The sequence below is a fragment of the Panthera tigris genome, chromosome D2, assembly GCF_018350195.1.
Source record: "Panthera tigris isolate Pti1 chromosome D2, P.tigris_Pti1_mat1.1, whole genome shotgun sequence".
In the NCBI taxonomy this organism is placed as follows: domain Eukaryota; kingdom Metazoa; phylum Chordata; class Mammalia; order Carnivora; family Felidae; genus Panthera; species Panthera tigris.
In genome coordinates, this window is record NC_056670.1 from 58549034 (window position 1) to 58690785 (window position 141752).

Genomic DNA, 141752 nt, shown 5'->3' on the forward strand with positions numbered 1-141752 from the left:
TAGGCCCCAGCCCTGGCACTGTCCCAACCCTGGGCCCTGTGTTCAGGTAACTGTGACGAGCTGGCTCCAGAGCAGGCAGGGACACCGATCCAAGTGTGTGTTCTCCCCAGTTCAAAACACCTGGTTCCCCAGTGGGTGCCTCCCTGCTATGTGTGTATCTAGAACGCTGGGCTCTGTAGTCCTGTCTCTGATAATGCAGAAGCAAGAGAAACAAATGTGTGTGTGGTCGCGCCTACATTTTATAAATCACTTCCACCCAAGTTATCTCTTGAGAGCCCTGGGAGAAGTGCAAGGGTTATTAGCACTGTTTTAAAGAGGCAACAAAGGCACAAAGAACTATGCAGGGAAGGTGTGACTCAGCCGGCCGTGGCCCTTGTGTATGACTGGGTGCGGCTCTGAGTAGGTGACTGGGTAAGAGGCTGTGTGTGTGACTATCTCATGTGTGTGTAAAAGAGTGACCACATGAGTGTGATTTGTGTATGTGTGACACTAGGGTTTCATTTATGCATATTGCTCTCCCATCCTTGCTCTTGGTAATGTTCTGTGTATAACAACAAAAACAAAAAGCAAAACAAAAAAAAAAGTGGGTTTTTTTGCATCCAGTTTTTGTGCTCTCAGCTAATCACTGTTTTAATCTTTTAAAAAGAAGACAGAGAAGACACACCGGCAAAGTCTGATGTTTAAAATCACAAACGCTGGCCAGGATAATTTGGCCATGACTTTCCTAACAAGGGTAGACATTCTTGTTCCTGTAGGAAGATTTTTAAAAGTGGAGGAGCCATGATACAGGTTTGCCTCTGCCCCACCCCCCAGCTTCCTGTCCCTGGTTGCACAATCTGTCTGGAGAAACTTTTGTTGAAGTGGAAGGGACTCGCAGAGAAGAATTCCAGTTCCTAACCTAAGCGGGCTAGTGGGCCCTATGGACCTGAGCCCTGCCCTTTGCCTTGGTGCCCTGCTGCCCCGGGGCCTGGAGGTGTGTGTACAGGAGATGAGGCCAGCTGGAGACCCCTGCCTGCACACAGGGGCTTACCCAGCACTTTCCCTGTCAGCCTCTCGGCGTTACTCAGCACATAGGAGCAAGGCTGAGTGAGAGTGGGAGGCCCAAGGTGGGCAAGTTTCTGGGCACATAAAACAGGGTAAATAAGAAAGGGGTACATGGGGGTAGAAAGAGGAACAGACTGCTTGAGAGGTGTGCAATCGTGTAAGAAGTATAAGAGAGTGCATATGTGAAAAGTGGTGGAGGAGGGGTCTGAATGAGACTTTGACAAGGTGTGAGGTGTAACCTCCAGATGTGGGAGGGTATGATGTGGACAAAGCTAAAGCGAGCCTTTGATCATGGCTGAAAGCATGGGTGCTTAGAGATGGTGTCAACCTGAGGGTCCAAGAGACTTGGGGTAAGAGGACCAGAATATTTTGGAATGGTGTGGCTCAAGTCGGTGGCTATTTGAGTGTGGCAGGAGCTTGGGAGGGCTCTGGTCATTCTCCCTTCCTCCCTTTCCTGAGACCCTGATCACCTCCTTAAGGGCACGGAAGCCAAGACGTTTTACTTTTATTCTAAGTTAAAGGAAGGAGGAGGAGGAGGAAGAAGGGGAAAAGAGGAAGGAAGAGGAGGGGGAGGAGAGGGAAGAAGAGGAGGAGGGGGGAGGAAGGGAAAGGGATGGAGAGAGAGAGGAAGGGGAGGACTAAGAGGAGGAGAGGGAAGAAGAGGAGAACTAGGAGGAGGAAGAAGAGGAGGAAGAGGAGGGGGAGGAAAAGGACAAGGAGGAGGAGGAGGAGGGGGATTAGGAGGAGGAGGAAAATGAAGAGGAAGAGGAAGGAGGAGGAGGAGGAGGAGGAGGAGGAGGAGGAGGAGGAGGAGGAACAGGAGAGCTTGTGAGGAATTTAGTGAGCAGTTCCATAATATACGGATGACAGGGACCTTCAGGGAGCAACTATGTGTTCCGACAAAGTTGGGATGCCTTCGTAGGGATCTTGGAAACCGAGGCTGAGACAGGGGTTGGGGGTGGGCGGCAGGCTGTGGAGCCCAGTGGTCGGGGAAGCAGGATGGGGCGAGGCTGAGAGTTGAGGGGAGGGAGCCGCACGAAGTTGGGGAGTGCACGAGTGAGGACGCCCCCGCGTGCGAGGCCGCGCGGCTGCCGGGGAGAGTGTGACAGTGAAGAAGAGGGGGTGGGGTGAGAGGGTGTGCCGGCGGCTAGGCTGGTGGGGATTCGGTCTCCGGGCGCCCGCGGCGGCGCGGGCGGCGGCTTGCGGACGGCTGGCTCCGGGCCTGGGCGCGTGTGCGCGCGTGTGCGCGGGGCGGAGAGCCGGGGGCTCCTCCGCGCGGGGCTGTGCCTCGGCGCGGCCGGCTGTGTGAACGCGGGCGCCGGCGGACTCACCGCCCAGGCGGCGGGCAGCCTGGGTTATCTGAGCCGCTCGGTCTTGGGTGGCTGCGCCCAGATCTCGGGGAGGCGGCGGCACGGGCGAGACGCGCTGTCGGGGCCGCGGCGCCGCGGAGGAGCGAGACCCGGGCCCGGACGGCAGCGGCGGCGCGCAGAGCATGGACCAGCGCACGGGCCGGGCAGGTAAGAGCGAGGAGGAGCGGCCCGTCTGCGCCACAGGCGAGGGGCGGGGGTGGGGGCGGCGGCGTGAGAAAGATGGGGCGGCCCAGCCCAGCCGAGGACGAACCCCACTCTTATTTTCTGTGCTTGAGGGCGGGGGGAGGGGGGCACCGTAATCGCTGGGGACTGGGGCTCTGCGGCCTCTTCCCACCCGTGGGACCTCCTGGGTACCTCCCTCCGGGTGTCCTCTAAATCTGCTAAAAACTTTCCATCCAGAAAACGTGAGTTTTACAACTTCTCTTGGTCTCTTTACAGAACCGGGCTTTTCCATTCTGTTGTGCCCTTATGACTTTATCTTTCCACTTTCCAGTGTATAAATATTTTGCATAACTTCCTCCAAGTTGGGTGCACAAGGAAGGTCTTAGTTTCTAGTGGGAATGGAGCCTGGGTGTGCGTACATATGTGTTAGTGGATGGGGACATGCTGTGTGCACATGTCTCTGTGCACGTGTGTGAGGGTCCTGTGTAAACCAAAGTGTAAGCTCTGGTGTAGACGTGCCTAACATTTGGAAAGAAGACTCTGCACCCCCCCCCCAAATAAACAACTCAAGGGAGGCCTGGGGCAAGGGGAGGAATGGCAGCCCCCCCCCACACACACACAGGTGGGGATTAAAATCTGACCCAAAGGCCTAAGGGAGTGGAGAGCTGTTCCTTTTTTTTTTTTTTTTCCTTCACCACCCCCCCCCCCAGGTCTGCCAGCTCAGTTCTGTCTGCCCACCAGGGGCCCTAGAATAGTGTGGGTGTGGAAGCCAGGGACCCAGATTTAGTCTTGGATTGGTGGGGAGGGAGAAGGTTGGATTAGTTTCCAAGAGTTTTCCAAATAATTCCACAGAGGTCAAGGACCAACCAACTCCAGCCCCTCTTCCCTCCCCTCACTCCTTAACTTTCCCAAATCTCTCCCCCTTGAACCAGCCCCCACCAGCTCAGGTTCTAGCTTTTTCAGCTGATAATCCAGTTTCCTCCCTCAGCACTGGTCCTCATCTAAGCTTCTTGGCCCAGTCCCTGGACTGCCTCCATTCCCCCTTAGGAGCCTGGTACCCACTGGGGGACCTGGGCCCCCAGGAGGGTCAACTGTGGTCTCCTGGGCTTTGAGGGCCCTGGGCCACCCCTCCGCACCAGAGGTTTAAGTAGGGAGATCAATAGCAAACAGTTGTAATGATCTAATTAATTATGGCAAAATTAAAAGCGAGTACAAAATCAATCTCTGATGGTGTTGAAGATGGAATTCAATTGAGAGCCCATCTGTGCACCCCCTCGACCGTATAAATATGCAGCCCAAGGACAGACCTAATGGCTGGGCCTTCCTGGAAACCTCTCTCCCCCTTTCTTCCTCCCCAGTACAGGGCTTCTCCCTCACCCACTGCCTCTATTTTGCCTCCTACCACCTCCTGCCCCGACCCCTCCTTCTTTCCCGGTCTTTGCTCAGGCTACCGACACTCCCACTTTTCCATTTTCCTGCTCCAAAGGAGGCTCTCCCTGCCTTGCAGGCCGGAGGTGCGTGGATCTGGTTCCTAGCCCCAGCAAGTCTTCCCCCGGGTGCAGACAGGCCCTCTCCACGGCTCCTCGGAAAAGAAAAGGCAGAGCTGTGGTGTGTGTGGGGGGGCATCTTTGAGCACCTGGCCAGGCCATCACCCCAAGTTTCTGGGCGCTTGGGACACTCCAGAACGGACCAGGGCGCTTACCCCGGGGCGCCTGTGCCTACCTGCGCCAGGCCTGGTAGCCGCTCTCCTGGCACGGGTCGCAGAGGGGCCGGGCAGACCAGCTGTGCACCGCACCCCCTTTCCCTTCCCTCCTTTTCCCCCGCTTTGGCCAGTGCGGGGGTCGCACTGCCGCCAGCCAAGGCTTGGGGAAGGGTGGGGAGGAGCTGCGGAGCTGGGCAGGAGGTAGGGCTGTATTTGAGAGAAGGAAACCCCCTTTCCCCTTGAGGTGGCCCCACGGAGCCTCGGAGTCTTCCGCCCACGGAGCCGCTTTCTCTCTCTCTTTCTTTCTCTTTTCACCGCCCCCTCCCGTTCCTCTGCCTTAATTTCTTCCTTAGGCACGCCTGGCCGACACGGCTCCCCGGGGGCTCCGCGTCCCCCAGACGGCCCCGGCGCCCTCTTTGGCCTTATCCGGCTAGTTCAAAATGACAATGACACAGGCGCGCACGAGCGAGCGTGCCTGGTTGCCGCCCTGGCGCAACCGCCGCAGCCGGGTGTGCGAAGGACGCGGGTTTTATTTAGTCTCGCTGAGCCAGATCCCCAACAGCGAAAACCACCAGGAAAAGGCGAGGTATGGGGGAAGGAGAGATAATCAGTAACAAGGTTAATTGTGGTCTTTGGCCATCGTCGCCTATACCCCTAGAATCATAAAAATAAGACGTTTATTTGATGTCCGCTGGCCTGTCCTAGCTGGTCCTCTGCCTCTCCCTCCTGGGGCTCTGAGCCCGCTCCCTGGCCCACACTGAGTTCCCAGGTTTCTTTCTGCCCTCCGGGACCCCTTCCGCTCCCTGGTTCTGCCGCCGGGGCCTCAGAGCCTGGGGGAGACACAGCCCGATGCCTCCCCGCCCTCTTTTGCCAGGCCTCCTCACCCCGTTATTAATTGCTGTGTTGACCTGCAGGATTGATTGGCGGCCCCGCAGGAAGAGGCTGAGAAGGCCTTGGCCTCCGAGCAGCCTCGGCTGAGGGCAGAGAGAGGAGGGGGAGGTGTTGGATATGGGTCCTGAGCTCCTATCTCGGCCCCGCCTGGGACACAGCTGTTTTCCCAGACACCCTTCTTCACCCCCTCACACACACACACCTTCCACGCACCCTCACAACACACACGCTCACACGATCCCCTCGCCAAGAGATGCTTAGCCCCCAAGGAGACCCATCAGAAATTCTCCTTAATTGATTTAGAAATGGAAAGAGGCTCCCTCCCTCCATTAGTCAGTTTCTTCAATATGTTCGTTAGCCGCGGGTCTAGACCTCACGACCGGTCCAGACATGGCGGAGCGAACTACTGGGACCCGGGCTTTTTTCTGTCCAAGATTTACTTTGCATCTTTTTTTTTTTTCCTTCCCTAGGAACAGTTACAGAAAGTTAAATAATCCTGGATGCCGTGACCCTTAGTGTCTCAAACCAAAGCACTTTTTCCAGAAAGAGCCCTTGTCCTGGCTCCTGAGGGATTCTGTGCAGCCCTTTTGTTTCAAGTTCGGGGAGTGGACGGCTCTGGACCTCGGAGGGTGGAGGGCGCAGGCTTGCAGCCGCCTGGGGTGGGGGGGTCTAACCCTGCAGCAGCGGAGACCCTCCCTCCCCACCCCCACCCCACCCCACCCCACCCCTGCCTGCCTAAACCTCTGTACGCGCGCGCACACACACGCGCGCACGCGCGCGCGCACACACATACACACACACACACACACACACACACACACACACTTCCACGCCCTCTCCCCCCCCCCATCCACAGCAACACCCCTCGCCCCGAACCCAGGCCACAGGCCCGCGCGGGCCAGGCACCCAAGCGGGAGTGAGCCCCCGGACGTCCCGGCTCTGGGCTGGGGTGGGCGGAGGCGGCAGGAGTAGACAAACCTCAGCCCGTCCCCAGAGATACCCCTGTGTCTGGGTTCTCTCCCTGTCTCAGCCAGCCCCTCTCTCCCCGGTTTTCCCCTCTCCCCTCCGCTCCGATCCTTTGTCTCCAGCCACTCCGCGGCGCCAAGCAGCTTGTCCCCCGCCTTGGCGGCCCTGCCCTTCGCTTCCTTGTTTCGTTGGCGGGTCTCCCCCTGCCTTACCCGCTCCCGGCTCTGGCGCGTTCTCCGCCTGCTCCTCACATCCACACCGCTTGCTGGGAGAGGAGGAAGGGAGGGCGGGCGCGCCGCGGATGGATCCGGCAGAGTAGATTTGGTGCTTGCTCGCAACTCCGGGAAAACTCAGCCCGCCGGGGTGCTCCCGCCCCTCTCCAACTATTCCTCAACGCTGCGGAGCCGTGCGCCCTCGCCTGCGTTTGGCCCCTTCCTTTCCTCGTGCATTGGCTGTGGCTCTTTCGCTCCCCCTGGCCTACCCAGCATCTGCAGTTGCGCTCCCCCACCCCGCCCTGCACTGCGCTCCCTTTCGGCTGCCCCCGGCTACCGCCTGCCCCCTCTCTCCGCAGCCCTCTACGTCGCGGTGGCGGTGGCGGTGGCGGTGGCGGGTAGCGCCGGAGCGGTCCACGGGCCCGCAGGCACTGTCTCCCTCCACCCCAGCCAGGTCAAGCTGCAGGCTCAGGGCCTGGCTCAGAAGAGGGTTAATCATTACTTCGCTACCGACACATCCTTCACTCGCACTCTCTCACCCGGGCTTGGGGAGGAAGGGAAGAGATAGTTGGCCGGATGGGGACCTCGGCTTCGCCCAAACCAGCCTCTTCGGACCTTCCAGAGACAGGTGTCTTCTCTGTGCCCTCAGCACCCCTTTCATGTCCATTTCCTTCCCCTCCTCTCTCCCCGCCTTCCACGCCTCCCCTTCATCAGGCCTCTCCCCCACCGTCTCATCTCCGCTCTGGCTTTGGCAGGTTGACTGAAGGTCCAGAGAGGACCAACTTTCTTTGTTTGGAACCGGACTGGACGGGATTTCCTTTCCCAGGTCTCTGAGAACGGGCCAGCCTCCTCCCAACCATTTTGGCAGACTGGCCCGAAGGGGACTGCGCCTGAGGCCACAATTAACCTGGCTGTTGGGGGAGGGGGTAAGAATTTAATGGACCCTCTAGCATCTGCGCTGACGCAGGGGGGCGGCGAGGGTGCAGGAAGAAGTAGGAATGGAGTAGCAGGAAAGAGAGCAGAGTGATAAACATGGACAGGGTGTGGTATAGTCAATGGAAGGGGAAAAAATCCTGAATGGAAGGAACACAGGAAGCGAGGCAGCAAGGAATCCTCTTGTTACCTTTATAGGATAGAAGTTGGGTGGAAAGCACCACCCCTTGCCCTGCCTAAGCAGCCCAGCTCCCCCCCCCCTTCCCTCTTTGTGGAGGGGTAAGTGTTCCGGGAAGCTGCGCACTTATTCCTTAATCTACCACAGCAATGTTGGGTTTTCAAAGTGCTTTTCTATTGGCTAGCTCCAGGTAGTAGGCAAGACGGGTAATCGTCCCTATTTTACAGGTGAGAAAACTGAGGAGGCTCAAGAGGCAAAGGGACTGTGAATGTGGTGGCTGCTGCTCCTTCTCATGGGCTGTGGGGTCACCAGCCCCTTTAGCTGTGCAGAGGTCTGTGAGTGTCTGGGGACAGGCTCTGTGCAGGTCTGAGCCGCGAGTACCCCGGCCTCTGTGGGGCCTCTTGGCCCCCACCCTCCAGCTTGTTTTCTGTTACCCAGGGCCCTCTGCTCCTACCCTGCAGACCTACTGGCCCAGTTTGTCCTGTTTGACTATTTTTTTTTCAGCTCCCCGGTCGGGTGGGCCACCGGCGGCAGCCACCTGGCAGGCCCGTGCCGCTAAGAGGCCGCTTTGGTGGCCAAGTGGCTTGCATTGTCGTTTTCCCTCAAAGGGCCGGGCAGGTCGCTGGGACCTCTGGCGAGGAGCAGCCGGGTTAAAGGGGGAGGGGCCGGCGAGGATAAAGGCGCAGCACGTGCGCCCGGCCTCCACAGGACCAACAGACCGAGCGGGCGGGGCCGGCCGGGAGGCTGCCCCCCCGGGCTTCACGCGGGGAGCCCAAATATTGGGAACAAAAGCGGGAAAAGAAGAGTGAGAGCAGGAGGGAGGGAGGGAGCCAGGGAGGGAGCGAGGAAGCAGAAATTAGGGGGTCTTAGATGAAAAAAAAAAAAAAAAAGAAAGTAGCTTTAGGGGGAATGTGCTGTGGAGTGTGAAATTGCAGCCCATGGTGCTCCATATTGTACCAGAAGCTCTTCCAAAAAAAAAAAAGCCATCCTCCAACGTGACCAGAGGGCTAGGAAGGGGGAGGGGCGGGGAGAGAATGGGGAGGAGGAAGGGAGAGGGCCGAGCCGGAGCCGGGCCGGCCAAGCTGGAGAGGGGGCCGGGTGCGTGCGCCGGCGGCCCGGGATCTGGTCGTGGAGAGCTGGCGCCCCAGGGTGCGCCGGGACCCAGAGGGCGAGTGGGCCGCGGCGGTCCCGCACTTGGGTTGTCAGCGAACTTTTTTCCTCTTTGCTTTTTTCTTTTTTGGTGGTGGTGGTGGTGGGACTTCCCAAACTGGGACTAATTCAGGAAAGGAGCTCAGCTGCGAAGCTACCTTCCTTTCTTCCCTCCTACGTTTCTGCTCTTCCCTTCGGACTAGTTTCCCCCCTTGGTTCTAAACAGCTTTTTCCCCCCTGAACTTTAATGCGTTTAATTTGGTCCGCGCTGTGGGGAGCATTTCCTAGGGAGATACATTTAATTTCGGAATTTCTAATCCCCTCCCTCAGAGGCCCGGCCCTGGCTCCCTTTGCCGCTTCCCAGGAGGTGAAAGGAGTCGTTGGAGGAAGAGAAGCCCAGGCCAAGGGGGAGGGGCGTGGCTGGGACGCTCCTTCGAAGCCCCCAGGCCCCCACGGCCAAGCAGCCTTTCCAAACTGCCTGAGGTCGGGGGCCTGGGCTCTGGGTCTGGGCCCTGCCTGCAGAGGAGAGGCAGCCACGCCTCTGCCTACCCGCACACGGACAGAAAGCGCAGAGCCAGGGACCGGGAAACCGGAAAAGGAGGTGAAGGGTGGAGAAGAGAGGGGGTGCAAGTGGGAGCAGCAGACAGGGTGTATATGAGCACTTCACTCCGTGCACAATCTACCCAGAAACGCATTTCGTAGCTCGAAGTGCTAGTCGTGCTTAGCTTGGCTTGGGATGCCTGTGCGGGTGTACACTTGGGGTGTGGGGTGGGGGTGGAGGAAGAACTCAACGTATCCCACACGTATCCTAGTATCCCACACCTACCCCGTACCCCCCCCCCTTCCCCTGCCCTGCTCTGCCCGGGACAGTGGGAGAGTCAGGCCAGCTGCAGCTCAGCAGTTGGGAAGGAGGCAAGGGCTGGGGCACCCCGAGAGCCAGGCCGGGAAGGGAGCGGAGAAGGAGAAGGAACGGAGATCCACAAGGAAGATTTATTGGGCAGATCAGATGCACAGAGGCGGCTAATGAAGCAAATCCCGAGATGGGTATCAGAGCAACTCCCCAAAAGTTTATTTGCCTTTAAATTTCCGCAGGGAGGCGGGCGCCTTGTTTGAAGTGTAAATGCCCCTAGGTTGGGGGGTGGAAAGGCCGCTTTGAAAACACCAGAGAGAAAAGGTTCATTTAGAGGCAGACGGGAAAAGCAACCAACCCTGACAGGTCGGAGCCCGGGTTGTGTTTGGGGTTGGGTTGTTTTCTTTTTTTCTCTTTCTTTTCCTCTTTCCTCTACTTTCTTCTTCCCTTTTTCCCTTTCTTGCTTTTTTCTCCTCTACTAGACTCTATAGAAGAAAGGGAAGAACAGGAAAGGGAGCATCAGAGAGAGAGGCGAGTGCCTGGAGAGAAATCTGTAGTCCAGCCCCGGAGCAATAGAAGAAGGCAGAGTCTTGGCTAAAAGGGTTTCTAACCATCAGGGATCATTGCTCTTTAACTTTCTAGACCCAGGAATGGGCTGGAGCTGAGGAAGAAGCTGCCAGGGGCTGGCTTGGTGGGAGGGTGAGTGTCGAGCTGGTGTAGTGCTGTGGAAAGGGTCCCAGGAATTGGGGGTGGGGTGGGGTGGGAGCGATTCTGGAGCCTCAGAGGCTGCCTGGGAATTGGACTATCATGGAAGGGTCTTTACTCCTCAGGGGGCATTTGGGAAAGATAGATGTGTGACTATAGCTTCCTGCACGCTTTGTGCATTAAGTCCTTGCAAGTCTCCTTTCACAAAACGTAAAATCCCTCTTGACCAATACGTGAAAATGCCTGTTGTCTGCATCCACACTTCTTCATAGTGTGTGTAACATAGGGATATGTCTAGCTGGTTCTAGAAAAATCTGTGTGTCTTTGTGCCTAGTGGGGGGGGGGGGGGGAGGCGGGGTTCTGCCCACAGTTTTATTCCTGCAATAGTTCAGACTCCCCGGACTTAACTTCCTGAACCAACGTAAGGAGACCTGGGGCAAAAGGTTCCCTTAGTTGTCAACTCCCCTCAGCAAGGATCCTTCCTCTGTGCCTCTCCCTACACCCCAATTCTTGGTTAATTACCTTCCTGCAGGAAGCCCAAGGCTGTACCAGGTAATACCACCTGAGAGCCCCTTTCTTCCAGGCCTGGGAGCCCTTTCCTTTAGGCTGCCCGAACTCTGTTTTCCTTTTTTCGCTCCCCACACGAAGTTAGCGCGTGTACGTGGGGTTGTGAGGCCAAAGCAAACCCGGGAGCGCCATCTGCAGGTCTCGAGAGGAAGAGACTGACCTTCGGGGCTGGACTCTGCGCCTTCAACCTCCAGCGGAAGGGAACCAGCCCCGCCGACCAAGGGGAGAGGGAGTGAGGGCTGGGAGGGAGAGGGTTGGCGGGGAGGATTTTTTTTTCCTCCCAGGAGTTACTCCGCAGGTGGATTAAGCGGATCAGGCTCAGGAGGATCCAGGAAGGGAGGCAAATGTCAGAATTCCAAAGACAGCCTCTTAAGGAGTGGGAGGTTCCGAATCCTGTGGGACTGAGCCTGGCTGGATCCCGGCCGGAGGATTAGGGGCCCTGGAAAACCCGGGTGTAAGAGGCCCAGGAGGAGTCTCCTCCTGGCTCAGTGGGGCAGGTGCGGCACCCAGCCTAGCTGCCGCCTGGGCTCCAGCCAGCGGGACAGCGGCGCGAGTCTGCGGCTCTTTCGCCGGCGCCAGGGTCTGCAGTCAGGGGCCAGAGGCACCTCAAGACCGGGCAGCGGGAGCGGAGCGCGGGCTTCCCCGAGCCGCCCTTTCGCAGACCCAGGGAAGCGGGGGGAGGGAGCGAAGGAGGGAGAGAGAGTTAAAACATCAGCTGAAGTGCCAAGATGATTTATGAGACGAGGGAAAATATTTCATAAAGATCTCCCGGATATTCTGTACTTAACCAGTTAGGAGACAAAGGGCTTCTCCTGCCTGGTGCGTACGAACGGACCGAGCGGGTGCGGACGAAGGCTGCGGAGGCCGGGCCAGAGGCTCTGGCAGGAGCGGGCCCGGGCCGAGCGCTAGCTCGGGAGCCGCCAAGCTGGCGGCGGGCGGCGCTCAGCCTCGTTCGCAGCCTCTTCTCCCCAGCCGGGGAGAGCAAGCCTCGTCTCCCGCGTCCTCTGCCGACAGCGACCAGTCGCTCTGCACTGTCTCCCTCCCCAAGCCCTTCTCCCAGGCCACCCGAGGGTCCAGAAGCCAAGTCCCGGGGCTGTCCCACCGTCCGCTGGGTCCCACTGAGGCAGGTGGGTCCTCGCCGGAGGTCTCCAGCTCCATCGGAAACCGAGCGTTCTGGGCTGCCCAGACCCCGATGGGCAAGGGGACGAGGGAGCCCTCCGCGCAGCCGCGCGTGGGATGCAAGAGGACAAACTGCCGGGCACTTTGCCCCGGAATGAGATTGGGGGGTGCGTGGGTGGGGAGGTACCTCAGGAGGGAAAGGCGAGAGGGAAGGACCAGAGAGAGGAAGGAAGAATCAGGAAGGAACGGAAGGGAACTCAGAGCTGAGAGGAGGGGGGTTAAGACTAGGGATGCGGACCGGGCTCGGGGCCGCGTGGCCCACGCGGGCACTGGCCGGTGGATGGCAGGGCTGGGTGAGTTGGGACTGTGAGCCCGGCTGCCGAGAGCGGCGCGCTCCGCGGCACTCTGTCGTTGCCTGAATATTCATTAGACCGGCGGCTCTTTCTCCTTATCTAACGTTTATCTTATCGGCGAGTTTCGTTGCTCAGTGTAGTTTTAATCCCGGGCTCCCCTTTCCCCTCCCCCTGGCCCGCTCGCCTCCCTCTCCCTTCCTTCGCCTGCTGCTCCCTCCCTCCCTCCCTGCCGTTTCCCCCTCCCCTCCCCTCCCCTCGCCGGCACCGGAGTGACAGGCGCGGGGCCCTCCTCGCCGAAGCTCGGGGCTCCGGCGCTGGCGAATCACAGAGTGGTGGAATCTATTGCCTTTGTCTGACAAGTCATCCATCTCCCAGCGCGGGGAGGGGGAGGGGGTCTGGAGGGGGCTTTGCAGCTTTTAGAGAGACACACACCGGGAGCCGAGGCTCCAGTCTCCGGCCGAGCCTTCTCGCAGCCGCAGCCCACCTGGGGCCAGCCCGGTGCGGCCGGCGCTGCTCAGCTCCCTCCCTCCTTCCCGGCCCTTCGGCCGCGGCGGCGCGCGCCTGCCTTTTCTGGGGGCGGGGGCCCGGCTCGCGCTCTCCCCTCTCCGAGGCGCCCGCTCGGACATCCCGAGGATTGCTACTTCTCTGCCAACTTCGCCAACTCACCCGCACTTGGAGCGGCCCGGCTCCCCGCCCGGCGCCCTCGGGCCGCCCCCCCCTCGGCTCCTCGCCCTCTCCGACCGCCGCCTCTCGGATGACCGGGTTCCAGGGGAGCTGAGCGAGCCGCCTCCCCCGCCCAGCCTCAGCCCTGGCCTCAGCGGCCGCGCGCGCCATGCGCCCCCAGATCCCCCCGGCCCGGCCCGCCGCCCCGGGGCCGCTCTGCTGACCGCCCGGCCCCGCGCCCCGACGGTGGGAAGTTGCGGTCGCTGCGGTTGCAAGCTCCGACCCGCCCGGGAAGCGTCCCCGCGGGGAGCGCAGCGCGGCGCCCCCCGCCCGCCCCGCCGCTGCCGGGCGCCCGCTCACCTCCCCCACCCCCGCCTCCCCAACGTCCCTCCCTTTTCTCCTCAAGTCCTGAAGTTGAGTTTGAGAGGCGACACGGCGGCGGCGGCCGCGCTGCTCCCGCTCCTCTGCCTCCCCATGGATATGCACTGCAAAGCAGACCCCTTCTCCGCGATGCACCGTGAGTACCCGCGCCCGGCTCCTGTCCCGGCTCGGGGCTTCCCGTCCTGACCCTATCCTGTCCCGCCCCGCGTGGCCCTGGCCCCCTGCGCTCAGGTCCCACCTTGGGGACCACGCTGGCTTCTCTAGCCCCCCCCCCCTTCGTTCTTCCTCTTTCCCCCATTTTCCAGTGTTTTCAAAGCCTCCAGTTTCTCTCTTCTGCCTTATGTTCCTGGTACTTCTCCCTCTACCAGCCTTCCTACCTTCCCTGGTGCCCATCACCTGTCTTCCTTCCTTCCACCTGCTTCTTCTTAGGTCATCGATCCACAGCCCCTGGTCCTGGCTCCAGCCATCCTACTCCCTGGTCACCCTCTTGCCCTGGGCTGGGAGACTAATTGGCAGGCAGTTTTGAGGGGTTTGTGTTGTGGTGTTTGTTCTCTCTCTCTCTGTCTCTCTCTCTCTACCTCCCCCTCCCTCCATTCATCCCTACCTTTCTCAAACTTAGAGTGTGATTGTCCAGGAGGAGACTCCTAACATGGGCAGCTTCAGTGTCAGGACAATCAGGCAGAAGAGTGTGGGGGTGGGGTGCCCCCATCTGACCCTCAGCTCCTAGCACCTCCAGGCCCCGGCAGGGCTTCTTGTGAGCTGGTTTGTAATACTTCCTTCCTCTCCTTTTCTTTCCCACCTCCTTCCCTTCTCCTTCCCCTTCTCTTCTCCTTGAGTTGGGAGTCTGAGATTGGCAGGATGTGATGGTCATCTTTCTCCGCCTCTCCCTGGGAGATGCTCTAAAAACAAAGAGGGGTTCCAAGGAGAAATCCAAGTCAGCAAGAGATGGGAGTAGAGGAGCCTGCCAGGCGGCCCCTGGGCACAGCCAAGCTCTGCTTGCAGTTCTGGAGGCTCCTTGCCGGCCTCCCACTCCCTGGTGAAAATGGTCCAGCCAGTGACCTGGCCAGTGGGTAGTCAAAGAGGGAGAAAACGAGGGGGAAAGAACAAAAGGAAGGCAAGCAAATGCCAAAGCTGGGGAGAAAGGAAAGAGAAAAAAAAAAACAGGGGGAAGGAAATAAAAGAAAGAAAACAGAAAGGATGTTCCAGAAGAAAGAGAAGGGGAGAAAAATGAAAAAATAGAAAAAGAGGGAATTATTTTAATGAAATCTGAATTTATCTAATTCATGTCCTATATCTTTAGCTTGGAGAAGAATTCAGAGATTGTTTTTTGCAGGCTTTTTTTTTTCTCTCCCAGATAAATGAATTCTAAATAGAAAACTTCTCCTCCTCTGTAGATTAATAATTAAGGATGGTTTGTAACTTTTCACAGGGAAACTTTTTTAGACCTGGCTTGGATCGGTGCTCTGGACAAGAGAGCCGAGGAGGAAGAGTTGTGTTTTTCTATAAGCATATAATTAGCGTTACAGGGGGAGCTTTAAAAAATACTCCTGGGATAAAATATATTTTCCTAAAGAATTTCTAAGCACAGCTAATCCAAGTCAGGGCCCTCTGGCCGCGGCGGATCTCTGTGAGCTGAGCCAGAAATCCTGTCTCCTTTTCGGAGTGAGTGGAACCAGGTCGACCCGCCGTCTTCGCCCAGCCCGCCGGCCTCCCTGCTCCGCCGCCTCTGCTCTCGCCCTTCTCTCTGGCTGATTCCGCGGGGAAATCTGCCGAGTCCCGGCCGCCCACTGGGTGTCACTTGGAAACCCAAAGGGGAGCAAGGCGAGCTGAAGGCGGTCGGAGGAAGGAAGAGACCGCGGAGCGAGCGAGCGAGCAAGCGGGCCGGCGGGCGGGCCAGCAATCAGCCGGAGCCCGAGTCCGCGCCGGCGGCAGTGGCGCATTCCAGGCCCGACTCATCGGCGGCTCCCGGCCCCCTGGCCTGGACTCCTGCCGTGCCCCCTTCCCATCCCCTTCCCTTAGATTGGGGACGAGGGGCCGGGCCCGGAGCCCGGGGAGGCTGAATTATTCATCTTTAATCTGCCCGCAGCTGCCGCCTTTTCATACCGGTAACGCGAGTTCTCCCGGGGCCTAAATTATTGATGGTCGAGGTTTGGAGGGAGGGGAGGGGTGAGGAGTGGGGCTAGAGGTAGGGAGAGTAGCAGGGATGAGGGGCAAAAATCAGAGGTTGTGGCCTCCCTCAGCCTCCAGATCAGAAGCCTCTCCCCAGGGGTTTCGCCGGCCCTTGCTCTCAGCACCCCCAGAAGGGGACGCGAAAGAAACGAGCGGAACACAGATGTCCCCGCTTTCTCCGAAAGTCGGCTGAGGCTAGCAGGGCAGGGGCTGTAGGTTGCCGGTCAGGTCAGGCTGGCCGCTAGAACTCTGCGCTTGGATTGCTCAGGAACTGCGGCTGCGGGTTGATGGCTCTGGGTGCAGGATTTCTAGACTGCTGTAGGCCAGGGAGAACGGGGCGCCGCGCAGCGTCCTCAGGTCTGGCATCCGGTGACCACTTGGGCTCTGAGGTTGAGGGCCCGCGCTGGAGTCGGGTTGGAGACCCAGCGCCCTTGTCCTGGGCGGGAGAGCAAACGCCCTTGCTTCGCGGTGTCCTGGGAGGCTGCCGAGGTCTAAGAGGTCAGAGGGACAGGAGCTGGCTCCGGCTGGCAGCACGGGGTGCCCCGGTGAGCCCTTAGCCTGTCTGGGCCACCTGAGCCATGTTACCTAGGCAAGGCAATGGGTCCCAAGCCTGGCGCAAGGCGGCAGGCAGACAAGCCCCTGCAGCCTGCGTTCTCTGGCTGTTACCGAGCAGAGCGCCCGGCCGCTCTCCGCTGCCTCCCAGTCTCTGAGCGCAGCAGGCTCCGGGCCCCTGCCTCTTCAGCCTTCCCTCCTCCACCTGGCGTTCTTTGAACTTTAGACACTAGGGAGACCAGTGGGAAATATGGCCCCCAAATATATAAATACAGAAAACATAAAGGAAAGGGAAAATCCCGGTCAAAAACCAAAATAAAATAAAAACAAAAACACAGGGAAAGAGGTAGGAAAACTCCAACTCTGATTAAAAATAGATACAAGAGGTAGGGAACAAAAGGAGAGGGGCAGGGACTTAGCCTCTTTCTGTCCTTAGAACCCTTTTGTACTGAGTCCACCGGTCCCAGACACCCCCCCCCCAAATCATCTGCCTCCAAGCCCTAGCACGCACCAACGACTCCCCCTTGCTTGCGGCTCAGGCGGGATCCCGCTTCGCGCTGCTTCTGTTCTCTGCTCGGCCCTTCCTTTCCTCTCCTACATTCTTTCCTGCCTGCATTAATTCCCCCTCTTCCCTCTTTCCTCTCACCCTGCTTCTCCATTCCTTCCCTCACTTTCTCCCTTGCGAGGTACTGGCCTTCGAGACGCGTTCTTCCCAGCCCTCTGCCCAGCGTCGCGCTCCCGCATCTCTAACGCCCCGTGGGTTTCAATCCCCAATCCGCCGCGTGGTGTTGACCGGACCACTGTTCTTCCGGGAGTCCGGGATCATGCCCCTGCGCCCTGCCTGCTCCCTTTGCACGTCCTGGGCCGCGGACCCTGACTAATGGCCGGTCCCTGCTGTCTGTGGGGTGTTGTGTTTTTTTCTTGTCTCTCCCCAGCAGGGCACGGGGGTGTGAACCAGCTCGGGGGGGTGTTTGTGAACGGCCGGCCCCTGCCCGACGTGGTGAGGCAGCGCATCGTGGAGCTGGCCCACCAGGGTGTGCGGCCCTGCGACATATCCCGGCAGCTGCGGGTCAGCCACGGCTGTGTCAGCAAAATCCTGGGCAGGTGAGGGCCTCAGAGCTGCCCCTGGGAGACACCTTGCCTCCTTATCCCTCCGCCCTGGGTCTCCAGACCAAGGACTTGGCTAAAAGTCAAGGACGCCAGTGGGAGAGGGGCTATCCAGATACTCAGAGGTATCTAGAGAGCTGCTCCTTTCGGTGAGGGCGCTCAGGTGGTGGCCGCGGCCCCAGGAGCCAGGGCGGAGCAGGGTCACTCAAATTCCGCCCAGCCTCGGGGTTCTCGAGGCTGCCAATTTCCAGCCTTCAGTAAGGGAAGGACTCCTCTTCTAGGAGAGTTAACGCAGACTGGGGAGGGGGGTTGGAGGAACAGGGTGGGGAACGGAAATGGGTCCCCAAGAGAAGAAAAAAATCAGCACTGGGTAGGGGAAAGGAGCCCCCTGTGCTCAGTAGGAAAGGGCTGGAGGTGGTGCCTCCGCCATGGTGGGCCTGGAGGCCTGGAATCGTGCTGTTCCTCCAGTTCCTTCCCAATGAAAGTCTGGGCTTTCAGACTCCCAGGGGCGCCTATTCCCGCTGGTGTGCTCACAGCCCCCCTCCCCCGTGACTGCCTTCCCGGAGGGAGTGTCCCTCTCGTCCTCCCCTTCATCCTCCAGGCTATCCCTCGCCCTAGCCACGCGCCCTCTGGAAGCTGGCTCAGCCATGCTGAGTCTTTTCCCTCCACGCTGTTGCCTCGGGTGGGAGAGTGGCTCGGCCGCTCTGGAGCCTGCAGCCTCCCTGCCCCCGCCGTACGTAGCCTGCTTCTCGCTGACCCCGCCGGCCTTCCGGGCGCAGGTACTATGAAACCGGCAGCATCAAGCCCGGAGTGATCGGAGGCTCCAAGCCCAAAGTGGCGACCCCCAAAGTGGTGGACAAGATTGCTGAATACAAGCGACAGAACCCAACGATGTTCGCCTGGGAGATCCGAGACCGGCTCCTGGCCGAGGGCATCTGCGACAATGACACGGTGCCCAGCGTCTCCTCCATCAACAGGTGAGCAAGCTGCCCGGGGCTACGGGCTAGGGGCGGGACTCCAGCTCCCAGCTCTTGCCTACCAGCGCGACTCCCAGCTTGCGGTCTCTGTTCTTTCTCCAGCCTCTGCCCTTGCTCCAGGATCTCAGCCCCAATGTCCTTTGGGCAGGGAGAGGGGACCTGGGAGGCAGAGAGCTAGACAGACAGACAGAGCTGTCTCCAGCTCAGGGCTGGGTATTCCCTGCCAGGCTTCTCCCGCCGGCGTCCTGGAAATGAATCCAAGTGTTTGTGGTAATTAAGACTCCAAGATTACGTGCCTCGGTATCTAGAGACAATCACAGCCCACAGCCGAAGCCTTTAAAATGACCAGTGTCTATTCATCGCTTCCAAACAGACTTCCCTTTCTAAAGGCATGCTCCCTTCTCCAGGGGCAGCCTCCTGTTCTGGCTTCCCCACCCTCCCTGCCAACTCCCACAAAGCTTGCCTCCCAGGAGCCCAGGCCATGCTAGCCAGCTCCGCACAAATTTCCGGCCTACGAGCACCGAGTATCCAGGCCTGCAGAGCAAACGCTAACCACCAGCCAGCAGTTGGCAGGGAGTAGAGAAGCCGGACAAGGAGTGGGGCACCAGGCAAGAAGGGAGAGCTCTGGACCCCGAGGCTCAACTTTAGGGTGCTTAGGGCCAGGACTCAGTCTGCACCAGATGACAGGCTCAGGCACATGGGGACGACATAGGCTGGAGTGAGCCGCACATATAGCTGCACAAGGTAGTCTCCCAATCCCCAAGCTACTCTAGCACACTCTCTGGCAGAACGCACGTGCACACCCCATGTACGCACACCCCTGCCAGTGTGCAAATGGGCCTGTGCTGGGTACAGCACATGCAAACAGCAGTTGGATGCAAGAGCCCAGGATGGCTCCGACATCACGGAGCTGTGCAATCTGACATCAGCAGAGACCCTGTACAAGTTCCAGACTGCTTGGCCGGCCTTTCAACCCCTGCCCCCCCCCCCCCATTTTAAGGCAGATTCCCAAATTAGAAGAGGGTTTCCTACCCTTGTTATTCTTTGCACTTTTCATGGGCTCATTATCAGGACAACTAATAATTCAGATGGTGCCTTTTCCTGAAACTGGCATCACGTATTAAGGTTTTTTTTTTTAATATTTTGCAAATGATATGGAATTATCCCAAATCATCCTGAAAACAGCAGGTAAAATTAGCTGGTAGAATGTACCTTGGCTAAAGAAGATTCCCTCTGCCACACTCGTGCTGTAACGTACTGCGAGGCGACCCCAGAAATTATCCCAGTGTGTGCCATCTGTATTAAAATGGTTATTCAGTTATGAACAGGGTAACATAATACTGATCAGCTAATTATACACCCTCCGAAAACCCTCCAGCTCCCTGGGCCTGGCTCACTAGGTGTTGAAAGCATAGCGGTTTGACATTCAGACACCTTCGGAAGAAGCCCGAGAAAGACTGTGGGTGGTTTGGGAGGGGAATGTGTCTTTTGCATTTAAAAGCCAGAGGAGGCTGGGGAAGCTTTGGGGCCGGGGCAGGATTGGCGGTTAGGGAAGGGCAGGGGACAAAGCATTGTTTTCTGAGCCATCTGGAGACAGCCTCTTGGCTGTCTGCTGGTCCTGGGAGTGAGTTGGAACTGAGATCTTGCGAGGAGAGCAGCCTGCTGAAGAGCAGTGTTGTTGGGACTGGGCGCTGGTGTTCTGGGGGACGTTCCAGAGAAATGCTTGTTGTCAGTGATAGGATTTGCAAGCCTTTGGAGGAACCCAAGACACGCACAGTTAAGGCAATTTGCTTTTCTTGATGGGCAGAGGGCCGGAGCGATCAAGGCAGTTATGGTGGCAGCCTCCCTTGTCTACCACCCCGTCCAGCACCCACCCCCGCCTCTCCCCCAACATATACCCTCTCAGGCTGAGATGTTTTGGGAAGCTGGCTCATGCAAGAGTTTGGGAATGCCCTCATCCTGAAAAGCCACAGAAGACGGGGAACGGGTGACCCCAGGATCAAGCTCAGGAACCTTGGGGTACTCCACCGGAATTGGGGGGAGGTAAAGGAGTGAGGAGTAGAGAGCGGGTTGAGAGTGGGAAGAGAACAGCCTCAGCTTGACAGCTCTGACCATGGCCCCGTCTGCTCAGCGTGGCGCCCCACCACCTAAGGGGCACAGAGGCTTCCTCGGGTGTGTAGAAATAGCCATCTGTGGGCAGGTGTTGCTGGAGATGGAGAGAGAGTGGGAGGAGAGGAACGGGGAAGCCACGGGCAGCATGGGCAACCAGCCCTGGGCCTGTGGTTAGGCCTCCTGGCTTGCTTTGTCAACCAGGAGCAGTCAGGGTATTCTGGATTTCACTGTGGGACAGAGTCCTGCCGTGGTTCAAATTTCGGAGGAAGATTCTGAGGGCTTCCCAGTGTGCTGCTGAGTTGGGGCTGGAGGGATGCGTCTGGGCCCCCGTGCCCTTAGCTTCATCCTTGTAGGTGCTTTGCTTGAAAGAAGGAAAGGTTTATTCTGAGATTTGTTGGTCCACCCTGAAACCGGATAAAGCGGGATGTTTCTGCCAGCGTTGGTGATGTCGGGAACTTTGTGAATTCTCATCCTCTGTAGGAAGAGCCTGGAGACTTTCCTCCGTGCAGAAAGTGCACTGGGGAAAGGGTGGCTCTTGAGTTTAGAGTCTTACTGTTGGTGAGGTGCCCACTCGTCTTAGGTACGTGTAACCATTGTCAGAGTGTGCATGTGCCGGTGGTTGGCAAGAAAGGAAGTCCACACATGCTCACCCACCTGAGCCAAATTGTGAGATTTTTTTTCATTTTCTCCTCCCCAAAACAGATGCTGTCGCCGCACTTGAAATATGCTGTTATGGTTACAAACTCAATTGCTTTTCGTGCCTCTAAAATTGGTTTTGGCTTTCTCTGATCCTGTCGCGATAAAGGCTTGGACATTCAATCCGTACACTCCACTGGCAAATCCTCAGAGAAATACCTCTCTGAGTCAATGGAGTAGGTCAGGGAGGCCTCCCAAAGCCACTCCTGCCCCCGGAGACCACTGTCAAACACCCAGAGGGTTGACTGGATTGCTTAGCATGTGGAACTTTTGTGACTCATTCTTGATGTTGGGTTACTGATTGCTGACCAGGGAGTTGCCAGTTCTTCAGCTTGCACGCTGCCACTGTAGAGGGTGGGTGCTTACGAACAGGTGACTTGAGGTTGAAGCCTGGTGTGGGAAATGGCCTATAGATGGGGGAAGTGATGCTACCGAAGGAGGAAGTCACCCAATTATAACGCTGAGCAATTGACGAGGCAGGAAGGATTCTCCTGATTATGTGCCAGAGTCTCCTGGTTTGGCTGTTGCTCTGGGCAGAGAGTACTGCTCCTTTGAAAGAATAGGCGCAAACTCCAAGTAGAGTCTAGGGTTACGGAGGATCCCCTGAGGGTGCCCCCTTGGAACAAGTCGACAAAAAGGCCGTTGCCCTCTTAACTTTTTCAGCCTGCCCTACACTCTTGGGATCAGGGCCTTCCCTGCTCCTAGATCTTTGGACTGGACTCTTCCAGAGTCAGTTTCTCGCTGATCACCTGCTACCCACACTCTCTCTCAGCCTGTTTGGCTCTAAGTGAGCACGTTCATTTTCCCAGCAGTGGCAACAGTGGCTTCAAGGCTGCAGTCCCAGGGCTGTTCAAGAATTCCATCCTGTGTCGTTCACAGGCCTCATCAGAGGTCTGGCAGTGGGGTGACAGTCGTGGGCCAGCTGTTCATTCAAAGACTATCCAAACAAGCCAGGAGCCACTCATCCTAGCTGAGGGAATGCTGAAGACACGTAGACATGTTCAGGGCCAGAGCCTGTGTCTGTCTCTCTGAAACCTGGGTTCTACAACATTGCACTTTTGACTCTTAGACCTGACTTGGCCAGAAGGGCAGCTTCACCTGCCCCATCTCCATAGTCGTGGAGCTGTTTCGTGGTCAGGGCTGGTGGTCTCACGCCAAAGAGCTAAGGCAAGTTGGTGAGCTAAGAGGAAGACTTCTCTCCTCAGAAGAATGGGAGAAATAAGGACAGAGAACTTGCCTTCTGTGGCCTGGGACCTACCAGCCACAAAGAGCCCCAAATAGCGAACGAATATGACAGTTTCTGCCTGAGAAGCCTTGCTCACCTGTCGTTCCCCGGGGAGGGCTCTCCCGCTGCTGAGGTTCCCCCCTGTCATTAGACAAACATGTGTAATAGGCGGGACTGCTGATCTTATTTCTTAAAACGACCTGGAGTTCTCCCCCCGAAGGATCATTTTTGTTCCCTTAGTTATGTTAGACTTCTCGGCCAGTGGTTGTATTGGTCTGACTGTTTCTCTCGTTGGCTGGCTCAAAGTGGGCCCTCAGGCCACCAGATGGCTTCAGGTGAGAGCAGTGGCTGGTGGCCCTGAGCTCTTACCTCAGCTGGCAGCTCTGGAGAAGAGGAAGACAGGAGGGCTTGTTCCTAGTGAGAACTCCAGGTAGGTTTTGGAAGGCGATGCAAGGAAGAAAAGAGAGGGAAACTCCTAACTAACTAGCTAAATAGTGTCCCAACTATTTTGAGAACTCAATAAAACAATCACATCAAATATGAAGAGGCATAAATCTTGTGTCTGCACAGGTAACCTACTCAATTGCTTTTATTATCGCTCAGGCTGCCTCCATTTATTACCGTCCACAGCCTGGGCAAAGGAGGTTGCATAGAGGGTGGTCTCCAGTGCAATCCTACACCCTGAGAGGCAACAATCAGCCCATAGAGCCAGGGATTTCGATGGGAGCTCGGGAAGGGCCCATCTGTCTGCATGAAAACCAATCAATAACTCTGTAACCAGAGCCCTTGTCACAGGGAAATGGACAACACAACAGTTCAATACAGGGGCCACAGGGGGAATTAGCCAGTGGAGATGGGGGCCAGGAAGGAGCAGACCCTGGAGAAGGGAAACAGGGTGCCTGGAGAAGGGAAGGTTGGGGAGGGAGTGGGCTGTGGCAGGGGAGAGCAGCGGCTTTGTGTGCATATTGGCAGAATGGGTGAATTATTGTGTAGAGTAGATCCAGGGACGGAGAGGCACTGTTGGAAGTCGGTTTGGGAGGGAACAGTTGGGCTTATTCTGGCGCACGGGAGAGAGTGTGGTTGTATATGTGATGGTATGTGCTTATAGACTAGAACATCACAGATTCCAGAGAAGGAGTGGCAATGGTAGTAACTGGTGCAGAAGGGGAATCGCCACCCCCGACCCCTGCCACCAAGAGCCTGCACCACGAAGAGGGGCTTGGTATGAGCCGAAATGGGATAGGGGTCCTGCTTCCCCATCTTGTGAGCAGGACTGATAAAGGAATACTGTGTGCCAAGGGCTCCACCATATGCTCCTAGCTTCGGAGATCTCTGGCTGTAGCTACTTTGCAACTTCCCCTCTTAGTTTCAGGTTTGTCCTTAGTCCCCCTTTGTTGCTACCTGGAGCTGGAGGTCCTCACGGCAAGAGGAAACGACGTATATGTATTTCCTTTTCACTTCTGGTCCTTTAAAAGAGTGCACTAAAGTGTTCTAACCTGGGCCACCACCTCTCTGAACCCCTGCTGTTTCCCCCCACTCCCCAAGCCAGTTGTCCAGAGTTCAGACCCTTGCAAAGGAAGCAGTTACAAGTACAGCTTCAGTCAGTGCAGCTCACCAGCCATGTGGGTGAGTCTAGAAAAGAGAGAAGGGCCCGTGACAGATCTGAGGCGTGGGAAACAGTATCTCACGACAATGCCCAAGTAACAAGTGAAACAGATGGGAAATTAAATCACATTGGGTTTATCTATCTACCAGGAAGCCACGGGGTTGAATGGTTTCCTCCTGTTGAGCCTGTTGTTTTGGTGCCATCAAGGTGCAGCTTGCACGTATTCACGATGGTTTCTAGGCATAGAGGTTGACATCTTCAGTGCATGTGGATTTGTATATGTATGTGTGTGCCATCCCGTGTCTGCTCTTTGGTAAAAGGGCGAGGAGGCCAAGAACAAAGGGAGGAAGGCCCACAGGACGTGACCTACAATCACTGACAGAGGCTGGACACCTTGTCTCTGGCCCACCAGTTTAACCAGTGATGCAGTCATGGGGCCATTGGCTGATAATAGGACTCAGCTGAAGATTCTTTGTTTTGTAATTTGGGCAAACCCAGGTCAAATTTTCCTTCAATCTTTATTGGCACTGTAACACTCCATGGTCCAGTTAGCCCCCCAAAAGAGGGCCCTGGCTACAGTGGTGTCACCTTTGTAGTGGAGAGCTGAATGGTCAGCGGTCCATCTTCTCTTAGATACCTGACTCCCAGCCCAGTTGGCAGGACTAGTTAGGGGCCAACTGCACAAGCAGCCGAAAAGATGCTCTTCCCAGTGGGTCTCCTTCCTATAGACTTGTGTCACAGAGACCCACCAAGGAGTGCGGGTCCCTCCAGCAGGAGGCATGGCAGCAGCACTGGGGGATGGTCATTGGCAGAGCTCTCCCAAGGACCAGGCCCTGGGCCCAGCTTCCAAGTCCTTCCCCAGTAACCCAGATGCCAGGAAAAGAAGGGAGAGGCTATGTGTGAGAACCACGTAAATGGGAACTGGAGTGGGCTTGGAGACCAGGAAGGGCATGAAGGCACAGGCAGATGCCTGGGGGCTCCAGAGAGGGCTGGGCCTCGGGGAGCTGTTGGGAGTGGGAAATAAGAGGAGAGTGACCGAGCACTGGAGGAGAAGGGGCAAGGCCTTGTGCAGTTCCCTGTGGGAACTCCTGGGTGGGAGAAGAAGGTATGTCGAGGGGAGGTACGGAGAGGGGAGAGGCTGTAGAGCCACGTTCCTCTTGTAGCCCATCCTCAACAACCACACACACACACATACACACACACACACACACACACACACACACACACACACACTGGACTCTGTCTTTTGGTTTCTGAGGGATAATATATATGATAAGGAAGTATTTTGTGTTTTTCACATAACAGTGAGAGAAAATGAGACTTGCTGACCTTCTAGAGAGGTCAGGTTTACCGTAGGGACGTGGATGGAGGAGGGTAGGGCTGCAGGAGATGGGATGGAGCTGGTGAGAGCTGGACGAAAAAGGGCCTGGAATATGCAGGCCCAGCCCAGAGGCAGGAAGATTTGGGGTTTAAAAACTCTGTGCCGGGCAAAGAAAACACCATTTCTGGCCTGATTCAGTCCATGGGCCCTGGTCTGCAGCCCCAGGGCTGTGTAACAAGACATAGCTTCTCTTCTCTGCTTCAGACCAGAGGGGTAGCAGGGCAGGTGCAGGGGTGCAGGTGGTACTTCCTGAGCCCCTTGGTCCAGGAGCCCCTGAGGGAGGGAGGTGGAGGGGACATCCACTCTCTGCCGTGAGGGCAGGAGAGGGTGAGGCGGGAGTGGGAGAGGAGGACAGAAGTCAGAAGGAAGGCTGAAGAGTGAGGAAGGAGGCGGGGAGGCTGAGGGGCAAAAGGAAGAGGCCTCTGAGCTGGCTTGGCCTGAGGAGAATGGAGTGAATGGCGGGAGTACAAAGCAAGGAGCTCCAGAAGCTTGAAAATTGGGCTGGATCCCGTGCATCTCAGCCAAGGGCCTCTAGTAGAGCTTGGAGGAAGTTGGAGGGACCGTCAGCTCTGGACAGCTGGTAGACCAGGCTAAGGGCGGTGGGGGGGGGGGGTACTCAGGAAGCTTAGAAGGTGGGAAAGGAGAGAAGGGAGGCCAGCCAGGAGAGGGAGAGGTGTCAGAGTGAAGGAGGTGGCACGGGAGGTCAAGTGGCGGGAGCCGGGGCTCAGGGCCGCCCGCACCAGGCAGCACACAGCACCAGGCGGGCTGGCGGCCGCTGCAAAGCTGCTGCAGGTGTAGCTGCTGCAGCCTGGTCCCCGCAGAAGGGAGAGTGGGAGGGAAGCCAAGAGGAAGGGAGAGAGGTCCTCACTTCCTAGGTGTTCCAGAGTGGAGCCCCTTCCACCTGGGAGCCTCTGGCCGCTTTGCTCAGGGCTTCCTCTTCTGCCTGCCTTCAGCCCTGCCCGAACTTCTCTGCAGTGAGCTCCCTCTGCAGCCATTCAGGAACAGAGGAAGCCAGAGGATGCCGGGAGCAGCTCCTGGCAGGAGTGGCGGAGAGGCTGTAGGACAGGGCAGCAGGCCGGAAGGGGGACTGTCCTCACCTTGTAGGCACAGTAAGGTCACAAAATCAGAGAGGAAGGGCTCAGAGGACTGCGGGAGGAGAAAGGAGGGCAGGAAGGGAGAGCAGTGGCGGCCCCAGAGCTTGAGCAAATGGGAACAAGCATTCCCTGCCCCGATGCTCCCTCTTGGCGCCAGGGTCTTTGCTGGGCTGGTGGAGGAAGCTTCAGGAAACCGGGAGCCTCGTGGGCAGTGTCTGGCTCGACAGGCCCCAGGGATGGTCAGGGAGGAGACCTTCATCCTGCCCCTTATCTTGTGACTTTCCATCCTGATTGTCGAGGGCGAGGTGGCACCTGCCGTGTGCATCATACCAAGAGAAGTTGGTGACGGTGTGTCGAGGGCCTCTGTGTGGCTCTGTCGTGGGGAGAGTCTGGGAACTTTGGCAAGAGTGTGTGGGTCCAGCTGAGCGTAGCATTCACGCCCTGGGAAGCTGTCTACCTGGTGCTGGTATTCCAAGGAGCTCTTAGAAGGAGTCGGGCTTATCAAACGGGGAGCTGGTGGCTTGTTACTCAGAGGGTTTGCAGCTGAAGGGATCGTTTGGTCTCAGAATGAAAGTCTCTGCCGTCGCTTGGACAACTTGCCCGTTTGGGACGTTAGCAAGCGTTACCTGGCAAGCGTGAGTTGAATGGACGGTAGAGCTCCCGCTAGGCTGAGGAGTAGGGTTTCCCGTCAGGTCCGCAGGGTCCCGACACACTCAGTCTGAACGCGGGCACATGTGCGTGTTCTCTGCTAGGCGTGAGGGTGTAGAGTGGTGTGCGAGGGCCAGGTCGCTACCGGGAGCACAGTCGCGGTGCGTGGTTTGCGTCTGTTGAGATCCTCGAGGCGGGTGTGCATCTAGGTAAGGACACAGGTCAAGAGATTTATCTCCTTTTTTCATCTGCAGAGAGGAGACCTCCCCTCCCTCCCCCTATCCCTTACCTTTTTCCTTCCTCTCTCTCCTTCTCCTCGGGTTAGCTGGTTTGGGTTAGGAGGCCAATCTCAGTAGACTCTAATTGAAGAGGGAAGAGAATGTGATAAGATAAGGAAGGCCATCCACGCTCTGGGGACCAATAGAGGTTTCATGTTCCCCCACTCCGCTCGGCTTCTCTAGGGAGCTGACACCAGGGCAGGCGGCCTTCCCACACACTGTGACTGTCTGGCCTCTGGCAGAGCCAGAGAAAATGAAGTATCCCTTGGGGTCAAGACTCAGGTTCCTTTCCCAGTCACCATGGGTCTGGCGGGGGGGAGGCCCTGACCAAAGAGGAAAAAGGGGTAGAAGAGAGACGGCCTAAGACAGGAGCAGTGAGAAGCGGAGGTGACTGACACCGGTCAGCTCCAACTAAAGCCTGGTTTGGGGGCCACAGAAATGGACTGAGTATGTGTGTTGGGAAGGGAGGTCATTTTTTTTTTATTGGAGAAGAGGCTCTGAAGCCTTTCGGCCGGTCTGCTGGGCTGAGCACTCAGCTCTTTTCAGAGGTACAGGCCTGGTTTTGTCCAGGTCTTCCTAGAAATAGTGTCCAGCCCTCACTCTTATGCCCCCTGCCCTCCAGCCCCAGCACATATGCATTCGCCTCTTCCCCCTCCCAACCCTTCCCTTAACTTAGCTCTGAGGATTAGGTAGTTCCTGGACCCAGGGAGGCAGCCTGGAGATTCCTTAGGAGATGACCTCCCAGGGTGGGTACAAAAAAAGTTGAGAGAAATTCATTTCATGGCCAGTGGCTGCTTAGAAAAGGCGATTCCAGCATACGAATGTGATAAATGTTAACTGAGCATTAATCGCATTAAAGAGGGCCCTATAAACTTTTCATTTCTAATTAAATTCGTCCAGTGATGCTGCCCAAGCGAGTACTCTGGGCCTTTGTTTATGTGGAAAATTAAAATGCAAATACAATGGGATTTATTTCCAGGAGTGGAGTGATGGGCTGGCCCCTCTGGCTACTGGTCTCCAGGCCTGTCCGGCCAGGTAACTGCTTCTTTGGAAGTGCTGTCCCCCTTGGGACACATTCTGGTGTGAAGGGAGAGGACAGAGTTCAAGGTCAAATAGAATTAGCAATGAGGAAGTGTGGAAAGATTTGCAGAGAGGGAGAAAAAGGCAACAGATGACCCAGAAATATAGGAAGGCATTGCCCTGGTCCCCCCGACCCCCACCCCCACCACTTCGAACTCACACCTCTAAGAGAAGAGATCCCTAAAATCTTGCTTGGGAATAATGTCATCACAAGCCTCTGCTGCAGCTCTGGGATGAAGGGTGTACGTGGGAGGGAGAATTTGGAGGAATCAGCCCTGCCAGGCATATGTGGGCCTCCTCCTAAAAGAACTGAGTGGTCATCAGCAGGGAAGGCCCTGGGCCTGGATTTATCTGCAGCACCTTGAGGGTGGGCTGCTGTCCACATCACGGTTTCACTGATCTCTTCCTGCCGGTGCCAAACGGCATTGACACAGGGCAGTGGAGCATAGAACCGAGGACGCTGTGCAGGCACGCCCGCCTGCACGCAGCCTTGTCGTGTGTAGGGAGAGCCGGTCGCTCATAAGAATAAACAAATGTCCCTTGCAGGGAGTCCTTTCGTGCCACGATGCCTTTGATAAAAAGCAGTAACCCTAAATACTGTTGAATGGAGCGATCTAAAGTTCCTATTTACTAAAACATAAATTAAGTCAAGTGGAGAGAAAACACGGGTAAGGAAAATCGTGTGGGTAGATCAGTAGCGACACTGAAAGATCGCTGTGCTGCTCCATGGATAAGGAAGTTGTAAACAGCATTAAAGAGTAGAGAGGGAAAGAAAATGGAAGTAGAGAGATGATAAAAGGCAGAGCACTAAATCACAAGTAGGGGTACGTGCACAAAGTCACAAACCAGATTTACACCAAGCGTTGCAAAATCTACAGCTTGGACTGACAACACACAGAGATACTCTGCACCCGGGCACGCAGGCATCCAGAGAGTGGATGGGGCCATGTCAGCACCAAGAGGCTGGATGTGGCCGCAGTGTGGTCTCTCCCTGCCGGACAAGGGGACTGATTCATTAGCTCCGCCATGCAGGGATCTGACTGGTCCGGTTCTGCAGACGGTCCAGGATACAGCCTTAGGACGTTTTTAAAGGTCTCTGAGTACATGAGGCTCTTGTGAACTGGATCCACGTTCTAACGGATCTCCAAGATGGAGTCTGATTGACTAGTTTCGTTAAATAGCTTGCTACCCCTGTTCTCTTTAGTCTGTTTTATTCTGGGTTGTTCTTGTTGTTCTTGTCCTTTTTAGTGTTCACTTACGTCTCTTAGAAACGTATGAGCACTTGCTGACAAACAGGTAAATGTGACAACTCCCAAACATCTGAACGAAAATCAAAGCTTTAGTCAATCGTCTGTAAGGGTTGTCAATAGGATGCCAAATATCTGGTGATTTAGAGACATCACTGATCAAATTTCTTAGTTTTTATCCAGGCGCAGCATCAACACTCGTTTTCATTCCACTGGTGTTGCATTTCACTGGAAAACACCTGTTTCCAGAGGGAAGTATTGTAGGCGACAAAGCGTTGTGGTTAGAAAGCATCTTTGATGCATTTGGGTCTGGCTTCTGGTTTAAAAAGAGGCTGGTCTTGACCAGAAAGTCAGGTGGAGAGCTGGTACTTAGAGCGCTTAGCATCTGGACAAGTACAGCTGATGGACACTTGCCCCGGAAGGTTGGTTGGGAGGGCAAATCGCCTTGTCCAAATAAGGGTAAACTGTCTGGTAGGCCTGGCTTCCATAAGGGGATCCTTTTTGCCACCTTAAAGGGGAGTATCAGGTGCTTAGTAGACATGGCCTTTCATTCATTTATACTTTCATTTGTCCATCCGGAAAACCTTTGCTAAGCACCTGCCATATACCAAGCAATTCATGCAAACCTTTGTAACCCAGAAAAAGTAAGAAAATGGGCTCTAGGAGAGATTTCCGGAGTTTGAAGCAAGCTTCCCTGCTCACTGGCTGCGTGGTTACAGGTCAATCTCATCTCCTCCCTGGACCTCAGCCTCTCCACCCCTCTAGCACGGAGATAACCACACAGTTCTGTCATAGGTGCTTGTGAGGGTTGTGTGAGTTCATCCACATAAACCTGCTTAGCATTGCACCTGGCACGAAGCAAGTGCTCAATAAATGTTAGTTATTATTGTGGCAGTCGTAGCCATCAAGTGTACATTTCTTGCTATGTGTCTGTGTCAATGTGTGTGAGTTCTGGCCTGTGTGTGCACAAACAGTGAACTCTTTTAAATAAAAAGCTCAAGTTGAAAGGATATTCTGTGAACAGAAATGTGTATCATGAATGCCGGTGAGAATTATGGTGCTCTCTGGGCCCAGCCGGATTGAGGAAGGGGCCTGTGTGCAGGCCCCTATGTGTGTGCAGGGAAAAAGCGCTCTGAGTCACTTACCTGAGCACTGAACAGAATTAGTCAGATAATTGCCCCCTTTGTCCACGTTGTTGGAGAGCCCAGCCTGTGTGTGTGTGTGTGTGTGTGTGTGTGTGTGTGTGTGTGTGTGTGTGTAAACTTCATATGCCTGCACACTCCTTCTCTGGAATGAGCTTACTATTGCTTGAGGAGTTGAAGGTTGGCATTTTCTGGGCTTCATGGCATTTTCATGGGTTGTGGTGCTTTGCATTTTATAGGGTTTTTTTTTTTAAGATAAAATGAAACGGTAGTGGGAAAAAAATCCTTATTTGATGGGTTTGAAGGGTTCCTCTGATTCTTAAATGTCATAGAGGGAAGAGAAGGGAGGTAAACAGGAAGAGGAAGGAAAGAGAGAAGAGAAAGTAGAGACAAGATAAAGGATAAAGAGAGAGGTGAGGGGGAAGTAAGCAAATATTTGACAAGTTCAAACTGATCTGTCTACTATTGTCCCACATATCTGGATGTTCCAGGGAACCATAGGAGGTTGATAATCACTGCAGTTATTTTCACTGCTAAGGGCTAAAAGATTTTAAGAAGCAAATTTAGGAGAAAATTTCACTTTGGGCTTGATGTATGAACACATTGAGCAATGGCTCCAAGTAACGACAACTACAGATTCTTTTTACCCTACACGCAATAAGAACAAAAGTGAAAACCAAAGTTCTCCAAACCCCCGATGATGTGTTCTGTCTCCCCACCTCTATGGAAAGGCCCGTGGAATGAGGCCAAGGCCCAATCCCATTCTTGCCTGTAGCTTTCCCGGCCCCTTTGGTCTGGGTGGGTAACCAAGTTCAGCTCAATGGACTTTCATAAGATCCACACGCAACTGCCTTAATATTCACTGATCTGATTTCCTTCTTACCCCTTCCTTATTTCCCAATTTGACACCTGGATTTCACTATCCCTTATTTATACCTATTGGCTGGCAAAGGTTCTGACTTTTAAAATTAGAAAGCAAATATTTTAAATGAGCTAAATTTGAACCCTGAGGACTCAATTACCCTTGAATTTTTTTCATAAGTATAAAATGCCTAAGGGCCACCACCTTCCTTTCCGCCTATTCATCCTTGCGGGGCTGGATGCAGCCCTCTGTATGGAGACAGGCAGTGGCGAAATCTGTCATCGCCCAGCCCCTGCCGCTGTCCAAAGGGACCGGAAGGTCGAGGAGGGAGCTACCCCCTGCCTCCACACTACCTGACTGAAGTTTTTACACTTCTCCGCTTAGATCACACACAGCTTTACTCATCTTGGGGTTTTAGGTATGTTAGCACACGTGTGTACACGCTTGTACACATGCAGAGGCCAATCTATGGCTGCTTTACTTGGTAAGCCCTTTTGTTCATAATAACAGTAGCTAACAAGTGCTTACTATAGTAGAAATCATTATAAGCATGTTGCATGTATTAATTGATTTAAGCCTCGTAAACAACCCCATAGGGCTTTATAGGATTGTTTATAGATGAAGTAACTGGAGTTTAGTGACGTTAAGTAAGTTACTCAGGTCACAAGGCTAAGCAGCAGAACTAGGATTTGAACCCAGGCGGTACTGGCTCTAAAACCTATGTGTTCATCCAGCACTCCACCCTTCAGATCGCCTTCGCCATCAGAGGAAGAGCAGGTGTCTGCAGTCTCTTGCAGGGCTCTGTATATCTCGCAGCCTCACACCCAGCGATGTAGTTACACATTTCCTGACAAGCTCAGAACAAAGACCCTGAACCTTAGTAGAAAGTTATGCCTAGTAGGTGTTGCTGTACTCTTCCATGGTGTGTGTGTGTGTGTGTGTGTGTGTGTGTGTGTGTGTGCTCACGCGTCCGCGGCCTGGTGAGTGCAGGCCGCTGCTGAGCCACATCATCTGGGGATGCTGGGAAGGAAGAAGGTGCTGATGGCCAGAATCCCAGAGAGGAGGGGACTGGGGAACTAGGATTCCTGTTGGACTTGGGTTCATGTTCCTTGGAATCGGGGAGTTTACTCCCATCTATCCTCCTCTACACAGGCTTGGAGGCTTAACTTTCCACATGAGGCAGATGTAGGGAGGGTGGCCCCAGGACCTGTGTCAGTGTGGCCAGGTCAGAAGTGTCCCATGGATCAGGGGCAGTGTGCTTCCAACAGAACAGAGCCGTGCTTCTGGTCATCGAGAAGAGATCTGTCCCTCATCTCTAGAATCTTCCTTCTGGAAAGCAGCAGTGCAAATGACCAGGTCGAAGTAAGCTAAAAAAGCTAAAGGGTGGGCCCTCTCGCCCGCCTCCCGCCACCACACCGAGAAAGCAATTACCGAATCATACAGCACCACCCAGATCCAACATCATTACTCAACCCACATCACCAAGGAGACACCCATTAACCTAATCTCTGAGACGTACATTAGAAAAAAAAAAAAAAAAAAGCTGATATGATCAACGAACACAATAATTCAAAGCTGAGACGCAGACATTGCTGCTAAACAATACTCAAATTCCTCCAGCTCAGTGTGACACAAAGTGCAGTCACCTCAATGTCATATCACAAAACACCAAGTAACAAACCTCACGCCGGCTGCAGGAACGCGTCCGGCCACAATGCGTTACAACGTACACCCAACACAATTCAAACTCTGCATCCCACCGGCGCACCCACACGCAAAGGCTGAAATCATGCGGCCACCAGAGCAATAGTAAACGCGACTCAGACAGACACAGCAGTGGACCTGGAAGCACAGCACCCGGCCCTTCTGCACACCCAGCAGAAACCGGTCCCCGCCGCAGCCTCCCCAAGCTCAGCGTGCTCTTGACCCCCAAGCTCAGCGCAGCCTGCCAGAAAGCAGCAGCACCATCCGGTTTCTCCAGCAGGTGGATGTGTCCAGACCATCACCTTCAATAAGGCCTCCGGGCCCTGGTTGCTAGTAAGAGAATAAACTGTCCCCTGAGCCTGCTTCCTGAGACAGGACGAACCCCGCTCTGTCCTGGTTGGGGTTTAATAAGACTTTGCTGTTACTGAGAACGACAGAGCTCCGGGGAGGGAGGGAAAGGTGGGGGAGGACTGGGAGGGGGCTCACCAGGCTGGGTGCGGGATTCCCCTTCCTCCACCAAGCCCTGCCTTCCGTGGCCATTCCAGAGCCGAAGCCCTCTTGCTGGGTGTTCACTGAGTATCGATTCAGTCTGCAAGCAATTTTAATATTTCTTCAGGGACTTTCCAGCAACAGCACAAGTCATTAATTCACCCTCCCAAATTGCTTATTCAATAGCAGGAACATGGCTCCTGAATAAAGTCCCAGAATTTATGTGACTCGCACGAGTCAGGAGGTCAAACAACTGTTATGGAGCGAAGTTAAAAATCCAAATAAAATATTGACACTTTTTTGGGGAGGGGGAGGGGGGGACGTAAAGGTATTTAAAATAGGTTTTTGTTGCAATGCCCCCAGGATAAAGAATGGAAGGAGACTGAAGACAAGTTGGAGTTTATAAAATCAATGGAATTTATTGCACATCTACTTGGCATTTAATAATTCTCTCATTTCCACATCCCCTGCACCCCATCCTAGCCATAGACAGAAAGATACACAGGTGTACAAGTGCACATTTATGCACATCAATACTGGTTCACGGACCAATATAAAAACACAGTTGTGATGTGAGAATCTAGATGCCCTGGGAAGGGACCAGTGATAAGTGTGACTGCGGCTTCCATGTTTGACAGAAATAGGCATAACTGGGGCAGAAATTCATGAAGTAGGTTTTGATAAATATATCCAGTATTATAAATCTTGGATCAATGCATCAGAGCAGACATGAATATAAAGATACACTAATCATGGAAGTAGTTTCTAGAAACATAGAAACCGAGAAACACTTCTGTGTGCGGTTTCGCCACGCGATCATGTACATGATTTGAAAACTCGAGAGACAGATAAAGAGATGGATGCAGAGAATTTGGAAACTCTACACCCAAACCTACCAGTGCATGTAAAATACTGAAACCATAGCCACTTAACCTAAAATTGTGGTTCGTTTGTTACACGGACGTGCTGCTCATCAAATACAGGGGAGAGGTTAAGCATGTTTGGAATCACTGCTGTATGCAATTTCTGTTTATTGTCTCCACATACATTTGCTCAGTTGTCCAGATCGCAGAGGCGAGAAGACTGTAGGGGAAATTTGTTCATGCCCAAATAGTTAATAAACACAGATAGCTATTAATGTAGAAATTTCCAGGAGAGGTACGATGGTTCAGCCTATCCACACTGGAGTCCCAGGCCTGTACCCAAAGTCTGGCTCCAGTGCTGTTCAGCACGTGACCTTAGGCGAATTGCTCAGCCTCCTTGTTGTCGCGTTGGTGTAAGAGACAACATGCGTATTTGACAGAGTTGTAGTTCAGATTTGAATGAGAAAATGCACTTGTCACAATGCCTGTCAGTTAGTGAATATGAAATAAATTTTAGTTATTTCTTTTGCCGTTATTATATGCAGCTCTTCTATTCAGGGCCAGCCTCTCATAGATTCTATCATCTGTTCTTGATATGAGTTATTCTACCCAGTGGTTGGCAGCGTGGGTTTTGGAGTCAAGCTCCCAGGTCTAAATCCTGGCTCTGCTACTTACCAGCTGTGTGCGCTTGGGCAAGTGACTTAACTTCTCTGAGCCTCAGCTTCCACGTCTGTAGAATAGGGATAATAATCTTTGTAAGAAGTTGTAATAAATTAAATAATCCACCTAACGTGCTTAGCACAGTGCCTGGTACATGGTGAGCATATATTAGCTCACTATATCCCTTAAGGTGTCATCCTTGGTATTAATAATAACATTCAGTTGTTTTTCAGCAAATAGTTTTTTTCTTCAAAAAATTCTTAAAATTCTGCAAATAGTTTTGAAATACTGACATCATGGGGGCACCCTGGGTGGCTCAGTCAGTTAAGCTTCGGACTTCGGCTCAGGTCATGATTTCATGGTTCATGAGTTCGAGCCCCAAGTCGGGCTCTGTGCTAACCGCTCCGAGCCTGGAGCCTGCTTCAGATTCTGTGTCTCCCTCTCTCTCTGCCCCGCCCCAACTTGCACTCTCTCTCTCTCTCTCTCTCTCTCTCTGTCTCTCTAAAAAATAAATAAACATTGAAAAAAGCTTAAAAAAATATATGTAAATACTGACATCACGCCAGGCCCTGTTACTAGGTGCTGAAAATACAATAGTGAGAAAAATGGGCATGACATCTGTCCTTGTAGAGTTCAGAGTCCAGGGGAGGACTCAGGGTGAACTGAGTAAGCAAGAAAACAAGCTTTCAGCTCTGTGCTAGACCCTGAGGGGAAGAGGGGTTCAGGGCAGAATAGATCGGAAAGCCAGGGTGGAGCCAAACTGGGAAAGATTTTGAAGGCCAGGCTAAGGAATTTTGAATGAATTCCGTCGGTAACAGAACGCAGTTGCGGGGCTTAGCCACATCCCATTCTTTCAGCAGGCAGACTAATGGGTTGTTTTTGAATACTGAAGTAACTAGGTAAGAGGTAGAGGGGCTAGGGGCACAGAGGTCAGGTCCCACCTCTGCTGCCACTCAGGGCACTTCCTCCAGGCTTCCTCCAGGGAGGTGGGCATGCCAGGGAGGGACACGAAGGTTGGACGGGCAGGACTTGGTCCCAGCAGTGAGTCTACACAGCACCCCTTCCGCTATCCTATCAGGATACGAGGCAGTCTTCTAGCCTCTGGACCTTCCCGAGCAGGACCGCGGGCTGGACAGCTGGTGGACCCCAGTTCTAGCCCAGAAGCCCTGACAGATGAGGGCAGGCCGGTGGCGAGAGGAGCTAGTCTGGTCACGCTCTGGGCTTGGCATGCACTGCAGACTGGTTTCCAAATGGTTAGTTAAACACATTGCCCCTTAATTTTTAAACCTATGCATATCTTGAAGTTAAATCAATCCATATGCTTACCATCCATCATATAAACCATCACTATTGCCCCCTTGGGCCAGCCCCATGGCCCATCTAGCCTGGTAAATTGTATCTGGCCTGGGCTCCCAGGGACACGTGGTGGAAGGATTATCGCCCTTAGTGCCAGTCTTAGAAGGCTAAGGTGATGCAGAATACCTAAAGAAATAATAGCTAAGGTGATATCTAAGGAACCCAGTGGGAATCTATCGTCTCGGAATGCACAAAAAACTATCTGCAAATTATTTTTATTTTTAACCTGTAGTTCAGTTGCCACAGAGGAACCGGTAGCTTCTTGAATTTTGGTTACTGGGCCAGTAGAAGTCAGGATCAGCAGATGGAGAGATATGTCAATTGATAGAAATGAGTAAGGAACCTTCTCAGCCACTAAGACTTTCTCTCAACCCTGTCAAGGCTCCCCTCTATAACCACAAGGATGGGTTCTTCCCCCTCTGGCTTAAGCTAGTCCTCTCAAATACTATAGAGTTTAAGAGTAGTCTAGAGAATTTGCTTAAATCCAGATTCCTGGGCCCTACCACCATCAGAAACTCTAATCAGGAGGCGTGGGGTGGTCCTCAGGGATCGCAATTTAGCACGAGTCCAGGGGATTCTAAATGCAGGTCGTTCAAGGACACCGGTTTGAGGAAACTCTTCTGCAAACTTTTCATTTATTGGAGCTCAGTCGTGACTTCTGAGAAGCAACCAAAGAGGCAGAAGCTCTTGACACATGTAGGGGGACCCCTGTTAACCTCGGAAGCTGTGCATTCCAGCTCCGCCATGCTATGGCCAGAATGGAAGGTCCTGCCCATACCTTCTCCTCACCAGCGGCCGTTCTCATGCACAGACCCTGCCTGACCTATGGTTAGTTGTCCAAACCCAAACCTGTAGGGCATGTGAGTGGGCGCGGGCAGGCAACTCTAAACTGCACAAATTGCAAAGCTGGAACCTGGGACGACAGAGTTCACACAAAGAAAGTGCTTCCGGGCTGCCAGTGGGGAGGGCAGATTGGATGGATGCTGTGTCCTCTGCGAGGAGGAAGTGGTAAATTTAGGGTTTTAGTTCCTGGGATGTACAGAGGGGAAATTCTAGTTCTTTACTCCCCCGGAGTGGGGGGAGGTAGGGACCATTTTTTAGGAGAGGTGAAATCTTCCTGGAGAATCTATGATCCCTAACTCGAGGTTCTGCTGTGAAAAGTCTCCAGCTGTTTGCTGGAGACTGGTCCAGGTCAAACTGGTCCAGTTTGACTCAGGGCTGAGCCAGGGACACGTACCTGATAGAGGCTTTCTCAAGGGCCTGTGTTGAAGCGATTACGTGCAATCACTGGGCAAAATATCCTTTGCTGAAGCAAAAATCATTGTGTCCTTTGGAGTGACCCGGCCTGCCATAGCCAGGCAGCCCAAAGCTCTGGCAGGGGCCCCTCCCACCGCTCGCCTGGCTCAGTGGGCCGTGGGGTCAGCTAGTCTGAGACATTCCCTGGAGTTCCCTTAGTTTACCAAATCAGGAAAGACTTTCCCTCTGTGAAGAGGGAAGTATTTTCTGCAAAAACTGAAGTGAGCAGTCTACTATCCTCGGGCAATTTCAACTGATTTTTACATGTATATGGCACGCGTGTGGGGGTACCTAGGACTTCTTGCGCTAAAAAACCATTTCAGCAAACCGGTAATATGACCAGGCCTGGGGCCAGGCGGAAGGCCAGAAGGCTATTCTACTAGGAAGTAATTCCAGTGTAGGGAAAGCAGTCTGTTCTAGGCAGCTGGATGGGACGTGATGGGGACAGGCTTGCAGATCATGTGTATATATCACATTGTCAGCGGCTGCTTCTAGTAGGTGTTAGTACTCCCGTTTTAGAGCAGGGAATACTGAAGCTCAGGGAGCCCCTTACCCTTGGTTTCTCAGAACACAACAGCAGAGACTGGAAATAGAATCCAGGAGTTTGGACTCTGGGCTTTAGGGTCTCTCTTTTCTGGAGGCAGGAGAGTTTGGTGGTTATGGGTATGGGCCCTGCATTTAGTCCACTTGAGTTCAGTCCCCAGACTTGCCACTAAGTAAACGGGTGACCTTGGGTAAATGATAATATGCCACATCTACAAAATGGGCTATTGTGAGGATTAGGTAAACTATTTGTTTGGGGCACACAGAACACTGCCCAACACATAGTAAACACTCAATAGACAATGGCTTTCATTACTGGAGCTCCTGCTAAGGGAGCACTGCTCCTAGAAATCCTGACCGGCCCAGTCCCGGAAATGCCGCCACCTGTCTCTCCAAGGTGAGCTGTCTGAGGTCACCCCAATGCTAATAGGACCTCTTCTCGTCTCCACCTCAGGGGGAGTTTTTGCACACCATTTATTATCATATAATACAATGCAATATAATATCATACATAACATAACATAATATGATGGGTAGGTTAACTTGGAAACCCTGAGGCGGACCGTGGATGGATGGATAGATGAATAGATACATTTGTACTAAGTATACATACATTATATCATTCTATTGATTTGTAAAAAGTTCCCGGTCTGCCTGGCTGTAATGAGATTTTTGAACTTTGCGTGGCGATCAATGAGTGGAATATTATTGGCCTGGAGAATTGATATACCTGCTCTCAGTGGCTTGTTCTGCTCCCAGGCTGCCCCGGCCCCCCAGGTGTACGATTTCAGCAGACACTTAACCTTTTTTACAGTGTCATCAGGCTAAAAGGAATCTAATAGTGACACAGGACTTGTGCTCAGCACTCTGCCACTATTGCTTTCCTGTCACAAATAATTTATAGCCTTCTATTTCCATCCCTGAGCCTGCACCCCAGCCCTGCCTCCCGCTTTCCCCCAGCTCCCGGGAATCAATAAACTCACACAGCCACAGTGGGACTACAGGGTGCCCAGAGACAGACAGACGGACAAAGAGAAGGGAGAGCGACAGAGGGGCAGAGAAAGACAGAGAACGAAGCACAGAGGCAGGGATGCGAGGTGGAGAAAGAAGTGAGAGAGGGAGGAGAGCCGGCGGAGGGGTAAGAGTGTCCCCGGCACTTTCTTGGAATGTTGAGAGCTCCTCGGTTTCTTCATGAGTTTAACAAACTGTTAATGGGAGTCTCATTACATGCCTTCCTTCTAACTCACAGAGCTGATGAAACTGTTTTGATCTCCAGCTCGGTGGGAGGTGGAGGCTTCCTGGGAATTTAACCAAAGAAAGAGTGGCTTCGCCCCCCCCCCCCCGCCTTGTCGTCTATACCCCGAAGCGCCACCACAGCTCCCTGGCATCTACCGGGTCCCGAAGAAGCTACTGCTCATACTGTCTGTGGACCCTTCCTGGGGCCCCCAGGCAGAGGACCCTAATGTATCTTCCTGAGAGTGTCTCTGATTCACCTCTTTTGGGGTCAGGCTGTGACACCTGCCACTGGTGTTTCCTGTCTTCTCAGTGCCCTTTCCAGGGCCGCCATAGCAGCTACACTGGCCAGGCTGGACCGTGCTGGGCTGAGAGGCCTTCTGCCCGTACCTGGCTCAGTCCCTAAAGAGAAAGCAGCCAGTCCTGGCGGTCACTCATAGGAGTAATGCTACTACTAGTCGTGATTATTGTTATTAGCAACATTAGCATGTATTGAGCCCAGCATCATACAAATCATCTTACATGCGTTATCCTGTTTACCCCACCACAATCCTAGGAGGTGGGCAGTATTATTATCTTATTTTACAGGTGAGGGAGTAAGAGACTGCCAAGGGTTTCACAGGCAGTTAAGTAACAGAGCCGAGCCTGACCCAGAGCCCAGAGCCCATCCCCTTCTTCCCTTTGCCCTAGTCGCACCCTTGCTAAGTGCCTAAAGTCCCCGTGCTGGGGCTCAGGCAAAGCCAGAAAGGTGGAGGAGGAAGGGCATCGCTGTGAAGGAGAACATGCTAGAAAGGGAAGTGATGAGCAGGCGTCCTGACATGTTCCCATGGCAACAGGAAACAGCGCTGCTCGGCTCCCCTGAGTAGAGCTATGGCCTCCAGCACCCCCACTGCACCCTCCGAAGACCCATACCTGCAGACTTGACTTGAAGGCCAAGCCTGCCCGGGGCCATGGAGGCCAGGATGTGTCTGGTTGTCTCGCCGTGCCAAGAATGAAAAAGATCGGAAGAGAAGGAAGATCAACAGGGGGAAATAGTGCCAGACAATCACCCAAAGCAGTGCTTTACTTTATCCTTTTAAGCTGTGGTGATATTCCCACGAGTTGTTGGGTTGTGTACAGGATGCAGGGGGGCAATGGATGACTACCAGGGAGCCGCGATCTCAGTTCTTAAATTTCCCGAGAGCAGCTCTGGGGACTAGCAAGTGCCCACTGCCTGGGGGGCATGGATGGACGCCAGGAGCATTAGTAACTCACGGCAGGCATCCCGCCCAGCTCCTGTCCCATGCACCACCAAGCCCCCGTCAGGGAGTAGTGATTTTCTATCACTTGCTGCCTCAGCTAAATCTGCACTGGTGCCTCAGGGGTCAGAGGCTCTGGGTAACAAAGATAGAGACCCCACAAGGCCATCTAGTTACCTGTCTTCAACCAGCCCCAGCCCTGGGGCTCCCTTAGTCCAGGGCTCATCAGCCCGCAAGCCAGAGCCACCCACAGCAGGACCAGTGAGATCCCAGAAGCTTTTGCTGCAGTGAGTTAGGAGCGGCTGCTCTGAGCTGTATACACAGCCTCCTTCTAGACTTTTCCGGTACACCCGTCTACATCGCCCTTAGCCACTGTCCCATCTTTCCCATTGTGATCATGCTCCAAACATTCCCCCAACTCTTGGGAGATGACCTTCCCTTCTGCTTCGCTGAGAGATAAAAACTGTAAGAGCTCCTTCTCGAAGCTTTTGGTCACCTCAAAATGCACCATCTCTCACCAACTCCCCCTGGCGCCTCTCCTTGTTCTGTCTCGCTTTCTCCATCATCCACATTCTGTCAGGCAACTTCAGGCCCTCCCTCTTCTCTGGTTCTCCCTCCTCAGCCTGCAAGTGTACCCAAGTCTTTCCTCCCCCAACCAGCCTTCCCTCCACTCAGCTGTCTGTTCCATCCACCGGCTTCCACATTTTTCTCTCTTCCTTTCTACGAACTCCCAAAGGCAGGAATCTACTTTCACTGCCTCCGTCTCTTCCTAATCAATCCCTAACCTTTCTGTCTGGCTCCTGCTCCAGTTGCTTTGTTGACACCTCTGTCCCCCAAGTCCCCAAACCTGTGCCTCTTCTTATTCCCAGTTCCCTCCAACCTTTGCATTGTCACCGATGCCGCGAATTGTCTTCTCCTTCCGGAAACGTTTTTCTCCGTCGATTTAGGTGAAACCGCCCAATCCTTGCTCTGCCATTTCCAGTGTAACCAATTCTGGCCCCTCTGCAAGGTCAGGTTCTTTCCCCCAGCCTGTGAAAGTCAGTGCCCTCCAACATCCACTCCTTCGGCCTCTTGTCCCTATCGACGCTCTTTTTCCTTGATGGTTTCTTAAATCCACATGTTCTGTGCCAGCTGGACACCCCCCTCCCACCTCAAACACTGCGTGTCTGAGACAAAACCCGCCACCTCCCTGTGTCTCTCCTCCTGACAGTGGTACAAACCCCCAGCCTTCCAGGTACACAGAATTAGGTTCTTAGAGCCATGCTGGACTCCAGTTAGGTGCCCAGTCGGCCATTCTGCCTTCATGACGTCTTACAGACTCTTTCTTTTCTTTCCTGTGATCTTGCGCCTGTATATTGCTTTACCAGGATCTGTTTGCAAGTGTCCCCTCTAGTTTAGAAATCACTCATGGCTTGAGATTCTCTAAACCTGGTTGCTGTATGTTGGGAGAAGTATGACAAAGTACCAGAAAAAGCCCACATTCTAGAGACTGAGTTCTGACTCTGCCCTGACAGTGTGATTTTGACTAAGCTACTTAACCTCTGTTAGCTTTGGTTTTCCATCTGAAAAACGAGGATAATAGTATCTACTTTGGAGGTTGTTGGGAGAATGAACAGTAGCATATATAAGTAATATAAATTGCATATAATGTTGGCGCATAATAGATGCCCAGCAAATGGAAAAATCACGATCGTCGTCGTCACTTCCAAGTTTTCAGCCTTATTTCCTCTTGCTTCTTTCTGTACCTCCACTGCTCCTGGCTGGCTGGTCTGGGCTTTACCCCTAAAGCTCATTTGGCTCCATGCTTTGCTTCTGTCTTCCTCCAGTACCTACTTTTCATGGTCCCTACCCATCCCCTCTGCCACGGCTTCTCTGTTCACCTTAGAACCATGGTATTTTTTTCATTGCAGAGGAGACCTTAGAGATCCTGTAGTCCAACCTTTTTTACTTTACAACTGAAAAGTAAAGGTCCAGAAACGTAGAGTGATGTACCTCTGAGGCCCAGAGCAGTAGAATGATGAGCCCAAAGCTATGGTGGCCGATTAATGGCAGAGTCAGAAGCAGGACTCAGGGTCCCGGCCAGGCATCCCGGTGCCCTTATCACTCTCCTCCGTGCCTTGGGCCCCTTCATCTGTTCAGCCCTGTCCTGCTTTGAAGGTCTACATGAAGCTCTGCCTCCTCAGTGACTTCTTTCCCAGTCCCCACCTGCAAGGTGGCTGGATTCCTCCCTTGCCTCCCTCTAGCGCTTATGGCCTGGCCCCTCGGGGCTCCTTTGCTTTCTTTGGGTGTGTGTCCTCCCTCCCCAACTTCATCTCCAGCACTGTGAGGCAGGTGCCTTACCTCTATTGCCTGTGGGTGCTCGGTTAAACCTGGTTACAGTGGAGTCTGCTCATGGTTTGTGACTCACCTGGTCAGTGTGGGTGAACTTGACTCACACGCCACTCTGCAGGGAGGAGTGATGCCATTGGAGAAATTGCCTCAAGGGTACCTATTTTGACTAGCAGATGGAGGGGAGCATTCCTTGGTCTTGGCCCCAGCATTGGTCTTTTGCATGTCTGAGCCCTGGGCTTCTCAGACCACTGACAAGCAGGCCTATCCCCAGTCCTGGGACGTTTGATCCAGCCCTCTACCCCTAAAGTGCACAGGGTGGGTGTGAGGCTGTTCAACTAGGCTGGAAAAGAAGCTGTGGTCCAAGTAAGACCCCAGAAAAGCAGGCCATTGGGCCAGCAAGCTGGGCAGAGATAGGACAGTAAGTGGGCTCAGGAAGAAGTTGTTCAGGGCCTGACATCTGGCAAAGGGGCCATGTGCTATGCTGGATTCCCTGGGACAAAAAGGGTCATCTGTGACCCAGCCCTTTCCGGGCTATTTCTTTTTAGCCCAAGAAATAGGAAAATCTCACTTTCCCCCCCCAACTCTAGAAGACTGTGATACAGTCCCAATAGGAAAACCAGCTCCAAAATGATCTCTAGACAAGGGAGTCTTGTTCCCAGGAGGAGGTTTGCGTGTGGTTGAGGAGGGAAGGGGGGACAGCAAGCCATCAGGGCAGCCCCCACCCCCAGAAAGGGGAAGGATGCTGTGCTCCACTCACTCTGCTGCCCCAATCCTTGCTACCAAAAATCAAGCTGCAATTCAGATGATGCACACCGCAGGAGAGAATACAGACTCCCTCTGTCCAGCTGCACTAGGTTGGGTCTGCAGAGCCAGTGGGAGGGAAAGTGCGTGCCTTGCAGCAGTCAGTGAGGGCAGGGGTGCAGGGAACAGCTACATGAGGAAGGAGCTGGGGAGCTTGGGCAAGCCCCTCTGGGCTGGGCTGGAGCTGGTGCAGGCAGGAGAAGGCACGTGATGTGTGATGCTGTCGTGATGCTGTTGCAGGATCATCAGGACCAAAGTTCAGCAGCCTTTCCACCCAACGCCGGATGGGGCTGGGACGGGAGTGACTGCCCCTGGCCACACCATTGGTAAGAGGGCTCAGGGAAGGGAGGAAGCCGGGGCCCACCCAGGAGAGCCAGGACGCCACCCCCATTCCCTTCAAATTGGCATGCCTGCTGAGGCCCCAGGACCCCTTCCCCAGGCCACGCTCTCCCTGAGCTCCTAGAGGTGGGGATCTCCCCCAGGAGACTAGCTCACCAGGACTGTTTTTGCTTCTTACGCACATCACCTTGTAGCTGCCTTGTCTGTCTTTCTGTCTCTGTCTCCTTCTAAATCAAGCTTTTCCTTTGGCTTTTCTTCTCTCCCTGCCTTCCCCTTCCTCATCTTTTGTTTTTATCTGATTCTGTCTCCCCTTGCCCCTTTTTCTTTCCTACCTACCCTCTTACTGCCTTTTTAAAATTTTTTAAATTCTTTCTCTCTTCTCCCCTCCTCTCCCTTCTCTCTCTCCTTTCCTCTCTCTGCCTCTCCCTTTCTCTTTTCTCCTCTCTGTATGTGTGGCTCTGGATCTGTTCGCATCTCTCTGCTTCGCTCTTCACAGCTTCTCTCCTCTTAGCCTGTCTCTTCTTAATCTGTCTCTCCTTCCTCCCCTCTGTAACTCTCTGCTGCTCCAGCCTCCTTGTTTACTGATCCTTGGCCATGGCCTCTCAGAGACACAACCCAGGCCTACCAGAGCACCAGATAGACCCCCCCCTCCATATTGTCTTCCCTTTGACCCAAGGGTGCTTGGTGGTCCTGCAGCCATAGATGAAGCCTGGAGTTTAAGGGGCTGAAATGTGATTATACTTTTGTTGCTGCCCCTCTTGGAAGCTGTCCCCTTATCTCTTGACCAGCAGGAAGTAGAATGGCTGGTCCCAGGCCTCCTGAAGTTGGCAGAAGCCGCTGTTCATGAGGCCGTGTCACAACGTGCGCCGGGAGGGAGGATCGGGCCGGGCTATACCTGAGCAGAGTGAATGGTTTCACTAGTCTGTGCCCTGAGGGAGAAATTGGGAACTTCTCAAGTGATTTCAAGACCAGAAGCAACTGGGAGAGAGGAGCTGTGCCCTCCTGGGGAATATCGTGGCCATTCTTGTGTCTCCTAGAGAGAGACAGATCTTAGAAAGCCACGGCGTCTGAAAGGAGATAAGTAAAGGCCAGCCCAGGAGACCAGAGGCAGCGAGCTGGGGTTTGTTTAGAGGGCGGAGGAGAACATGGGCTCGCCATCCCTCTTAATCCTCTGCTTCTCTCTGCCCCCAGCCTCGGGGCTTTGGTCTGTGATCACAACTGTTATCCTGATGGCATTTCCTCCTTACTCTCGTCCAGTTCCCAGTACGGCCTCCCCTCCTGTTTCCAGCGCCTCCAACGATCCAGTGGGATCCTACTCTATCAACGGGATCCTGGGGATCCCTCGCTCCAATGGTGAGAAGAGGAAACGTGATGAAGGTAGGGAGGAGGGAAGAGGCTTGGCTTCCCTGTGCATGCTTTGTCCTTGGACTCAGGGCTCCGGTTTCGGCCCGGCCTCGCAGCTGCTCTGCTGGGAGATCAGTTTTAGTAGCAAAGCCCAGGTCCCCCCACTGCCCTGCTGGCTCCTGGAGAGGGAGGCAGGCTGCTGGTGGGGCCATCAGCTTCACCATCTGCTCAGCAGTCTTGGTGGCCTCACCTTCCACCGGGACTGCCCCTAATATCCCAGTGGGGTGCCAGGGGAGAAGCACAAACCAGGTACCTTGGGAGGGTTCGGGAAGTTGGGGGACAGCTGGTCTTTGACCCAAGGATGAGAGGCCGATCTGCCTTATTCTTACCTGATCCGACCCCTCAAAAGATGGGGGCGTGATGTCACGTGCAGCTGACCCCAGTGTCCTTTCTCTGTGACACATGGATTCTGCCCGCCATTGAGCTGGACACGGGCCCTCTGTACTCTTCTTCCCTATGGGAGGAGACACCACTCAGGCTCCTCTCTGTCCCTTCCCTTCCGTTCCCTATAATGCCTCAAGTGCAGCCAGCTGTTAGGCAGGGAGTTCAGGCGAGGGAGAAATGAAGAGGAGGAAGAGAGGGGAAAGGATACAGGAAGAGGGAGTGGTGGCCATGGGCCTGGGAGAAGGTGTTTTACAAATGTTGGGATGTGAGGGGTCCCTTGGTGACCATCTGGTGCTCTTCTCATGCATGAGCCCAGGGCGCAGGGCTGACCAGCCCAGACAAACGGAGACACCAGTGTCTCAAGCTTGCTTCCTGCCCCAGTCTCATGGTCCCTGCTGGGGAAGCAGTAACCTTCTGGTCTAGGGAGGTCTAGAGAATCTCCCATGAAATAGAATCCTCTAGAGATGAGCATACAGGGGGACTGCATACCCCTTTAGCCTGGACAGTCCCAATTTATGCCCTTTGTCTCTGCATCTTGGCCAGTCAGCATCTCCTTTTTCTCTCAAAAATGTCCTGTTTGGGCAATAAATCATGTGGCCATCCCAAGCATAGACAAGCCCTTGATTGGGGCAGCTTTAGAGGGTAAGGAACAGAGAAAAGGAACAAAACTGAGCTTCCCTGGGCCCAGGCTGAGGGGAAAGAGAGTGTGAAAGCCCTGGCCTCCAGCGGAAGGGACAGGACAGGCCTAGGTCTGGCAAGACAGTGATGACCTGGTGCTGGCCTCCTTCCAGAAGCCCTAATGGCCTCGTTTCACAGGGAAACAGCTTGTCTGGCTCTATTTCTCCTTCTTCCAAAATATCCAAACCCATTTGGCTGCCACGGCCTTTGCCACTCACTAAATTTCATTGTGGTTGTTTTGGCGGCCACCCTTGATGGGCAGGGGGAGGCTTCGCGAAAGGCCCTAAGTCCTAATTCTCCCTGGGGGCTGACCATACTCCAGCCTTAGCCAGGTGCCCTGGCACCCCGAGTGGTTGGGAAGATTCTGCCTCAGGCCCCAAGGGTTTCTCCTTTAACCACTGGCCCCTGCATTTTTTAGAGTGTGAGATGTCCAGCAGGCAGGGCGGGGGAGGCCACAGGACCCCCTGTGTGCTCTCCCCTGTTGGTTCTCAGTTGGGGCCAAGCATGCCCTCTGCTTCCCGGGCTCCCGTGGGCCATGAGAGGAGGCCAAGAGTAGGGAGGCACTGGCATGAGGCTGTGGCCACCCAGGGTCAGGCCCCACTGGCCCAGAACAGACTGCTCTCCTCCCTGCAATTGATTACATTCATTGTTTCAAGTCAATTCAATTCAGTGAACCTTTTCCTGTGCATCAGCTGCAAGAAAGGCTTGGTGCTACAGGATCCCAAAGCAGAACAAGATATGATTCTTGTCCTTAAGGAGCTTCCAGTCTAGCGGGGCGTGTAAAACACGTGACCCCAGAAAGCAGAAAGCTCCATCAGATATCTGTGTCGTGATGGGAGGCCTGGGCCGCAGGCCATGGGAACTCAGAGTCAGGAGGGAGTAACCTGGCAGAAAGGGCCGCATTTTGAGGAGGAACCTGAACGATGGGTGAGGGGCATGTGCACGGACGATGCAGGGTGAAATTCTGTCTGGTGGGGGAGCCTTAGGACCAGAGGGTGCTGTGCCGGGAAGGTGCAGATGTGTTCTGGCAGAGTTGCGAGGGCACTAGGGAAGGGCTGGGAGGGAAGCTCAGTAGATGGGTTAGGGCCACAGGGGGCTAGGCCAAGACCGGACCAACTATAAGGAGTCTAGACTTTTTTCTGCAAGCATGAGTAGCCACTGAAAGTGTCTGAGCAGGAAGAGAGAAGAGCAGGGCCGGGTTTGGGAAGACCATCCTGCAGCAGAGTGACTGTGACGGGAGTGGGGAGACATCTCAGGAAGCAGTCAGTATCTCCTAGGTGAAGGATAATGGGGACTCTTAGGTTCCTCTTCCTGCTTAAACACTTCTCTCCTGGGCCTAGCCAGGGTACAAGGAGGATCAGAGGCCCTATTTCTTTTTTTTTTTTTTTTTTTTTGGTGGGGGGACGGTTCTCTGGCCTTGACTCCTGCTTCTCTTGACTAACCCCAAACCAGATGGAGCTGCCCTTTCCCTGGTGGAGGCCAGCACCTTTGAGGGAGGCTAGGTCTCCCTGACCTTCCCCCACCCACCCCCCCAGGCCACGGTGCACACTTGACCTGTCAGATCCAGGTGGAAGGGAGAAGAAGGAAAGGAGAGAGCAAAGGCAGACCTTTCGCAGCCCTGCCCCCTCCCCCACCCTGGGTGCCTCCAAGCAGCCAGGCCCAGTTTGCATTAGGGAGCAGCTCAGATGATTAAGAATAGGAGAGATAATTATGTGTCAAGATGATGTAGCCCAAGTCTGCAGTCAGGCCAAGGTAGCACAGCAGCTGGCAGGCCGGTAGCAGGAGGCAGCCTCAGGCGTGGGCTGCAGACACCCAGGTATGTCCTTCAGCTACTGGGCCAGCACCGAGGGCTAAGAGAAAACCGACTTGGGGCACTGAGGGGTGTTGGGATGAGAACGGGGATCCATGTCAAGGGACTAGACCTTGGGGGAGTGGAGGGGCATATCTTCCTCCCGGAGGACCCCACTCTCCCTGCCAGGCTGGCTCTCCTTGGGCCCCACACACTGTGGCATCTTTCTAGAAGTGCCATATCCCGAGGGCAAGCCGTGAGCCTGTCTGTCCTCAAGGAAACCACTCCCGCTCCCGCCTCTGGGTACGGTCCGGCCTATTCTTCAGCTCTAACAATGTCACGGTGGTGGGCATTAGCGAGGACAATCACTGCGGCGTGTGCTGGCATTATTGGAGACAATCTCAGCAGTAGTTATTGGTGTTCACAGTGATAATACCCAGAGCGTTATTGGCATTGGCACTCCGAATATGGACAGCGTTATTAGTATCTGCAGCAATCATATCTGTGGGGATATTAGTAAAGGGCCGATCAGCTGTGACTCTGGGGAGATAGGAAACCCACAGTGGCTATCAGCCTGCTTGAGACGCCTTCTCACACCCTGGCCATTGGAAGTACGGAAACATTCCGGGGCTTTCCTTTGAGAAATGTGCTAGTCAGGAAGCTTTGACACTCCCCACCTGCCTGAGTCCAGGAGCCCCCAGAATGGGACAGGTAGATGGGCCCGGGTAGATGAGGAAGCTGTGTCATGAAGTATCCAGAAGACAGGCTGTCTATCAGTCTGAGAAGGTAGATCCCCATTTAGTACCCTGCTAAAATCTCCGCCTCTTTTTGGCTACAATTCGGGGGAGTATATTAGGGTCCTTGGGAGGGACCCTGTTTCCATGACTGTTGCATTCCCTGGTTTATGTGGCTGGAAGATACAGCCTCTCGATGTTTTCAGGCTGGGAAACCAAAGACCTTTGCCTTTACCCAGTTGCTCTCGGCCGTAGCCCAAAACATTGCTGTCCATCCGTGTTGTTGAAGCACGGAGCAGTTACATAACTTGTCCAAAAATCCAAATGAAGTCATATGGCGTGAGTCTGTTGATCTGTGTGCGGGGAGGTGTGTTGGTATCATCCTTTGATGTGTGGGATTGCAGGGGGCCGTGATTTTGCATTCCATTAATTAGGTGCACAATGAATTGTGCAGCTGAGTGGAGCCAAACCGGTACCGTTGTGCGTTTGCAGACAGGACGGGTTTGCACGGCCACTAACGGCTCAGTCCTGTCACTGCCTCTAATAGCTCCCTTCTGCTTTGGATGAAGCTATAACTGGAAAAAAGAGGCTTATTTCCTTAGTTGGTTTCCCTTCTCGAAGTCCCCGAGTGCGTTGCTCAGGTTAGACTTGGGGCAAATGAGGGGATTAGGCTGCGAACATGAGCAGCGCCTGCCCTGTCCAGGAGCCCCGGCCTCGGGCAAGAGGAGGCTGTAAGACCCCCAGCGAGAAGGAGGGTGCCAGGGGGAGGCCAGCAGGAAGTCCCCGGAGTGGCGTGGATGGGCAGCGTGGCTCGGTGGGGAGGGGTGTGGGCTCTGGAATGAGGCACACCCAGGGTTGAATCCTAGGGCCTTGCGCATGTCACTTACCCTTCATCAGCTCGGTCTCCTCCGTAGAATGGACATGGTAACAGCACTTATGTCACGGGGCTGTGGAGCGGGCTACACAAAATCACGGAGGTAGTGTTGAGTCAACTCCATCTTGGCACAGATGGGTCGTCGGGGGTCTCTGGGGGAAGACCTAAATGGCAGGTTTATGTGTTGAGGGGAAATAAAGTGACAGAAGGAAACATTCGGGCACAGGCTCCCTCATCTTGGTGCGGGAAAAGCTAATGCTGGGATGAGCCAACCTGGATGGGACCGGGGCAGTGGGGGAGAGATGTCAGCCTCGCCTGTGTGACTTGGGAGGACCTTTGTGTAGCTCTGCTCAGTCATTTGCTCTGTGGTTATCCAGGGGGGCCGCATGGCATCTCGTAGCGTCCACAGGCATTTTAGATGTGTCTCAGTAAATCTAGGACCCCCTTCTTTTCTAACGTGGAGGCACCCCTCCCTCCATCCATGGCTGTGCATTTCTGCTTCCACACGTAACTTTCTTTATCTAGGGAAACATGTGTTTGTTGTTTTAGGGACCCCATGTAATTTCTTACGTGGTTTATGCAAATGTGGGTGTGTTTTCTACCATGCTGAGATCTTTGGGTGAAAAGGGGTGTGGAACGCCATGCACTGGGCAGGCGTGCCATCTTCCGGGTGATGATGGAGAGATGGAGAGATGATTGGAGCGATGACCAGATGCGAGCAGGTGCGTTTCCACCAGTACTAGTGAGCGGGGAGAGCTCGAAGCTAGGCCTGAGTGCGTTAAGGGTCCACAGTACTAAGACACAGGTGTGCATATAGAGTTTTGCCCAAAGGGCCCCGTAGGCATCGCCTTGCGTTCTGTTGGCAAATGGATGGGCTGTCCTGAGCCTGCCTCCAGGTTTGCTCGGGGCCGAAGGCTGGGGAGACTGAGGCTGGGAACCCTGACACCCTCAGGCTGTGTGGGAGTCGTCTCTCAGAAACCTCACAACCCCTCCCTTGAAGAGGAGCCTGGTCTCCCAGTCTCAGGGTCTCGGTCTTCTACCTGCCTGTCTTTCGGGATCTCTCAGTGTCTGTCTGTCTCTTATTTGCTCTAGTCGAGGTATACACTGATCCTGCCCACATTAGAGGAGGTGGAGGTTTGCATCTGGTCTGGACTTTAAGAGGTATGGGGGCCAGAGGGAACCTGGTGTGGGGGTCAGGGGAAAGAGCCGGGGGGGGGGGGGTGGCTGTTAGAGACTATTCAGAGAGTGGGCTCCTGAGAGCCAAGGAGCAGAGAAGGAGGAGGTGGGTCAGGCTTCCACTGGGAAACCAAGAGGCTAACAGAGTCTCGGGGCCTGGATCACTTCCGCCATGGGCGACCGCTGGGTTCGGGGGCGGAGGCCCCGGTGGCCTGGAGGGTCAGGCGCTCAGTGGATGGGGGGTACTTTTCCCAGCCCTTGGAAAAACAAAGAGCAGATCGGGTAGTAAAACAAAAGCAAAGGAGACCTGGAAGCACCTGACAGCCCTAATTCATCACGGCCCAAGTTTTTTCCTGTGTTCCCATTATATTTGTTTGTAAAAGTGGAAATCAATTTTGAAGGTAATTTTCTGGAAAGAATGGAAGGGAGGTGGGAGGGCCGGATAAGGCAGAGATGGTAAAAGGAAAAATTTAGGCCAGGCACAGCCCAGGGGCAGCTCTTGGCAAGGTGAAAGAAAATTGCATATTCAATCTCCATCCATGAATCTCCCTCACTGCTGCCCGCCTCCTGCTTGAAAACAATGAAGGCTTTTTCCCAACGCTGGGCAGGGCCTCGGTATCAGCCCCACTTTAACTTCAGGGTCATTAATTCCCTGATTATTGAAGGAGAAGAGAGGGTTGCAGCACCTTCAATTCCAAAGGCACACCCCCCCCCCATGTGATCAAGCCCGGGCTGGGGTGGGGCAGGGGGCAGCCCGGGTGAGGTGAGGTGGTGTTGCAGAAGACCAGAGGGGTGGGGAGGGAGGAAATGGGGAGCCAACTGGACTGGGGGGAAGGAAGCCAGGAGGAGGGTGGAAGAAGGCAGTCATTACTGCATACCTCTGTTGTGTTGTTATTGCAAATTAAAAGTAGCATGTTCCACTCCACAGCTATCTTTGGGGAGGGAGGGGCACCGAGGGAGGTGGGGGATCTTATCATTGCTTCTTCAGCAGACCAGCCGTGGTGTCACCGTGTGAGGTGACATTTGAATTTACAATTCCGCTGAGAAAAGCCATTAATTCACAAATTAACATTTCTCCCTCTCCCTCTCTCTTTAACACTCTCTCCCTCTCTCACATGGATGTGCAAGCAATTGAAAAGACAAAGGAAATAGCCTTAAGGAAGAGACTTTACTGCTAGTCTGTCTGTGCCGAGATTGCTCCCCCTGCTTCCAGATAGATAAACCAATTACCTGAGCAGCCCTGCTCCTGGCCGCCCGCGATCGCCTCCTTTTGTGGGCTGCCTCCATGGCTGGATCACACTCGGTGTATCTCATTAATGTAAACCAGGCATGCCCTGGCCACCGGTCTCTCTTCCTCACTCTTTCTGGAGGGGCAGCGGGAGGAGTGCCGGTGTCAGAAAAGGCAGACGAGGAGGACCCCGGGGAAGAGGAGAGGCTGCACTGCCCGGCTGCCAGGCCCTGGGACTTGGGGTGCGCCCACAGTCCCAGAGGAGGTGATGGGGGAAGCCTGCAGGTGAGCATTCCTTGGTAGGCTGGCGTGGGCGGACGCTTAGAGGCAGAGGCAGAGGCAGGGGCCAGAGCCTGACTCGCCCAGGCCCGCAGGGCCGTTTTCTGTGGCCTTTTGGTCCAGATGCAGAGGACTGGCAGAAGCAGAGAGGGACCCACGCACTCCTTGCACGGGAAGAGCTTAGGGAAGTTTTGTTGAGTATACACCATGTAGCGGGCCAGGATTCGGCCCGAAGGAGCTGGTAGGGGTGCCGAGGAGGGTCCAGAAGACTCCCTGAGGCTGTACCTTGTTGCAGATTCCTTAACCTAAACCCAGGACTGGGGCACAGTTATGTCTGTTTGCCACCTAACCCTTACACCTGTACCGAGCCGTCCGCTTCCCTTCTCAGAGAACACTCACCCAGCAGGGTGGCCGGGGTGGCAGTGTGCTCTCAGAACTCTGGCGTGAGTTTACATCGCGGGCAATGGAATCGCAGAACCTCTTTTGGCTTTTACTCTCCTCCAGGCCCTGGCCAGGGACTGTAAGAAAACATTATATTGGCAGAGGGAAGCTGAGCAGAGTTTGAGTTTCTCAAAGGAGACGAGGACGTATTCTGTGGATTATTGCTGGGATTATATGATTCCACATGCACGATAGTACTTAGCCCGGGTCACGGATTCTGCGCCTCATGAGGCAGGTCCTATGAGAGTCCAGAAACCAAATGCACATGAAGGTAGTCATTTGTCTAGACAAGCGCCCAAGTTTAACTGCATCAACACAACTCAATCTATGTTCGTTTTCCAACAAATATTCAAAACCTGGCTACTGTCCATGCCAGTCAAAGAAAGAGCTAAGCTTCAAAGGTCAGCATTCACTAAGCCACCAAAAAAAAAAAAAAAAAATCCACTCATGAACACACGTTCATTGTTATGATTATATCTTCCTAGTAACCTGGGAAATTAGACCGTTCATACCTGAGGGGGGAGTTTTTCTATCTTCGTTGGATCACGTATTTTAGCCAAACTTTCTGGGTAACGTTGGCCATGAGCCTGTTGAACACCGACCATGTCGTTATACAGAGGTAGGGGTAGGTCATGCTGATATTTTCTTAAGACCTTTTTCCTTGTCATCTGTGCTTACGTGGACTTACGTGTGTCTGTGGGGAAGCCCTAGGACTTAGCCATGGCTGTGTGCAGTGGACATAGGTGCCTGAATTGCACATAAGTCTCTGCGTTTACGCCAGAGACTGGCAGCCAAATCATTAACCAGCGCAGTCTCCCGGCCAGTTCATGCTGCTGTGGATAAAGAGTTCCGTTTGGTTGTTTGAGGAAGTATGTTGAGGTTTAGCACGAAAGAGAATTTTTTTCATACAGTGCCAAAAGGTCGGAATAGGTAGGTAGACTCTCCCCCCACCCCCCAGGAGAGAAGGTACAGATTTGCAGTCGAGGGGCCTGTATGTGTCCCTCCGCCACTGGAACTTGTGCTGGGGGAACCACAGCATCGCAACTTTTCCAGCAAGGGCCGCCTCCTGCCCCCACCCCTGCGTCTGTGCACTGCTGCGCACCGCGCACACGCGCCCGTCTTGTCAGACTAGGTCTTCGCCTCCGAGTCTTCCACTCGGTGACTACCTTCCAGCCCTGCCGGTAGGCATCGTTCTCCTTCCTCCACCGGCAAGGGCACCAAGCGAGAAATCCGCTGCCTCAGCTCTGCCCTTCTCCCCCAAGTGCAGGCTAGGGATGCAGGAGGGAGGAGCCGGGCCCTGCTGCTCTCGGGCTCACCTTCCCAGGCGCCTCCTCCTCTGCAGGCCGGGGAGGGGGCAGCTGGGAAGCGCAGGGGCGTGGGGGACACTTCAGAGGAAGGGTCCGGAAGGCAGGTAGGCTGGGGAGACCCCGAGTGCTGCTGCCGGAGGGGTGGATCCGAGCAGCCTCCGGACCTTGGCTGGCTGCCCGCGGAGGAGCCCTGAGCTCAGGGCGGGACCCCTTCCCTGCCTGCCTTCGCCAGGGCCATGGTGGCCACAGGACTCTCCCGGACCCTCTCCATTCTGCCCTGTGTGGGGGGTGAAAAGGCAAGGAGGCTTGGGGGAGGGCCGGACCTGGCTCTGGGGCTGGGAGACAGATCACGAGCCTCAGAGCCGAGTTGCAGCAGCGCCAGTAATTCAAACCATCCTGACCCTTCGGTGAACCCGAACCTGCTGACCTTGACAACACCAGACAAGGGAGGCCTCACAAACCTCAACCTGCACGAAGGCCTCGCCTTCTCTCCCTCCCGTACTTGGAGCCCTGTGGCCCAGCCTCCAGGTGGCTCCTAATTTGGCTGTCCCCACCAAATGTCAGCATCTCTGCCTCCCTGAAGTACCCGCCCGTCCGCCTGCCTGCCTCAAAGCACCCTCTGTGCTTGGCTCCACTGGAGACAGTACATGGGCATCTCATGGGGTGGGGGTGGGGGGGTGGGCTGCAGGGCCAGGTCCAGGAATTCTCCTTTAAATAGGGCTTTTAAAAAAAGGTTTATTTATTTTTGAGAGAGAGTGAGAGAGAGACACAGAGAACACAAGCAGGGGAGCAGCAGAGAGAGAGGGAGAGAGAGAATCCCAAGCAGGCTCCCAGCTGTTAGCGCAGAGCCCAACTCAGGGCTCGATCCCAGGAACGCAAGATCATGAGCTGAGCGGAAATCAAGGGCCGAATGCTTAACTGACTGAGCCACCCAGGCGCCCGTAAATTGGGCTTTTATGCCTTGCCCGTTCTCCTCCTGCCTGAGGCTTCCTCTTTTCTAGAAACATGGCGTGTGTGTATGTGTGTGTGTGTGTGTGTGTGTGTGTGTGTGTGCGCGTGCGCGGTCTGAGTGCACACAGGGGCAGGGATAAAATGTGATGGAGACAGAGCGGACAGAGGAGGGAAGAAAAGCCGGAGGAAAGCAGCCACAGGAACCTGCATTAAAGTAAATGCAGTTTATGAAGTTTATGCTTTCCTCCTAGGGAGAGCTGGATTCTATCCAACAGCCTCTCAGAGCCTGGCAAACAGCTCCTGAAGCAGAAAGTGCGGGCAGGAGCTCAAGCAAGCCAGTGACAGAGGGAGAGATGCGTGGACACATACACTCTTTCTCTCTCTCCTCCCCACCAGGTCTCCCGAGGCCACTGCAAAGTCTGGGACGGCAGGGTGGGGGTGGGGGTTGGTGTGTTTGGTGCGAGTGATTCCAGGACCTTCACTTTCTTTCCCTCTCACTTCCCCAGCCCCCCACCTCATCTCCTCTGGTGGCGTGGCCAACCCAGACACACGGGCGACGTGGACGCCTGGGTGGACTGGTGGTGTGGCAAGCTGGGCCGAGGGTAATGTGGGCAGTGTGGACCCTGGGGCAGCCGGCTGGTGGAAGCTGCCCCGGGTGAGGGACAGCGCAGTGAGGATGGTCTTGGGGTGGTAGGCGTGAGGCCTAAGTAGTAGAAAGGACCAGAACGTGGTCTCCCAGGGAGCTGCCTTTTTTTTCTGAGGCTGGGATTCATTTTCTCCGGTACCTTGGTCTAGGCCAACTGGGTACCTTGCAGCTACTGAAGACAGCTGCTGGAGTCTCTTAAGCAGAAACGATTAGCAACCGTATTTTTTCTGGGAATTCAGAGGAAACAAATGGTTGACAAGGTTAGGATACCAGCGTTCTCAGAGGGACTTACAAGCAAGGTGGGATAGCTGCCCTTCTAGACCTTTCTTCGTGTGCACAGGCACGCAGGTTCGTGTGTGCGTACACTAATAATATGTAAGTGGGCCTTGACTTTAGAGGAAAGGGGAGTGTCCGGTAAAGGGTGTCACTCGGCCCGGGTGGGGGCATGGCGCTCCCTTGCCCCTGTGCCTCATCTGGGGATGGGAAGTGGGGAGAAGAAGTCTGGCTCCCGCCTCTTCCTGGGAACTCTGTGTCCCTGTTCAAGTTCTGCCAGGAGCTGGGACAGAGGAGGACAGCAGAGGTAGAGTCATCCGAAGGCAGGGCGTCCAGAGAAGAGTCAGAGGGAAAGTGGGCAGAAATTGCTGATTGCGGAGGATGCTCTGGAAGCCAGGAGATGCCAGGCATGGAGGGAGGCAGAAACTGGCCAAGGATGGCTCTCGCCCTTTCTCTCCCCTTCTCTCCCCTTTCCCTTCCCTCCTTCCCTTATCCCTCCCCTCTTCCCGCCACACATCTTTATTGGTTCCGGTAATAGCGTTGATTTGCATGTCAGGCAAAGCCTTGCTACGCACACAAAAAGAAAACCCCAGCCGTGGCGGTGTGGCAGTGTCAGCTCTCGCTGTTGTTCGACAGTGTAAAATTAAATTAATAAAGCCCCCAACACAGGAAAACATAACAGGAAATTAATGGCCTTTACTGTCGCTCTGATGCAGTCATTTGCAACCCTGCTTTCCGCACCAAAGACTTCATAAATGCAAGCAGTTTCTCTAAACAAGCATACTTAGGGCGGCCTGGTATGTAATTTTTCGCCTTGCTTGTGTCCTTTGAGCTAACAAAGCCCCCTTCCCTCCTGGCTCCAGAGAGGTTTCTAACTGGTTCTGGCCCCAGCTGGAACCCAGCACCAGGCAGGAGGCCCCAGCCCCTCCCTGAGAGCCCACGTAGGGCTGAAGGAGGACACAGGTCCCACACAGACAGACCCTCTGCCAGCCCCCCTTCCCCACTGGCGGCCGGGGAGCCTGGAGTCCCAGCCTTGGCCAGCCGGCCAGCAAAAAGACACAGTACATGCTCTCGGGCAGGAAAGCTGATCACTCTGGGGAAGTCACCCAGTCCCACCCAGTACTCACCCTTCCCCTTTCTCCGTGCATTTCAGTTTTCTCTCCACTACCTGTTTGCTCCCCTCCCATCACTGGCTCTGGCCTTCCCTTCCCTCCAGCTTCATATCTACCTGCTTACCCTCCTTCTACTTCATATATGAGTCACACACACTCACGCTGGCTGTGCGTTGGCCGTGGGTGCCCACGCCCTTCTTTGCTACAGGTAACCCCGGGGGCTTCTGGGAGGAGCGAAGGGACCTCTTACTCAGAAGGGGGAAAGTAACCGAACTGGCATAAATTCTCCGTGGAGTTCTAGGTCTCCTCCTTATCTCCCTCTTATCTACTGTTTGGTTACAAAATATGAGGGCCCTAAGTGATCATTCAGGCCATCCCTCTGTCCTTGGGCAAATTTCCTATAAACCATTTCAGAGGGCTGAGAGCCTATGGTTTTGCTTTGGTGTGTAAATAGTGGAATATTGACAAAACTTACACTTACTTCTTTGGGGAGCTGTGTATCAATGCGGGCCCAGGTGCCCACTGTGTTGGGATGTATGAGAGGGACACGTAATGAGGACTTGGGTCTCCAGGAACGTACAATCTGCTGGGGGAGGCAAGGCTATCACACATCAGACAATAAGCTCTTAATTAAATGCTAAACCATGTGGCTGAGCATCCAATAGGAATCCGAGGAAGTGGCTAGAAGGGCAAGCAGGAGATGGGACTTGAGCCTGGGAGTGGCCAAGATGCAGATAGACTGTCTCCAGAGACCCCCCTCCCGTGTGGAGGGGGGCCCAGTGGCTGTGCTGAGGGTGGTGACAAGGCAAAGCCTCAGATTCTTGAAGGTCATCTGGTCTTATCTGCCACTCACATAGGACTCTCCCTTCCAGCAGTTCTGCATGACAGGCCACTGGCCCTGCCTGGACATAGGACATAGATGGATGGTTGTCATTGTTAGCACCACTGCCTTTATACTGAGTCCCGGTAGTGTTGAGGGAAACACCTTGGAATCCGAATGTCTGGATGTGGGGTCTATCTCTACTCCTTGCTTGCTGTGGGACCTTTGGCTATTTACATAATCTCTCTGAATCTCAGTTTCCTCATCTTTAAAATAGCGACGACAATATTAACCCCTTATTAGATTGGTGGTAAAGATCTCCCTTTGACACTCTCTCTTTTCTCCCTCCCTCCCACCCTTCCTTCCATTCGTTCCACCTGATTTGCTGAGTGCCTGGAAAAACACTGGGCTGAGCCCTGGGTGGATTTTAGTTTCCTGCACTTGAGGAAGGTTTTTCACCATCCTGGTTACCCATCTCTGAGTTCATTCTTGACAGTCAAAGTCCCTCCTACGTGAACACTGAACTCTACAGACAGTCTAGCCAATGCCAAGATCAGTAGAACCATTGCCGCTCTCCATCTGGAGAGTCTGCGTCCATACGGTAGCCTAAGATTACCTTCGATTTTTTTAGCAGCTCTGTCACACTCAAGATCATATTGAGTTCGTGGTCAACTAAAACCTCGAGATCTTTTTCACATCAATTGCTATCAAGCCAGGTCTACCCCATTCTGCACTTGTATAATTGATTTTTTTAACCTAAACATAGGGCATTCCATTTATCCCTGTTGAATTTCATCTCGTTGGTTTGGGCTCTTAATTCCACCTGATTAAGATCACAAGGATGTCTTCTGTAGCATCATCCTAGTAGGGTTTTTTTTACAAGAAGTATTGGCCTTTAAAATAAAGGAGAGGGTAAAACAGCTGACTTGATGAGATCGAGCCCCGCATTGGGCTCCCCGCTGGGTGTGGCACCTGCTTAAGATTCTCTCTCTCCTAGTCTCTCTGCTTCTCTTTCTCTCTCTCCCTCAAAATAAATAAATAAATAAATAAATGTCAAAAAATAAAATAAAGGAGAGACAATGCCCCACCAGCGAAAACCTCCCTTCTGGTTGCAATAAACGAATGCTTTAGGTACGATTGAGCCCAGCAGCCATCAACCATTTCACTTTTCTTCATCTTGTCCATAAAATTAGGAAGGAGATTCTTTGTGAAATGTTTACATGCACAACATCCACAGCATTTTCTTAATCGATTAAAGAATGCAATTTAAGTTGGTGAACAGATCTATATATAAAACAGGGCAGGACTGGGGTGCCTGGGTGGCTCAGTCGGTTAAGTGTCCGACTTCGGCCCAGGTCATGATCTCATAGTTCATGAGTTCGAGCCCTGCATCAGGCTCTGTGCTGACAGCTTGGAGCCTGGAGCCTGCTTCGGATTCTGTGTCTCCCTCTCTCTCTCTGCACCTCCCCAGCTCATGCTCGCACTCTGTCTCTGTCAAAAATAAATAGACTTAAAAAAATTTTTTTTTAAACAGGGCAGGACGATTTACAAAAGTAAATAGAATGCGGTTCTTGACTGCAGGAAGCTTCTAATCCAGTAGGGAGATTAAGTGTGTACATCACAATACAAGCAGAATGTGATAGGGGCTATGATCAAGGTATAAAGCACTACGATGAATTGTTTCTTTAAAAAAGAAAGAGCGGGGGCGCCTGGGTGGCTCAGTCGGTTAAGCAGCCGACTTTGGCCCAGGTCATGATCTCGCGGTCCGTGAGTTTGAGCCCCGCGTTGGGCTCTGTGCTGACAGCTGGGAGCCTGGAGCCTGTTTCAGATTCTGTGTCTCCCTCTCTCTGACCCTCCCCTGTTCATGCTCTGTCTCTCCCTGTCTCAAAAGTAAATAAAAAACGTTTAAAAAAATTTTTTTTAAAAAATAAAAAATGAAAAAGAAAGAGCGTTGGGGCGCCTGGGTGCCTCAGTCAGTTAAGTGTCCGACTTCGGCTCAGGTCACGATCTCGCGGTATGTGAGTTCGAGCCCCGCATCGGGCTCTGTGCTGACTGCTCAGAGCCTGGAGCCTGTTTCAGATTCTGTGTCTCCCTCTCTCTCTGACCCTCCCCCGTTCATGCTCTGTCTCTCTCTGTCTCAAAAATAAATAAACGTTAAAAAAAAATTTTTAAAAGAAAGAGCGGTTGCTTCCAACCAGGGCAGTTCAGGAGGTTCTAGTGGGGTTTGCATTTGATATCTAATCATTGATATCTAATTAACGTGCCACAACTTCTCAGTGAGCGCATACAGGTTCCAGGGCATCCATGTTCCTTCCTGGTGCCCACAGATTAACTGTATAATAATTTCTCCTATAAGATTTCCGCACCCTGGCATTAAACTTACCAAAGCGTTACTTGCAGACGCGTACCTTTCCCCCTTTTGCAGGGCAGATGGCATTGAGTTTTGTCACTGCTACGTCCTTCCATTATGACTTCTCAAGGATTATCAACAAAACATTTAGGACCCTACCTACTTTTCCCCCCAGGGTCCTGGTGCATGAATTATCTGGGTCTGGGAAAGTTAAGTCCATTGAAATTGTTAGGAGTGACCTGCCGGGCCCCCTCCTGACCTGGGCAACTCCTGCCGGTCCTGTTTTGAAGATTCTTTCTTTGAGGGAGAAGGCCAAGGCAAGCTGAGGGTCGAGAAGTTCTGCCTTGTCTCCCCCCACCCTTTTTTTTCCTCAGTATTACCTCCCCTTCCCAAGTACTGAGCCCTAAACCTGCCTTCCTTTTTGTTCTTTCTTCAAACATAGCTATTGAAGGCCCTTTTTTGTTGTCTCAGCTTGTTCTGAGCTTTTGTCTTCCTGACAGGTTCATGCTACTCTCCTATCCATCCTTGGTTATGGTCCCCTCCTCCCATCTGTTGTGTGTCCTTTTTAAGAGGGGAAAAAAATAACTTTTGTCTGATGATCAGTGCAATACATGCTCATTGTAAAATATTTGGAAGACATAGTAAATTTTTACAAAATCACCCATAATCTCATCTCTGAGAGATAACCGCTCTTAAATTTGGTATAATCTTTATAGTCTTTTTTTTCTTCTGTGCATATATAATTTTTTATCAAAATTGGAATGATACTGTATATACAGCTTGTGTCTTGCTATTTTCACTTAACATTCCATGGGACCATTTTCACATGTCATTAAATATTCTTTGAAAACATGATTTTTTTAATGGCTGCATAATTTTCCACTGTTCGGTGTACATGTCCTTTTAAAATCTAGGCTCATCATATTTTAAAGCTTATCCGTGTGCAACAACAATGACTTTCCTTAAATGTCCTTCTCTTTCAAGCCCTCCCCCACTCCAACCCCCTTTGTTTTGTTGGGTTGATTATTTGAGCTTGTAGAGGCGGAATTTCATTTTTAGAGCACCCTGTCTTTATGGAATCACATTCCCTTGTAGAATCTCTTGCCATGGGATCGCACGACCATTCTTTCCCTCCACGTGTAACAGTTTGCTTTCCTCAAGTTGGATTCTGTCCAATGCCTCCTTCCTTTGCTACTGTCACATCCAGACATGGTTGCTTTCTCCCCAGATCCCTGTCACATCCTTTTGATCAGTTTTCGTTTCTTGGTCAGAATTAAGCGGCTTGGAATAGTGAAACTGAGAACCTCAGTCCCCATCCTAACAATGACTAGCTGTGTGACATGGGAAAATTACTCAATCTTTCTGAGCCTTTTTTTTTTTTTTGCCTTTAAGAAGGAATCATAGTAAATGATCTCCATAATAATTTACAGCTGTAAAATGCAATGACACCGAATCCAGAGTGGCAATTTCCTTTGTTGCTTCTTTTTTCTTCTAAAAGGTAAACTGTTGAGCGAGGCAAGCTAAGAATTTACCAGCCTTTATTTCTGGAATTCGGTTAGATGAATCAGTCAACATTTTTTTTTTTATCACCTCAGGCCCTATGCTAGGTTTACAAAGATTAAAAAGATGGGTTTCTGCCTTTCAAACAGTCTCAGTTTAGTGAGGAAAAAACCCAAACCAAACAAATAACCATGATAGGGGCACCTGGGTGGCTCAGTCAGTTGAACATCCAACTTTCGCTCAGGCCATTCAGGATCTCATACGTCGTGAGTTCGAGCACCACGTCGGGCTCACTGCTGTCCATGCAGAGCCCGCTTCAGGTCCTCTGTCCCCCTCTCTCTCTGCCCCTCCACCACTCGTGCTCTGTCTCTCTCAAAAACAAAGAAGCATTGAGAAAAATAACCATAATATAGATTCCGAATTTGGCTCTGCCACTAACTGGCCATAGTAGGTAATTTGGGGCAAGTTACCTTTCTATCCCTTGGTTTCTCCACATTACGAGCTCAGCTGCCACAGGCTCATTGCCTGGGTTTGCTTCTGCCTCTTCCATCACTTGTTAGCTTCATAGCCTTAGGAAAATTCTGGAACGTGTGCACGTCCATTTCCTCACCTACAAAATGGGGATGATAGTAGAAGCTTCCTGCTTAAGTTCTGGTGCAAATTAAATGAGTTAATATATGTACAGTTATTAGCTGAGCACCTAATATAGAGTAAGCACTTAATGTTAGTTGCTGTTAGTGTAAGGATTAAATCAGCGTATATATGTTATGCATCCTGTCTGCTACTGTAATAGAAACTGGATAGATTTCAGTTATTATTATTATTTCTACAATAGAGGTTTGGATAAATGGCTATTGGAACACAGAGGAAGAAGAAATTAATACTGCGGAGGGAGGAGCTAGCCACCCTGGTGTAATTTTAAGGAAGCTCAGTCCAGAAAAGCTCATGGGACTTGGACAAGGCCATGTAACAGTGAGCGACAAAACCAGGATTTCAAACCAGATGTTACCCCTAGTCCAGCGTTATGTTAGGGTGTCTAATGCAGGTTAGTGTCCCTAGAGGCACGCGGGTGCGAATGGGCACAGCAAGACTGAGGTTAGGCAGACCAGCCGGCCACCCCCACGTTTCCCCCTGCCATGAGCTCACTGAGCGTTTAGAGGCTGAACTTGGTCAAGGATAGCAGGTGGTTTGCCAGGACTAGAAGGCTAGGCAGAAGCTAGTCTTGCTCCGAGCCTAAGCTTTGAGCCATATTTCCAAAGGCTTCTTCGTGCTCTCTTCTTGAGCTTGGCTTGGCCAGGGCAGACCCACAGATTGTCCAGCTTAAGGATGGGAGGCAACGGGGCACGTCACCCCACATCTCCTTGGACAGTGTTCCCGCGGGCACACTCTCCAAGCCTGGCCCTTGCAGCCCTTCCCAGTACAGGGCAGCCCTGTTCCTGCCAATTTCTCCTTTCCTCCAAGCTTCCCCTCTTCCTTCCATCTCCCCCGCCTCTTCCCCCCTCCACTCCCCTTTCCTCCCCTTCCCTCTTCACTCCCTCACACTTTTCCCTCTCTTTCCCCCTATCCTCTGCCCTCCCCGTGGCACGAATCCCGGCTCTTTCCCTGGATGAAAGCGGCCCACTCCTCGCTGGGAAAGGCCGCCCCGCTGCATCCGCTGCATCCGTGGGAGGGCCCGGCGCCGCGTGGGGGTGGGGCCGGGGCCGCACCGGCGGCTGCCCTGAATGACAAGCGGGGATATTGATCGCATTCTGAACTCAGCCCAGCCGATAGAAGGTAATTAATGACTCCATTTGCCTCAGTACCGAGGAGAACAATTGAGTTTGAAACTGCAACAACTGGCAGCTGGGGGTGAACCCCTCAGAGGGGGAAGGTAGTGTTAGAGGAGCCAGGGAGGGGCGCAGAGGCCACCTTCGGGGCATTAGCCCAGAACCCCCACCCCAACCACCGCTAGCCCCTGCTCCTCCCTTGCGCCCAGCCCCTAGGGGCCGAGGCCCATCACCCACCTTCCCACTTCCATGCCTTTCTCTTTTCTTCCTGCATCACTTTTCCCCCGCTCATTTTCTGTCTTGGGATGAAACAAGACTTCCTTTCCCCCAGATTGCTTCCTGTCAGCTGTACGATCTCGCACATCTCCCTCAGCTTGCTCCCTCATTTGTAAAACTGAACTAATGGTATCTCTTTGGCAAGTGTTCTGTGGAAATTGGAGATAATGTGAGGAAAGCAGTGGAGCCTGCCCAGTACATAGTTAGTGTCCGTAAATGATGGTGATGCTGATCTTTGACAAAGAAGGTAACTTTGGTGGCGTAGAACTTTGGGGTTAGACATCCCCGAGTTCAAATCCAGGATAATGTTGAACAAATAAGTTTGCCTCTCATCTGAAGAATGAGAAGAAGAAGAAGTACGTTGTGAAGTTGGGTGGATTTAATGAGTGTATGTGAAAGCCCTAATATTGTCAGTTTCCCCACAGACAGGTGTATTTGGGCTCACAAAACTGAGGTTAGTATAGCTCTTTGCTAGACTTTAAAAGAATTCTTCTCAAAGGCCTGATTCCTACTTCTTGGGATTTGGGAGGTGACACTTGTTCGTCCCCCCCTTAATTCTGTAGACTTTGGTGAGCCTTGGGGCTTTCTGACCAAGGAAATGGCATGATTTCATTCTGTCTCTAATCATCACCCCACCCACCTTTTGGTCAGTGCACAAGAACTTCTCCTGTCCCTTGCGGTGACTACTTTCAGAACTCAGGTAGTATGTCTTCACACAAGGAGCTCAGAACACTTCTGTTCCTAGCCCTGCTCCCTGCGACATGGTGTTCACTAGCCTCCCTCCTGCCCAAGCTGCTGGGACCTCACTGGACAACACTATTCATGATTGGCCTAGCCTGGGGTCAGAGAGGTGGAAGGTAGGGCTCTGCCCTCAGGAAGCCCACAGTGGATGGGGAGTGACAAGGCTAAGTGAGTGAGGAGATCAGATCTTTTGCTGAAGAGTAAAAGGCATTTTTATTAAGGATTCCAGAAGTCGTACACGCTTGTTATACAAAGACCAGACAATATCGAAAAACTTAGGTGAAAAGAAGATAACTTGCTCCTGATCAGACGGTAACCATTGTCAACCATGTCAGCGGCTCTCCCTTCAGTCAAGATGACCTCTGGTTTTACAGTTGTCTTCATCCACGTGGGGACTGGGACGCCGCTGCTGGAGCCCATGCTCTGGATGCTGCAGCCCATTGCTGCCCCGTCCACAGCTGTGCACGGAGCCCCTTCCCTGTGCCAGGCTCCCTGGTGGATATGCCCTTGAGCTAGCCACTTACCCTTATAGAAGCTATTCTTTGTTTACTCTGAGCCTGTTTCCTCACCAGTAAGGAAAAAAAAAAGAAAAAAAAAAAAAAAGCGACCATAATCCCTACCTGCCTTAGAGAGTAGTTAGGAAGCCCAGATAACCCAAGGTCTATGAAAGCTTTTTGTTAACTGCTCAGCAAATAGGAAGCAGTCAGAGGAGAAGACAATATCAGCCTTTGTTCCCCCGAAAGAATAATATACATCAGAGTTTTAGCTCAGCGGTTTGTTTAATTTAATTAATTAATTTATATCCGGCCTCGTTTCCAAAAGGACTTGTAGTAGCTTACTCTCCTTGACAACTCTCATGCTGTAGTGGACAAAACGCCCGGAATGGGCTCCAGTCCTGAGAGTCCTACTACCCAGTTGTGTGATCTGGGACTGGTCACCTGCCCCACATCACCTCTCACCCCTTCTAGTTTTCCTTTCTGTAAAATGAGAATTTGGACCAAGTGTCCCCCTAATCATTCTGAAGTAGTCTGTGCTCAGCCAGCTCCGCCAGCTCACTGAAGGCCGCTCCTTCGGTGTAGGGAGGGTACAAGGCAGAGAAGACTGGGGCGGGGGTGGGGGGAGTGGCTAAGATCATGTCCCAGATGGAGTCAAGTGGTCCCCAGCTGAGCCCCTGGGTTTGGAACCTGGCCTGCGGAGTGAAATGACGTAGTGGGTAGGCTCTGGGCCAAGCAGACCTGAATTCAAATCCCGACTGTCATTTACCAGCGGTATAGCCTTGGATAAGCTGCCTAACCTCTCCACCTCAGTTTCCCTCTCTGTCACATAGGTATCACGGTACTCCCCTCACAGGGTTGTTGGGAGGATTAAATGGCATGTGATAAGTTCTGAGTGTTGTGAGCAGCTAATGGATGGTGGCTGGGTAGGGGACAGCTGGAGAACAGGGCTGACTCCTCCACACGTGGAGACTGACTAGCACACGGTCCCTCCCTTGCTCTGGCAGGGTGCGGGGGGGAGGTCTTACTAAACGTACAGCAACCACATTTTCCAACCTTAATCTAAAAAAATGGACTGGCAGTGGGAAAGAATCCTAAAACTCAGAATTGCTCCACAAAGCCCAGGACATGTGGCCACTATACTCCAGCCCTCTTCTCGGAGCCCTGATAACAAGTTGGCTTTTGTCTTCAAGATAAAGGCTGAGGGCCTCCTCCCTTCATTTAGGGAAGGACTTCCCTGGAACCAATAGGCACCGTGGGCGGATAGACCCATTTTATCCCAACCTTGCTTTCTGTGACAGGGCCATGGTGTGGGATGTCCAATTTAGAGGCTGTCTCTGAGCCCTGTTCTCAAGCGAATTCCACTGCCTTCTTTGGATGGCAGTTCTGTAGCTCCGAGGTTAAGTTCGACTCTTAACTGGGAACACAGTGTTCTCTGTCCCTTGGCACTTAGGTGGGCAGGTGGTTTGCTGAGGGTGGTGCTCACCAGAGTGGGGGTGAGTGAAGGAGGAGCATAAGTCTACCCTGGGGCCTGCTGTGGATCTTCCCACATCCCTCTGATCGCTAGAGATACACGGGACTTCCCTGATAGGTGACCGGGTGTTCTGAAGCGCCAAGCCAGTCCGATGGCCAGTCCAGACACCTCCGGCCAGGGCTTTGGCTTTGAATGTTACCCAGGGGAGCCTCGGTCATTCATTCAGTCACTCATCAACACCTACTCTGTGCCCACCTCTGTGCCTGGTGCCAGACCAACAGAGATGCATCAGGCATGTCCTCTGCCCACAGGGAACTCACAGCCTGGCACCTTGGCACAAGGGAGCAGTCGGTGTTGGGTCAGGAGTCTTCTTGGGGAAGAGTGCTATCTAATTACTCACATATTTTCCCTCCCCACTCACTCGGAAACCTAGATCAAGACCCGCTTCTGCCTCCTCCTCTACTTTGGCCCAGCTCTGCCAGAGAGCCCTGAATGTCCAGGCCTAGCACTGGTGTCATAGCACGGTTCCAGCCTCTCCTTGCTGTGACCTCTGAGAACCCACCCTTGGGAAGTTCCACCCTTGGGAAGCCCCACCCTGAGCGCTTTCTCCATCGTCCTGAGGAGGTCCCTGCCAGCGGTCAACACTGACCCTGGTCAACGCTTCATTTTTCCATTCCTTTTCTATTCTCCCCTGTTCTCTTTTCATGCCTGCTCCTCTTCCTCTCCTCTCTTCTCTTTTCCCCTTCCTCACCCTACTGTCCGAACCCGCCCCCATCCAGGCCCTCCCTTAGCTGGATACCCAAGTGTACCATTCATGTGCCCTCCCCCAGCCAGCATTTCCCTAGGCTTCTGGCATGGGGAACTTCTGCCCTTTTTCCTCTCCCTCTGTCTGCCCTTTCTCCGCCTCTGGGTTTCCTCCTTCCTGAGCTCTTCCTTCTCGGACCTCTGACCCCAGGCTTCTCCCCACCACCTTTCCTCACTTCCTTCCCACACTTTCTCCTTGCCTTCGTCCCTCCCTTCCTTCTCCAGCTGAAGCAAGGGTGCCACCCCCCCTCTGGAGAGAGCCTGTGAGAGCTCCCTGTCCCCACCAAGGATGCCACTGCCCTCTCCCCGCCCGCAAGCCCCAACCCCCCACCTCCCAGAACTTTCTCTGTGCTCCTGCACCATTCATGATTACAGCCGCCTTTCCTGACTCTTCAGGATCTTCCTTCTCCTCTGGGGCGTTTCCTCAAGCTTCCTGCCGCCTCTCTTGGGGTTGTTTCTCTGCAGGCTTTCATCATACCACCTTGCCTCCCTGATCCTCCAGCACCTTCTTTCTCTTCTTCCCCCACGCCCTTCCTCCTCTTGTTCTTCCCTTTGCCCGCCTCCCACTGCCACCTCTTCCAGTAGCAGGCTTCCCTCTGCCTCTCCTTCCTCCCTCCCCCTTCCATCGCTGCCTCTGTAACCTGTCTTATCACCAGGGCCTGAGTATACAAAAAAATAAATAAATAAAAAGGTCAGTGAGTGGAGGGAGCAGCAATAACCCCTAAAACAGTACTATCAGTGGAACATGATTGATCAATTGAATTCCATAGCGGCTGAAAAATGTGGGATTAAGTAGTGTATTATACGCACAATGAGTTGAGGCATGATGTTCATTTCAAGTTCATTTCGCCGGCCTCTGCCACCAGATCAGGCAATCAATAGGGGCAGCAGATATCATATATCACCTCTCTGCGGGCTGGGGAGAGAGCACCATAATCTCTCGCAAATTTAGAGTGACAGATTTGTCAAGATCTGAAGGGCCCCTGAATAAATGAAGGAAAAGAGACTCCTCCAGCCAGTGACCTGAGGACAAAGCCTCAGTTCAGCCCCTACACGCGCACGCACACACACACACACACACACACACACACACACACACACAAGGTTGAGCCAAGCCACACACAGGCATATACACAAATCCACACAGAGGCACGATATGAGTCTTCCCACATATATGCACACACTCATGCACATCATGTGTGAGCACATGCTCGCAGACAAATGCACACTTTCCTTCCCAGGACCCATTTGGTGACACCGCAATAACCACACACAAAGACACCCGCTGCCTCCCTCGGCCTTGACAACAGGGCTTCCCAGAAAGGTAGGAGGACTCCAGCAAGAGAGAACTGGACACAATGGAACATGCAAATAGCTACAAGGGGGTGGAATTGGGATGATAGCACCTCCTCAAAAGAAAAACAGGCAGAGAAGAAACATGGGGCACGTGAGCTCATGCTCCCCATGCAATCACACACACACACACACACACACACACACACACACACCCTTTGATAACGGTTCTTGCTCTGTCACTTACAAAGACACAGACACATATTTATCTGGATGTTTATACATGTACAAATACATATACACAGGGAATGCCCACACAAAAGGAAAAAATAAACATGCCACACCCTACCTCATATAAGAGAGACACACGCACTCTCCAAGACAGAACATCATTCCAGAGGCTTACACAGTAAAAAACACAACCACCAAGTTTTGTGTCCATAGGAATGTGGAGACATCGAAATACCGTGAAAGCTGTCCCTGTCTGTCCACCTCAGACTTGGTCCTGGTCTTCATTTCTCTCCCTTTCTTACACACACACTTTCTTTGCTTTCCCACCTCCTGAGGAATAGAGTGGAGGAAAGGCAGCAGGTCCCATTTGGAAAGCAGACCCCCATGCTCCATCTGGGAGGCCAAAAGAGAGGATGGCTGCAGGTGGAGGTTAATCAATATGTAATATTTTCTATGGTCTCCTGAATGATACTGTATGGTGTTACTGTATATAATGCAATATTGATTATATCATATCATATAATCACCTATAAACTGATATATATAACAGTCCCAGAGGAACACCCTGAGGCCTACAGCATGGGCTGGCCCCAGGCCCAAGGCTCCCCAGCAGGTCTTGGGCCGAGGGAAGCTGAGAAGTGTCCCTGCTGTGCCTGGGAGGGGGGGGACCCAGCTTTGGGCTGGGGGGTTGCTGGGTAGAGGTTCAGAGAGAGACAGAGAGCAGGCACTTAGCTCACTGCATGCTCCGAAAACCCTAACAGACCTGATGCAAGGAGGTAGGGAGAGGTGGAAAGCCCCCACACGTAGAAGAAAGCCCGGGCAGAGCAGGACATAGACAGAATTGGCCTGCAGCCCCAGGACGGGCACTAGTGTGGCACCAGCATGGCCTTTTCTTCACTGAGTGAGTCTCAGCTCTCTGTGAGACCCGCAGGAGGAACTGGAGGGCAGAGGATGGCCTCTGATGTGGGCCTACTCAGAGTCCGGGTCAGGGACAGAGGCTGAGGCAGGCGGCCTGGGCACAAGAGCATCCACAAAGACCCTGTGTTTAGTCTCCGCCCGAGGCAGTGTGCCACTGCTCACGTGCCAGCCGCTGTCCTCCTGCTCTGGTCTGAGTCCTGGCCCAATGCAAGCAGAATGCCTCAGCTTGACTTTCAGAGCCCCTCCTCCCTCGGTGGTGAAGTTAATTACTTCACCCAGTCTCCATGTTACACTCAGCCTCGGAGATTTGATGATTTTCCACCCCTGGAGTCAGTGGAACTGAAATTCATCTCAGAGCCGAGTTCAATTCTCCACAGGCTCGGTAATGCTGGTCTGAGACACCCAGCTCCTCCCTCAGGCTGACCCAGGCCTGGGGACAGAAGGGGCTCAGGGGAGACATCCCCTAAGGAGACGATTCCTAGCAGCCCCCTGGCTCTACTTCTGCCCAGTTTTTCCCTCACTCCCCCCCCCCCCCCACCCACCACCAACCCACACACACTGGGACAACTTCCCTTTCTCTTCCCAGGTCCTTCAGAGGCTCTGGCTTCCTCAGCCAGATCTCAGAGGCATGGCCAGCCCCTGGGTCATACTCCAGCCTAGAAGCTGGGAGTAAGGGGTCCCAGCAGGGGTACAAAGCTCTGGGGACCAAGCCAAGTGCCAGCCCCCCGGGCCCACTGTACCTCTGCTGGCCTGTGCTGATGCCCCCAGTGTCCATGTGTCCTGCAGATGTGTCCGAGGGCTCAGTCCCCAATGGAGACTCCCAGAGTGGCGTGGACAGTTTGCGGAAGCACTTGCGAGCTGACACCTTCACCCAGCAGCAGCTGGAAGCTTTGGATCGGGTCTTTGAGCGTCCTTCCTACCCTGACGTCTTCCAGGCATCAGAGCACATCAAATCAGAACAGGTGAGGAAGGCGTTTTCTGCTTGCAGAAGCGCAAAGGAACAGGGCAGGACAAGGCCTCTGGACAGTGTGCGTCCCCAGCATCGCACGTGCTACATGTGTGTGCACCACGTGTGTGCTGTGTGAACACACACGAGGACGTAATGGTCGGAGTTAAGAAAAACCGTTCTGGTATAGGGCAGTTAGAAATGATGAGCTCTGGGTGCTAGGATGGTCTTGGGTAAGTCTTGCCCCCTTCAGAGCCTCAGTTTCCCCATCTGTAGAATGAAGGACTTGGGTAAGGTCTAATAGGTCTGTTCCAGCCCTGCTGTTCCATGAGTCTGGCATAGAATACCCAGAAAATGTCCCCATGCCCCTGCCGTGTCCCTCGCCTAAATGGCCCAAAGGTCTTACAGAAAGTTTGTGCAAGCCTGGGTGCTCTTCTCGCCCAGCGTCAACGAGGAGAGCCCTCTGTGCCTGCCTCCTACTCCCCAGTGCAGCTGTCCGGTGTGACCCCAGATAGGCCAACGGCCCTCACACCCAGTACTCCCTCCAGATGCAGAACAGCCCAGCGTGGCTGCAGCCCGCAACACAGCGGCACGATGCACAACGCGGACATACGTCTCTGATTCCTCCCGTGTACCCATGTGCGCGTGTTCACCCACCACCACGGGCCCCTGCTCACTGTACTCAAAGCACGGCCCCGAGAGCCGGAAGGGGCGCCTTTCCCAGGCCACAGCTCAGCACACCTCCCGCACCTGCCTCCACCCACACATCCCTGTGGGCCCCCGGTGCACGCACTCAAAGATAGGAGCACACACCCATTCCTCCCACACCTACGGCCCAGGCCAGGCCCACAACCGCCGCCCAACACGGTCAGCCGGGCTTGCACGCGCACCCGCGCGGTGGCACAGCAGCGCCGCCCCGCGCGGCACAGTTCCTCCCTCGGACTCCGGCAGCTCCCAGCCACTCGCCTTTCTCTCCGCCCGTCCTTTTATCCCATAAGCTGTTTGTCTTCATAAAACAAAAATCAAAAGTCTTTTTAAGGTGCCCTGAGCCATAAACCAACAAAGGAGGAGCCGGCCGAGGCGGGCGGCTCGGTGCACCCTCCACGAGTCCCCGGCTGTATTACAATGAATAACCTTTATTTACTTTCATTAGACTATTAAACACCAGCACAGTCATTTTTCCCCCTGAAACTCGGAGCAGGGCCCATAAAGCAAATCCGAAGCCTAATTGAGTTCATTTTAATTTCTCTCCGATCACAGCGAATTACTCTGGTGATAAATCAGGGGGCAGCTTCACCCCCAGTAGAAGGCCTAATTTGCAGCTAATTACAAAACTGATTTCTACAGGAAGATCAATACGAGAAGGAATTGGAAATGACGAGGCAATCCCGTCCAGCCAGGGAGGGGAGGGGGCCCTCTGGGGGGGCCAGGAAGCGGAAGGGAAAAAAACGGACCCGAAAGAGCAGAAAATCAGTTTTAATTTAACGTAATATTAATCAGAGCAACTTTTCCTGCTTTGTGCAGACTCCTGGGCTGCCCAGCTCTGGGGTCTGGCTTAGCGGTGGCTGCAATAAAAAGGCAATTACCCGAGTGTTTCGGGCAGGACACCCTTTCAGAGTCAATGACTGGCCCCCTCCCACCCTTCTGTTAGCCATGTGGACTCTCCCCCTCCCCAATTTCATACCCCAGTGCACAGGCAGAGAGCGAGGGGCCCGTGGGGCTGTCTTTGTTTGTTTTTTAAAAAGGGGGCGCCAGCACCCGAGCAGCTAGCCCAGCGGCGCCAGGCCAGAGGCCCCGCTAGGCCCTTCCCCCAGCCCCTGCTTCTGCCATCACTGCACGGTTCGCCCTCCTCCCCAGGACTCCAGGAGGGACCTGAAAGCACCCCTTGCCTCGCAGCAGGGGGAACCCAACTGCTACACTCCGCCCTTGGGGCTTCTTAGGCAGGGGACGCTGTGGCAATTGGAAGGATGCTGGGATAACCGCCAACAGCGTATACCTCCAGCTACACCGAGTCCGGTCTCCCCCCCACCCACACAAAACTCTCCATCATCCGCTGAGCCCGCCCCTCCCTCTCTCCCCTCCCTCTGCCCGGCCATCTCCTTCCACCCCATCTGGGAAGGCTCCCTGTTCCTCCTCCCCATCTGCACACTGAGCCCTTTCTCCGCATGTGTGCATCAATAGAGAGCTGTCGCTTTTCTCTCTTCTCCCAGGGGAACGAGTACTCCCTCCCAGCCCTGACCCCTGGGCTTGATGAAGTCAAGTCGAGTCTATCTGCATCCACCAACCCCGAGCTGGGCAGCAACGTGTCAGGCACGCAGACATACCCCGTGGTGACCGGTAAGGAGGCTTCCGGGAGGGTGGGGGCACTGCTTTCAGTGGGGGCACCTCAGCCGGTGCCATCTGGGCCCAGTGTGACAAGGGGCCCCCTGCCATGATATCTGCAGAGAGAGCGAGCCTCCGAAAACCAGGGTGCTTCCTGCACAGATGTGTGCAGATGTGGCGAGACAGAGTTGTGGTCAGGGTCTCTGCCTGGAAAGGTCGAAGCGAGGAGGGGGCTACTGCTGGTCCCTTCTGCCCATCCTCCTGCCTCTCCTTTTGCCTTTTTCTCTTGCCTCCACCAAGGCGCCCAGAGTTATTAGCCTCTTGCTAGGACATGTGCAGAAGAACGCGGAGGCCGGGCTGGGGAGAATGGAGCGTGAGGCCCAGGGTCCAGCCTCCGTACTCCCATGTCTCCAAGCGTGCCTTCCTCTACCCCCCGGGAAGCCGGGTTAGCTGTGTGGCTTTGGGCTTCGTGGCATATGGCATCCAGCTCTGTGGTTACAGATAAGCACGATTCTTCCAGCCCTCCGTCCGCTTGCCGGAGAAATCACAGAGACTGAGGCTTGATTTCAAGGCAGGGTCAGGCCTGTCGCACAGTCAAACGCAGGGGGAGAGGGCATTTGTCCAGCCACTCTCATGGGTTAGGAGCGGCAGAGGCAGCTCGCGGGAAGAAGGCCGGAGTGTGGCGCCGCGTAGGGCCAGCCGATGCCGCTCTAGGCCGCCTGGCTGCGGGCTGTGGAAGGCGCCTGGCACTGTGGAAGGCTTTCCGGGCCAGGGAAGTGCCCAAGTGGGAGAAACATACATTGAGGTGTTATTAAAATTCACCTAATTATTCTGGAGACACTAAAGCCAATGTGCCGTTTGTTCCTTGGGAGACAGAATGATTGAGAAGGGTCTCGGTGGGGATTGGGAGACACTGAGGCGTTACCTGCCGAGCGAAGCGGGCGGAGGCGGCCCCGGGGACCTGGCAGCCAGCGTCACAGCCAGCGGCAAAGACAGGGAACAAGCCCTGTTCTGACTTGGAGCCCATCTGAGCAGGACTCAGGCCTGAGATGGGCTGTGAGTGGCCACACGGCCTCCAGCTGGGGGCTGGGGAGGGCCCCGCTGTGAGCTCTCGAAGCTTCTCCTCCAGAGGTGTCCTGCTACAACTGTTTCTGGCACGGACAGGGTGGAGCTCTTTGGCTAGGCAATCAGAGACTGTTCTGGAAGTGTCAGAGAACTGGATGGGGCTTTCGGGAGTGACAGGTGGGTGGGTCAGGACACTGCCTGTTATCAACTGGGCCTCGACTTGAGCCCTCCTTAGCCAACGTGGAAGCCCTCTGAGCCGCTGGGGGTTCTGACCCAAGGCAGAGCAATGGTGCAGGCCGGGCCACCTTTCCGGTCTGCTGAGAGTTTCAGTGGCCACTTCCCAAAGGTGGTCCACCCCAGGCAGCTGACAAAAGAGAGTCCAAGAGACTCGTCTCTAATCCCAGCTGTGCTTCTCTGTGCCCGGGGCCACAGTCCAGAAGGCAGAGGCTCTCTGGGGTGGAGAGATGGACCTTCGGGTAGGGTTCCTGCTGCAGGAGAACTCAGGCTGGTGCAGAGAAGTGCCTCCACCTTGAGCATCCCCCGCCCGCCTTCCCGCCCGCCCCCCCCATGGCCCTGGAACGGTCCCAGCTCAGCCTGGGAACATCTCCGGCTGATCCATCTGGATCCAAGTGTGAGAAAAGTTCATTTCAGACCCAGCTTGACATTCCCAGGTGGCAAGTTAGCACTAACATCTCAATCTGTATGCGACATTTCAATCAAGCGAGGAGTAACAAAAGCAGAACCATTAACATTCGGAGCTGTTCACCAGTGGTAATGACGGGAAACTCGCTCAGAAACTGGAAATTACCAAAAAGAGGGAAGTGTGTGGAGAGGTGGGGGAGGGGAGGTGGGAGGAGGTGGGGGCAGGGAATGATTTTTCCAGACTTAGGCCAAGATCCAGTGTTTGGATTAATGGTGCCATTACCCGAGAAAGGGCTTCAGATTATGCTCATTCTTAAAATGTTTTTGCTGGCAATTAAACGGCTGCAGTTATTGATCTTTGTTGATTTTATGTCCTCCTGATTTGCATAATCTATTAAAGATGAATGATTCACGATGTGTTTATTATGGGGACAAACAGAAATTGTTAGAGGTACTATTAAGGTGAGAAACGGGGCAGTGCCCAGAGACTTCATGGGCCGGCTCAGGAGCGGGTCCAGCATGGTGGCCTTCGGGCCGGGACTTTGTGGGTAGCAGTGAGCAGCGATGCAAGGAGAACAGACACGAGAGAGGTGGACTTGGGCTGTGTTCTTCTAGAAGGATCTTGGCATCTGTGACAACTTCAAGCCCAGCTGGGATACGGGAGAGGCTTTTGGTGTATTTGTGGAAATTCCCCTTGGAGAGTCTTAAAAAGCTTATTTGGTTGGAGAATATGAAGGGCTTTGGTGGAGAAGGAAAAGGGGAGGCTCGTTCTGGCCAGGCGTGTGCTAAAGGGGAGGGAGCAGGGAGGTCATCCGTGCCCACAGCCTGGCTTGGGCGTGCTAAGGTGTTCAAGGAACCCTCTTCATCCCCCCCCCCCCCCACCGTGCCTCAGGCACCCAGCTCGCCTTCCTCCCCGGGGGACAGGCAGCTGAGGCTATAAACCTTCAGGTGTGAGCCCTGAGGAAACCGGCCCAGCAAGGCCCTAGCCCAACCTGAAGAGCCGACCTTATTGATATTCCTGCCACCTCCTGGCACTGGAGGCTGATTTCAAACTTCACCAGCCACTTGATACAGCTGTTCCACAAGGTCAGGACTGAGAGGAGAGAGGAGCCTTGGCTATTGTGTGGAGGGGAGAGTGGGGCCCAGTGGGCCAGGACACAGCTAATCACATTGCAAGCAAGGGTGGCTGCCAGCGACTGGGGCCTGGCCTGATAGCCTCCCCTCCCCACCTTCCATCTTGGAACCAAGGAGAGAGACCGATTTTTCTGGGTAGTGTTTGCAAGTTCTGCCGAGATTTTAATTTCACTGCATCACAACTCAGCAAGCTGCCAAGTCAAGCTGGTTATTTAAATTTATCACCCACTTTCCCTTCCGCCGCTGGGCTGCTCTAGCTCAGCGGCGTCTCTTCTCTCCAGCCCACTGCTCTAGGCTGCTGGTCTGGAACGGAGCCGAGCGTCTCCGAAGTGATAAGGAAAAAGGGACCAGCTAGATGAGAGAGTGGGTTGGGGGTACTCTGGCCCCAGGCTTCCTCAGGTTGGCTGGCTGATGGTTGGTGCCTTCTATCACTTCTCACCCTTCCAAAAGACTCCATAGGGGGCCGCCATCGACCCCTCAGTAGCCCCAGGGACCTCTAGGTCAGGACTTCAGTGAGGCCTCTGGCTCCAACTGTGTGCCTGCCGATGCCTTCAAATCTCGCACCACCGGTAGGAAACAGCCCTTCTTCCCCCGTGACCCCCACCCCAGCCTCTCCCTTCCTGTGTCTGTCCAGGTCTCTAGCCATAGAGGAGCATGAGGGGACACTGGCAACAATGTTGATCTGAGAGAAGATGAGTACTAGTTTCGGGATTCCCTGAGTCCCTCGGAGACGCGCCTGAGCATTGAGAGAGTCCCTTGACCTGGCGAAAGTCCACCCTGAAGGGGAGAGCAGGTTCCCCACCCTGGAGGCCAAACGGAGCAAGTCAGGGATGGTTCGGCGGCTCTCCGTGCTTACCCTGGCATCCCAGGAACCCAGCGGCCCCTGGACTTGATGCACAAGTGGGCTTCACTGGCCTCTAGTGGGCATCAGCACCAAGCACCAGGAGAGATGCACGCGAGCGTAATCCTTGTCGCCCTCCTTTTAGTCCCAGAGAGGTAATGGAGGAATGAGGCCGATGTCCAGAAACCAGGCAGGTTGCACTCACCAAAACACCGCTGGGTAAAATGTAACAACAAGAATTGTTAATACACAGACAAATCTCATTCTGTGGCACCAGACGTAGAGGGAAACTCAAAGCCCGGGCGATCTGTGAGAGACTGAGGGTATCGCACTGGAGGTGGACCCTAACTGGGGGACGTTGGGGTTGTAACACACCAGAGAGGAGCCATGACCTTGGGTCCACAAGAAGCAGGAAGCTAGAACTGAGTATTACCCTGCATAAAGCCAGGGACAGAGCAGGACAACACTGTCCGTGAAAGGGAGACACATAAACGTATCCAGTGGGTCCAGGGAAGCAAGCAAGGGGGAAAAATGGTCTCCATGAAAAATGGCGCCCTGAAGCCTGACCCTGGTTCAAGAGTTCAAGTTTATACCCGAGAGTGTGACAGGAACTCCCCAGCCAATAGCTGGCATAAAAATGTGTCTAGAATAGTGACCCACTCAGAAACCCCTGCAGGGGCAAGGGCAGACCTTCTCTGTAGGGGCAGTCCCCAACCTGGGGCACCTGGGACTCCGCCACTGAAGATGAGCTTGCTACAAAAAAACAAAACAAAACAAAAAAAACTACACACTTCATGTGAATATAAGCTATCGTGAGGGAGAGTTAGCAGAAGCAATCAAAAGGACGATTACTCTCCCCAAGAACGGGACATAGTAGAGCAGTCCAAAAGCATCTATAAAATAAACATGTTTTAGTCTTAAAAAGATAAGAGTTAAGTATCAGTTTTGTGTTTGTTACAGATCTAGATATCACATCCCCCTCCCCGCCACTGCTCAGCCAATCGTCAGGTAATAAAAATCAGAAAGGACAAAGGCTGAAGACCGCACCTATAGCGCATGGTTTTGAGGTCCAGGTGCCATGGAAAGAGCTGAGCCTCAGGCCTGTACCCTGAGAGTACAGCCTGTCCCCTGCTTCTCCAAACTCCCAGATCAAAGGGTCAGCAGAGAATCTTCCCTTTTCTTTGGAAAAAAATGTCTGAACTTTGGAAAGCTAGGGATGAGGAAAATACACTCCTCCTCTGTGAGAAGAAGAGCCCTGTTAGCTTCCCTACCCTGGCAGTGGGGGGAGAAGGGGGTCTTATTCCAAGAGTTTGGGAGAAACTTCTCGTGATGCCTTAAGACTGCAGCTCTGAAGGAATCTATAGCTAAGACCCAGGAGGAGAGGTGGATGCTGCTCAAGGCGGGGGAGAGAGGGAGCAGAAGATTCTCCTGGAAGCTGGTAAATTTGAGCAGAGGTGGGGGGAGGTCAATAAGGCAGAGGTCAAAGCTGGAAAGCAGGGCTGACCCCCCCAGGTCCTGGAGGCCTGTGTGGACAGTGCAGGCTCAGCTTCTGAAAAAGGGTTGTGAGCTCTCAGAAGCTCAGATCCCCTGCCCACATCTGGGATGGTCAGCGAAGCGGCTTTTTAGCCGATAGAAGTGTGGGTCCTGGGAAACCCTCCTCCTCCTACTGGGGAGTCCTGAGGACCTCCAGAAACTGCCTCTTTCCTGTAGTTAACAACCCCCTTCCAATGCAACTGCACTTCCCTCCATAAAACAAACAGCTTAGCTCTTGGCCAGCCCCTCTGGGGGAGGAGAGGGCAATAAAGGCTGAGAAATGTTTCTAAAGGAGGCTGGGAGTCTCCTAGCCTTGTCTGTCAGCTCAAAGACCCTGATTAGCTAGAGGAATTTAGGGCACAGACATCAGAGTTCCTCTCCAACCTTGAAAGAAGGGCGCTAGGGCAACTTCTTACATACAGCAAGTCAGAGCCCTTTGCTGAGGAGGCCAAACCAGACCAGAGGGCTTCTGCACAGCACCCACGGGCCCTCGACTCTTCATTTAGGCTGAGAAGGCCCAACAGTATGAAGCTAGCCTCCTCCAGACATCCCTGAGGCTTCCGGCTACATCCCCAAGGACCTCCAGGCCTTAGACCTCAGCTCTGATTTAATTATGGGGGCATTTCCATAGCAATGAGACATTGACAGATAATGCGGGTGCCCTGGGCCTGCAGCTTAGGGAGTCATTGAATCAGGGCTCTGCCCCTTCCTCCTTTATCCAGTTCACCTCTAAAGGGAAAGGATACTGAAAAGAAGGGGCATCAATCCACTCTAGGACTGGGAGAGTGAGATCAAATTGGAGCAGAATAATAGCTGTACCACCCCGATTTCCATCCTCAATCCACATCCCATGTCTGTGCCTACCAGCCATCCCAGTGGTGATGGGCTGCCCATCCCAGCAGGGTGCCTTGGACAGAAGCACAGTGGGGTGCGGGGTGGGCTGCTAATGGAGTTGCAGAGGGGAGGAGAGTCATGGGGAATATGAAGACAGTATGAAAAGCTCCAGGGTATTTTAACAAAGATGCAGTACTGTGGTCATACCTTGGGCCTTCCTCTTGACTTCTCCCTTCGTCTCTTCCTTCCATCCAAGAGACCCAAAGTCTGAGCATCCCAGATGGATTGTGCTTCATCCTCCACAGCAAGGGCTCGCTGACCCATGTAGAGACCAGGGAGAGGGGCCAGGTTTATTTTTTAATGTTTTTATTTATTTTTGATAGACAGAGTACTAGCAGGGGAGGGGCAGAGAGAGAGAGAGAGGGAGACACAGAATCCAGAGCAGGGTCCAGGCTCTGAGCTGTCAGCACAGAGGCCGACGCGGGGCTCGAACTCACAGACCTTGAGATCATGACCTGAGCCGAAGTCCGACGCTTAACTGACTGAGCCACCCAGGCACCCCAGGAGGGGCCAGTTTTAATATGAATTCAAAATATTTTTAAGAAATCAATGATCTTTATTCCAAGCGCATATAGTAGCCAACTCAAGCTAACAAAGAGTTGCCTAATAGAAAGCACTGGGCACTATCTTCATGATTAGCTGGGTTACAGAGGACCTTTCAGCTGTCATAGATGTTTAGAGATGCATGGGGGGGGGGGTCCCAAAGGACAATTCCCCAAAAGGGGGCTCCCCTGCCACTGAGCTTGTTCATTATTTGGCCCTTTCTAAGAAGAAAAGTTTGGCTAAGTAAAAGTAAAAATCAGTCAACTTAATCTTTTCTGAATAACCAGAAATTCTAAATGGTGGTATCCTGATGAGTATTCCAGGTATGCTTTGGGACCAAGGGCTCAGAAATGTCCTGGTGGGCCACCTAGGTAAGACCTGAAAGCCTGTTTCCCCCAGAGAGCCAGCCACCCCCCAAGGTGACAGGAAACACCCCCCCCCACACACACACACACACACTCACACACCTGGCCCAGGGTGATCAGAATCTTTCCTTCCCCCACTATTAGCCTCAGGACAAACAAGCCAGTACTGTTTCACCCCTGAGCTTTGGGAGGCAAGCCTTGCTACTATTGTTACTTCTGAGAGGGCTTTGCTCCCTTCAGCCTGGAATCCTCTCCTCTCCTCCCCCGTGGCGGCTGGGCTGCTAGGCAGGGAGGGAGGAAGTCTGCGGCCCGCTCCAAGAGCAGCCTAATGCTCCAGCAGCTTAAGTGGCCGTTTTCCTTGGGATTAGGGTTTCACTTACACAGAGCGCCTGAAAAACGCTGCGCTTTCGGAAGGATTAGAGCTGACAATTCAGTGGTCTCAGAGAACAAAATAAAGCCGGAGAGGAACTGGGAGACCTGGAGTATCGGGAGACTGTGCAAACAGGCTTAACCTCTGCCCACCCAGCACGAGGGTCTCTCGTGTTCTTGAGCCCATCAGTGAGCCTGGGCCCGCCTCCGGGGGGTGGGGGGCGGCGGTGCGCCAGCACCTGCCCAACTCCTGGTCTCCACTTGAGATTTGCTAAAAGAGCCAGAGAAGGCAGCTTGGGGAAGTGAGGGAGGAGAGGGCTGGGATGTCTTCCCCTCTCTCTGAGCCTCAGTTTCCTTCTCTGTAAGGTAAGGGGGTTGGACTAGGAGATAGCCACATTCTCTTTCAGGCCTTTGAAAATGTGATTCTCCCCAACACTCCCTAGCCTTATCCCAGGATCCTGAGGCTGTAGCTCCATCCATGGTCCAGCTGAGTTAAAGGGAAGCCACCCTTGGGGGGCCCTAGGCCAGCTCAGATGAGGGCAGTGAGTGTGCTGGAAGGGGAGGGGGTGGGGACGGCATGGCTGGTGTATCCAGCTGGTTGGCTGTCTGGGCGCAGACCCCCCCGAGCCCACACAGATCTGGGCGGCGTCCCCGCCCAGGACACCGCAGGGACTAAAGGTCCAGCTGTCAGTGGGAAGCAAGATCAGCTAGGAGAGCAGCCACCTGAGCTGCGGGCACAGCCCCCTCTGCTGGAACCCAGAGTAGGCAGGGCTCAGGATGAAGAGCTCTGGGGCCAGCACGGTTCCCCGGGGCTGGCGGCCGTCGCGCAGGCACCTCTGCCCTCGAGGAAGAACCTTTGGGAGGATTTGGAAACCTTGGAAATAAGAAACAGCACGAACTAAGTGGGAAACTCCTTAAAAAGCAGCTTTTACAGATGTGAAGTTTGTTACTTTAGCAGATTATTTAAACTTGGATTGGTCATTAAGTGATTATAATCGGTACACCAGTGGAAATGTGCAGTGTATTTAGGCGGCAATTACAAATTTAATAACTGCGCATTCTTGGAAGTATTACGGATGCTTGTGTCAAACGCAGGCACAGACCGCCACCCTCGGAGCAATCTAATGTCTTCATCTTCAGTACCTTATGAGAAGCAGACAAAACTTGAGACTAGGATAGTAAAACAAGAGTTATGTTTTCTGGCCTTAGGCTCCTCCACAGTGTCAAGTGGATAGCAGAAGTGCTCATTTTCAGAGAACGATGCTGCGGAAAAGCACCCCTACACTCACCGGCTGGAACTTTGGCTGTATAAATCTGTGTCTAATAAGTCTGGTGGTCTGAGTCATCCCTGAGCCCGAGCACCTCCGCCACTCGGGCAGCTGCCTTTTTATTGTTTCCTGGGTCTTCGGAATGCTGACGTTTCCCCTACTTGAGATAAGACTCTCCGCTCCCTCACATACTCTCCTGCTGTTCTCTGTAGGATCTCGTCTACTGGTACGATTGAAGCGCTTTCGAACAAATCGGTGTCTTTCTTAGGCCAAAGAAAGGAGGTTCGTTTGGTGTGTTATGAGTAGTGTTTCTCAATCTCTGAGTCAGGCATACTTTTGCGAATACGATAAAGGCCATCTAGGTGTTATATATGTGTACTCATAACGTCTGATGTATAGCTTTACATGGACCCTGTGAAGCATATCTATGGAGTCCCTGCAGGATCAGTGAACTCGTTTAAAACCCTTGCTGTAGAAAATGAAAGAACCTGAACCATGCAAGAAACAAGAAGCCACAAGATGTTGCTTTAGGAAGGATTCATTTAGCATCATCCCAGGTTACCTTCCTGGACCAAATACCTACTTTCTGGGTCTATAATATTCAAGAATGTCATTCTAGAATCAGTTCCTATGGTCCTGCTTGTTCTGTCATCCAGATTCAACCATCTACTCTCTGTGAAATCTCGAACATAATACTTCGCCCCTCTGAGTTTCAGTTTTTCATCTATACAACGGGGATTACAAGCAGATCGACATCGTTGGTGGATATGAGGATTAAAAGAGAGAAGACACAGAAAATGTTTCGGACAGTGCCCAGCTGTCATCGGCGTTCGACGAATGCTAGCTAGACTAGATCAAGTAGAAACACAACTCTGCCCTTGAATCTTAGAGCTGACAAGATAGCATAAATTCTCTGGTGACTGAAATTTTCCAATTTCTTTTTTTTTTTTTTTTTTTTAAATTTTTTTTTTTTCAACATTTATTTATTTTTGGGACAGAGAGAGACAGAGCATGAACGGGGGAGGGGCAGAGAGAGAGGGAGACACAGAATCGGAAACAGGCTCCAGGCTCTGAGCCATCAGCCCAGAGCCTGACGCGGGGCTCGAACTCACAGAGTGCGAGATCGTGACCTGGCTGAAGTCGGACGCCCAACCGACTGCGCCACCCAGGCGCCCCTCCAATTTCTTAATAAAGTCATTCGCCTTGCTTTTCTCTGTGCTTTGGAAGAGGAACTGCACTTAGATTCTCCAAAACAGTTGATTCGATCTGGCCCATTTGGTAAGGAATGTCTGGCAAAAGTGCACCGTCTGATTCAGATGTAGTGATTGCTGTAGAAATTGGCTGTAGACTCTTCAGGGACTTCTGCAGTTGAACTGAGAAGACATCCTCATCAAGTACAGTGCTGCTAACACTTCTGGGTACTTTAAGATTCTCGACTACTACGGTTTCTTAAAGAGCCTCTTTGTTTTTTAGAAAACTCTCCAAGGAGATTAATACTCCACCCCATGGAGTTTTACTACAGACTTTCGGTGTCAGTATTTTATTCTTTATGTCCTGTTTTTTCTTGCCTCATCTTAATGACAACGGCGACAGTATGAGCTTTTGCCTGTTGGATGACTTCTTTTCCTTTCCTTTGGCTCTTTTGGGAATTATCTGGCTTCACGTTATCATTAAAAGGCGGTGTGGGACAGACACAGCTTCGAACTCTGGCTCTCTCCTTTACTAGCTCTAGACCCATCAGGAAATCTTTATGCCTCTCCGCGCCTCCATTTTTCTCAACTTTGAAACAAGGGCGTTAGATCTTCTCGAAGGCTCTTCCATCTTTCAAACTTTGTCATCTTAGGAAGCAAGGATCCAACACGAAATGCCCCTTCCCCTGGTCATATGTGGGTTCTTATCCATTTGTGATTCCTGGTGCTGTTGTCCCATGACTGGCACTGTGGGTGAGCAAAACACTCTTGCCTCTCCCTATCCTCTGTTGGGTAACACGTACTTAATAACCTATGTATTTCGCCACGTGGCTGTTTTCTCCTCTTTCTGTGCTTTCGCTCCTTTGCTTTTAGGGGTTGGTCGTGCTTCCAGTTCTCGAGTCTCTCTCTGCTCCCTTGTGTCCATCCGTCTGCAGTGCTCTGCCGATTCTTCCTTGCACACATTCCATTACCCATTCATATCTCTCGCTAAAAGAGGCTTGCTCAAAGAATGCTGCTGGGCAAATGGTATGATGGTCTTCGTAATTTGAAAACTTCCTGCGGTACGTGTTTTCCATTATTGACAACGGGGTTCCAGAAGAATATATGGCTCTGGCAAGACTTTGGTCAATTTTTTCCTCCTCTTCTGGTGTCACCTGTGTACTAATGAAGCCATTGAGCGTGCTTTGTATGCGGCGGCTTGCACCTCTGTTGGCTCAGGGGTCCTGATGGGCACCTCTTTGTGGTGATGCTGCTGTTTCAGAATCCGCAGTGGCAGCAGCTTCACAGCTGTATGCAGAACACCAGGAGGCTTGCATGCTTCTTCCTCGTCCTGGGCATCTTCTCTCACATTTTAAAAATGTCTGAAAAGCACTTCCCGGGTTCAGTTCTTTAACTAGAATTTGGGAATGTGTCTTTCAATGAACAATTCCGCGGGTGACTTCCAGCATGCAGAAGTTTCTGTGTGCCGGAAGTTAGCCTGACTGTTTTTGCAAGAGCAAAAGCCAGTGGAACTAAACAGTGCAGTGGGGATAACTCCAGGCTAGCTGGAGACACCTTTCCAGGCATCCAGCCTCTCTTCCTTTCTCCGAAGCTAGGTAGGGAATTGTATGACACAACCTCAGATTACAAGGAATTCATGTGTGGCAGGCTGTAGGAACCAGGCAGCTGAAAATCAGAATTCGGGCGCATTTAAATTCCTGTTTTTCACTTTTCTGGCTGCTTTCCAGGCATTAAGATCGCAGGACCAGGAGGAATTGGATTTCTATATCTTTCTCATTTCAAAACCTCTACATCTTCCCTAACTCTCCTCTGTCTTGGGGCTTTTTGACCAGCACATGCCATATTATTAGTCTCTCAGGGAGTTGATAAATATAGCCGTCCTTGTCCATTTCAGACCCACTCCACTGAGAGATGGTCAGGAGGAGTGAAACTTTTATTGACAATAGAAGTCAATGAAAGAAAACCCACAACAAAGCAGGCACAGATACTTCCTTCTTCCTCTCTGGGAGTCCGAAGTGATCTCTTGTCTGATGGTTCTGCTCCGTTGTTTGTTCTTGAGTTTTAGGAAATATAAGACCTTAGCTATATTAGACAGTAGAGAAGAGAACCATTCTATTGCTTGATGGGCTATAAGTCACAATACAAGCCACTGTCATCCCTCATCATCCCCTAAGAATTCATAATGGCCTGTTCAAACTATTTTTAGAGAAAAAGCAGATTTCAGCATTGACATTCTGCCCCAGCCTTTACCTCTTCAAAGGAGACCAGCACACATGAAACAGTCAGAAAACAATACAACCCGCCTGGCGTTGGCTGTAAGTGCAACAGAGTGATAGAGAATCAATCAGTAAATACTTATTGAGCATCCTTTATTGAGTTACCAACCATGCAAGGCAGAGCAGAAGACAGGGCCCTGCCCTCAGTTTGATTATGGTCTATTTGAGGAAGCAAGCCATAATATGAAAGAACGGGTCTGATGCCTTATGAAATATAATGTCGTGGTCAGCCATGCAGCACAGACACTGTAGAAATTTGGAAGAAAGAAACTTCCCTGATGGGTAGAATGGTAGGCATTTTAAGGCTCGAGCTGGAAGGAGAGGGTAGCTATGCGGAAGACAAAACGATACGGCAAAAGCACAGAGGTTCCACAGCGCACCCGCCCATGAAAGCAGTCCAACTAAACCAGGTGGAGTGAGAATCAGAGCTGAGAAAGTCAGGTGGGGAGAGTACCCAGGAGGCTTTGAAAGCCTTGGCAGAGTGTGGATTGCAACTGTGGACCGCAGAGAATCCTCGGTGGTCTTCACAAGGGAAGCGATATGTTGAAAGCAACGTTTCCTGAGGACTAGCCAGGCAGCCACCCTTGGGATAGATGGGAGAGGCAAGAACGTGGAGGCAGGGAATACAAGCAAAAACACTGTTGTGGCTGGCCAGGGGCAGGTGCTCAGGAGCTGAGCTCTGGAGGTGGGAGAGGCAATGGAGACGGGGCTGATGTTACAGACATTGCTAAGGGGAATTGATAACACTTGCTGACTGACTTCATCTAAAGGGGAAGGACAAAGGCTACACATCAAGAAGGATTCTAAAGTGTTTGGTCTGGTGGTCTTCAAGAGGGTCAGGAGACCTGATTGGGAGGAAGATGAGTCTGCGTTTATTCCTGCTCAGTTTTAGGTGACAGTGGGACAGCTAATGAAAATGTTCAGCAGGCAGCTGGAAATGCAAAAGCCTGAGCTGTAGCCCGGTGTACTTTGGGAGAATTGAATCACTCAGATGTGTTGAGGGAGAAGTGAGGAAACTCACACGGGTCAGAAAAGTAGGAGATGAGGTGAAATTCACAGAGAGAGTGGCCAGGAGAACGAGGGGCACTTTGGAATAGCCATAGGGAGGATGAAAGCTGCGGGTGGGTGGGGGGAGCTGAGGAAAAGGAAACACACTGGGCCAGATGTGCGGAGTTCTGTGACTCCCTGCATCTTGCCACACCTTGCCTTCTCAGGGTCAGACAGAGGCACCAGAGTGGGACAGTGGACAGGCTGAAGAGGAGGATAAGGGGAATCTGGAGAGGATAAATGGGACCCAGGAGAGCATCACATTGTCTCTAGGGCATGGCACTGCGGGAGAGGGAAGAGGGCAGATTGTTGGCATTAAAGATTGAGGCATAAAACGTAAGGGAGGTGGTGATCCCTTCATGGCGATGGAGGGGACAGGCAAGAAAGGGAGGCCACTCAGGTGTCGCTGCATCCCAGAGATGTCTGTGAACCATGGGTGGCTCCCTAATACTGGCTTGCTTTACCTTCACTCCAGGACACTGTGAAGGAAAGCCCTGCTTCCCACCCTCCAGACTCTAGCTAGTAGAAGTTTCCAGAGACTAAGGTCCGGCAGTTGGTGTGGGGAGAGGGGTTTGCTCGTTGGAACTTGATCTGATCCACTTGAACTGTTGGCTCAAAGCCCCTGATTCACTTCAGGGATGGTTTTTTTTATCATTTAAAATTTTTTAAATTCTTTATTCATTTTTGAGAGAGAGACAGCGACACCAAGTGTGAGCGGGGAAGGAACAGAGAGAGAGGGAGACAGAACCCGAAGTGGGATCCAGGCTCTGAGCTGTCAGCACAGAGCCTGAGGCGGGGCTTGAACTCATGAACCATAAGATCATGACCTGAGCCAAAGTCGGACGCTCAACCCACTGAGCCACCCAGGCGCCCCATATCATTTAAATGCCATAAACGCTAAGAGCAAAGTAACCCACTGGATGCCTCCCCCACCCCCACTCTCCACACCTGCCAGGCCCAGCACCTGCAGCTCCACTGAGAGAGGACAAGAAATGCCCATCGGCCCCAGAATGGGTGGGGGTGGGTGTACCCTCCAAGCCTGAAGGAAAGATGGGGTGTTAGAGAGGTGCGGGGTGAGCAAGATGATAGAGGTCCATTTGCCTACTGGAGAGACCACAGCTGAGTATCTTCCTGGGGAGGAGGAATAAAAGCAGGTCACCTCCCGCCCCTTCTCCATCTGGGTTTGGGCAACAAAGGGACACAAGCAAAGGCGAACACGTAGGCACACGAACGCACACAGAGACACACAAAGTGCTGGAAACAGCAGAGGTGCATGGCCAATCATAGGACAGACGTTTAGCTAACGGGCTTCAACGCGTGTTAAGGGCGCACGCGGACCTGCTCATTCAGCTCTTCTGCCACGTGTCTGCTCCTTCCTTGCCAAGAGCGTCCTTCCCATGGAGTACCCTGGTGGGAGCAGAGGCAGGCCTCTCCCTTCCAGGCCTCACCCCTTCCCCTTTGTGTCTTTCTAGGTCGCGACATGGCGAGCACCACCCTGCCTGGTTACCCTCCTCACGTGCCCCCCACTGGCCAGGGAAGCTACCCCACCTCCACCCTGGCAGGAATGGTGCCTGGTAGGTGACAATGGTGCAGCTGCCTCGTTTAGATGGGGGTGACTACGCTGTGGGTGAGCTGCTGAGTCGGCTGTAGTCTGAGGCTGGGGGGGGGGGGAGACCCAACGTCCCCTCCCAAGCCTTTTCTGTTCCATCCCTCTCTCTCCCTAGAGGCTGCAGTTGGTCCCTCGTCCTCCCTCAGGAGCAACCCAGGGAGGGAGTTGGCCGAAGGGGCTCTTGTGTGCACCCCACCGTATGCCAGGGCCCCTCCCCGGTGCCCACCCAGCGGAGCCTGTGCCCCGGCTCCTCTCTTGGTGCCCCAGCCCACCCCAGCCAGCTGACACTGCTTGGAAGGGCCTGCCCTGGTTTCCATGGAAACTTGGAGCCCAGAACCATTTCCAGGGGCATTGTCAGTCACTCAGACAAAGCCACCCTGGTCCACACCAACCCGCAGGGAAAACCAGTGTGAACTGACCCCACCCCAGGGAGAGGAGGGAGCTAGTCCCTAAGGAAAGAGGAACAGAAGACAGGCTATGGCAGGATCCAGAGAGACTCTGGCTTCAGAGAGACAAGCTAGAGAACCACGTCTCCTCAGAGGTACCGGGCCCTCATTGCTCCTGGGAGGAGTTGGGTCTGGACTGTGTGGATCGGAGAGGCAGAGGCCGGATTTAGGGACTGAGGACTGTAGCTGGAGGTTGTGCTTTTTCCAACCTCCCATCCCAGATTGGGAGCCTGGCTTGAAGCCAGAGGGAGCTGAAGCTTCTGTTCGTATACACACCAAAAAACCCTCCTATCTTCAAGAGGGTGAGACTCGCTGGGCCTGCAGTCCACTCCTGCTGGTTGCCCTCTTGTGTGTCCCTTCCCTGACACACAACCCTCACGGTGGGGGAGGACAGAAGAGGGTGACTGGCCCCACTCCCGGATGTGCATCCAGGGGCAGCCCTGGGGAGGCAGAGCGTGGGGGGAAGGGCAGTGGCAAAGAGGAAGACTGCCCCGGGGTGCTGTACCCCCATAGGGGCTGAAGGGAGTCAGAGGAACTGGCTAACGAAAGCTGGGAGGTGTAGGTGAGGGGATTCCTGCCCAGATCTGGAGGGGCGTGGGTAGGAGTGTTGGGGACAAGGAGATTCTTCTGGGAAGGTCCCAGCAGTGAGCAGGTGGAGGCTGGAGAAGGTCTTAGAGAGGTGGGGGTGAGGGAGGGGGGAAGCCTGCAAGGAGGTGGGGATGAGGGGAGCCGCAGAGAGCTCATGGTGGCAAGGGGGGAGTCGTTAAACAGAATCTAGTGCTGATGAGGAAATTACACTTGTTTCATTAGCGATGGGGAAGGAGATAGCTCAGTTCCTCTTGGTCACAGTTGAGCTCAGAAGCTCATTATCCTGCTGCACGCATGCTTTCCCTCCTCGTCAATAAACAGGCTTTCCAGTGGCTGCATCCCCCACCCCCACCCCAGCTCCCTCTCGGAGAGGGGCCCCTTCTCCTCTACTTAACCCGCGGTTAGGGATCACTGTAAACAGTCTGGGGTCATCACACAGGAGAAAGGGCGAGGGGGAAACCCGGAGGCCTGGCCTTTCTCCCGCGGAGGGAGGGAAGCAGCTTCCGTCCGCTCCCAGCCCACGGGGCCCTCCGCTAACCGCTCGCGGACCGGCGGGCTGTCCCCCTGCTTCCCACCGCCTCCTTCTGCTGCGTGGCCCGCCTATCGAATCTCTCCAGGGAAAGGCGGGAGGGGGGGGGGCGGTGTTTCCCAGCAGAAACCCCCACCCCTTGCATTGGCACCGTGCTGAGATGCCATTCTCAGGACTTTCTGGGACAAAGTGTCCCGAGGGCCTTTCTTCGCCACCCTCCCCGGCTTCCATCCCGTGGGGGCTACGATTCCTAGAACCAGAGTATCCACTAAAAAGGCCCTAGACCCCAACGCAGCGGGGTAGGCGCGCCTGGACCCGGAACAAACCCTCCCTGGGTGACCCAGAGCGCCTCCGCGGCGGAGCCCCGAGCCCCCAGGCCCATGTGCGAGGGCCGTCGGTGCTTCTGCACCCGCCCCCCCGCAACGGGCTCTCCCCACGCAGACCCAGTGGATTGCTCTGCCTCTGTCCTGCCCGCCGCACCTGCACCTCGGGCCCGGGGGAGGCCGCTGGCGGGGCACGTCGGGTCCGCCCGGGCGTTGCGCTGGTCTGATCCCCACTCCCCAACCCTCCCGCAGGGAGCGAGTTCTCCGGCAACCCGTACAGCCACCCCCAGTACACGGCCTACAACGAGGCTTGGAGATTCAGCAACCCCGCCTTACTAAGTGAGTACGCCACCTGGCTGGCCGGCGGCTCAGCGCGTCAGCCCGCGGGCAGGCTTGGCCGGGCTGCTTCCGGACGCCGGTCTTGCTCCCCTCGACCCGCCCTTCGGGTGCCGGGCGGGCAGGCTCTGTTAGTGCAGCACTGAGGCCCCGGGATCCCTAGAGGACGCCCGCGCCTCCCGTCCCTTCTCTCCCTTCCTCTCCCTTCCCGGGGGTTAGAAGGTTCTGCGCCGCCCCCACCCTCGGCCCCCCTGGAAAGTCCCCAGTCGGGCGGCGGCGGTCACCCATTGATCGGGCCCCTCTCCCATCGTGAATGAAGCTCTCCTGGGGGCAACCGGCCCAGCAGCCCAGCCGAGGTCTCCCTTGCCCCCATCCCGCCAGACCCCAGCCCCGGGGAGGTCTTTGCTTTTCTTTCCTTTTTTGTTCTCCTGTTTGTCCTCTCACCCAGCCCATTCTTCTCCTGTGTTAACTTCCAGGTTCCCCTTATTATTATAGTGCCGCCCCCCGGGGCTCCGCCCCTGCCGCTGCTGCCGCTGCCTATGACCGCCACTAGTTACCGCGGGGACCACATCAAGCTTCAGGCCGACAGCTTCGGCCTCCACATCGTCCCCGTCTGACCGCCCACCCCGGAGGGAGGGAGGACCGACGCGACGCGATGCCTCCCGGCCACCGCCCCAGCCCCACCCCCACCCCAGGAACCCTGCAGCCCTTCACACCACCCCGTCGAAGGCCGGACAGGACGGGTGGAGCCGCGGGCGGGACCCTCAGGCCCGGGCCCACCGCCCCCAACCCCGCCCGCCGCCCCTCCCCGCCTGCCTGGACTGCGCGGCGTCGAGAGGAGGGCGCGACCCAGCTCGTCCCGACTTGGCCCGAGCCGGCCCCGGAGCGGACCAGCCACACCGCGGGACCCTGGCCGGGCCCGCCGCCACGCGCGGGGGACACGTTTCTGTGACACACAATCAGCGCGGACTGCAGCGCGGCCCAGCCCCGGAGCGGCCCGCCTCGGACGCTCCGGCGCCTGGAGGCTTCGCTGGAGGGACTGGGCGAAGGAAATTAAGAACAAAACGATTTTTCTGCAGAAGGAGGAAGAGCCCCCTGCCGAACCCTCGGGGAAAAGTCCTTACGCTCGCGCCAGCCGGACTGCCCCCACCTTCCGAGTGTGCCCTACCCCAGAAGGCGGAACGGAATGGGGGCGTGGGGTGCGGGCTCTTGGGACGGGGGTTGGGGTCATCAGGTCTTTCCGAAGTTGGGACCCAAGGCACGCAGGCCCCAGCAGCGCGCACCCACCGAGCCCTACTCTTGGCTCTACCCTATTCCACCTGAACTGCCTGGTTCCCCAGGGCACGCCTACTAGTGACCAGACTCTCGGCCCCATCTCGCCCCTACCTCAGCGTCTCTTCCATCTGCGGCCCTCCCATTCTTCCCCCCTGCCTGTCCTTTTCCCACCCCACGACTCTGCACCTCTCCTTTCTAATTCCTCGCCCCTGCGGAGGCTCTCCAGTGCCCGCTGCAGGACCAGTTTCCGTAGGCCGCGGGCACTGGTCTTCCCGGGCAGTTCCTGGACGTCCCCTCCCCCGACACAGACTCGCGATCTGCCGGTGGTAGGAGCCGGTTCTGAGCCGGCGTCTGAGCTGCGGCGGGGTGGGGGTGAGGGCCGCCCGCCCCATCCCCACCCCCACCCCCAGCCTCCTCCTCCGGCAGGAACTGAACAGAACCGCGAAAAGTCTACATTTAATATGATGGTCTTTCCAAAAAGGAGAAGCAAAACAAAACAGAAACCCAACAGGCTGCTGCTTTGTAAAAAGACGGTGTGTGTCGTGTGAAGGCGAACCCCGATGTATATAAGCCCGCCCCTCCGCCCCGCCCCGCCCGGTAGAGTCCCCGCTGCCCGCCCGCCCTGCCTGTAGATACGCCCCTCTGTCTGTGCTGTGAGAGTCGCCGCTCGCTGGGGGGGGGGGGGGACACAGCTACACGCCCACTAAAGCACAGCACGTCCCGGGGGAGGGGGGCATTTTTTATGTTACAAAAAAAAAAAAATTACGAAAGAAAAGAAATCTCTATGCAAAACGACGAACATGGTCCTGTGGACTCCTCTCGCCTCTGTTTCGTTGGCTATTTCTCTGTAATTCCGTGTTTTCGCTCTCCTCGTCTCTCTCCTCCGCATCTCTCCCCTCTCTCCATCTCTCTCGTCCCCGCCTCTCTCCCCCTCTGTCTCCGTCTCCGTCTCTGTCTCCGCCCCTCCCTCGGCCTCTCCCCCAGCCCCGGCCCGGCCGCCTAGCCCTCGCCGGCTAGCCCCGAGGTGGCCCCCCGACCCCAGCCCCGGGCTCGCCCCTCCGGCCGTGCCCCGCGCGCCCTGGGCCGCCCCGCCCCGTAGTTGCTCTCTCGGTAGCGGCGATGCGCCCTGCATGTCTCCTCACCCGTGGATCGTGACGACTCGAAATAACAGAAACAAAGTCAATAAAAGTGAAAATAAATAAATAAATAAATAAATAAAAATCCTTGAACAAATCCGAAAAGGCTTGGAGTCCTCGCCCAGATTATCTCTCTCCCCTTCGAGCCTTGTTATTTGAAAAGGAAAACGAGAAAAGAGAATAGTTGAAGGGAACTGCCGGCGCCCGGCCAGGCTCCAGTGGCCCGAGTGGGGGCGGCGAGGGCGCTGAGGTTCAAACTCCGAGGCCCGGTCCTTCCCAGTCCTCGTGGAGCTGGCCTGGCCGGGCAGGGGCCCCAGACCCAGGACCCAGCCAAACCCTCGAGAGATCCCCGACAGCTCTGGTCTCCTTAGCCACTTTCAGCGCGTCGGTTCGTTTTGATTCTTTTCTTTTTCTTTCTTTTCTTTTCTTCTTTTTTTTTTTTTTTTGTGCACATGAGAAATAAATAATAATAATAAATAATAATAATAATAAATAATAATAATAATAATAAAATTTTGTATGGCACTCCCCATGGCTCCAGGTTTGTCTCTCCCTGTCTCTGGGACAGGCCTCCTCTCACACTGGTCGACCCCAAATACCTGACTCAGTGATCCTCCAACCGTGACCTCCCTGTCACCCCCTTTGCCAAGACCCTTTCGTGATGGCTGAAATCCGGCAAAGGCCCAGATGAGTCCTCCCTTCAGTAGCTACCCCCACCGCCCGGCCCGCTCTGGGGGCAAGGAGTTGCGCTTTCCAAAACTTAGGTAACTTCGAGTTAGGCGTCTATACCAGGCCTATTTGGTCACCCTGCCTCTCTCCCCGCACCCCGATTGAGGGTTCAGGCTCTCTGAACGCAACGTCGTCGGAGGCGCTCTACCCGTGGGTGGGGGGTGCCTGCTGTGCCCGCTCCTTCCTCCGCTCATCCCTCGGCCGCATTTTTGTCCCCTGAGTCCACACAGCGACCGCGGAGGCCGCAGACGCCTGCCACGAGTTTCCTCGCCGGTCATTTACTTCCAGGCCTGGACAGTGCCCAGACCCGCGGAGACTCGGAGAACTTGCCGCTCACCGGACCTCATGTGCCCTTGGCTTTGTCCTGGAGAGGGCGCTTAGGCGCTTCTGTCTGTGTGTCTGTCGGTGGCTTCTATTTATGTTTCCGTGGGTCTGTACGGCCCTGGGAGGGTCTGGTAATGGAGAAGTAGGAGAACAGTTCGTTTTTTCGGACACCCTTACTGTTCTTGTGCCCGGGTGTCCGGGGAAGGATCTGTGCGGCCGTCCCTGTGTCTCTCTGTTCCTACTTTGGGGAGGGATGGGGGGATTGTCCAGGATTGTCCAGGCTGCATCCCAGGTACTTGAAAGGGGTACCCCCTCTATCTCTCCAGCAACCTCCCAACTCCAGCCCTCCCACAAAGGTCACAGCCTCCACCTGGTCTCTCTGCTCGCAGAGACTTCCTTTCTCGGCCGTTAGCCCCCAACTCTGCCTTTTCTCACTTGAAAGATTATTGAAACTCTGAGCTGCCAAGGATGACAACCAAGGCCTGGAGATGGACTAAGGAGTGACCTTCTCCCTTGGCTGGTATCTCCCGGACACCTCCTTCCCACCAGGATCCCAGAGGCCTTTCTTTCCCCAAGCCCATTTGCCCAGCTTCACCCACATCATGGGACTTCAGGAGGATATGAAGGATCCCCAACAAATCAGCAAGCCCCTAATCAAGGCTATCCCCTCTCTTCTCCCTCTCCACCTAGGTCTCCTCCCTATTCCCCATCTCAGCAAATGACAGTCCCGATTTTCCACCCTGCGCAGTGAGTCTCCTAGAAGAATGGTCTTCGGACTTCTTTGATCATACACATCTATTGGCAAAAAGGATTCTGAACGTGTACCCCCAATATAGGTATATTTCCTTGTTTACAAATTCCGTAAATGTACTACCAGACTAACGTTATGAATTTCATAGCACGTAAAAAAAAAAAGAAAAAGGGTGCGATTGGAATACATAGAAAGAGAAGTTCTAGTGTTCTCATCTCATGCCTAAATAGATTCTTTTGTACTCCCTGGAAAAGTTACACCCCACTTGGGAGATCCTGCTCGGAATCCATCAAGACCCAGGACATCCATCCAGCAGAACCCCTAGCTGTTGCCTGATGCCCAGTGGGTGAGTTCCTGGAAATTCCTGAGTTGGCCCAACCAATGCTGCTCTCATCATGAAGAAGGCTACTGGGCCCCCAGTACCTGGCTTTGCCTCCAGGTGCCCCTAGACTGGGAAACCTTCCCAGGGTTCATTAAATTAGAAGCCAGCCCTTACCTGGGTCCCACCAGAACCCCTTGCCTTCTGTTCTATTCTGGTCACCTTCAGACCAAGTTAGACAGCGAGGATCCCATTGTCTACAGTGACCATCTTTGCCCAGAAGCTTTCACGTTGTGGCCCTCCTGAGGTACTGATTTCCGCTTGGAAATCTGAGGGGCCCCCAAGCAGTTCTGCCCTCTTTGGCCAGTTTCCTGTTCTAACTGCAGCCCCATTTACCCACCCCAAACACCAAGAGGGCCCATTCTCTAGTTTCAGTATCCCCCAGAACTCACCTAATTTTGACTTGGCAGGTCCTGTCCCTGCCCCACCCCACAGAGTTCCCAGCTGAGGTGCACCAAGTATGACAATTAGAAACAGATGAATAAAGGTGTCCTGGGTTGAAGGAACAGCGGGAGGAAAGACATAGAGGCATGGAAATATACCAGATAAAATGTGGCTGGAGAATCTGGTGCCTGGGGAGAGACAGAGGGGGTGGAGGGTGAGGGCGGGAGACGAAGCATAAAAGTAGTTGAGAGCCAGGATACTGTGCCGGAAAATGTCAAAATGGTATCCATCACCTACACGGCCTCTTTAGGGAAGCTGCCCCACTCCCCGCCCCTCCTGCGCATGTAGACACCATATTTGTACCAACGACTCTGCTACGCGAATTGGACTCTAGCACAAATCCAAGCCGAGCCAATCAGGACAGCACACAGGACGAGGGAGACAATGAGGACATTCCCCTTGGGGAGCAAAGCCCCGCGGAGGCCCTGAGGGGATTCCCCAGTCTTCCTCGTCTCCGTCTCCATGGAGGACAGCTCCATTCTACCACTCACTCAAGCCAAAGACTCACAGCTTCCCTGACGCCCTCATCTTTCTCACGCCACTTCTGATCCACTGGCGCAATCAGACAGCTCTACCTTTAAAACAGACATGGAATTGGACCGCTTCGGACCACCCGCACTGCGCTGTCTTAGTCCAAGCCACTAAGATCGTTTGCCTGGGTTTACAAAAGACCATTCTCATCAGTCTTTCTGCTTCCGTCTTTGCCCCACCCACCCCAGTCTGTTCTCCCCCAGGCAGCCAGACTCATGCTCCAAAATGTAGAGCAGACCATGTCCCTCCTCTGCCCAGAGCCTTCCAGTGGCTCCCCTTCTCCTGCGGAGTCAAAGTCAGAATCCTAAAACTGCACCTATGCACATTCTGCACCCTGCACATTCTGGCTCTCTCCCCGCCCCCACATCCCTTCCGCTGCTATAAGTCACCTCCCATTACCTCCTCTAGCTCACCGTGCTCTGAGCCTGCTGACCCCTGCACAATACTTCGGTTTCTCCAAGCATGAGCCTTCTCAAGACACTTGCACTTGATGTGCTTAATACCCCCGACACTCGCCCCCACTTCCTTAAGGACTCTGCTCCAATGTTACCTTATCAACAGGGCCTTCCCTGACCAACTTAAATATCCCTCTGCTTCTCCATGCTCTTTACCACCACCTGAAAGATTATGTTTTATTGGCTTCTGTCTTGTCCTCTCCCATTAGAATGTGAGCTCCGTGAGAGCAGATTTTTGTGTGCTCTGTTTGCTGCTGTATCGCCAATGCCTGGACAGTGTCTGGCACACAGATGCTCAGCAAATGTGCGATGGACAAATAAATGAATGGGGTGATGAGAACAAGAAATTGTGAGTAGGCAGGGGGCTGAGGCAGGGGAGAGAAACAGTAAAGAGTGAGAGATGAGAGGAACCCTCAGTCACATAGAAGAGGAGGATGACCCCCAGAGAGCAGCCGAGTAGCTAAGAAAGAAGTGAGAAAGGGCAGAGGCTGTTCCTACTTCTCTCACGGCCCAGTGGTTTGATGTGATCACAGAACTCCTTGAACAACTTCCTCCGTTACCTAGGGTGACTCTTTCCCACCGTTGTCCCCACGGGGGCGTTGAGGATGCATCTCTTCATCCAGTGGGACACTGCCCCTCCACCATCCTGTACAGTGCTTATGGGGCTGTCGATCAGAGCGTCCTAGCAACCCCTGACCACAGCTGTGGGCCTGAGACCCACATCTGGCCAATGAGGACCTCATGTCCTTGTCCAAAGCACATAGTCCTCAAGTTAGGAACAGAGTCTTGTCAGAAGGCTCATTACTGGGAACTGGAAGAGAGAAGTTCTCTTCTCTCGGCCTATAAGCTCAAGTGATAAGGGCTTTGGACCCCTAAGGACTGCCACCCACCATGTGGAGAAAGCAGACCCACTCAGAGTCAGGCAGGGACACAGAGCTGAGAAGTAGAGAGAGAGAAAGAGTTCTGCTGGTTTTATCCAAGCTTCTGGAGCCGGCTAGGCCTGAAACAAGACCACTTTTGGACTTCCAGGGTCATAACCCGGTACTTTCTCCTCTTTTTTCACTTAAGCAAATGTGTTGGATGTCTGTCAATTGCACCTGAAAGGGTTCTGACTTAAACAGTTGTAGAGTGCACAAATGCCCTGTTAAGAACTTTGAATTTTTTTTTTTTCTATAGGCGATGAGAGCCATGAAATTTTTTGAGCAAGAGAGAATGGCTTAATGGGTCTGTGTTTTTGGAAGAGCTCTCTGTCCATAATGTGAGGAGTAGGATAGGAGAAGAGACATTGGGTACAGACAGACCTGTACTGCAGTGGCCCAGGCAAGAGACAATGGCGGTCTACACTCAGGATTCACTCAGGAAGGACACTGGCATGGAAAATGATGAGGGTATATTTTTAAGTAAAAAAGAAAAGAAATGTGTCGAGCAGTAGACACACTGTATAAGAAAAAGGAAAAATAGAAGTCATTTGCTTCTATATTACATACACATTGGAAAGATAAACACCAATCTAATAAAAAGAGCTGTCCCTGTGTGGGGAACAGTGTAGATGCAGACCCAGAGGAGTAAGATATCTCTGGGTATATACCCTTTTAATGTAATTTTAACTTTATTGAAAAAAACGAAATTTAAATTAAAAAATGCAAAGAGACAATCAGGTCCTTGGCATGTATAGGCATAACTGTTTAATGAATAAACCAAATTTTGGTTTTTTGCTGTATGACTAAGGAAAAGGACATTGCATTTGGTGAATAGGAGATACGTGGTGACCAGAAAGCTAGTGCTTTTTGAAGGTGGAGGGAGGACTGGGGTGGGGACAAGGGAGGGGATGTGGCCAAGACCTGAGGAAGCTGGAGACAGAGTGTAAACAATTCTTTTGAAAGGTTTGGAGAGGAAAAGGCTTGAGACGTTGTGATTGGTGAGTTCAAGGGTATGTTCTTTCAGGCTAAGGGCTGTGGATAAGCCTGCTGGCTGAGGCAGAGGGTGGAAGGCAGGGGTAGGGGGTGAAGGGAGGCTGTTTGAAGATGGATGTGAGAGGCTTATGGAAGGAGGTCTGAAAGAATGGGGCAGAGGCATAGGGGTGAGGGGTGGGGAGGACCCAGAGAATTCTACTGGGAGAGGAAGGTCGTAAGGGGAAGGGAACTGCCGGGGTTACTCAGAGGGAATTTAGGAGGCACAGCTTCTGTCTGCTCAGAGTGTGGGGCGCAGGGCTGGGCCCAGCCTTGAGGAGGGTAGAGTTGTAGAAGAATCTCCTGGGGATTCAGAAGGACTTCTGACAGCAGGAGCGTGTTGCCAGCCAGCAGCAGAGAGAACACACAGGGGTGGTAGATCTCTGGCTCCCCTTGCCCAGGCTGGTTCCATCTGTCAGGGCATAGCAACTAGATACCCCCTCCCAAGATTGCACTGCTCCTCCCTTTCTGATCTGATCCACATCCCCCTCCTCCATGTGGCCTCCCTACCTGAAAGAACCCCAGCAGCCACTCAGGCCCATTTTCATGATCTGATCTTTGTGACTGTCCATCCCCAAGTGCCCAGGCATGACCTCAACTGCCTTGTAGGAGAGGTCTGTAGAAGACCCATCCTCCCAGCGCTCCCCCACAAGGAATTCCCAGCCCCCATATGCAACCTAGAGGCAGAACAACAAGCATGTGTGCCTGGAGGCATCTCTAAGCCAAGAGCAGAAGGGACGCAAAAGTTGGGTCTAAAAGGGCCAATAAAGCCCTTCCTCTCTCTGTGCCTCAGTTTCCTCATGTGTAAAAACCAGATGGCCTCTAGGACTCCTTCCCACTTTGACATTCTAGGCTTCTACAGTTATAAACTCTAGGTGCTCAGGCAATCTCTGTGAGCAGGAGAATTCAAGAAACCTCTGTGGAGGTCGAGTAGGTATATTCAGATGGTGAAGGTGATGGAGGAGGGTTTTTTGAACTGTAGAAGGAGGAGGCATGGATTTATTTGTTGCCATCTCTCCCATCTGGGAGTTAGTACTGCCTTTTCCTATCTCTCTTCCCAGTGTCTGCCCAGAGGTCTCTAGGGATAGGGGCTGCAAGCATTGAGACAGGGGAGTGGTGGGGCCCATTGAGGGTGCAAGGTAGGGGACTAAGGGAGGAAGACAAAGGAAGCAGCCATTTGGGGCCAACTACATTCTCTGCCTCCCCCCACACCCCCACCTGCCCAAAGCATCCCAATACCCTAATTAGCCAGTCCCTTAGGCCCCTGTTAGTCAGGCCGGCTGAGCGCCCAACTCCCTGGGGACCAGCCCCCTTACCCCCCCAGACTAATCAGTCCTTTGCTCCTTGAGTGCATGAGCGTGTGCGTGCATGTACACACACACACACACACACACACACACACACACACACACCCTTATTCTCTCCCAGAGCCCCAGGCCTCATTCTCGCCTTCAGAGGGTTAATTTAGGGTAGTACTAAATTCTCCCAATGAAGACACCCCCACTTGAGATGATTGAAGAGTTGGGGAGAAGCCAGGGAAAGTTTGGGGGTGCTTTCCAATTGGAGTTTTCTCTCAAACTTATGGGACCAAGAATGTATAGCAAAGGATGAAGCCATGAGTGGGGGTGCCCTATGGCACCCCAAGCCCTTGGGATGGCACCTCTCAGGCCCCCATCTATGGTCAATATTCACCCCAATCCAGACCCTCTCCTCCCCTTCATCTCCCATTCGTCTCCCCACCCCCTTACCCCCCGACACCCGCACTGTCAGCCCAAACACATGATAAATTGCCCTGTCAACAGAATTCATTCAGGGACCAATTAATTCCACAGAAATGAACCAGGAGCCATCAGTTGCTGAAAAACTCAGAGTGCAGGGAGCAGAGGGAGGGGGTGCAGGCGGGGGGTGGGCGGCAGAGGAGGGGACAGGGAGGCTGGGGAAGTTAGTCTGACAGAAATTGGTCATTTAATGCTTAAGTGCACGCTAGACAGCCCTGTCATCGCCCGCGGCCCCCGCGCGGGATTAATTATCAGAGGAGGAGAGGGCAGCCCAGCCCAGCCCAGCCATCTGTCACCAACCAAGGCTGGAGTCACCCAGGACTTGGGCCACCCTGAGTCCACTTCCAAGTCTTCAGGCCTCTTGCTTCCTCGCTTCCACATCCTTCCACATCCCAATCCTATGTCCAACCTCATATTGTAGACCCTCAGGTGCATTTAGTCAGGTCTTGTCATCAGCTTAGGCCAACCAGGAAGCCTCTTTGACCTCTTGACTGGGTTAGGCCCCATAACTCCCTGTACTCCTCCATCATTACCCTCAGCCATCTTGGGTAATTCTTTGTGGGTAGCCCAAGATATGATTGTCCCACCCATTGATCCTGGTGTGAGGGAATGGCACCATGTTTCACACAACTGCTCAAGTCAGAATCCTACTGGTTGTCCTTGACTCTTTCCTCTCCCTTATACCTCTCATCCAACCAGAATCCAAGTCCGGTTGGTTCAGCCTCCCATAAACATATGAAATCTGGGCCAGTTGCTTCTAGCTCCTGACCACCACCCAAGGCTGAGCCATCAGCAGCTCCACTTGAACTCCTGATTTAGGCTCTTGCTAACAACTAACAATTATCTTTAAAAATACAAGTAGTATCCTGTTGTGCCCCTCCACACAAACACACATACACATACACACTACCTTCCAGTTTGACACTCTTTGGTGGACCACCATGGACCCGCAGGGTGTCAAGTTCAAACTCTTGACTTGACTCTCAAGGCACAAAGTCCCAGCCTCACCTCCAGTATGCTTCCCTTGCTTTCTCTACCATCCTCCCTTTCTGAGTCCCACTGACCTCCCTTTCTGGTTTTTCTCCCCGCCTACAAACCTCTTTCTACCCTGTGATGCTACCCGCCCCCCAACTAACTTTACTAACTCCTATTCATCTTTGAGATCTCAGATTAAATGTTACTCCTTCCAGAAAGCCTTCCCTGACCCCTTGATGTGCTTGTATAGCTCCCAAACTTCCATTCATCAACATGTCACCTTATTTATGCATTGTCTGTCTTTCCACCAAAATGTTAATTTCATGAGAATGGAGTCCATGTCCTTATCCTTATAACCTGGCACTTAATGGATATCAGAAAATATTTGTTGAATAAATAAATTAATGAATAAAGGCCTAACCTTGTCTTGGCTCTATCCCTAGCCTGACTCTGGGGCCAAGCTCCTCAGAGTCAGATCTTTCCTGGAAGCCCAAGACATGCTGGCGTGACTGGGGAGATGAGAAACCCTCAGGATACTTGTGAGCCCCTGAGACTGACCCAAACCAGCTACACTAGGTGGGTTCAGATGAGGCTGCTGAGAGCTGGAGGTTAGATTGGTCAAGAGAATGGCTGGAAGGACTTCCTAGAAGAGCAAAGCCCAGGGTCTGGAAGAAGCATGCTCTATGCAGAGACATGGGTTGGCTGAAGCATGGGGCTGATCAGAGAAGGAAGGGGTAAAAAAGTTGGAAAGAGAACTTTCCAAATATGATTTTGCTATACTTCCCAAAGGTTGAACTGACAGGACTTGGATACTGATTAGATGAGAGGGATGAGGGAGACCGGTTTGTGAAGGGCAATGAATGCCAGGCTGAGTTTGGCCTTTCTCCTGTCATTGACTGCTTCTGACGATGGCCAGATGCAGAGTTTTATTTGCAGAGTTAATTCAGGCTGCCCAACAGGGTGATTAAAGGGAAAAGTTGAGGCAAAGAGATCATTAGGAAGCTGGTAGAGTTATGAGAGACAGAGAGAGAGAGAGAAGTTGACCTATGGAAAGAAGGTTTGTGATAGAGAAGTCTCCCATGACAAGCAGAGGGGGATGAGGTGAGCGGAGGGATCTTCTCTCCAAGAAGTTCAAGAAGGCCTGGTGGCAGCCTCACTGAGATAGCATATCGGGACTTGGCTGCCAATTGTATCTGAAGGTGAGGGAGAGAGAGAGAACAACAGATGATTGGCTCCAAGGTTTGTGTTCCAAGAGCCTGGATGGCTGATGAGGCCATCAGCAGTGTTAAGACAAGAGGCTGACTTGGTACTAGAAACAATGAACATGACTTTGTCTACATGCCTGAGTTTGGCATGCTTGGGCATGATGTCCAATAGACAGAATTAGAGCAGTAGCTCAGGGGTGTGAATTGGCCTTGGGATGTAGAATTGGGAGCTATACCTTCCTACCTTTGCTTTCCCACCTATCCTCCAAATTTGCATTTCAGTTTGGATAAGCCAGTGTAACTTTGTGACAAATTACAATAGTATAACGCTTAAGGTAATCCTACAATAATACATATAATGCAGTAAAGATATGTCATTAAATACAAGTGATAGTGTAATAATAATAATAATAATATGTAATAATGTAATCTAGAAATAAAATAACCATATGACAATTTACGAATATCAACCAGGAAATTATGAGTCAATATATTGGTTAACAGTATGGGCTGTATTTTGGTAACGAGGTAACCATGTAATCAGTGATTGCAGTGAATTAGTGTTGAAATGACTGTAACAAGGCATACAACCCAGCAATAAAATGACAACCTGACAGTGTAATCATGTTAACTTGGTAATGAGGTACTGATATAAGGATGCCATGACTCAATGGCAGAGTGGTGATGACATCACACAGTAATAAAGCCTCGAGATCAGTGAAAAGAAAGAGGACAGAACTCTTAACATGAGCCCCAAGGCCCTGAGAACAGAGTGAGAGAGTCCTAAGTTTGAATAGAACCTTCCTCAGGATGCAGCAAAGGTCTGGAAGCAGCTGCTGGAGGGATGATATAGCCTGGGACAGGAAAGAGTTGAGCCAAGAAGGAAAATTGGCAAGGCAAAACAAACAAACAAAAATAGCATTGGCTTTGCAGGACAGGACACAGTGCTGTGGAGCTGGCCAGAATGGAGGGGCTGGGCTGGGGTCAGAAGGAGGCAGTCTCTGATTGCCGAGTAGTATCTGAACAGCCCTAACAGCGTTCAGTGTTCTGAGTGCTCATTTGGCCCAAGAGATGTCTGCTCCCTCAGGAGCTAGAAAGGACGGTAAATCACGTTCAGTACTGTACTTGTAAGATTCTTAGAACCATCAAGTTGACAAATATATAAAAGAAAACCCAGAGCTAATAATAATAACACAATTGAAAACAACTCACCTTTATCCAATCTTTAGCATGGACTAGGCACGGTAATCAGTACTTTCCCTGCATTATCCACAACAACCCTGTTAAGAAGGTTTTACTGTTTCTATTTTATAGATAAGAATAATGAGATTGGTTAACATATTTGCCCAGAGTCACAAAGCAAGTAAGGGGTAGAGCTGGAATTCAAACCCAGGCCCATTTCCCTTTAGAGCACATCCGTGCCCTTGCCATTGGGTATCTGCTTTAGCATGTGTCCCTAAGTAAGAAGCAAACCAGGGGGCAGGTTGAGCCACGATGAAAGTGTGTAACATATCCCTAAACACTAATTTTATTAAAAGACCAGTGTTAAGGTGGATAAAAATATGTATAATAAGCAACCACCTATCTCATAAAGAAAGGAGGAATATGAACACATATACTTATTTATACACATTTTACAAAATGGAAATATGAACCAAAAGGCTTTTTAAAATGTTCATCTGTTGAAGAGGGGAGGAAATAAATGACGAGGAACAGGGTGGAAAATAGACATAACTGACTATATCTTATTTTGTAGACTTGACTTTAGAACCATGCAAATATTTTACATAATAATACAACAAAAGTAATTAAATTAATAAGGAATCTCTGCCCCCCCCAAAAAAAAAGCAAAATGAGACAAATGAACCTAACTATTCGTGGAGCTGGTGTCACAACCACATAGACAGAAACCATTTCAAGTAATTTAAAACCTAGTCATTGACTGTACATACATTCCCTAGTGGGACATACATTAATAGAGAAAATAAATAATGATATCAATATTCGTGGAGTTTTTCAGTGTGAGAGAAACAAACAAAACCAGATGGAAAATCAACAAAGATAAGTAAAAGCTCCATGGTCCTGGATTTAATTGGACGTATTAGTAATAACTCAATGCATTTTACCTTTTTTAAAAAATTACTTTCCTGGATCTATCCATGGAAAAAGAAAAAGAAAATGACCAACTCAATACCAAGCACCCCAATCCCCAGATTGTGGTCTTTAAATACCACTTTGCACTAAAAGGAGCAAGTACTCTGGGAAAATGGAAGATTCCAAGTCTGAAATAGGAAATGTAAAAGATGATTCTGGAAATCTTGTCATATCAGAAAGCAAAAAATCTACTAAAGAATACTAGGGTCATATTAAAAGGACTTAGTTGCCAATTAGAGGCTCTCATTGGCCAATGACTAACTGAGCATCAATGAGAATAACTGCAATTAATTAAAAATCATAAAATATATTTAAATTCATGAGTCCATAGTTATACCTAAAAGAAAAGCCTTATTGATCTTCTTTGGAGGTTTCTAGGAAATCAACTAATTATTTGGGAAACTGATAAAGAGAAAAAAATCAAGTATACTTCTACTGTGTTTCTTATATGAACTGTACCTTAGGAGAATCAAATAGTAGGTGAGGGGAAGTTTCTCTTTATAGAAGTCTTCCAGCTAATAAATGAAGAAGACATGGATGGGACTAGAATATTCTCATTTTGTAATCCCTAACGGAATAATAAATCTAGACAACAATCATTGATGGCTGTTAATTTCCCAAAAAAAGAAATAACAGAACATTATGTGCCTCTTGATGAAAATACAACAACAACAACAAAACCTATTAACTGGTATTTCCAAAAATATCAAACCTGAATCTGAACAAGTCACTGGATATAACTCGTATTTTATAGAAAATACTATGAACAGAGGAACCACAAGGATGCATTCTGATTTAGGTTCTTGTCCCCATCACCCATTTAGCCCATCTCCCCACCCACGACCCCTTCAGCAATAGTCAGTTTATTCTCTATAGTTAAGAGTCTCTTATGGCTTGCCTCTCTTTATTTTTCCCCTATGTTCATCTGTTTTGTTTCTCAAATTCCACATATGAGTGAAATCATATGGTATTTGTCTTTCTCTGGCTGACTTATTTCGCTTAGCATGGTACTCTCTAGCTCCATCCACATCATTGCAAATGGCAAGATTTCATTCTTTTTTATGGCTGAGTAATATTCTGTCATATACACACACACACACACACACACACACACACACACACCACATCTTCTTTATCCATTGATCAGTCAATGGACATTTGAGCTCTTTCCATAATTTGGCTATTGTTGATAATGCTGCTATAAACACTGGGGTGCATATGCCCCTACGAATCAGTTTGTATCCTTTGGATAATCGCCTAGCAGTGCAATTCCTAGATTGTAGGGTAATTCTATTTTTAACTTTTTGAGGAACTGCCATACTCTTATCCAGAGTGGTTGTACCAGGTCGCATTCCCACTAGCAGCGTAAGAGGGTTCCCCTCTCCATCCTCACCAACACCTGTTGTTTCCTGTGTTGTTAGTTTTAGCCGTTCTGACAGGTGTGAGGTGGTATCTCATTATAGTTTTGATTTGTGGTTCCCTGATGATGAGCGATGTTGAGCATCTTTTCATGTGTCTGTTAGCCATCTGGATGTCTTCTTTTGAAAATTTTCCATTCATGTCTTCTGCCCATTTCTTAACTGGACCATTTGTTTTTTGGGTGTTGAGTTTGAAAAGTTCTTTACAGATTTTTGGATATTAACCCTTTATCAAATATGTAATCTGAAAATGCCTTCTCCCATTCCGTAGGTTGCCTTAAAAGACTGAAGCCTTTTATCTTGATGAAGTCCTAATAATTCATTTTTGCTTTTATTTCTCTTGCCTCAGGAGATGCGTCTAGTAAGAAGTTGCTATGGCCAAGGTCAAAGAGGTTGCTGCCTGTGTTCTCCTCTGGGATTTCGATGACATTTATGTCTTTCATCCATTCTGAATTTTTTTTTTGTATGGTGTCAGAAAGTGGTCCAGTGTCATTTTTCTGCGTGTTGCTGTCAAGTTTTCCCAACACTATTTGTTGAAGAGACTGTCTTTTCTCCATTGGATATTCTTTCCTGCTTTGTTGAAGGTAGTTCGCCATATAGTTGTGGGTCTATTTCTGGGTTTTCTGTTCTGTTCCATTGATCTATGTGTCTGTTTTTGCTCCAGGACCATACTGTCTTGATGACTAAAGCTTTGAAATATAGCTTGAAGTCCAGAATTGTGATGCCTCCAGCTTTGCTTTTCTTTTTCAAGATTGCTTTAGCTATTTGAGGTCTTTTGTGGTGCTGTACCAATTTTAGGATTATTTGTTCTAGTTCTGTGAAAAATGCTAGTGGTATTTTGATAGGGATTGCATTAAATGTGTATATTGTTTTGGGTAGCATGGACATTTTAACAATATTTGTTCTTCCAATCCATAAGCATAGGATGTTTTTCCATTTCTTTATGTCATCTTAAATTTTTTTCATCAGTGGTTATAGTTTTCAGAGTACAGATCTTTTACCTTTTCGGTTAGGTTTATTCTTAGGTATCTTATGGGTTTTGGTGCCATTGCAAATGGGATCAATTCCTTGATTTCTCTTTCTGCTGCTTCATTACCGGTGTATAGAAATGCAACAGGTTTCTGTACATTGATTTTGTAACCTGAGACTTTATTGAATTCGTGTATCAGTTCTAGCCATTTTTTGATGGAGTCTTTCAGATTTTCACACAGAATATCATATTGTCTGCAAACAGTGAAAGTTTGACTTCTTCCTTGCCAATTTGGATGCCTTTTATTTCTTTTTGTTGTCTGATTGCTGAGGCTAGGACTTCCACTACTATGTTAAATAACAATGGTGAAAATGCACATCCCTGTCTTGTTCCTGACCATAGAGGAAAAGATCTTAGTTGCTCCCCATTGAGGATGATATTGGTTGTGGGTCTTCCATATATGGCCTTTATGATGTTGAGGTATGTTCCCTCTATCCCTACTTTATTGAGGGTTTTTATCAAGAATGGATGCTGTACTTTGTCAAATGTTTTTTTGGTTTTTTTTTTTTGCATCTATTGAGAAGATCGAATGGTTCTTATCCTTTCTTTTATTGATGTGGTATATCACAGTGATTGATTTGCAAATATTGAACCATCCCCCCCTTGCAGCCTAGGAATTAATCCCACTTGATCATGGTAAATAATTCTTTTAATGTAATTTTGGATTGGGTATCTTATTGAGAACGCTATGAAGTTTTTTAGATGTACTAGTGATATTATGATCATTTTTAAAAGCCTTTTTATTTTAGAAATATAAGCCAAAATATTTACAGATTAAGTGATATAATGTCTGGGACTTGCTATAAAATAATTTGGGGGGTGGGGTACTTGGAGATTATATGGAACATGACCAGCTATAAATTGATCGTTGTTGGAGCTGGATTTGTTTGTTATGTTATCCTCTCTATTTTTATATATGTTTAAATTTTCAGTAATAAACGATGTTAAAGCATTGTTATATTGAAACAAACTACTTAAATTTGGGGATAGCCATCTCACCATCTTGATTTTTAGAAAGCTGACATCTGTCTTCAATTACTTATCTGTCCAAGCTAGAGATTTTGAAAAAACTGAACAGCCCAAAAGAAAATGCTTCTAGATTCTGGTAATTGGGGTCTCCCATAAAACATTTGAGTCCCCACCTTACTGCTTTTCAGTGAAGTCTACTAATCAACAAATCTCAAACATGCATATAGAGTTTCCAAGCAGTCTTTCATTGCCTTACTTTTGTGTATTGATGGACATGAATGGATACTAATTGTTTTAATGTTTATTTTATTTTTGAGACAGAGAGAGACAGAGTGCGAGTGGGGGGAGGGGCAGAGAGAGAGGGAAACACAGAATCCAAAGCAGCTCCAGGCTCCGAGCCATCAGCACAGAGCCCGTCACGGGGCTCGAACTCACAAACTCACGAACCGTGAGATCATGACCTGAGCTGAAGTCGGGCGCTCAACCGACTGAGCCACCCAGGCACCCCTGGATACTAATGGTTTTAAACGAGCTTCTAACATAAGAGATAAAGACCAGAATTGATTGCCACAGGAAAAATAACTTGAAGCAACCAAAGACAATTCAGGGAAAAGAAGAAAACTAAAATCAAACCAGAGAGACAAAAATCCATCTTTAATCAATAGCCTCAGAGAGGGAAAAGAAACTCACATCCATGAAACAAAAGAAGGGGATATTTTTAAGGTACATTTGGAGAACAATAATAATTTTAACCTCCTTGGAATTAACATATATGTATATGTACATATATGTATATTATATATGCATATATATATCAGAAGCAAAAAATATTAATAGAAGGTTTTCAAGGTAAAGTTGAGAAAATATCCAGAAAGTAGAATGAATAGCCGCAGAGATGAAGCCAGGAAAAAAAAAAGAAAAAAGAAAAGTAGAGGATAAATACAGAACAAATAAACATCTGACTAATAGGAGTCGGAAAAAGGGGACGAAGAAAATGGAGGTGATAAAATTATTTTAAAATAATTCCATAAATTTTCCACAAGTGAAGGACATAAATTTCTAGATTGAAAAGACTTGCCAAACACCCAGAACAACAGATTTACAAATTCCCACCTCAAAGCACATAATCATAAACTTATAAAAACACCAAGGGATGAAGAGACACCTCCAGAATGAGAGAATTAGGGGGGGTAAGGGTTTCATACGACCGTGTGGAAATACGAATGGCAGAAAACTTCTCAACAGCAACAATGGAAACTATTAAGATAATGGAACAATATCTTCAAAATTCTTAGGAAAAATGTTTTGGAGTCTAGAATTCCCAGCTTAAACATCAGTGAGGTGTGAGACCAAAATAACACCTTTCTCCCAGTTCCAACGTCCCCCCCCCCCGCCCCACATTCCTTTGCATCCTTGCTTCAATTATTGGAGGATGTTCTCCATCAAAAAGGAATGAATTAGAAAGAGGAATAATACTTGGGTCACAGTGAGCAAAAGATGTAACGCAGGAAAGAGGTGAGTGGAATCCCTAAAATGATGGAGAAGGAAAATTTCATAATGACAGTTGGGAACATATCCATGGAACAATCGGTACAAGTTAGGAACAGGAACAGGTACACACCACATACAGTTATACACGTTCTGCCTGACCAAAGGTGTCTGGCGTGGTGGCCATAGATGAGAGCCAAAATTCATCTCACACAGTGCTTGCCAAACCACATTCCTGATGAAGGATTGCATCAAACCTAGAGGCAGAAGATACTCTTACTAACTGGTCTTCCCTAAGAAAGCAGTATTTTGTAACTTGTAATCCCAGGTAGCTCCTTTTCATAATCCATCATCCAGAGGGGATGCCTTTTAAGGAAATGGACTCGAAAGGGCCATTTGTGTTAGTGATGGCTCTGTATGGAAAAATTGGAGATCCAAAAAGGATGTCACCGATAAGAATATGGTAACAATAGATTGCAAAACATGCGTGACAAAAATAAAAAGTTTCATCTTTCTGTTGGCCATTTGGATATGAATTAGTTAACTGACTAGAAAACATAGCAAACAAAAACAACAGCAAAAACGAAGGCGATTTTTAACTCCAGGGAAAAAACACAACAAGTAAATAACATGGCTACCTCTGAGGCACATGACTGATAAGTGAGGGATGGGAGTTAGTGGAGAAGGGAGAACTTTTTTTCTTTTAAATAGTTTTATTTTGATTATTTATCTTACAAATTCTTTTTTTTAATTTTTTAAATGTTTCTTTATTTTGAGAGAGAGAGAGAGAGAGACAGAACATGAGCAGGGGAGGGGCAGGGAGAGAGGAAGACACAGAATCCGATGCAGGCTCCAGGTTCTGAGCTGTCAGCACAGGGTCGGACGAGAGGGTCGAACCCACAAACCGCGAGATCATGACCTGAGCCAAAGTTGGACACTCAACCCACTGAGCCACCCAGGTGCCCCTATCTCACAAATTCTTATGCCATGTGCTATTCGAAACAATTTACACTCATTTAATCCTCATAACAATTCAAGTCGGACCATCCTCCTTGACAGAAGAGAGTTGGCTATCGTTTGAAGTTTTTTCGATGAGCAGGTGTTCCTTTTTAAGTAATAATTTTTAAAAATAACGAACCATAGAAATCTATTCTCCTTTTCATATGACAACCATTTGGTTATTTGAATTCTTTTTCCCCCCAAGTATATAAAGTCCTAGCTCTTCCAATGATGCCTCAAAGGTAGAATTATTATGCATTACCGTTATTAATAACACTTTCCTTTACTCTCAAATGTGTGCTGGTTTAGGTGATAAATTTTATGGTCATAGTGCTTGGTGTTTAAATCCTTTGCCATGGGGGTTGCCCTTCCCTAGTCATCACTCTTTAGAAGGGTCCTCAGCCCTGACCCTAGCAAAATATGGAACCTAGGAACCATTGGCCTTTCTCATTCCAAGCCTTCTGCGTCTACCAAGGCAGCTTGGGAGCCTGGCAGTCATCCTCCCGACCGTGCCACGTAACTGATGCACAACGAATTAAGTATCAAATAAACTCAGTCTTCTTTGAGTGACTCATTCTTTTTTAAAGATTTTAAGTAATCTCTACACCCCCCGTGGGGCTTGAACTTACAACCCTGAGATCAAGGCTTCACATGCTCCCCCAACTGAACGGGCCAGGCGCCTCTGAGTGACTCATTCTTCGAAGAGGGCTCCCAGTCCCATATTTGTACCTCTGATCTTTTTAACCTGCCTGCAGGATTCCATATTTGCCCTCCTCCAAGTGTCATTTGCCCATGGAAGATCATTGCTCCAGCCTGTCAAGATCATTTTGAATCTCAATTCCGTCATCCAACCTATTAGTGACCCTGTTCCTCTATGTGACATCTGGAAGTGTGATGAGCTGGACAGCTAGATCGTCATCTGAGCCACTTCTACAAACACTGCCTGACCAGGGCCTTCCACTGGCAAGACATAATCCCTATCATCCTTGCATTTCTTTGGGTAGTGAGTCACCAGTTATGAATCCTCTAAGCGGGGCCATCACGCAGCCCACACTTCTTCATTGTATCCACAAGGATAATATGACAAACTGCTTCATGCCCTGTTGAAAGCAAAACAAAACAAAAAACAAAAAAACGGTGTCTTCAGCATTCCCCTCACCTCCTCATCCAGGATACTTCCCAACAAAAGCAGCATGATATTCTGCCCTTTGACAATGTGTTCTTAGAGAACTCATGCTGGCTTCTGTCAAAAAGGAGACACATTTTCCTTGCTAAACATTGACCATATAAACATTACCATATACATTATGGTATGTCATGATATATATACCATGCTACATATTACCATATATAATAGTCATTTCAAGAATTTTGTCAGGAATAACCTCAGTCTTGACAGTCTTTAATTTCCAAATCCGTTGTCTACAATGAATATAATGGCAACGCTTGCCCATTACTCATAGCACCCCTCCCATCTGCCATGATTCCCCAAAGGTCACTGAGAGCAGATTCTTGATCACATGTGATCTTGACACCTATCTGGACCTGAACCCTTTGTCCATGATTTTTTTCCTACTATTTCTGATTTGAAGTCATTCTCCTCTGTACCCCGGAAAGAAGGGAGTAGGGGAAGATAGCAGCCCTTCTCTCCGTATTTGGTTAACACCATGACCTTCTACCCCAAACGTTGTTCTGGGTATTAAGCACATTTTATTCATTTATTTACTTAATTAATTAATAAGTAAAATTCATTCATTCATTCATTCATTTATTTTTAATCACACATATCATACACACTCATTAAAATGCAAATATTACAAATAAAGCTAGAGCTGTCATTGACCAGTCCTCCTAATTCTAGTCCATTCTTTATTACTGGCTTGGTGTATACTCTTCTATGCATTTACACACATATATGTACATTAAAAAAACATATGCTTTGGGCTTTTATTTAACTATGTTGGCATGTCCTGTAGAACATATTCCCCCATTAACATTTTCCTGGCAGAACATCTCTAGGTTTTCGGCACTCAGACTTTATAGAACACATGTATCTCCCAATAATGTGTTTCAATTATTTATCTAGGAAACACATATACAGCATTTGCATCCCCAAAATTCAATATGGCATTCTGAACATAGAGACGTACAGGGAAAACCCTGAGTTCCTTTTCAAATGGAATTGGGAGGTAGGTGTCAGAGTCATGTGTAGACGTTTTGAAAAGTGTCATCAAAGAGGATGTGAGTCCGGAGTGTGGCTGAACTGAGGGCCCTTATTATTGCTAACAAAGCGGCCATTAGTCACAACCATATTCATTGGTAACAGGAAGCAATGTTTGACCATTTTCCATCCTAACATAATAAATAATTTGTTATTTACATATAGCCATCTTACTGGGATTTGGTTATATTTTAGGAAATCAGTTAAGGGATTTGAGTTGGCATATAACCTGTTATCATTTTTCCCATTTGAAATAATAGAAAACAGGCTCCCAGTTAGTGTTTACAAAAAGAGCACTTGATCTGAAGGAGTGGATCTCTGACATTAGGAGAGAAAATGCCTGCCCAGAGACAGATGACGAGATGAACAAAAATGTGGTATGCGCACACAACGAAATATCGCTCATAAAGAATAAAGTTCTGACACAGGCTACAACATGGATGAATCTTGAAAGCATTATGCTCAGTGAAAGAAGCTAGACACAAAAAGACAAATGTTGTGGGGCACCTGGGTGGCTCAGTTGGCTGAGCGTCCGACTTTAGCTCAGGTCATGATATCGCAGTCCGTGGGTTCGAGCCCTGCATCCGGCTCTGTGCTGACAGCTCAGAGCCTGGAGCCTGTTTCAGATTCTGTGTCTCCCTCTCTCTGACCCTCCCCCGTTCATGCTCTGTCTCTGTCTCAAAAATAAGTAAACGTTAAAAAAAAAGACAAATGCTGTAATGATTTCATTTATATGAAATATAAGCAAATTTGCAGAGACATAAAGTAGATTAGAGGTTCCCAGGAGGTTATGGGGCATGGGGGGTAATGGTTTAATGGGTACAGAGCTTCTGTTTGGGACAATGAAGAAATTCTAGACATGGACAGTGGTGATGGCTGCACAACATTGTGAATATAGTTAATGCCCCCAAATTATATACTTTAAAATGGTTAAAATGGTGAATTTTATGTTATACATATTTTACCATAGTAAAAAAGGAAGTGTACCATGTATTTAAAAAAAAAAAAAAAACAACACCTCTCTTTTTAGCCCTGAGATTCTTATTTACATCCAGTCCCACAAAGGTTAACCCACATACGGAGAAATTTCCAAGAGAATCTTGTTTTTACCTTATTAAACTGTTTATTTTGCTTGAAAAAAATAAGTCAGATGACAAATGTGTTGTTATGTAATTTGCTTTTCTCATTCAACAATCTGATTGGAAAGCCCCCTGTGTTTTCCAATCCAGTATCTGGATTTTTTTTCAGAGTCCTGCATAGGGGAGATGTCTGTGTAGGGTAGATGTGCATACGGTCCATCTGCCCATTGCACCGCCAGGCGGTTTTTAGGAACCTCCACCTTTCAGGTACTTCTCACAGTGTGTTGACGGTGTCCCTCTCCCTAATCATTCTTCCCTCCTCTCATGGTCTATGCAAGCCCTTGGCCGATCTGGCCTCATTAGATACCTTCCCAGGCAGTCACATTGGTATTCTCCCATGCCTGTCTTGGGTTTAGAGATACATGCTCAGAGATGTTCCTTGCATTATTGTTTATCAAAACAAAAGGCATCCGTGTCCATCAATAAGAGATTGATTACTCAATGACGTTAGCTTTACACTAGACTCCTATGCAAGCCTTAACAATGTTGGTATAGATCCTAGAGCCATATTCATTGACATAAAAAATTGCCCACAATTGTTAAGTTAAAAGAAAAATTTAAAAACATGTGTGATACAGCACCATTTTCATTCAAAAAAATTCATTAGGTACATAAAAATAAAGTCTGGAAGGCTCTACACTGAAATGTGAACAGTGGCACCTGGGGGACAGGGTGATGAGTGATGTTTTGTTTTGCACACCTGAATTGCTCAGTTTTTCTTCAATTAACATCCATAACTCCTGTAATGAGGGAAAAGAACTTTTTAAAAAAATTTTTTAAATGTTTGTTTATGATTGAGAGACAGAGAGAGACAGAGTACGAGCAGGGGAGGGGCAGAGAGAGGAGGAGACACAGACTCCGAGGCAGGCTCCGGGCTCTGAGCTGTCAGCACAGAGCCTGACGCAGGGCTTGAACCCACGAGCCATGAGATCACGACCTGAGCTAAGGTCAGACGCTTAACTGACTGAGCCACCCAGGCGCCCCTCCCAGATGGTATTTCTCACACTCTTCTCTCTTTCTCCCCGAGAGTTTCAGTCTCCACTCTAAGGTGGAGAGAGGGGAGGAGGTGGGAGGTGGGCCATCATTCGCAGGCACAGTACCAAGCTTTGGCCAGTGGCTTTGTCTCCATCCTTGCATTTAATCCCACAACAACGGAGCAGGGGTAGATATTATTAGGCCTCAGTTTACAGACGAAAAAACTGAGACTCTGAAATGATAAATAACGGCGTTCAGCCATGCAGCTAATAGCTAACTAAAGCAAAATTCACAGCCAGGTCTGCTTGACCCCAAAGCCTTCCTCCTTTCGTGGGTCCCTGTAGCATCCATTTTGCCAGATTTATCTGGACTTGGCTCTTGCTGACACCCAATCGTCAGCTTACAGTTTATAGCTCTTTTCATCGGGGCAGCGGCTTTTTTCCTGAAACTTCCCTGACCCCCCTTGCACAGTCCTCCAAAAGCAAATCCTAGCTTTTAATCTTTAACACCATTTGTAAGCTCACCCTCACATCTCTCTTTCATCCTTCCCTACAGAAGCCTGAACTCCAAATACCAGAAGAAATGAAAAGTCATTCCCCACACACCCCAGCATACCCAGATTTCTTCAGTGTCTCTACCCAGGACTGCGAATTTCTGCAGACGGCCTCGGGGAGTTCCAACAGGTTGGTGGGGGGGGGGGGGGCTGGTTCTGCCAGACTTCGGATGCAAACCACAGAAGGTCCTCTGGGATCGCTCTCAGGGACCTCGCAGGATGCCCTTCACCATCTACATCAGAGAAGTTTCCAAGATTCTTTCCACTTGGTTCCTTAACTTCCCTGCGTGAGACCACCTGGCCCTTCCTCTCCTAGCACCTGTGCAGTTCCGGTAGGGCAAGCTATTTCCTCTCTGTCAGCCACCTCACCCTGGCTTTGCCTCCCTGCCTCCCTTTTAGCATCTTTTCATTGCCAGATTTTTCCTTCCTGCCTTGTCTCGGGAAGATGGAGTGCAGCCAGACGGCCCTTTAGAGCTTTTACCTTCTCCTCTGATAGAGACACCAGTTTACATTTCCAGCACCCAGAGCCAATGACAGCCTCAGTCAGGTAAACACAAGCTCTTTTCCTTCCCATTTCCCTTGTCTGGTGGCCACTTCTGCATCATGGTCCTGGGGGCGGGGGCGGGGGGGGGTTGGCGGTCATTCCTAAGAAGCAGCCTAGAGCTTCCCAGTATTAAATCTCTTTTTGCTTAATTTTGGGAAGGGGGCCTGTTTCCTGCAACCGAACTCCTCGTGATGCATAAATAATAACAATAACTCCTCCTTCCCATTCTCGCGGGCCTGACGCTATGTGAAAGGCTAAACCTCCACTGCCTCATCTGATTTACATAGCAGTCGTGGGACTTAGATATTGTTTTCCCAATTTGCACGTGAAGGAACCAAGGATCAGAGAGGTTGCCCAAGCCCTTGCCCAGGAAGTTGCCGAGCCTTGGCTCAAAAACAGGTCTGCAAACCCCAGAGCGTGTGCTCCTCACCATATGCCATATGGCCTCTCACATGGTTCCGTGTGAGAGGGACACGGAACTACAGCATAGACAATATGCTCAACAGACTTTGTAGAAGATACAGAGCTGTTTTATAAACAAGAAGTTATAATGTATATAAGTATAACCATAAGTTGTAATGACTTTGCTCCAAGGATTCTGCTCGCTCTCTCCACTGTCTCCCCCCAACTCCACCCCTCCAAGCCTACACACTTTCCTTCCCTTGTCCCTGCCTCCCTCCGGGCCAGGATCCCACAGTGTCCCTTTCTGTCATCACCCCGCTTTCTAGAAGAGCACCTGTATTGCTACTCTTCTCCCCCACCCTCAGCCCTGTTCCCACTGTCACCTGGCTTCTGTCCCCACTACCCCAGGGAAACTCTTCCAGCCATGATTTTTATGTCCTCTCGTTGCAAATTCCGTGGCTCTCAGATTATCCCCACCTTCTTGAAGCTCTTTCCTCCCTTGGCTTCCTGACAACAGTCTCCCCTGATTTTCTTCCAGCCTTTCTGATGGTGACTCTCACCTTCATCACTGGCTCTCTAACGCTCTTGACCCTCAAATGCTGGTGTTTTCAGAGTTCTGCCCTCAGTCCTCTGCCCTCACCCCCTTCGTCGGGCACCGCGGTCCCTCCTAGAGCAGTAATGGCCACATATACCCATTGACAACTCCTAACCTGTTGTCTTCAGCTTAGATAACTCTCTCACACTTTAGGCTCATATTCCCATCTGCCTAACAGGCACCTCCAACTGGAAGTTCCCCTGGAAACCCCAATTCAATGTGTTTACAACTAAATAGTGCAACATGTTTCCCATAAGCACATGCGCACACACGCACACAAAATTAATTATGGGTGGTAGGAGTCCATGTGATGTTTTATTTTGCATATCTGAATTTTCCAGTTTTCTTCAATTAACATTCATAGCCCATATAATGAGGAAAAATGTCTTTTTTATAAAAATGTTCGCCTGGGTGGCGCAGTCGGTTAAGCGTCCGACTTCAGCCAGGTCACGATCTCACGATCCGTGAGTTCAAGCCCCGCGTCAGGCTCTGGGCTGATGGCTCGGAGCCCGGAGCCTGTTTCCGATTCTGTGTCTCCCTCTCTCTCTGCCCCTCCCCCGTTCATGCTCCGTCTCTCTCTGTCCCAAAAATAAATAAAAAATAAAAAATAAAATGTCAAGGTTGGGGCGCCTGGGTGGCTCAGTCGGTTAAGTGTCTGGCTTCGGCCCAGGTCATGATCTCACGGGTCGTGAGTTTGAGCCCTGCGTCAGGCTGTGCTGACAGTTCAGAGCCTGCAGCCTGCTTTGGGTTCTGTGTCTCCCTCTCTCTCTGCCCCTAACCCACCTGCATTCTGTCTCTGTCTCTCTCAAAAATAAATAAACATTAAATTTTTTTTTTAAATGTCAAGGTTGACTTGCAGACCCTGGTAATTGAACAGAGATATTTTGGACTTCAAGTAACATTCTTCACACTCCTCTCTTTCTCCCTAAGTTTCAGTCTCCACTCGAAGGAAAAGGGAGGGGAGAGAAGAAGGGAGGCAGCAGCCGCCATTTTTCTTATTTTTAAAAAAATTTTTTAACATTTATTTATTATTAAAAGACAGAGTCAGAGCATGAGCAGGGAAGGGATAGAGAGAGGGGGAGACACAGAATCTGAAGCAGGCTCCAGGCTCTGAGCTGTCAGCACAGAGCCCGAGGCAGGGCTCGAACTCACGGACCGCGAGATCATGACCTGAGCCGAAGTCGGACGCTTAACCTACTGAGCCACCTAGGCGCCCCAGGAGCCACCATTTATAGGCACAGCCCCAAACCTTGGCCAGAGGCTCTGTCTCTATCGCTGCATTAATCCTCTCACAACAGCCGAAAAGAGTGGACATTATTAGGCCCGTTTTACAGATGAAAAAACCCGAGATTCTGAAATGATAAACAATTTTCCTCAGTCTTACAGCTATAAACAGCTCAAGCAAAATTCAAAGTCAAGTCTGCGTGACCACAAAGCGCTCACTCACATGCACTCTCCCTCTCCCTCTCCCTCTCTCTCTCTCTCTCTCACACGCACACACACACACTCACTTTCTCCCTAGAAGCACCCCAGAGTTTTTGCTTAAAATGTGCTACAAAATCTCCCTCTCCTCTCCACCCCTTCATATCCAGCAGGGGCCGGAAGGGGGGTGCCTGGGGGCAGTAACACACTCTGATGTTCCTAAAATTTTGTGCATAGCGCCACAAGAGTCCTACCCCAATACAGCTACCATCCACATTTCTGTTGGAGAAGTCATTTATTCTCTCATTGACTCCACACTCGGCACCTGCTATGTCTCAGCCGGAAGGACAGGCCCTGGAGATTCAGTGATAAACAGGACAAAAGTGGTTCTTGCCCTCGTGCAGTTAATATTTGGGCTGGAAAAGCCACTGCTAACAATGTGTAGGCACTAAACAGAGAACATCCATGCAGAGTAATAACCAGTGTAGGTTCACCCAGAACGCATAGTCAGATGGATAAAGGAAAGGAAAAAGTCGATGCGTGTAAGCCCAAAGGGAAATTTTTAGAGCTTGGTCCTGTGACTTCATCCTCGGCCCTTCCTATTCTCCGTTTTGGTTAATGACCTCCAGGCTCATCGGATTATCAGAAGATACAAAACTTAAATGATAGAGGACAAAAGTAGCGCCCCCACAGACAACTGAGAATAATGGGTCAAAATTAACATAATGTAATTTAAGGGATAAATGTGAAGTTCTGAATTTGTGTTACAAATCAACTGCTCCTATGCACTTTGGGGCAAGTCCAGGTTAGTAGTCAGTGGCGAGTGGTGAGAAAAAGCAGGGAGATTTTTTTTTTCCTTGCGAGCTTACTGTGGGTCCACAAAGCTGACCTACTACTAAAAAGCTAGCGGGGCGCCTGGGTGGCGCAGTCGGTTAAGCGTCCGACTTCAACCAGGTCACGATCTCGCGGTCCGTGAGTTCGAGCCCCGCGTCGGGCTCTGGGCTGATGGCTCGGAGCCTGGAGCCTGTTTCCGATTCTGTGTCTGCCTCTCTCTCTGCCCCTCCCCCGTTCATGCTCTGTCTCTCTCTGTCCCAAAAATAAATAAAAAACGTTGAAAAAAAAAATAAAAATAAAAAAATAAAAATAATAAAATAAAAAGCTAGGGCGTGGGTGTGGGCAGCCCTGAAGGAGCCCAGCAGAGGCTGGAAAGCCAGGCGCCCCCGCTGTCCTCTAGGGCTGCCCTGAGAGGGCCCCCCGCCCCTATGGCCTTGGGGGGCAGGCTGCCAGCACCAAACACATGCAGCCTCTCTGTGAGATCACGTATCAGGGCCGACCACCTGCTCCGTCCCCTCATTTACAGAGTAGCCAACCAAGGTTCAGAAGAGGAAGGGGTGAGCCCAGCGAGCTCAGTAAGTTTGCGGCGGTGCCAGGACAACTCTTGACTATTTTGAATGAACGAACGAATGAATGAATGCTGTTCACAGGGGAGAATAAAGGACCGAAAGGGGCAGTGGATGAGATTCGTAACATCCATTTCATCTTCTTTGAGGCATCAAAGAGGAATTAATCATAGTGACGTCTTCCCGTTGATTTATGCACAGGTTCTGTGTGCCGAGTATACGAGGTGTGCCCACACCACGCCCCCAAGCTTCTGCTGTCACCTCCCACGTGCTTTCCTCCCCGCCCCCTGCTAGTGCTGGAGGCCATGGGGAGGACACTGTTCAGCCCTGGTCCAACTCCCTAGGTTTTCTTTCCTCTTTCTGAGGCCCCTCCTCCAGGAAGCCTTCCTGAATTAGGGAGGCAGTGGTGCTGGCCTCCCACCCAGCCAGAAACCCCCGCCACCTGCAGCAGTCCCTGCTCAAGGCAGTTATCCTAAACTATCCTAGTGGGGCAGGAGCCTAGAGAAAGCCCCTGTCTTGTGCCCTTGCACCCTCCGTCTCCCCGTCTGCTTCTGCGCCCCTGGCCCTCATCTACTCACCCTCGCCATGGCCCCATTCACAGACTCAAGTCTCCCTCAGACCCCAGACCCCCAGTTCCCTTTCCCTCCTCCTGTACCCTCCCCCGAGAGTCTCTGTCATTATCTCTGGAAAGTGAGGCTTGTGCATCATCATTAATGGGCTAAACAGCAGGGTCAGCGAGGCAGGTAGCAGTAAACGCAGCAATTACGGCCGCGCCTTCATCCGAGCGCCTTCGCTCCCAATCCATCTCCCCTCATCACCGGGCGGTGCTGAGCCGGCCCTGCCTTCATTACATTAATCAGGTTAATTCCAAGTTAGAGTCCACATTCTAATCAAAAGGCAGCCAACAGGGGTGGGGTGCCAGGGGAAGTGGGAAGAGCTGTCCTCCCAAGGAATGGGGGTTGACGGGAGGCCCAGGCCTGGACACCTGACAGCCTGACCTCTGGGGTCCCATCTCTTCCAGGGTCTGCTTCTTGCTGTGTCTGGACCTTGCTCCTGAGACCTCTCTTGCATCTGGATTCAAGCCAGGGCTGAGGCTCTGGATATGTTGTTAGAGGCAAGGGAGAGTCTCTTTCCTTCTCTCTCTAAACGGGCCAACCACGCCATCATGGATTGTTGGCAAGGCGATACACTGACAACTCTAGGAGGGCACCATATTCATATTGCAGTGTGCATAAATCATGTCTTTAGAGTTGTGCAATGTACAACATGCACAACAGTCCAGAGCTACTCTGCAGTCCACCTCTGGGGAAGCTAATGGTCTGGGGAAGTAGAGGGACAGTGGAGGAGCAAGAGTAGAGGCCACAGAGCCAACACTGCCACTCAAAGAGCTCGTGAAGAGGAATCAGAGATCAATAGACCTCCACGGCCAGCGATAGCTCCATCAGCCCCAACACGCTGGCATGTCTCCAAGGTTCTGTCCTCGCCCTCTGCCAGGTGAGCTCATCTGCTTTTACAGCTTCAAATATCACCATGTTGATTAAGAACCTCTTCCCAAAAATCTTTCCCACCCTGGCTTCATATTCCATATGGGTAGCTCCGTGTGGAAGTGCCTCCAGCAGCATAAAGAACGTGGTTAAAATAGCTCAGAAAGCTCTCTTTCAAATTTACTTCTCTTTCCTTTCTCAGCAAATTCCTCTCTGTCTGGCTCAAACTAGTAATCTTGCATGTCACTTGAGAGCCCTCTTTCTTGGACTCCTCATTGGTTTTCTTTTATTTCTGTAACAAATTACCATAAACTTAGTGGCTTGAGACCACACAGATTTATTATCTTTCAACTACGGAGGTCAGAAGTCTAAAATGGGTCTCGCTGAGTTCAAATCAAGGTGTCAGTAGGGCTACAGAGGCTCTAAGGGAGAATCTGTTTCCTTGCCTTTTTCAGCCGCTGGAGGCCACCTGCATTCCTTGGCTTGTGGCCCCTTTCTCCATTCAACACCAATAGTATAGCATCTTCAAATCTTTCTCTGAGTCTGACCCTCCCACCTCCCCCTTTCACTTATAAAGGCCCTTGTGACTACCTTGGGCTGCCCAGATAATCCAGGAAAGTCTCCTGGACGTGATTAGCAACACTTAATTCCATGTGCAACCTTAATCCCCCCTTGCCATGTAACATAACATATATATAGGTTCTTGGGATTAGGATACAGACATTGAGGGGACATTATTTGGCCCACCATGAACACAAATGCCCTGTTGATCTTCAAGTTCTATTAATTCTGTGCCTCCAAGATGATCTTTCTATTCCTTCCTACAGTCTTTGGCTTGGTTTTCCTGGACAGTTCAAATCCCCTTCAACTGGTATCTCTACCTCTAACCTCGCCCTTCCCAATCCATCTCCCAAGTAACTGTCGGAAGGTAGCAAGATGCCTTTATTGTCCCCAGCACCTCTTCCCCTCGCCCCCTACTGATTTCAGTGCAGCGAGCCTAAGAAAGGGGATGAATGGGCCAGGGAGCAACTGGAAACCAGTGGGAGACCTCAGTCAGTAGATAAATGCCCAGCTTCCTGTCCGTTAGAGGGACAATGCTGAGGTACATTGTACATGATTCTTGACAGGGTCTCCAAAGATTGAGCATCCTTTGCCCACCGGGACAACCAACTTTCTTCTCTGTTTCCCTCTCCCCTCTGTTTCTTCTCTGTTTCCCTCTGTTTCCTCTCCCTCTCTCTCTCCACCTTCTGCTCCCTGGGGTCACCTCCCAAGTGAACTGCCTTCACCTGAATCTTTGTCTCAAGCTCTATGCCAAACTAAAACATAGAGTGGTATGTCTAAAATGAAAATCTGATCCAGTCATCTTCCTTATTAAAAGATAGTCAATGGGGTGTCTGGCTGGCTCAGTCAGGAGAGCATGCAGCTCTTGATCTCAGGGTTGTGGGTTTGAGCCCCACGTTGGATGTAGAGATTACTTAAAAATAAAATGTTAAAAAGAAAAAAAGACGGTCAAAAACTCCTGCCCTCAGACTAAAGTACCAACTTGCAGGTTGGTGTTCAAAACCCTCTGTACTCCAACTCACTTCTCCAATCTCATTGTCTTCTCCGTCCATCTATCCATTCTGCACACCAGCCACTCCGGATTCCCGGACACACTCCCACTCCCCCCAGCCCTCACTCATGCTGAAAGACTGGAATTCTAGATTCTGCCCTCCTGGACACCTCCACGTGAGCGTCTCCCAGCAAACCTCAAACTCAACATGTCTAGGACTGAACTCAACTTCTCATCAGTGCACTCCTCTCTTTCCAAATTTTCTCTCAGTTTTCCTCTGTTTTGTCTGATTCTTTGTCCTCTTTCCCAGATTCTTATTCTTCCTCTGGGATGATCTACATGGGTAAGCTCCAGGCTTTTGCTCTCGACCCTCTTCTTTTCTTGATCTCAATGCTTTCCCTGGGTAGTCTTATCCATTCCCATGGCATTATTTACTACCTACACGTGCTGAGGATTCGTCTCTTTTTGTCTCTGGGCTGGGCCTCTCTGCTGAGCTCCAGATTCATGCCCAGCTGCCTGCTATCACAGATTCAACTCTACGTGTTCAAGACCCTCCCCTCCAACTTGCTCTTCCTCCAATATCTCCTTTTATAGAATCACCTATTACCTAGATGTTCATAAATCTTCAATACTTTCTATTCTATCCACCTCCCTCAAATTCTGCCCATTTTACCTCATTTGTTCTCTCTTCCCTCATCCCTCAGACCCTCACACTCTCTCCCCTGGAGTTTGCAATGGTTGTAACCAGCTTCCTTGCCTTTGGTCTTACCTTCTCTGATCCATCCTTTACACAAGAGTCAGAGAAGACTTTCTAATCCACAAATCTGGCTGGGTTACTTCCCACTCAGTAATACCCTCCAGGAAAGGTCCACATCTCTTAGTATGACCAAAGCCCTTTCCTGCTCTGTGGTCTGCCCCCCCTGAGCAGCCCCAGCTTCCCCTTGAGCTCTACATACTGTTTCCTCTGGTTGCAATGTCCTTCCTGTATCATGACCCCATCAATCCCTTCTCTACTTGGAAACTTCCTATCTTTTAAGCCACGTCTTCCGAGAGACTTTCCAGAGTGGTGCTCCCGGAGAAATTCACACAGCATAGTATTATAGCATTCATGTACTAGTCTGTCGCCTTTGTTAGACTCTGAATCCTTGAAGGCATGGACCCTCTCTTAGTTATCTCTGCCCCACAGCACAGTGGCTTTTAACAGGAATTCATTCAGTGCTTGCTGAACAAATGAACTAATAGACAATGCAGTTTCACACACGGAGAAATTCTTACCTACACAATGACACACACATAGTCACTGTATTCATGGTCATGCGGGCAGACACAGCCATCCTCATTCACACTGATGTTTCCACATACAAGGAGTCTTCGACAGTCAATCACACACCTCTGCTGTCACTTACCTATAGCCAAATACCAACATTCACCCACACACCCACCCACATGTCAACCAAGTCTCTCATAGTCACACCCACACAAACATGCCTAGTCACAAACACTCCACAAGATTGTATACACAAATTCACACAGAGCCACACATACACGGCCACACACACAGCTCCAAACACCTCGAGGGCACACTTCATCTCCAATTGTGAGCAAATGCTGTTGGTTTTCATTAATCTGCAGACTCTGTGTTTGCCAGTCTCTCTGGCTCCCCCTCTCCCTCTTCCCCACTCTCTCTCTTTCTGCTCGGAGGCAGGTGAGCGCATCAATTTTCTCCTCGTCTGTGGCAGTTAAATTAAATGGAATCGGCCTGATTGCTGAAAATCAAAGGGAAGGCTGATAAAGCAATTAAATCCCTCTAATTCCTCGTCCTGAAAGGTGCAGCGGCTCTGAAGCTAATTAACTTCATAATGAAAATCCTTCTTCACCCTTTTAGGCTCTTCTCCCCGGGTCTCCTCTCCTCTTCTTCTCTCCTTCTGGGGAGAAGCTAGTAACTGAGGAAAAGCTGGATCAGCAGCATTAAGAGTCAGAACCCTGGAGAGGTCTTGGGGGCTCTCCATTATGCTCCCAAATCCAGGACCCTTCATCCCTTCCCCACTCACCTGCCCACCCTCGACACCCAGCCCCCTTTCTCCTACACCCAGTTGCCTGCCTACCTCTCAACATTACGTTTCTAACACGCATCCCTACCCCAAACACCCAGTACGATGCCCACACCGTCCCAACCTCTAACACCTAGCTCCACCTCCAAAATCAGTGCTACTTCAGCACCTAGATCCACCTCAACAACCACCCCATCCCCAGCACGCACCCATTCCACCTCTAACACCCAGTCTTACCTCCACACTTAGCCTTACCTCCCCAATGCCAGCTCTGTTTCTAATACCAGCCCTACCCTAACAGCCCCACTTCCAATACTCAGCCCTCCCCCAAACCCAGCTCTAGCCATACAGCCAAACTTACCTCTTCACCAGCTCTACCCCAACACTGAACTCTACCTCAACATCCAGCCTCACCCTTACATCACCCTTCCCTAGTCTCTAATACTAGCCTGTCTCTAATACCAGCATACCCAACACCCAGCCCCACCTCCAACCCCAGCCCTATCTCACCACCAGGCCACCTCCAATGTACAACCTAAAATTTTGAGCACCTAATATGTGTCCAGAACTACACAAGGCACTGGGGCTACAGTGATGGACCAAAAAACGAAAAAAAACCAAACAAACAAAAACCCAAGCCCTACCCTAAAGTATCTCCTGACCTAGAAATAGAGACAAACAAGCAAAAAGACAATCCCCATATGAGCTAATAAGACCTTCCTAAAGAGGAGTCTATGACAGGGTCCCCTAAGGGGCTCTGGCAGACAGAGAAGGCTCCCAGATGGGAGACATTTGAGCTAGGTCATTAAGAGTTAGCTGGGCTGGCTGGATGGGAGAGGGAGGTGATATCAAGAAAAAGAGCATGTGCAAGGCTTGGAGGTAGAAAAGAGCAAGGGCTAGCCAGGGATTGGGATTGGAAAGATAGTCACTGGGGCATCTAGGAGGCTTGGCAGAGGTGAGGCTGAGTAACTGGGCAGGGATGAGTTCATGAAGGGCTTCGAAGACCGTAGCAAGGGGTCTTGGTTTCTTTAAAATAATGTCAGGAGTTGAAGGACTACATGGCTGATCAAATCAGAGTCTGTTGGACTTGTCTTCCACTACCCCACATGTGGAAGCAGGGCAGACACAGGGAGCCTGGCTGCCTCACATATGTATATGAGTGTCTAAGGGCACCTTGCAGGGAGTAGGCCTAGAGAATGGGGACCACAGGAGACACCCAGTCAAAAATTTTCTAAGAAGGTAATAGAGCAAGGATAGTGGAGTTCCTTCCATGATTTGAGAGACAAGACACCCTAGCTCTTTGGTTGCCCCTCTTCCAGCCTTGCAATGCTGGCACTCTAACACCTTCCTTTCTTCACCCACTGGCAAGATCATGCACTCTCATGGCTTCAGATACCACCTCTCCATTGAGCCCCATAAGGGAAGGGCATAGCCTGTCTCATTTACCATCACATCCCCAGCCTGATCTACCACAGATGCTCAATACATCTTTGTCGACTAATACAGAGAAATGAACAATGACTTCCAAATTTGTAACCCCAAGCTCTAGACTCTTGTATTCCACTGTCAACTGAACATTTCCACCTGGGTAATTCCATCTCACGCTCACAATATCCAAACCCAAACTTAGCCCTTCTGCCACCCCCACCCCAATCCTGCTCCTCTTCTGAGTTCCCCATCTTAGTGAATGACACCACCAGACACACTAGTGACCAAGCCAAAGGCCTGGGCTTCATTCTTGGCTCCTCCCTCTCTTCCAGCCTTACTCCCACATCAAGCCAGTCCCCAGTCCTATTCATTCTGCCTTCCTAATGGTTTCCCTCTTTCCTCTCCCACTGTGACACCCCAGTCATCACCTCTCATCACCTCTCTCAGACTACTGCACTGATTTCCTAACCGGTCTCCCTGCTTCCTGTCTCGACCACTTCTAATCCATCCTCCAGAATAATTGTTCTAAAATGGAAAACAGGATCACACCATTCACCTGCCCATTACTCTCCAGGGTGGCTCCTAACTGCCTATAGAACAAGGGCCACAACACTCAGCCAGCCTCCAAAACCCCCAGGCTTCAGCCATAGCTATCAAACATCCCAAAATTTGCATCAGGGTGCCTTGAATCATGCCCCCACGCCTGCTGGGAATGCCCTTCTCCAGCACCCTCCCCCACAGCTTCCTCACAATCACATCATTCACTTGGTAAAATTTCCACTCATTTCTTGACACTCCCTACAATTTTCTTTACAGACTCTATTTTGGTTTCTGTTTTCCTTTGAGTTTTTCTCTGCCTTCTTGGCATTCGAGACTGAGCAAATATTATTTTTGTAAGTAGAAAATGAAAATGTTTTTTATGCAGCTGAGACACCCTCCCCCCTCCTATGTAGTTTCTCCCCAGTCTTCCACACTCCTACCCATAGAATTCAGCCTTCTTTGGGCCTCACTGGGCCTCTCTCTCCCACCATCTGAAACACCAGCATCCTTATCTGTTTGCACACCTGTCTCCCTAAAGGAAAGGAGGCCCTTGAGAGCAGGTTCTTGCTCATATTGGTCAGCACAGTGCTTGGCAGATCAAATGATTGACATGATTATTGAATGAATGAATGAATGGCCTGAGAAGGAGCTGAGGGTTTGATCCAAGCATTCCTTGGAGAGTAAGGGTATTGGGGACACTTGATCTGGGAGATATGAAGAGTAGCTAGCATGCCCACCCCTGCCTTCGGGCTCCATTACAGACCCAAACACCCACCGCTGCCACCAGCCAGGAGGCTTGTCTCCTTGCCATGAGGGGGAAGGGTTGTAATAGAATTCCAAATGGAGAAGACGACCCTACGGGCCTAGGTCCCAGCCTCGGCCCAGCCCTGATCTCCACCATCACAGACTTTCAGAGGAGTGGCCAGAGGCACAAAATGAGAAAAACAGTAGGCAGAGAGGAACAGGAATGTGGAAGAAAGGCAGAGACTGGGAGAGTGGCAGAGGGAAGGTGATACTCATGAAGACCAGACCAGACAGAGAGAGCAGCAAAGACACAGGAAGAGCAGATGGGCAGCAAGACCCCAGACACAACCCAGGAAGCCCAGAGCACAAACTCTCACTGAGGTTGGGGGACAGGGACCCAGGGAGGCGGGAAAGACGAGCAGGTTCCCAATATCCCCGGCAGGTGCTCCTGGGCCCCGCCTCCCCACTGGATTCCAGAGCCGGCGGGCGGCACCCAGCAGGGGGCAGATGAGGCTGTGACGTGAGTGATGAGTGCTGATTTGGGCCCAGATTATCAGCTCTTGGGGGGCTGGCATAGCTCCGGGACCAGGAGGAGGGGCGGACTGGGCATTTGGGGACCGGACCGGCAGTCAGAAGGGGGTATCTCTCGAGAAGCACCCGGCTGTCTTTTTTGAGCACCCAGTGGAGTTCTGGTAACTAAGGAGGGGGGCGGGGCTTGAGAGGGGCATTCTGCACGGAGCCTGACTTCGGTTTGCAGAGCGTGCAAGGCAGGCCCGCTGAAGGGGTGGTCGGCCATAGGCCAGCAGGCTGGGGTGTGTGGGTCGCCCCCCCGGAACTGCCCAGGGGGCGTGCACACATGTGCCTGCACACACACCATTCCCCAGCCCGGCATCGCACCGTGCGGTGGCTGGATCGACACGCTCAGCGGCACTGCCTGAGCGCCTACTGTGTACTATAGCCCATCTGAACCATTCCCACCCCCGGCCACACCCCACACACCTCCTCATAGATCAGCCCCACATGCACCGTGGTCTCCCCCTGGTCATACCTCATCACACCCCCACACTCTCATCTTCGCACAACTCACGCTCAGTCACTCACACTTCCACAAGTCGCAAGGCCCAGCCAGACACCTCACTCAGTCAGACTTGCTCAGTCATGAAGGGCCACCAACACTCCTTCACCGCTCTCCCAGTTGCTCGGTGTGCAGGTCAGGCCATCCACACGGACGTGAGCCATCACACGAGGGACCTCACAGTCTCCCATTCGCCTCCCACATAAGCAGGCAGGCATACACGTGTGCACATAAGTGCACACACTCAAATTCAGTTCGGCAAAAGCGTTGGGGATAAGCCCAGAGATTCAGAGCCAAGTGTGCGAGTCTTGGTTTTGAAGAGAGAAAGAGACAATCTCGGGCTACCGAGAGACAAATCGATGGCCACCACCCTGGAGAGTCCAATGAGGTCAGCCTCGGGGCAGTCACGGGGGCCAGGTCTCTTGGGGACAGTCTTGTCCGTCCCAGTTGACTCAGGCCTCACCCACACCGTCTCCAGACGTCCTCCTGCACCCTGCCAGGGTCCAGTCCCCTTCAGTCCCTACAGTCACCCCCTCCCTGGCTCCCCTCCTGTCAGCTCATTCTCTTTCCATCTGCATCCCTTCTCCTCCCCCCCTCCGACCCCCCCATCCCCGCCCCCCCAGCCTCGGTGATAAAAGAGCCAGATTGGAGCGGGTGCCACGCAGCTTCATTCCCCACCATATGGGCCCAAAAGCCAAATCGTCAGCTAAGCGATTAAATCAAGTATGTCGAACAAAATGTTATGAACTGACATTATGGGTATATAATTTTATGCCATTTGTTGCCATCTGTTTATCTAAACAGCCCCCATTCCACACAGACATACAGACTCACACCTTCCCTCCTACCCAACCCCCCATCCGTCAGGATCCCCCACCCCCACCCCAACCAGAGCCAAGGGTCAGGGACGGGAAGACATGTGCCTGGAAGTTAGAGAGCTGGGGCCTCCAGGGTTCTTGGGAATCAGAAGGAACTGTGAGGCCAGGAGTCCCAGGGGGCCCGAGGGAGAGGGGAGTAGGGATCAGGCTCACTGGCTGGCCTGGGAGGGACAAGGCACTTGGGGAGCTGGAGGTTAGGGAGTCAAGAGTCCCGAGCATAAAGAATGCGGCTGGGGCCCCGGTTGCCGGAGCATGGACCGGAGCCAGGGGGGCCTCACTGGCAAGCCTCCAGCCTAGCACGTGGCACGTGTGAGTGAGTGTGTGCACGGGGGCAGGCACGAGAGCGGCAGCTGTGCCCCTCGGTGACTCCGGGAGCTTGCTTGCCCCCTGCCCCATGTCTGCCCCGGGGCCTGCGGCTCTCAGCCTTGCGGGGTGGGCTGGCACCTCTCGAGACCCCAGGCACAGACCCCAGGTCCAGAGGCCGGGGCTGCAGTTACGCACGTATCCTCCTCAGCATGAGGCCCCAGGGCAGTGCCCCATCAAGCCCCGAGGATGGGGAGCCCCCTCCTCATAGCCCTTCAGAGCTCCTCAAACAGCTTCAGGGTCTGGAACGGCCCCTCAGTCCTAGGCCTGTGAGCGTAAGTGTGAGCTCCCCGGTCACAGATGCTCAGCCGTCCTACCCCTGCCCCATACTGCCCGGCCCCCGACCTGTGCGTATGTTTGGGGTCTCTCTGCCTGTCTCCCTTGTCCATCACCTGTGCCTTCATCTCCCCTCTGCCATGGAGTCTCTGTGTGTCTCTTTCACCTTGGTGCTGGTTTTTGTCTCTCTCGTCTCTGGGTCTTTCTGTCTGCCTCTGGCTCCGTTGGCCTCTGACTCTCCTGTAGGTGCAGGCTTGGGCCTCAGCGATGCCCCAATAGGGAGGTAGCGGCTCTGCAGAGGCGTGCAGGCCAAGTGGGGGTAAGGGGCTGGACAGGAACATAGCAGGACAAAACATTAAATCCCAGGGTCTCTCCAGGGGACAGTAAGGGGATCCTGGAGCAATGAAAGCCTCAGGGCGGTTCCGAGAGCTAAAGGGAGAGCGGCCTGTGGGTCAGGAAGTGTGAGGAAAGGGAGGGAAGCCTCGTGCTGTCTATGAGGCTAACCCGGAGGGGTAGGAGGAGGGAGCCCTGTTGGAGGAGGCACTGGGCAGAGAGTGGGGAACCTCTCCCAGGGTTTGTTAAAACACTACCCCACGCGTGCGCACACACAGGTCACGTCCACACCCATGCACACAGACAGACCCGCATGGCCACACACTGACACACAACGAGGGTCACAGTGATGCTCCCCCTATAAACAAACACCTCAAGGTCACTCACGCCAATAACCTCACAATCAGGGACAGTGTTGTTAGCAAAACAGTAGCTCACGGAGCCCGCAGGCCAGCCATTCCAAGGCCCGGCCTCTCTTCCAGGGCTCCCCCAGGTATGCGTGCACAAGGGGGCACCCTAAGCCCGGGTTCACGCTCCACTGCCCACGCAGCCGCGTCACGCATCCAGCCGGCATCTCTCCAGGTCCCCCTGGTCCCCTGGCAGGAGGAGACATGCTAGCGACAGAAACCCAAGCAGGGGAGAAAGAAACAGCCAGAAAGGCTCAAGGGAAGACTGAGGGCAGAGACGAGGAGGAAGAAGGAGATGAGGAAACAGAGAGAGGCAGAGACAAAGAGAAGCAGGAGACTTGACCAACAGGGAGCGAGCGGGAGACCGCGGAAGAGCGAGGGGACGCTGCGGGCGGGCGGGCGGGAGGGGGCGCCCAGGACGCGCAGGGCCGGGGAGGCGCGTTGGTGGTGGTGGCGCCGGGGATGGAAAAGCTCATTTTGCTGGTAATTTACTCTCCTGCTTTTGGGCCGCTCCGCCTGCCGCTGCCGCCCGCCCGGGCTGCCTGTTCCAATATTAGATATAAACAAGTAAACTGTGTAATGGATCACATTAAGCAGGCCTTGCGTCTTGAGGCAGGATTTAATTTGCATGGCAGATTAGCTTGTCTTCCCAGCAAGGCACCCCGGGGCACCCCGAGCTGTAATAGGATCCCGCCTCTTAGAGCCCATTAAGGCAATTGAGAGCGCCTCTTAATCTCCCTCCCCGCCCTGCACCAGAATCCCCTCCTGCCGGACCGTCTTCCATCCCCCATTCGGGCCCCACCTGGCCCTTAAAGCAGCAACTCTCAGATCCCACGCGTTGCACCCTTTCCAACCTCAAAACTTTCTCCCTACACTCCCCAACTCTGCTTCAGAGGCCCCCAACCGCCTTGACCCCTCTTTTTTCCCATCTTCCCAAGGTGTCTCCCAACTCCTGGCCAGGGCTCTGACCCCAGCTTTCTCTGTTTCCTACGTAGCTCCACAAACCCCTCCACCCATCAGTTGGCTTCTTAGCTGAGGTCGGGGATTAGAATATGTTCCATCCTTTCCATTTTCCATTGAACAGCTCTTCCTTGAGCTTCCTATACCCTCAATAATATTGTCACCAGCACAGGAATCAGAGCAGGACTGAGAATCTGTGTGAAGATTGATGTTGGAGGCACAATTTGGTTTCAAACTGAGGCCGAGGTAAATGGTTATAACGACCCTCATTTGTGGGTGATTTAAAGTTTGTAAGCGTTACACCTATTAGGTCCCATATCCTCATAGGAGCCCTTTTAAATCAGCCTTGCTTTAGGATGAGGAAACTGAGGCTCAGAGAGGAGAAGTGGATCCAACAACTGTTAAGTGTCAGCTCCAGAACTCAACCCAGGCCTTTCCGACCCCCGTGCAGCAGCCTCTCTGATACATCACAGTGCTGGGGTCAGCACTGGGCTCCAGAAAGGGACAGGACCGCCTTGAGGTTAAGAACTGTACTAGGGTCTGTATCAGGGTTAGGACAGCCATGGATTCCCATCCCCTGCCTCACCACTGGACCAAAGTGGGTGGAGCCCACACCATGGTCAATTTCCCCACTCATTGAACAGGAGGTGGTCCTGCAGGGGGGTTACTGAACGCTTGTTAAGGGGAAGAAGCCACCGAGGGCTAGGAGCATCAGAAACTAGCGAAATTCGAGGTAGGCATAGAGAACTTTCCGTCTGTGAGAACATCAGGCTGGGCTCCCTCAGCATTGGAGACACCCTGAGCTGGGTCACGCTGGGCTTGGGGGGGCGGGCCATGGAGCCTGCAGGCAGTGCAATGGGGCCCAGGGTGGGTGGGTATGGGGCCAGTGGAGAAGGGTCAGCTCAGCCCTGCGTAACTCACAAAGGGTCCTTGTTGTGGGTAATGGGACTCCCCTGGCAGCTTTATTTGCTGTCAGTGGCTTTTATTAAAGTCTCCAGTTTCAGACCCTCCAACCTCCAGCCATTGTGTGTGCTCCCCCAGGGCTCTGCCCCCAGCCCCTGTCTAGGCTGACTCTGAAGAGCCCCCTTACCCCATCTCCCGGGCCCCAGGCCCCCCAGCTACCAACCTCCCACCTCCACCTCCCAGCAAGAGGGCAGAGAGGCAATGCACTCCAGGAGGAATGTTTCGGCCTTGGCCCTCAGCACCCAAACAGACCTAATCTCCCAGATGTTGCGACTGGTGCCAGGGGATAGGGCCACGAGTCAGCCTGGGCAGAATCCACACCGAGTGACACACACGTGTGCACATATAGGTGCGTCCATGTGTGGCCTTGAGGGGTGTGCACCCATCTGTTCCCTCAGCTCATCTCTGCACACAGACACACAGGCGCTCTAGAATGGGTACTGTTTAGGGATTCGGTGGGGGGCTATGGTTTGTTAGGGACACCCTCCACCGCCGCCAGATATCTGGTCACTGCTAGGGGCTGGGAGAATGGGGAACTGTCTCCCAGCTCAAGCTGTTACCCCGGGGTATTGGCTCCCCACCCCCTTCCTTCCTCTGGTAGGCAGGAGAGAGTGTTTGCCGGGGGAAGGAAGGGAGCAGAGGGAGCAAGGCTGGGCCCTAACCCTGGGTGGGGAAGAGACTCAAATTCGCTGAACACCAGCACAGAGTTTAACCTCACTTCACCCAGATCTAATCTCTTGCTTGGTCACCCAGAGCCCAGTCCTGAACTCACAGCCCAGGGCCCAAGGAGCTGAGACCCGAAGAACATACTTCCTTCCCCAAGAACATATTGGGGTTGGGGCATGAAGAGACCCAGGCCGGGCCGGGCTCTTCGGGGATACCCCCGTACAGACAAAAGTTCGAAATGAAAATGGGTGTTCATTCCTGGAAATGCTTGCTGAGCAGAGGAAACACAAGAAGGGCATATGAGGAGGCCAGAGAGCCACAGGTGGCCGCTGGGGCTGGGGGTGGGGGGCTCAGATCACACACAGGCGCTTCCAGCCCACGCCACACCCCACCCCTTGTGGAGGAAGCGGGAAAGTAGCGACCCCTCTCCATCATGCACAAATATGAGATCTGAGGTTCGTGTCAGTGCACGGCCAGTGACTGTGTGCAGTTGGGCGTGGGCCATGGGGAGTCTGTGGGGACGCGTGTGCACACAGATGTTGGGGTCCATATCAGCCTGAATATTTGGAGTCAGGCAGGATATCAGTTTGTGTGCCTGTCTGTTTCTTTTCGGGGGGGGGAGGGGTCTGCTCTGACGGGGGGGGGCAGCTGAATGCATTTATGTGAGAAGAAAGTGTCTATGTTTGAGGGGGCCTACATGTACTGGTTATGGGATGTTTGTCCTGCATGTGTTCAAATGTGTAAGAGAGAGGGAGATCCGGGGGGTCCCCAGCCCTCCCTGGGGTCTTCTGAGCTCCAGGCTCGGCCTGTGCCAGGCCATGTGGGGAGCGCCCGTGCTTTATGGTGCGCGGGTGAAAAATGGAAATGCTAATAAGTAGTCGTTAAGTTGTCTTGCAAAAATGTTAAATGATAAATTGGGTAATGTTATTGTTGAAATGAAATATGTAAAATAAATGAGTTATTTATTTCTAATAAATATTTTGTTTACGATATATTTGTAGGGGTGTTAATTATTTTCCCCCTCAATCGGGGCAACGTATAAATTCTAATAAAGCGCGGGCCGCGGCGAAGGCAGCAGCCAGGGTGGCGGCTTCTCCGGGCCGGGCCGAAGGACCAGGCCGTGATGGATGCTCCAGTCACATGTGATTGTTCTTCTCACTGCTGTTGCAGGTTCCCTAGTGTGGCCTGTTTTCTCTCCTCAAAACAAGAAAGGGAAGGGGGTGTGGGAAGGAGAGAGTCCGGGAGGAAAACAAACCAACTAGGGTCTCCACGATGAGACGATCGCATTTCCCGTGGCCAGGTCTTGCGCCTTAGCTAGCTGCACAGGCCCTGGGTATGCGCGTCACTGCTGGAACCAGCTTCGAGGAAGAAGAAATAAATACATAAGCAAACCAAGTGGATTTCATGTCCCTAAGACCCATCCGCAGCGCGGAGCACTCCCTCCGGGCTGGGGGCCCTCAGTTACTCCCACCCTCCCCTCCTCCAGCTGAGACATCTCCAGGGAGGCAGATAGCCCCATCTCTGGCTTTCTCAACTTGCCCTACCAAAACTTCCTCCTTCCTCCCACCAAGGGAAGCCTCCTCTCCCCCTTCACACTGCCTTTTCTCCCTTTCTTGCTTTCCTTGGACCCCTTCCTACGGGGAGCTCCAGGATTGTCCACGGCCTCTCCAGGAGAACCCTAGTTTAGCCCCTCAGGATCCATCAGACCAGAAATTCAACTAGGCCCTGGCCAGCCCCTGAGGCTGGGATGGGGGGGTGGGGGGAGTACATTCCCTTTCAGGACAGGCTGCCTCCCCCCAGGGCGTTATCTCCCCCTGGGTAATAAAACTGCTGAGGCAGGACGGCCTGGTGGGCAGGGACAGGTGGCCAGGGCACGGGACGCAGGGCCGCTCTGTCCCCGCCGCAGGCACCAGCCACCCTTCCCTCCAACCCCCTCCCCCAACTCCTGGGGCTGTGCTGCGCTCCAAGTTCTCACCACAGGGCTCCGGGCTGACCTCCAGTCAGGGATCCCAAGCACTTAGCATACCCTTCCTCAGGGTGGGGGAACTTGGGTGGGCCGCATGGCCAAGGGAGCTGGGATTGGTCAGACTCGGGCAGTTCCTGTGTGTCTTTAGAGTCCGGGTGGGGAAGCTGTGGCTTGAGGTAATGCCTTCCAGGCTAGGGTCCCCCACAGTCTGCCAGGAAGGGGACCTGCCCCTCTTCTAGCCCCCTACCGCTTCCCACCACCTCAAGCTGAGCCATTGGAAGCTATCTCTCAGAAAGTGGCCCTCTGCGCGAGTGTGACCCGTGTGTATGTGTGCACACGACAATGCGTGTGCAAGAGGAATAGGCTCACTGTAGGGGAGACCTTTAGCGTGGCATTGAGAGAAAGGTAAGTGACAGAGGAAACAGAGGGACACCACAGACACTGTGGTGTGCACGCCTGTCCACGCGTACCCACGCCAGATGCTGGACTGGCGGTCAGTCGCACACGGTGCTGGCATCGTTCACATCAGGGGCACGGTCCAGTCCCACGCGATGACAGTTCCACAAACAGAAATTCTGCCAACGACACTTGCAGGGGGAGTTTAAGGCAAGTCCGCAAACAGACAAAAAGGGAGGTGAAATCATTGCCTGTCTGAGGCTTTGATGAGGGGGAAGGAAGGGTATCAGCACCATGGGGAGGGCGCCCCCTGCTGGGCAGAACAGCTGTAACGCCCCACCCTGCCCCCAGCCAGGCCGTCTAAACCTGCCCCTGACTCACCAGCACCCCTCTCCTACCTCCTGCTAGATATCCAGACCTCACGCTTGTCTACCACACCCTGGATAAACCCCAGGCCAGGCTGCGTAACTCTGGGTTGTCTTCAAAACGTGTAAAATCTTTGATCATCATTTGTTTAAACTGTATAAATAATCCACCCGGTTTTAATAGGATTTTTCTATGAATCGGCAACAAAGCATGAAATGTGATATTTTCACCATGAGTAGTTGGGAAATTAGTCACCTCTGTCCATGGCTCTCTGCTGGCTGGAGACCCCCATCCTGTCTGGCCCCTCCCTCCCCTCCACGTCAGGCCAACCTGGGCCCTTCAAATGCCACCCCCTCAGCTCCCACCTTTTGGGGGGTAGTGGGGGGATTCTACGGCATGGCTCTGAGGAGCCCATCCCGGTCATCTCTGGATCTGAGAGCAAAGACCAGGCTGCCCTGAGGCTCTGTTTCCCAGACTCCTCCTCTGATATCAGGGCCCCCACTGTGGACACCAGTGCGCATTGGAGTAGGGTTCCAGGGTGGGCAGTGTGTTGTGGGATTATTTGGGGCAGAGTGCTGGTATGAGGAAGAGAGTTGGGGTCATCCACCATCTCCCCCAATCTCCCAAAAGTCTTTCCACACTTGCCCACGCCCCAGGCTGTTACACACCTGTTTGCTGTTACATATTCACAGAGGCGAGACCCACATGCACACTCAAGAGGCTGGGCTTGTCTTCCAAGGCTGACGAGTTGCCCACCCACTCTGGGAACAGAAGATGCTGAGTCTGAGAGACCAGCCACCGTTGGTAACAGGGAGGGGGAGAGATGGGGGTCTGATCTGGAGAAGGAGGGCATGGGAGCATCAGAACTGAGCTTCAGGGATGGGAGCCAGACAGGAATCAGAGATCGGGGCAGGTCTGGGGAGTTATACAGAAGAGGCAGGATGGTGGGGACTGCCCATATATGCAAGAGAGCCTTTCCGTTCCTGTCCCAAATGACTCCTGACCCTGGCCCCTGCCACCAAGTACAGTAACCCCAAAGCACCCCTCCTCTGCCTCAGTGCCCCACTGAGAAAAGCCAGCAGCCAACACCAGGGACCGAGAGCCTACACAGTAGGCTGTCTGAGCCACCCAGCCAGGCCTCGGGCCTCCCAGGTCTCGGCCACAGCCTATGGGGCTCAGCCACAGACCAGGGCACGGCCGTGTGGGGGGAGCCACGTGGGGGTCCTCTCCCCCCACCCCTGCGATGCACGACAGTCCACGTGCTCCAAGCTGAGCAGGGCCCCCTTCCTTTCTGCCCCCTGCCCCTGGCCTGAGATGAATAAAACTCAGGGGGGTGGGGGGAGCTATTCATAGAGCCAGAGAATGTGTGAGCCGCCCAGCAGCCCCCTCTCATTAGGGGACCCCCGTCAGGTGGCGCTCATTAACTTCAAGTTGTCTCTTGTTTTAAAACTCGGGTGAGGGGGGCCGGGTGGAGGGGCACATTGTCTGGCTGCTGCCCCAGAGAGATTAGGCGCCCAGGGGGAGGAGGCAGGCAAAGGCCCTTTAATTAGTTACTTTCAAAGGTTCCCTGTCCCCTTTCTCTCAGGGCCCCCTCCTGCCCCCGGCTGGGCCCAGCTTCGAGGGGGGCGGTCTTTTCTGCCTGGCAGAGCTGCCTGGTCACTCAGCTTAAATCCGCAGTCTTTGTTCCCGCCCGGACAATGGGCCCAGCACAGCAGCCACAGAGGCCATGGAAGGAGCAGGGCCTTCTTCTGTAAGCCTGGAGCCAGCTGAGAGGGGTGCACCCCGGCTCAGGGCGCAGCCTGGGGCTCCAGACAGGGGCCCGGGCACCAGGGGCCTCTCTGGGCTAAGAAGAAAAGGGGACACACGCATACACCCGCACACACCCCAGCTTCAAGACCTAGTTCTAACAGAGGAAAGAGCTGGGACGAACCTCACGTCAGGGACTCTTTCGCAAAGAAGCTTCGCTAGCTCACGGATGGGCTTCCTCTTCCCTCTACATAGCTGAAAGAACGCGGTTTTCGAATCAGGCAGATCTGAGTCAGTCCCAATGTTGGTTCCACTACGCATTAACAAGTAACTAGTCTCTCGAGCCTCAATTCCCCTCATCTTTAAAATGGGGGAAATAATCCCTGTCTCTTGGGTCGTGAGGATTAAATTCTTAATGGTATGAAAATGTCTAGCACAGTGCCTGGCCAACAGTAAGCCCTCAACACGGTCCTTGTGTGGTTCCCAAGGCCAGAGCCTGACCCCACACCCTCCACCACTGGCTGCGGGCACATCTGACCCTTGCACTTGGCAGGTGCCGCTGGCAGACATGGGCTCGCTGCCTTACATACAAAGTGCTGGTACTCACACGCAGGGAAACGCTCCGAAGTCGGTGAGTGTGCGGGCAGGAAGGAGGAGGAAGGAGGATCCCAGATGGGAGGGTAATGGGGTCTGGGAGGCCATCAAACAGAAGAGGTAAGCAGGAACATGAGGAGGAAGTGGAGATTGAGCCAGCCTGGGGAGGGGGGTGGTGATTAGCAGATCCTAGGGGGTGGTCTTGGGGGGTGAGTTGAGTGGCTGAGTTGCGAGAAGAGTCGGTGATTTGCCTGGGTCAGCAGATTAATGGCACTAACGAAGTTTCCAAGAGCGTGGTGAGTTGGGGGGCCGGGGGCGCCCATGTGGAAAGGCACATGACTGGGGATTGATCAGGCTGAAGATGAAACAGAGAAAGCTTCCCGGGCAGCAGAGGTAGGAAACGCCAAAACCAATTACTCCCCAACCCCTCTGGCCTCCAGATCCCTCCCCCAGGGAGGAGGGAAGGGGCTGTGACCTCTCTCTGTGGGTGCATGCACTCCGGGCGCGCACACACACACACAGACCGCTCACATGGGTAGGCGTGTGCACCGGGGAAGGCCCATGCGTGGGAGGGAGTAGACCCAGGATATGCCGATGCTTCCGCAGGATGGTCTGTGCGCTCTCCCCCTTGGGTGGGGGTCATTTGACTTCTCACAGGCGTCCCTCTCACGGATGACTCCTCTTAGGGGTCCCCACTCCCACCTAAGTCTCCCCACGTGAGAAGCACAGGTGTCACCAGGAGTCAGCGGCCCACGGGAGGTGGCAGAAGCGGAGGGGATTGCCGTGGACCGCCTTCATTCAGTTCAGGCCTCGAGTAGCACCTCCACAAATTTGCTAGTTTGGGCTCAACCCTAGTTTCTGGTCAGAGGCGGCCCTGGATTACCATTGAGGTGGCTAATTCCCCGTGCAGATCATTGACAACTTAGCCTCTGGTTAATGGGAGTGTATCCCACTTAGGGAAAGCGCACCCTTCAGGAAAGAATCAATTACACACAGGTTCCTTTTAGTAGCCCCTGAGGTTTGTTGAGTGAATAAGCGTGGCAGATCGGGCAACCCTCTTCAGCTTAAAGATTCACAAAGGCTATCAAAGAACTAGATCAAAGGGCAAGCAAACATCTCTTACAGGACCTAAAGAAGCCCTTAGTTAAAATTCAACAGTTAAGAGGTGATTAGACGTAAGATAAGAGCCCTTCAAACTCCCAACACTAACCCAATAGTTGTCCACGTTTGGGGTCTTTAAGGGAGATGGAAGGGGGGAGGGGAAAGAGGAGGCAAGAGAAGGCCTGGGTTTAGCTCTTGCCCAGGGAGGGACCTCTCCCTTCCAAGCATCGTGCCGTGTTGTGCCACGTTTGCACCTCCAGATTTAGGGTAGAATCTGTGTTTCATGCCATATGTTGAGTGGTGTTATTACAGTTATTAGCAATTATGTTTTATCATAAAATCACTTTTCCTTTAAAGATGTGAGTAAAAAAATATCAGCTGTTCTTAGAGTAAGTTCTATCCAGTCTATTCCTCTTGGAAATTACTTCTCGTTTTATAATACACGCCAACAGGCCAACGGGATGGGAGCCCTGGACATCGGCACAAGTGACTGTTGGGGGCCTAATAATTTCACACAAGGAGCGGCCACCGCACTGCTGGGTCCAGACGGTTGGGGAGCGGAGGGCATCGTGCCCCAAAGGTGCTGTAGCCAGTGCCCCACCCTAGGCCCAGGCCTGCCCCCCTCCCCCAATCTCCAACCCAGTGACCACCTTACGGAGGCTGTCACCGGGTTCCTGGCTCCAGGATGCCTCCCCCTGCCCCCTGGCCCCCAGCCCCACCTTGTGCCCCTGCTGCAATGTCTACGAGGGAGACCGGCTCCTCTTGGGGCCTGCAAGCTTTTGTTAGCGTTATGTGAGCCGCTAGTGACAAGGGCCCTGAAACCCAACGCGACCAAACTCATAAAAGGGGTCACTGTCTCTTTAATTAAAGTTCCCTGTTTGGAGGTTAAAGACAAACCCGTTTGATGGTGCAGGTGTGTGGAGGGGGGTTGGGGCAGAGGGCTGGAGGGGGCTGCAGGGAAATGGAATTCTATCCTCCAAGGGGAGCAGGGAGGGGCCTCACCAGGGCCAGACTGGCTGCCCACGGAAAGTCTGTTGGGGGGCCCTAGGGGTCCCCGGTGTAGGATGTGGTAAGGGTCACGAGGGGAGAAACCAGGCAGGAACAGGGAGGCCAGAGGCCAGCGCAGCCAGCTCAGACTGCCCTGCACAAGTGCCTTGCTCGGGCCACCTGCCCTCCGATCCCCACCACCGCCATGCCTGAGGACCACTCCCCTTGTCTGCTCCTTGGTTCCCCCTTTCCCACCCCAAAAGTTCTCCCCGAAAAGAGGGCCCAGGCCTTCATCCCATCTCCACATAGAAGCGACTTCATCACAGTTTAACATAAAAAGATCAGCTGGTATCGACCCGTAATTTGGACCCACGCCACGCTATTGGCAGGAAGACAGAATAAGTTAGGGTGGCCATGTTTCAAAAATTCTCTGTGTGCACTCAATCACGGCCCAGGGAAGGCGGGCGGGTGCGTAATAACCCAGCCGCGCTCTCCATTTCCCCTGTAGATCAATGCTAATACCAGGAGGCCCCAGAAGATGGATGGAACCGACAGGAACCTTGAAATCCCTACACAGGGGCTGGTGCCTCAACCGATAAAGGATTTCACTGCTGCTGGGGCGGGGACACAGAAACCCTAGGGGCCACGGGAGACAGTCTGGTGGGGGGCAAGGAGGTGGGGAAGAGAGAGCAGCCTCTCTTTCACACACACACACACACACACACACACACACACGCTCTTGTCCTCACTGACACCCACAGTCACTCACGCAGCCACTGACTGATGCACACTCCAGAGTCACTGACATGCACGCCAGTGGCTGGCACGCACCATCATTCACACTCTCCAGCTCGCAGCACCAACACCTCCCCAAGAGGCCTTGACTCCAAGTGGTCACTCACACGGGTCCTAGTACGCACATGCACACACACGCACAAACATGCGCACAAACTCAACCCTACGCACCAGAATCTCGGTCTCTGACACAGACACTCATGTTGACACGTTGAGGTGCTCACAATGTGAGGTGACACACTGAGGAGACATATTCACTCACTGGCGTCTACACGCTGCTACGGTGAAGCGTAAAGATACATGCACCCACACGTATACACACATCCCTGCCTTTCCTTTCTCTCTTTCCATCCCATCC

The 141752-nt window shown here is 52.2% G+C and overlaps 1 protein-coding gene and 1 long non-coding RNA gene across 7 annotated transcripts; one reads left to right on the forward strand and one right to left on the reverse strand.

The window, feature by feature from the left end:
• Window positions 1–13323: 13323 nt before the first annotated feature.
• Window positions 13324–91100, forward strand: PAX2 (paired box 2). 6 transcript variants are annotated; one of them, XM_042960905.1, is made up of 11 exons: window positions 13324–13381; window positions 16902–17070; window positions 17853–18050; window positions 44176–44261; window positions 45532–45651; window positions 51230–51298; window positions 71004–71179; window positions 73374–73500; window positions 88125–88226; window positions 90400–90486; window positions 90979–91100. In XM_042960905.1, the coding sequence occupies exons 1-11, from the start codon at window positions 13339–13341 to the stop codon at window positions 91098–91100; spliced, it is 1299 nt and encodes a 432-aa protein (XP_042816839.1). In that variant the 5' UTR covers window positions 13324–13338. The 6 variants fall into 6 exon arrangements, with proteins under 6 accessions (XP_042816839.1, XP_042816840.1, XP_042816835.1 ...); XM_042960901.1 differs by having other exon boundaries at window positions 13339–13381; window positions 90960–91036; XM_042960906.1 differs by lacking the exon at window positions 51230–51298 and having other exon boundaries at window positions 90960–91036.
• Window positions 91101–134539: 43439 nt separating this feature from the next.
• LOC122231933 lies at window positions 134540–136925 on the reverse strand. Its single transcript, XR_006209230.1, has 3 exons — window positions 136840–136925; window positions 135880–135996; window positions 134540–134801 (listed from the first exon to the last, which is right to left on the reverse strand). It is a non-coding gene; the product is annotated as an uncharacterized LOC122231933 (long non-coding RNA).
• Between the last annotated feature and the right edge of the window lie 4827 nt (window positions 136926–141752).

Coding starts and splice junctions, on each gene's coding strand:
- PAX2 (XM_042960905.1), top strand. CDS start 13,339: ATGGATATGCACTGCAAAGCAGACCCCTTCTCCGCGATGCACC. Junction 45,652..51,229: donor GAAGAGGAAACGTGATGAAG/GTAGGGAGGAGG, acceptor TATTTGCTCTAG/TCGAGGTATACACTGATCCT. Junction 71,180..73,373: donor AGCACATCAAATCAGAACAG/GTGAGGAAGGCG, acceptor CTCTTCTCCCAG/GGGAACGAGTACTCCCTCCC.